The 121,896-nt window shown below is 38.4% G+C and overlaps 2 protein-coding genes across 2 annotated transcripts in view; both read right to left on the minus strand.

Annotated features, from left to right (window-relative positions):
- Positions 1-3,291, minus strand: part of igdcc3 (immunoglobulin superfamily, DCC subclass, member 3) — a 137,728-nt gene extending 134,437 nt beyond the window's left edge. Inside the window, exon 1 of the mRNA XM_022668149.2 lies at positions 2,901-3,291. Within this exon, the coding sequence (XP_022523870.2) occupies positions 2,901-3,051 (151 nt within the window). The 5' untranslated portion in view covers positions 3,052-3,291. The remainder of the gene's footprint in view (positions 1-2,900) is intronic.
- Positions 3,292-11,179: 7,888 nt separating this feature from the next.
- Positions 11,180-121,580, minus strand: igdcc4 (immunoglobulin superfamily, DCC subclass, member 4). Its single transcript, XM_015604711.3, has 20 exons — positions 121,021-121,580; positions 67,286-67,576; positions 56,678-56,837; positions 50,962-51,095; positions 45,649-45,780; positions 42,464-42,616; positions 41,064-41,474; positions 39,900-40,064; positions 39,501-39,638; positions 36,594-36,758; positions 33,808-34,023; positions 33,614-33,715; positions 32,776-32,959; positions 31,467-31,594; positions 30,750-30,920; positions 27,921-28,055; positions 26,275-26,377; positions 22,868-23,087; positions 21,340-21,468; positions 11,180-19,744 (listed from the first exon to the last, which is right to left on the minus strand). Exons 1-20 carry the CDS (start codon positions 121,094-121,096, stop codon positions 19,217-19,219), a joined length of 3,741 nt encoding a protein of 1,246 aa, XP_015460197.3. The 5' UTR covers positions 121,097-121,580; the 3' UTR covers positions 11,180-19,216.
- Positions 121,581-121,896: the final 316 nt, after the last annotated feature.

The following is a 121,896-nucleotide window of genomic DNA, read 5'->3' on the forward strand; positions in this document are numbered from 1 at the left end:
TGTTATGTATGTAACCATGACTGAGATAAATGTGACTTTTGGCAGATATTTCTAAGTAAATTAAAGTATATTACATTACCTCCGCTTTTTTTAAGAAGACACGCTCCCGAGAGAGGGTGCTTTTCATGGCGGGGGTGTTGAATTCAGCACAACACCGGCAAGCCCACTGAGCAGTGAGTAATGAAGTAAGCGTGCTCGGGCACGGATTGTTTAAACGCAGTGTGAGTGCAGGCCAGGAGGGGAATGGGGAGGGGACAGAACCGAGCTTCAGCACCATTCAACCAAACCATGTCTAGTGTAAGTAGGAGCCAGGGTTTCCCACAGGAGGTGTCTAAGTCAAGGCACCAAAAAAGTAAATACAGGAAGAAGATTTTATGTTCTGGACTAGTGTATATTTCTGCACAATTTAACATGAAGCAACAGCAGAGATATCACTTGTTCATATCTGTAGCTGTAGTGATTATCTGGGTAATGTACCTGGTTAAACTGCTTCCGCTGAGAGACTAAGCTCATACTTGATCTAAAAGCTTGTTCAGATCAAGGTTACTACATGTTCCCACCAGAAACAAACTGTAACAGGAATAAGATGATCTTAGTAGGGTTGTTTCAGACCTTACACCTGCCCAAACAAATGGCACCAAGAGTGAAAATAAACTTTACTAAAAACTGTACTAAAAACTGCTCATCATCTAAGGGTCTATATTCCCACACCCAGTAAAAAAACGTAACGTAATCTTAGACTAAACATATTTCCAGTACACACCACTACACACAATTATCATGCAGTTTAGTTCCATGTCTATAATTCTAGTCATCAAGATTCAGCTGACTTTGTGAAGTAATACATGCAGTGTTCATTTTAGTCCAACGCAACACAAACGAATGAATGAATGGTTCTGCATACAATCGTACCATCTCCAAGAAGCAAGAATTTGAACTTAATTCGCCTGGTTAAATAGTTGTTTTCTATAATAGAAAACTTGAATGTTTGAAATATGATCTAATCTACCATCTAGACCTATGATCTTTTTTTGTTTGGACAATATTTTGTACCAGAAATAACTGCGATAAAGGATATTATTGTCATTTTAAGAACACATTTTATATCACTCATATAAGAATAAAGAAAACATTCAAGAGATTTGGCCATTTAATCAGCTTTAGCAGATATTAGCATTGCTAAACAACCTACAGTGATGGAGTTAAACCTACACGGTTCATTTCAGTCCAACTCATCTAGCACAATAAATGGTACACCCTTAAAAATGGGGTTACTTTAAGGTTCTTTAGTAAAAATATGCTAATAAATGCTTGTACACACAAATCATGCCAACTCAAAGAAGCATCTGAACAATTAGTTGGTTCTTCGCCTGGATAAATAGTTTTGTTTTAGATTAGGTTTGTAAAAGACCTTATAAATGGTCCAATCTAGCACCAAAAAGGGTTCCACTACTGTTATATTGGGACAGAAACCCTTTACACTTTGCTTGAAGTGTAAACTGTAGTCCAGATTCAGGTCTGTGATTGTAAATTCAGTCCTGGTTAGTGTAACCTGCATTAGGAGGCAGTGATTATATAATATGGGTTCATCTGAAAATCCTTCCAAAAGCGTTCTTTAAAGAAAAGCCAATTACCTCGTCTGTGTATACAATCATGCCAACTCAAACAAGCACCATAACATTTTGGGTAGTTGGTTATTTTCCTAATTAAATATTAGTTTCTATAATGGAACACCTATTGTATCTACAGTGGTTTATAAAGAGCCTTCAAAATGGTCCAATCTTAGCAACAAAAAGGTATTGCTTTAAGTAAAAGATTTCAGTGTCAACTCAGTGTCGTAATTCGGTGAGGTGGTTGTGAGTTCAGGTCTGTAGGATCTAATTCATCCCTGGTGTAACCTGAGGGTGAATCTGAAAATGTGTTTTTTTAAGGGTTCTTTAGTAAAAGCCAATTATTGTTTCTGCATACAATCTTTGTGCTAACTCAAAATCAGTGGTTCAACCTTGAAAATGGTCCAATCGAGCATCAAAAAGGGTTTCACTACTATTGTTTTAAATGAAGGATTACAGTGTAAAGTCTTGACTCTTGATGTAACCTGTGGGCAAATCTAAAAACCTTTCTGGCTTCTTTAGTAAAAGCCCAATGAACTGTTCAGCGTACAATCATTGTGCCAGCACACAATTGTTGGTTCTTCACCTGGTTAAATAGCTGTTTTCTAAAGTGGGGAACCTATGGAAGATAGATGGTTTTATATGGAATCTTCGAAATGGTCCAATCTAGCACCAAATGTCAAAAAAGTAAAAAAACTGCAGTGTAAGCTATGATTCAGTGTTGTGTCTGTGAGCTCAGGTCTGTAGGAGTTAATTTAGCCTTGGTGTTACCTGCAGGCAAATCTGAAAACCTCAGGGTTCTTTAGTAAAAGCCCAATAAACTGTTCTGCATACATATCATTGTGCCAACACACAATTGTCGGTTCTTCACCTGGTTAAATAGTGGAAAACCTATTGTAGATATGATAGAATCTATTGTTTTAAGTGAAAGATTGTAGAGTAAACTCTGATTCAGTGTTGTGACTGTGAGCTCAGGTCTGCAGGTGTAAATAATCCAGCCCTGGTTAATATTGTAACCTGCATTAGGAGTCAGTGCTGATGTAATGTGGGTGAATCTGAAAACACTGGAGCTCTGCCAGGCTGGACTGAGCTGCTGCTGCTGCTTCTGGAGGTCAGCAGGTTTCTCTGTGCAGCAGAGTGTGTATCTCACCTCTTTCTCTCTCTCTACACACACACACACACATACTGCCTCTTACATATAGCTAACAGAAAGGCTATGATGTAGTGATGCCCCACACTCCAGCACAACCCCCCAGACCTCAGTAGGCTACTGTAGACGGGTGCACTTACCCAACAGAGCCAGCAGCCAAACTCCCAGCAGCCCCGCGGCCGAGCGGCGCCAACCCGCGGCCATCAGCCCGCTGTATCCCGCTGCACAGATCCCGAGACCCCGAGAACAAAAGCGCGCTGAGGAAGAAGAGCCGCGGAGGAGACAGCGCATCCGATACACACACACACTACAGCGCGCGAGCCCGGCTCCAGCAGCACGCGCGCGCCATCATCCACATCAACCAGGAATGTGACAGAGTCTCTCTTTTTATCCACTCACTCTCTCTCTCTCTTTCTTTCTCTCTATCTCTCTTTCCACTGTACTCCACCGCTCTCTCCGGTCCTCGCGCTGTATCCACACTCCGCACACGCACGCGCTGTATCCTCGCTCCTGCTCTAGGTGCTTACGAACTGCCGCTCCTACTCCACTACCCTCTCTACCCCTCCCTCACTCGCTCTCTCTCTCTCTCTCTCACTCCCCTCTCTCTCTCTCTCTCTCTCTCTCTCTCTCTCTCTCTCTACCTCTTTCTCTCCCCCTCTTTCTCCCCCTCAGTCACTTTCCCTCTCTCTCTCCTTCACTCGCTCTCTTTCCCTCCCTCCCTCTCTCTTTGTACCTCTCCCTCTCTCCTCTTTTTCTCTCTCACTCTGTGCACCTCTCTCTCAATTCAATTCAATTCAAATTGGCTTTATTAGCATGACTGTTTAAAAAAAAACAAATGTCAAAACCGAACCGATAGTGAAACAACGATGAATATGTTAACATAAACATCAATTAATTAAAAATAAATAAATGAATAAAATTCACAATAATGATAATAACAATGATAATAGTAAAAACAACAATAATAATAACAATAGTAATATAAATAATCAATTATAATATTAACAGTTGTTTAGTCTCTCTCTCTCTCTCTCTCTCTCTCTCTCTCTCTCTCTGTGCACGTCTCTCTCTCTCTTTCACTGAACATCTAAAATAATTAATATCAGCATTCTTGCATTTCAAGCGCAATTATCACCATATAATAAAAATAGGCAATTTTACAACAATTACAGTATTAACATTATCTGCAAAAAAACCCCAAGCAAATATTACAATTTGCTGATCACTGCTGCCTCTTCTGCTAATACTATAATAATAGTATTAATTATTACTAATGCTTCAAATACTATTTTCTGCTATCCTTGCAATGTAGAAGTATTATGTGGATTGGGGAGAAAAGCTCTGATTTAATGTCACCATGTTATTAAGACAGTTTTCTAACAGCCAACATCACACTAGCCCACATTCTACTCTCATTTAAGATATTATAGAACATATAGCAAGTTAATACAAAATTAGCTTTGAATATCATATGAATATTTATTTGCGAACCCAGGATTGTGAATCAAAATCGAATTAAAAAGGTGTCTCATGGACAGAGATGTAAAGCATTAAAATATTATTTTGTAATAATATTTTACTCTTGCTTCCACTTTTATTTCACTACATATTTTAAATTAGTTTAATACTTTTACTGCATCATTACTTGTTTCAATAATAAAAATGTTACGCATCATTTCAAATCTGCCTTTCACTCTGAGAACTGTCTACTGCTTTCTGTAATAACATTACACACTACTGTATGTTTACTTTTAGTACTTAAGTAGTACTCAAGTACTAAAAGTAGTAGTAGTGACAAAAAGTTATCCAAAAGCAGTGTGTAAGACTGGTGGAAGAGAACATGCCAAGATGCATGAAAACTGTGATTAAAACCAGGATTATTCCACCAAATATTGATTTCTGAACTCTTAAAACTTTATGAATATGAACTTGTTTTCTTTGCATTATTTGAGGTCTGAAAGCTCTGCATTTTTTTTTATTTCAGCCATTTCTCATTTTCTGCAAATAAAAGCTCTAAATGACAATATTTCTATTTGGAATTTGGGAGAAATGTTGACTGTAGTTTTTAGAATAAAACAACAATGTTCATTTTACTCAAATATATACCTATAACTAATTCACTAATTCAGAAACTGAAGTGGTCTCATTTTATTTTTCCAGAGCTGTATGATTGAAAGAATTAGCTAATTAGAGGATGTTCTGATCCTCTCTCATCTCTTAATCTGCTGCTGTCTGACTGAGAAAAGGACTATTTGTGTTTTTATCTCCTCAGGCTCCACATGACATGGAGAAAATACTGTGAAGATAAACCCTGAGATAGATAGATGAGCAGAGGATGAGCACAGATTTATAATAGCAGATTAATAGTAACAGGAACAGTGGTGTGATCAGCTGGGGGGGCAGTATAGGGAGCTATCGTTTCCCAGGCTGGTGAAACCGCGCCACCTAGTGGATGCAGGGGGAGAATAGCGACTCAGACACGGTGAAGTTCACAGTCAGCGCTTCACACACACACGCACGCACACACACACACGCGGTACTGCAGTCTGAGCTCTCCTCCCTCAGGACCGGGGAGGAGAGAGATTCACTGGGTCAGCAGCCATTTTAGGAAACGATGAACACACACACACACACACACTGTAACGGGTGCGCACGAGGACAATGGCGATGCTAAGCCAAGTGAGGGCGAGGCACAGGCAGGAACCACGTGCTGCCTCACATCACTCTCCTCATACATGTTTATATACAGACCTAAAAATTAAAATAAATAAAATAACCATGAAAGCATGGCTTGGTGTTCATGTGGTTAATTATTTTATGTCGATATTAATATTAACCCTTAATGGCATTGTGCTGTCCTGGATTTTTGTTTTTACACCTTTCCATGCCATACCATACTATTAGCTTATTTATTTATTTATTTATTTATTTACTTATTTACTTATTTATCTTTAATATTATGTAACACGGCACATCTACATCCAATACAGTGAGCTGTACAAGTAGGTCATAAATAAAATTATGTATATGTGAATAGGAATATATAAAGAAGTATATTTATCTGTTTATATTCTTACTATATTCTTTATTTTTGTTGTAAACTTTTCTTTTTCTTTTTTCTTTTTTTCCCATTTTCTCCCCAATTTACAAGGCCAATTACCCAACCCACTCATTAGGACTCCCCCTATCACTAGTGATGCCCCAACACACCAGGAGGGTAAAGACTAGCACATGCCTCCTCTGATACTCAGAGGGCTCTGGCAGCCGATGGCAAGCTACATGCCCAGGATTCGAACCGGCAATCCCCTGATCATAGTGGCAGCACTTAACCCACTGGACAACCCGGAGCCATTTTTTGTTGTAAATTTAACAGAGAAAAAAATGGTGTTGACCCTACTGTTTGCTTTCTGTGTCTTTTGACCATTATTTATTTAATAAATCTATTTACCTCCATTTATGTCCACTCTCTTATCCCTCTACACCTGTGACAATAGAGGGTTAATACACACATTTCATGAAATTAAATGAGAATGTGAATTGCGCCTATGAAAAATGTGCCACCAGTTATATAAAATCTGTAAATGTTACTCTTTTTAAGTGTTCATATAATTCTCACTGGGCTAGAGTTAATTCAACACAGTCAACAGTGTTAGAAATTTAATTGCATTTCAGTGTTGATCTACTAAAAACCAGTTTAAAATCAGTGTTGATTCTCAACTACCAACACGGCCACACTGCGCGCTTCTTTGTCAAAACTTTTAAAGCTGGATTATTTTAACTAGATAAACTGAATAAAAAAATATATCTTGTTTGATTGTTTCCATCCTTAAAAAGCACCACACAGTCACTTCATGTACGCAGTTTCCTAACCGAATGCAAGACGCTAAAACTAGCTCCTCAGATTTGATTTTCAATCTAAAATGGTGCAATTCTGCTCCACCTGTCATCAAGCAGTCTGCACAGTTTAAGGTGGAACTGAAAATTTCATTCCATCCTAAATAGTGTTGTGGTTTTGTAACTAGATGTTATATTCTAGTGGTGGCCATATTTCATAAAAACAAAATAATGTGAAGTGATATTATTAGAATATATAACTATATACAGTATATATATATATATTCTCAATCTATCTACTAGCAGTTAGTTAGGTTAACTAGCTAGTTAGTTAGTTAGCTAGGTTAGTTAACTAAGTAGGTAACCTAGCTAAAGCAAATAACACCTAAACTAGATAGCCAGCCAAATTTTACATTACATTTTATTTGTTAATAAATTAAGAACAATTACAAAAATAATGTGTTTTACCCTAAGAACGTTACTGCAAGTTAGTTAACATAAAAGCCAGCTTTATGTGTTATAATTTAATGTGCTTTAAAATGGGTCCTGACAAAAAATCTAAGCTAAATAGCTAGCTTGCTATTTAAGTAGCCAAAGTACATTTAAGGTGGAATGAGAAATAAAAAAACAGCTACATTTTACTTGTTATTAAATTAAAAAACAATTATAAAAGAGTGGTTTACCACAATACTGCTAGTTAGCTTAAAAAGCCAGCTTTGTGTGTTATAATTTAATATACTTTAAAAACTGAAAAAGAGTTATTTATTTACAACACTAACCATCAACACTCACTTTAGTCAGAGTTTAACACTGCCAGTGCAGAGAACATGCAACACATTCAACTATTAATGAAAAAAATATGATTTAGGGTTTAGTGCCTCTTTAAAACCACAGCACTGCACTGTATGTGATGTCACCTAAACTGAGCTATTGCCTATTTCATATTTAGACCCCTCTATTATATACACAGAAATCAGTCACAGTCAAAAAGAAGCAGCTTACTTCATCTGCACCAGCAATTCTCAGAAGTCTAACAGTAAATGTGAGCTATTGTTAACAGCACTGTATGAATGACCTCTGCCTTTCTGAACTGGACAGGTAAATTGTGCTGCTGTGACATGATGACAGTCTGCGTGGGTCTAATTTGAATCTGATTAATGTGCTGTTCTCTCTGAGGACTTAATGGCTTTGCTGCACTTTATAATATTCAGCAATTACTGCAGGGCAAGTGTGCAGTTCTTATAAATGTAGATGAACTGATTAATCGGTCGTGTCTTGCAGTCTTCGTATTAACAATAATGCTGTCCATTATAAACCTCTACTAAATCAGCTCTATATATATATATATATATATATATATATATATATATATATATATATATATATATATATATATATATATATATACGCTTTTAACTAATTGCATGGCATATAATTTGAGAGTGTGAGAACCACAGGCCTATTGCGATTACAGACAGATCTCTGTGCAAATCCACAGTATAAAGAAAGAAACAGTCTAAACCAGTTCTGAAGTTTCACCTTCAATTTTTTATTAAGGTGTTTATTTACATTCTTCACGTTCACGCAGTCGACTGAGGGGCGTGACTGTGTGATCGTGAGCTACTGCTGAGTTGATTTCACGAGAGACATATTGTAACACATGGAGGGAAAGAAAGAAAAACACGAAAAACAAAAAGAGATCCAAATTCTTGTACAAAGATCTTCTCAAACCTTAAAAGCCTTAAGTCCATCTAAACTGAACTTGACACCATATTCCCCACTACATTATTGCAATGAGTGATATTCACTTACTTCCCGTTCAGCAACGTTACTTCAGGTAACGTCAGGTTTGGGTGTTTTGTCTTGTGACAGAACCGGACTATACTGGCCAATTGGCCACACAGAGCACGCTGTAGGCTACAGTGGTGGAGAATCAGGGCTGGTAGATATTATTAGCAGGCGTTGTATTGTAATTGTATATAGCTTTCATTGTGTTTTTCGTTTATCCTTTAACGCACAGCACCACAGCATATCATAGTAAAAAAAAACTGTCAGCAAATTACAGACTGACGAAAGGTAGAATCACACTGTGTTATAGTTGTAATTGTATAATTGTACATATCTGAGGTGGTGTGCCTTAAACAAGGCACCAGGAGCACCAGTGTTGCAAGTTTTGCACAGATAACACACACACACATACACACTTACACAGGTCGGCCAGCTAACACACTGACCATGCAGGTAAAAAAGAAAAACAACAATAAAGCACAATCTGTGATGGCACCAGGCATTGATTGGCAGATCACCACAAGGGAGCACCAGCGGTTTTGGATCACTGTACTTTTCTTTTCGTCAATAAAACAAACAAATAGTTGAACAAACAAACAAGCAAATGATGAGTCTGTGCATTCATTACTTCTCATTTCTATTTCTTTTAGTCATATTTTACCAAGAACCACTGAGGTTTTCCCATTTTTACAGGATCAAAAGCCATATTTCACAGTTGTGTTTGAACAGAACAGTCTCTCTACAGTTTTAATGCAAATGCAGGGCATCTGATAAAATAAAAACATGTACATGAAATAATGAAAATATACCAGTAAAAGTTTTAGAACACTCTTAATATCTTTCATTTATTTTTCTCATTTAAGCTTTTCAGGCCCTGTGAATAACCTGAAATGGTAGCAAAATAAAGTAAATGTAAATGGTTTGCAGTAAAGCTTCGAAAATTGATGCAAAAAAAATATTTTATCATAATAAATAGAAAAAGACACAGAAAAACAGAAAACTCTGTAACTAATAAAAGTATAAGTCTTGGGCGGGGCACCTAGTGGTTCAGTGATCTAAATTGCTGCTGGTTCGAATTCTGTTTGTGTAGTTTGCCATCAGCTGCCAGAGCCCTGAGAAAGCACACTTGGCCTTGCTCTAGGTGGATAGATGGCACTCTTTCAACTCATCATTCTAAAGAGTGATGTGGATCAGCACAAGGCATCCGTGAGCTGATGTATCTGAACCGAGTCGCTGCACTTTCCTCCGAGTACACTGTGATGCTACTGGGCAATGTTTGGGCTACATCAGCAGCAGTTTGAAATGAGGCGGTAAATTGACTTCACATGTATCGGAGGAAGCATGTGCTAGTCTTCACTCTCCTGGTGTTGTGGCTTTACCTGTGATGGGGGATATACAGCTGAATAGTAGCTGGCTATCAGCTGAATGGGTGGGACTACTGGCCTAGCTAAATTGAGAGAAAAATAAATGTATATATAAAAAAAAAAGATATTACTACTAGACTACTAAAGACTAGGGGTGTTCTAGAAACATTTGACTGGTAGTGTGTCTTTACCTGTGTATGTGTCTTCAAACGTGTTCTTAAGCAAGGAGGCCCCATCTTAGTAGTATGTATCACCAATGAAGCAATAACGAGCTTTATGTTGTGTTGCAACTCAATTTAATGTCCCGTTTAGGAACTTGTGTGAAAGTCACATGTTAAAAAGTGGACTTTAATGGGCCTCTTCCACTAACAAACATGAAAACACACCTTAAAAGGTACAATATGTACTGTAAATTCTGTATGTACACTGGAAAAAAACTAAAAGAAACTCCAAAATTATATATATATACACTTTTTGTGGTAACAAGCAATTGAATTGGGTTAAATCAACTAAAATATTTTGGTTCAGTATTGATAACAAATTTTAACTAATGTCTCAATGTCTTAACTATTGACAATTCATAATTTGTTATTACTTATCTATGTACTTATCAATGTCTATTACTGTCATAATTACTGTTATTTGTGACTTGTGTGTTACCAAAATCTGTAAAATCTGATTCATTGCTGACTTTTTGTGGTAACAAGCGCTTCAACTGGGTTAATTCTAAAGCAGTTTTTTTAAACCCTTGTCCTGGAGGCCCACTGCCCAGCACACTTTACTGGTGTCCCTGCTTTAACACAACCACTTTAACTCAATAATGGGCTGTTACTCAGCTACTGATTAACTAAAACTGTTGTAAGCAATTTAAAACGGGCATTCTTTAGATGCAATTGTAACGACCAAAACAGACCTAAATACAGTGTGAAACTGGAACTCTCTCACAGTGCTGTTCAAACAGCAAGTGTCCATAACTTGTCACCAGACTCATACAAAATCTCTATCCTCAATATCCAAAAAAATCTCCACCTGGATTTAAGTAAGTAAATGATGTGGGGTTGATGCTGCAGTTGGTCTGCAGGTCTAGGTTCAGCAACAGTATGTGCTGAAAGAATGAGGTCAGTTGACTACCTGAATATACTGAATATAGACCAGGTTAATCCATCAATGGATTTTTTCTTCCCTGATGAACACGAGCATATTCCAAGATGATAATGCCAGGATTCATGGGGCTGGAATTGTGAAAGAGTGGTTCAGGGAGCATGAGATCATCATTTTCACACATGGATTGTTCACCAAAGAGTCCAGATCTTAACCTCATTGAGAATCTTTGGGATGTCCTGGAGAAGGATTTGGGCAGCGGTCAGACTCTACCATAATCAATGCTGCCAGATCTTGGTAAAAAAATGAATGCAACACTGGATTGAAATAAACATCACAGCGAACTCGGAGGAAAGTGCAGAGACTCGGTTCCTATACACCAGCTCATAGACGCCTTGTGTTGATCAATATCACCAGTTGTGCTCTCTCAGGGCTCCTGCAGCTGATGGCAAGCTACATGAACAGGATTTGAACTGGCGATCTCCTGACCATAGTGGCAGTGCTTAGCCTGCTTGACCACTCAGAGCTCTAGAGTCCTTACCTTTAAGAGAAGGTTTTATATTAATATTGTTTAAATAATGTTTTTTTTACTATAATCCCCATTTCTGCCTTAGAAACAACAGACCTGATTTTGAGTTTTTTGATAAATATTTTTTGACTTCCAGATGAAAGCAATTGTGTAAAAATATTTTTTTTCCCAAACTATTCATTCAAGATAATCCAAAACAAATCACTTGTTACCACCAAACATCTGTGTATCATATTGTACCTTGCAAAAAGGGGTTTCCAAGTTTATTGAAAACTATATTCAAGCTGCTAAAACTGTACAAATCCTTCATATAAACAGGAACTGAACATGTGCATTGTTGTGAGGACAATTACACTTAAATTAACAAGTAAGTAACACATGAGGTATTCTATTTACTGTATAAGCTTGTATAAAAAGAGAAGATACCGTACTGAAAGATTTTCCATCAACTGTGCATATCCATATACAGAAAGGCAACTACTGACCAAGACGAAATACAAACATTGTTTGCTTTTTTTCTAGAGATAATGACACAAAAAAGGCAAAAAAAAAAAAAAACATATCACACAGCAGTTTCATTAAATATCTGGATCTGCTGCAGAAGACGGAACAGAAAGAGACAGAAATCATGAGAATACAGGTTAAGATAATATAGCAAGATGGTTTCTCAGAAGATTTTAAAGCTCAGTTTGGAGGACTAACAACAAAAAAATTACATTTTTGGTATGCTGCTCAGACAAATGTCAGACATGGGTCACATTATAAAAAGAACAGCCCAAAATAAACATTGGATTTGGTGAGAAAATCTGATTTGGGCTACTTTACCCGATACTGCCCAAAATTTTGGGGTGGAAAAGGACATTTAAGGGTAATTTTTACACCAGCACTATTGGTCTGTTTGTCTGTTGTTTGCACCCTCAACATGGTTCATTTGAGCAGGTTTGAAACAACCATAAGGAAACCAGCGAAAAAAAGGAGGTCTCAATCCGGTACCAAACTAAATCTGGAGAAGTTCATCTGCGGTGAAAACGTGATCCAACCTTGATCCAAACCGACTATCAAATACATTTGAGCTAAATGGCTGTTCAGGTGCACTAAAAAAAAAAAAAAATTAAAATGTTTCACTGTTCAGTGATAAAGCAGCTTCACACTGGAAAAATATACATGCTGGTCTGGAACACAGAAGCTCCTTGCTGTATTTACTTGTATTTTCTTGCTTCCATGCCACACAACTCTGACCAATCAGAAGAGACAATGTACTCACATGGTTTGTTAGGGTGCGTTTGGTTGCGTTTAGATTTGTGCCTGTGTAAAACCAAACCAAACCAAACCAGACTGCCCCCAATTTACACGCTCAATTACACCAACCCACTCATAAGGACTCCCCCTATTTCTAGTGATGCCCCAACACCAAGATAGTGAAGACTAGCACATGCCTCCTCAGACACATGTGAAGTCAGCCACTGCCTCTTTTCGTAGCATTGCCGAGTAGCCAGCATGCCCACCCAGAGAGAGAGCAAAGCCAATTGTACACTCTCAGGGCTCTGGCAGCTGATGGCAAGGGTCATGAACAGGATTTGAACCGGTGATCTCCTGATCATAGTGGCAGCGCTTAGCCTGCTGGACAACTCAGAGTCCGGTTGTTTTAATCTGAACCCGCTAAGGGTACAAATGAACCAGAGTCAGTTTTAACCATACCAAATAGTGCTGGTGTTAAAACACTCTTAGCCTGGAAATAAGCTGACAGTTAAACTTGTGTATCCTAATTTAATGTGTATCCTTAATTTACTGAAAAATGTACTGTACTGTACTGTACTGTAAAAAAACAAACATTACAGATTACACATGTAGTGCATGTAATGCATTGTAGACCTAACTAAGCATCACATGTTAGGCCCACAATGAATGTACATTGAAATACATTGGTGTTAACAGAACAAGGTCAAGTCTTTGATTGGACACCACTGAAACACCTCCATGTGGTAATTAAGTGACTGTGAGGATATTGAGACACCGATAATGCAGACATTTAGTTTGCTTCATTTTGTATAAGTATATGAGAAACCTGAGAGGCCCCTGATGAACAGAGAGAAACTGGAATGCTTTAGAGATCATCCTGAAAAGCACCTCACCTAGCTGTAGCACCGAGCTAACCCTTCTGAGAAGGTGTGTTTTTAAGGACCAGGGGCAATGTGACAAGACAATCAGCTGCTTGAGTTTGAGCTTGTGTTAAAACCTGACTCTGCCCGGGTCTCTTATTTGATAGGACCTACACCTAGTCTAACTAACCCCAGAAATCTCAAAATCTGACAGATTTGGATGAGGGATAATGGCACTAACTGGCTCTAGCCAATGAGAGAGCTGAGCCCAGAGGATTAACCCATTTTAAAACCATATAAAGAAACAGTTAACACTCAAATGATTCTTTAAGTGAAACCATAAAGTAGGGGTTCTTAAACTTTCATACTTTCTAACCCTTCTTTAGGGTTAATGTTATTCAAGTTTTATATGATTATATTTGGACATATATTTGATTATATTTGAAATCTGCACTTTAGGGACTGTAGAAAATGAGCATGACTATAAGGCGCAACTAAAATTCTATAATTTTCTCTAAAATCATCGTATGCATAAAAAATTATGCGCTGCTAACCATGGCTGGCTAGCATTGCTAACCGGAGCCGAGTAGTGCTGCTAACTGGAGCTGGCTAGTGCTGCTAACTGGGGCTGGCTAGCGCTGTTTCCCTGGGGCTGGCTAGCACTGCTAACTGGGGCTGGCCAAGCACTGCTAAGCAGAGCTGGCTAAAGCTGCTAACCGTGGCTGGGTAGCGCTGCTAACCGGGGCTGGGTAGCACTATTAACCGGGACAGGCTAAGCACTGCGAACAGGGGCTAGCTAGCGCTGCTAACCGGGGCTGGCTAGCGCTATTAACCGGGGCTGGCTAGCGCTGCTAACCGGGGTAGTCTAAGCACTGCTAACCAGAGCTGAGTAGCGCTGCTAACCGGGGTAGGCTAAACACTGCTAACTGTGGCTGGCTAGCACTGCTAACCAAGGTAGGCTAGTGCTGCTAACCGGGGTAGGCTAAGCACTGCAAACCGGGGCTGACTAGCGCTGCTAACTGCGGCTAGCGCTCACCCTTGGAAAATATACTGGAGCTTACTGTAAATAAACAAAAGTGCTTAACTCACCCAAATAAACGTTTTTAAGGAAAGAAATCTGTGTAGATTAACATCCAGCACTTGTTTGACTTGCTTGTTTGAATTACAGTTTTGTTTACTTAGGCACTTTCCCATAGCTTTCCCATTAGAAGGGAAACATGATGTCTTAATCCGGTGCACCTTATAGTTAAAAAAATACAGTACTGAATAAATAAAACTTTTTACTAACTTTATCAAAAAAAAAAAAAAATGACCCAGTGATGTGCAAAAATGAAAAAATGTTGGTTTAACATCACAAGGTCGCATTTGAAGAAAATTTAACAGATGTATTTATTACACACTTTGTGTGGTATTTTTTTTACGGTCCCTAAATGTTTTGTGCTGTTCAGTGCTGCTGCAAGATGCATGAGTTCACCATCACTGAACATTAATCTTGGCCAAATATATTCATATTAAAGTGAAACTAGTTTAGTAAAAAAAAGCTTAGTTAAGTAAAGATGGTGGTTATAGTTTATAGTATAGTTGTTTATCATTATTTGAATTTTTGAACTGCACTTAAACAAGCTTTAAGAATTCCGGTCACATACAAAGTACAGCATCACTCTTAAGATCCTCCAGAGACCATATCAGGACCCTCTGGGTTAAAGTTAAGTTAAGAACCCCTACCATAGAAAAACCCCACTTGTTTCCATTACGATACATTTTTTACACTGGTAAGGAACCTTTACATCAATAACAGAAAACAAACCTGTCCAAACTGCTCTTATATCAGCATAAAATGGGCATAAAACTCATTCAGAGTCAGAAGTATGGCAAATGTGTCAGTATTTCTGCAAGAATAATTACTTTCTTTATCAAAATAAAGCTGTTTAAATAACTGTATAAAATGCATAAAAAGGAAAAAACACCAAAATCCTGTTTTTATTGGCAAAATGAATGCTGTTTATGTTGTGAAGAATTGAAGTGAAACATTGGCAGATGAGTCAGCTAAAGGAAGAAACTATGAAATATGGCTGAAGAAACTAAAGGCCATTTATTGTTTGAAAGTTTGACAGACGTATTTGCTTTCTTCTCAGATTCCCTGCACAGCTTCCCTGCTCAGAGTTCCCTGAGAAAAGACGAGTGAGAGAAGGATCTAGAAACACAATGAGCGAGTTTAGGATCTAGAAACGATCTAGAAAATAAAAGACGTACCTGCGGTTCGTTGAACGCTACGCTTACGGACACATCCACAGAAAGGCCTGAGTTAAGACTGTGACAGTTTTCCCACTGCAATCTAAACTCTGCTCAACAATGAGGATATTGCAAAAGGGATCAATCAGAATAGACCCTTCGTTTTTCCAGAGCAGAGTCGAGCGCACGGGCAGCGTATAGGTAGCGTACTCCATGGTAAGAGATACACTAAAACATATCAGGTCACTTCCTGTGCCCAATAACCTTCACAAGAATGTACAGAAGACAGAATAGGACTTCTGGTCTTCTGCTAGTACTAAAGACCATGACACAGACTCCTTTATAAACCCAGTTTGAAAAAGAAGTTGCCCTCTGAATGAGAAATGATTTATGACAATTAAATCATCAGAAAATAAAGAGCCTTTAAACAAATGAGGTAGTGCCTGGGAGAGAAACATCCTCCAACAGATCAAATCATACTTCAAAAAGTTTCAAAGTACATGTACAGTATGCCTTTCCTTCGTTTTCATTCACTTTTTTCCTTCCATTTTCTTTCCATTTCCATCCTTTCAATTTGTCACGTTTTTATTCTTATTTTATATAATAATGTATTATAAATACACAGAGGTTAGAAATGTGCCTGGAACGTAAAACTCCTGAGAGCTCCTGTCAGGGAATGTGTTTTATTTGTAGTGATGTGTGTTTGTGTGTGTGCGCGCGCATGCATCAGTCACAAAATAATAAAAGAACTACCGTATTTTTCACACTACAGAACACACTTAAAATCCTTTAATTTTCCCAAAAATTGTCAGTGCGCCTTATGTATGAATTTTACCAGTCAGGTTGTAAGGAGCAGTAAAGCCACTCCACTAAAGTACAGCATTATACAGGAATTTCAGTTTAGTTCTCCAGCAATATTAGCATTAGCCGCTAACTAAGCGTTAGCTCTTTAGCAGTTCAGAGGTGAGTATTATCGGCCTGTAACCTGCTGCTAACACCAGTAAGTACTGCTGGAGCAGCATTGCCATTACCCGCTAGCGGTTAGCCTCTAACCGCTAAACAACGGTAACACCCCTGTTCCTTACTAGAGTCGCATAAACAGTGCCTTATAATCCAGTGCGCCTTATTTATAAAAATAGACCAGAAAATAGATGTTTATTAATAGTGCAACTTATAGTGCGAAAAATACTGTATGCAGCAAATGATCTAACAGTGAATAACAGTAGAGGAAGAAACCGTTTCTAGAGTATCTAGAGTATCTATCTGTCCAGGAGCATGTTTGTGTGTGTGTCTGTATGTGAGTGTGTGTGTTGACCCTGAGACAGCAGGAGGCTGTAGAGTGTGGCAGGGTTTGAGGGCTCTCTCAGTGAAAGTCTACAGCTGCTTTTCAGGCACTGATCTCTGATCAGTTTGATAAATTAAAGGAATACTCCAGAATTTCAGTCTAATAGCTATATGTACTGTATATATCAGCCACATCTGTAGAGTACAACCAATGACAATGGGCAAGTAATTCATGTGTGCTGGATGCTTCTTAAAGGGCCCCATTTTTGCGTGACCATATGTTCGATCTTTACACGACCAACATGCTCACGTGGGGTTAACATGGGTGGTGTTACTGGGCCCCATCATTATAGACCAACTTGATCACTCATGGGTCCTATCTAGGCTCAATGTACAGTGTCTAACCCTGATTGGCTCATTCTTAAACCTTAAATCTCGCTCCCATCACTGATGTCTATATGTGGGGCCAACATAAAGCCCATGGACAAAGTATCCAGTTCCCAGTTGGCCTACTCATATAGGTCCCTGATAGGCACAGCTTCTCAATTGCAGTGCAGATTTATTGCAAATGTTTACTGGATTGCTTGAAAACTGCCCCTTTTTATTTTTTTTAACCTCTCCAAACTCTAAATTGTTAAAAACTGTATTTTATTTTGTTTTATTGACTGTGCATTTAAGACATAAATATGTACAGTGAAGGAAATAATTATTTGATCCCTTGCATATTTTGTAAATTTGCCCACTGACAAAAACATTAACAGTCTATAGTTTTAAGGGTATTTTAATTTTAACTGTGACAGTTATATTAATTTATTTGCATTTTGCATAGAGAAATACATATTTGATCCCTCTTGAAAACAATACTTAATACTTGGTGGCAAAACCCTTTTTGGCAAGAACAGCTGTTTTGAAACTGTTGCTTGGCAACTCTGAGCTTCAGCTACCTCTATAAATTTTCTTTGCACGTCTGGGGTCATTGTCATGCTGGAAGACACAGCCATGAACCATTTTTAATGTCCTGGCGGAGGGAAGCAGGTTGTCACTCAGGATTTTGAGGTACATGACCACATTAATTCTGCCATTTATGCAGTGAAGCAGTCCTTAACAGAAAAACATACCCAAAACAATGTTACCACCTCCGTGCTTGACAGGGACGGTGTTCTGATATTCTATCTCTCATTCTTAAAATTAACCTACCCTTAAAATTTCAGACTGTTCATGTCTTTGGATCATACAATTATTCCCTTCACTTATGTCTGTTCTTACAGGCAGTCCTGTATTGTGCCTCAATCAGGGCTGAAACACCCTTTAAAACTTCAGAATGAAGTAAGCTGTAAGTTGTCATACACACTGACAAGCCATGAGAAAAGTTATGTGACGTCATTTAAATTGCAGTATGTAACTTGTAACTTGATCGTAAATTGTTACCCCAGGAGGAAGCTATGCGAATGCCTTCACCTTCATAATAGTTGTGAGGTATTATCTTGTTCTTCTCACAACAACATAGTCATCTTATGCAGGGTACGCCAAATAAACTGCATTGACTGGATGCAGAAGAACGGTATAAATCAGTTTAAAGGAAGTGCCTAAATCAGAAGTCAGATAAATAATTTGCCCATTAGCCTCTATTTTTAAATTATAATAGAATTCTTACACTATTTTTTTATCATTTATTGTTAGTAATTGAGCGTGTTCTACAGATGTGGCAGATAAAAAAGAATAGACTGTAAAAATGGAGGAGTTTTCCTTCAACTCAACAGTGTATTCCGCTCTTACTCTTTACACACGGACTGATCCTGACCTCAGGATCCTCTGCTTTCACCTCAGAGTAAGAAAACTCCAACTTTACAATATTTATATATTTATATATATATATAGTGTATATGTATAAAATCATGTGTGCATGTAACTATGTATATCAAATCAATACATACAATACATGCACACCCCCTCCCTTCCCCAAAAAAGTGCCAGTGGTATGCAGGAAAATGCATATCCATGGTTGCTAGAGCTAAAAAAATATTCTGTATGTACACACATAAAAAACAATGGAACAAAGTTGTAATAGACCAGAGATAGACACTTGGCCCACAGAGAAGAACGAAGCATTCTCCATGATGGGGTGGGGGGCACTGCTGAGGCACCAGCCTTCACGCGGGTCCGCCCTAGTGTTCCATCTTCGTTAGTGGAATACTGGGAACGTGGTTTGTTTCCTTCGTTTGAGCTTAGGAGCACAGGTAGCCGTGTGCACCTGAGGTAGACTGGACAAGGCCAGGGGTGGCGAAGGCAGGAGGGGACGAGGGCAGTCCAGGCTGGGACAGAGCCTTCTTCTTGGGGCAGAGTCTGTGGTCTCCGTTCTCTAAGCTTTCCCGGCTGGGCCGCAAGCTCTCGGGAGAATGGAAACCATTGGTAAGGCTTGTGCCTTCGAGTTTGGCCCCTCCCACAGTCGTCTGGACCGGCCCACTGTTCTCCAGTGGTCCGTTGTGATTCGACAGTACCTCCTGGGTGTGGTTGGAAATGGGTGGGGATGAGGGCTGCGTCTCTGGAGCGGAGAGAGAAGGGGCGGGGTGTGTTGTGGGTGACTGAGGTGGACCCTCCTCTCCATTAGAGGGGGCTTGAGAGACAGGAGACCCGAAGGAGAGATCAGTGTCACTCTGAACTCCATCCACTGCTTCAGACAGCTCTGAGTGCACGATGACTTCTGCCTCCACCCGATAAGAGCCCAGCGAATGCAGTCGCTCCTCATGACCGTTCTGTAAATATATATAAATATATATACACACACATACATGATTAAAGTTGTACTTTTAAAAAGATTGGAATCAGGCAGGTGTGTCACAGGTGCATCTCAAAAATAAAAAAATAAAAAAATAGTATATCATTAAAAACAATTTTAAGCATTTATTTAGTTTATTGTTGATAATCACCCAAAAATCAGTGTCAGAAAATTAGAATATTATATAAGACCAAGAGGTACTTTTGGCAGTTCGGGCAGTGTGCCAAGTCCTGCTGAAAAATGAAATCTGCATTTCTGCGAAGCATTTAGTGCTATATCTTTACAATTAAGGCTGTATCTCTGAAAACATTTTGTCCTTTGAGTTTTAGAGCTGTAAAATTGACAGTAGGGGGAAGGCAGGTAGCTTTCTCTGCTGCAGTGCTGTTACCCAATCAGAGGTGATGTGTTTGCATGTGTGAATATTCATGAGCAAGAGCCAAAATTCTGTCTTGCTTTAGAGATCACTAATCCAGTGAAATAAAGCAGGGCTAAACAGAAACACCCCAGCAGTTTTTTTTTTTTTTTTTTTTTTTACAAAAAACGGTTTACATGGCATTCATTTATACTAGATCTAGACCACATCTAGACATTTTAAAATGAATTAAAAAAATGATGGAATGAGACTTTAAATCATGGATAACAGCAGTAGGGGCTCTTCTCTGCAGAAAACATTTTTGTGATCAGATCTGATTTATTCTTGTTTTTTATATTCATGAAATAATAAGAAATGTTTACAAAAGTCCACATGATATACACTACCATTACATAAACACTACATTCTGAGACCAAGTAAGACCCAATGTCCACTACAAGAGGCCTTTAATAAAAAAAATCAACAGATTGTTATTATTTTTCCACTGTAAGATTTTTTTCAACCCCCAACCACCATGTTTAAATTAACCGAAAATATATTTTTCATTGAGTGCCAGGAGCATATATGCATATATATCTGTATATATAGAACACACAACCTGCAAAGATGGGAATGTGTCATTCATCACGCTAATAATCAGGCTATGAGATTTCAGTGTCTTCGTCCTGAACCCTCTTGTAAGATAACATTGGCTCATCATGGCTTCATTCTCCGAAGATGTACATAAATGTCAATGGGAGAATAAATCAGAGCCAATAGAAGGTGTGATGAAAAGCTAAATCAGGGATTAATTTGATTTCTGTGCTTCCTGCCGGCCCCCGTGTGCACGGCTGTGTGAGTGTGGGGTAATTGGTAAGTGGGATATGAGCTGCGAGCTCTTCACTCCAACTGCATCACCTGCCACATACTAATTATCCACATGCTCTTTTCACTGGATGTTTAATGTTAATTACTTTCTCTCCATGTTTCTCACTCACAAGTGGCACATACTCATTCTCCCCCCAGGCCCCCTTCCTCCAAAATGTCTTACAAATATACACACACTCACACACACACACACACTTTTTTTATATACACATATAGAAACAGATGTGTGCACAGCTTGATCTCACCACAAAATTAAAAATACAAACCTGAAAAATGAAAAGCATAGTTAGAAGTTGCAAGTATAAAAAGTATACATGCAAACTTATTCTCACCTTGCTGTTCTCATTGGCTGAGACGTCCCGAGATCCGTTGATGAGAGAAGGAGAGTCCTCTGTGATCGTGTCTCTGTATCGCGTGATCCGGTTGGTCCAGTCCCGGCGGACTGAACCGTTCCATGTCACCTTGGGGCAGGAAATAGATAACAGTACACTACATGTACACTGCAGACTAGTTATTATTTAAAAAAAATATATATGGTATATTATAAATGGTAAACAATCCAGCTCTATGACAGGAGGTACTGAAAATCCCTGCTTCTGGGCTCCCTCTACAGTCAGAACATGGAATTTGCTCTTTGAGACTCATCAGATAGATAGATAGATAGATAGATAGATAGATAGATAGATAGATAGATAGATAGATAGATAGATAGATAGATAGATAGATAGATAGATAGATAGATAGATAGATAGATAGATAGATAGATAGATAGATAGATAGATAGATAGATAGATAGATAGATAGATAGATAGATAGATAGATAGATAGATAGATAGATAGATAGATAGATAGATAGATAGATAGATAGATAGATAGATAGATAGATAGATAGATAGATAGATAGATAGATAGATAGATAGATAGATAGATAGATAGATAGATAGATAGATAGATAGATAGATAGATAGATAGATAGATAGATAGATAGATAGATAGATAGATAGATAGATAGATAGATAGATAGATAGATAGATAGATAGATAGATAGATAGATAGATAGATAGATAGATAGATAGATAGATAGATAGATAGATAGATAGATAGATAGATAGATAGATAGATAGATAGATAGATAGATAGATAGATAGATAGATAGATAGATAGATAGATAGATAGATAGATAGATAGATAGATAGATAGATAGATAGATAGATAGATAGATAGATAGATAGATAGATAGATAGATAGATAGATAGATAGATAGATAGATAGATAGATAGATAGATAGATAGATAGATAGATAGATAGATAGATAGATAGATAGATAGATAGATAGATAGATAGATAGATAGATAGATAGATAGATAGATAGATAGATACTTTATTAATCCCCAATGGGGAAATTCATTTGTCCAACAGCACACAAATAACAACAACAAAAAAAACAAAAACACACAAAAAACATACACGACAGAGTCCACACCCAGGTACAAAAAAAAAAAAAAAAAAAAAGAAGAAGGACACGCTTTACACATGCATTTCTGGACAAGCTAAGCGATAAAAGCTGAAAACTGCCAGCTGAAAATAAAAGAAGTATGCGGACTGAGGTAAGTAATATTTTATAATATAATACAATATGATTTTAACCAAATATGACTCTAGATATTCAGCGTAATGCAGTTCTGAGCAAGCAATGTTCTGGTCAGGCTTCACCAGAGATACGTAGAGCACTTAGCAGCATACTGAAACTGAAGTGGACAGCAACTGATCTTTCAGGTAAGCTTTGTATACCAGGATAAAAATAAAAAATCAGGCCTATATATATATAAATTAGTAATTCTCTTTCTGAAGAGTTCTCACCTTGGGTTCTGCTGGATCATCAGCAGCACCTCCACTACCCATGAGGGTTTGATGCTCGTTGGGTTCGGTCAGGGGAAGAGCGGGGTCTCTGATTAAGGGGGGCATCAGGGTCTCCAGCTCATGGCAGTCAGTGCAGTCAGACACGGCAGTGGACACTGGGTGACCGCCCCTGCGATACTGGGAGCTCAGCGCACTCTGCTCCAAAACTCCAGATGCCTCCCTAACAGATTAAAGAGAGAGAGAGAGAAAGAGAGAGAGAGAGAGAGAGAAACAGACAGAGAGAGAAACAGAAAGAAACAGAGAGAAAAAGGGAGAGAATCAGACAGAGAAACAAAAAGATAGAGAAAGACAGAGGCGGAGAAACAGTCAGAGAGAAAAACAGAACAAAAAAAAACAGAAACAGAGGCGGACACAGAAAAAGAAACAAAAACAGTGAGACAAACGGAGACAGAAAGAGAAAGAAACAGAAAAACAGAGACAAACAGAAAGAAACAGAGAAACAGAAACGGAGAGAGAGAAAAAAAGAGAGAGAGAGAGGGACAGAGGGAGAGAGAGAGAGAGGGACAGAGAGAGAGAGAGAGAGAGAGAGAGAGAGACTCTTTAAATAATAATAACATATCTAAAACATTAATCTAAATAAAATAACACAATTAAACAGCAGCTGGTAACATAAACAAATATATTTTAATTTGAAATGAAAGAAGTTATAAACTTTCTGAATTCCCACATTTTTTTTTTTTGAGTCTGGAACCCAAAAAGTTTGTTCCCAGCTGAAACCAAAGCATAGTGATTTTGTACTATGCACAAACCGTGACAAGGTCTGTAGGTGTGTCTAGTTGTAAAGAAGCTAGGAGGACAGTTACTATTGATTAGGGGTGTGCCATATCATAGTGTATGAAATAATAACATTTAATTTTTATATGGTTGCAGTAGTGTATTCTTAAAATAATTGTATTAATTCAGTGTTTTGTCATATCACCAATAGTATAATTATGGCAAAAATGAAATGAAATATTGAGATATTGTTTTAGGGCCATATCGCCCTCCTCTACTATTGATACTTAGAGATTTTAGCCATAATTTAGCTCCTTCCATTCACCCATATCCATCTTCGGTTCCACTAATCCTGGTGCAAACACAATTTGAATCTCACTTTAAACTTCTCTGACTGCACCTCCTGACTGCCATCACACTAACATTAATAGGTTTAGTTTTCTATTTAACCATGTATTTCTTTACTTGTTAACCATATAGGATGCTATTAACCGGCAACTAAGAGGTTAACAAGTCTATCCATTTTAACAAGGCCACATCGGATGTGTTTAAACATCAACCCTGAGCCATCAAAGCCATTCTCACTGACATCAGTGCAAAGTTATGCTAAATTATTGAAATTTAAAAGGTCAGATTGGATGTGTTGGATATGTAAATGTGGTGTTCTTTTCATATTTAAATAAAAATAATAAGCCGGTGGTTTCGCACAATAACCTGAAATTCCCGGAAGATGCTGATTCGCATTTACTGGGCTTTCAGTGCCAAAGCTCAGCAGAGTGAGTCTGCCTTTTGTTAGGCCTTCATTTCTGTTCAGTAGGCATGCAGGAGTGCAAATAGAGGCAAAGGCAACCAGCCATGGACTGAAACACACCCCAACATCTGCCTGTCTCCCTGCTGCTCTGCACTGATAGAGACACACACACACAAACACACACACTGCATGACTAATACACACAGGCAGGCAAACACACACACACGCACACACTATGACTGATTGCCATTACTATGCTAGGACATCTGCCACTGAAAATAGCTCTACATTCTTGTCATTGCAGATTAGGGTAATATCTTTAAACAAAACTCTCCTGCCAAACCCCTTCTTATCTTATTATTATCATTTTATATAATGTTCATTATCATTGGAACTGTCACTACTGGTGCTCAGACCGGCTAGAAAGTCCAGATAGTCTGGGTAAGGCTGTCAGCACAAGTCAAGAACAGTTGAATGCTGCTGTGTAAGAGATGAGATTATGAATTATTTTTGTCTTTTAGATGCACATCACCTAAAAATGGTTAATATGTAAATACTGCAGAAGCAGAAACAGCAGCAGCACTATGAAAAAGCCTGGAAACATTAATAAGCTCTGTGTCGTGGAGTTATCCAGCACACAGTCAAACTAGGACATTTATATCTGCAACTATACAGTATAGAATTCATTTTGTTCGCATTCTAATATTTAACATTAGTTAGAGAACCTTTTATAAAGACCTGTCAACTCTTTTTCCAACTGAGAATTTTGTCAGAAAACTAAAAAAATATATATATTACTGTATTTTTCGCACTATAAGGCACACCGGATTATAAGGCGTACTGTCAATAAACCTCTATTTTCTGGTCTATTTTCAAAAATAATGTGCACTGGATTAAGTTAAAAAAACAAAACTGTAATTCTTAAAAACAAATATTTTCTTAAGTTTATATTTTATTAAGTCAAAAGAGTGCTGGATGATATTCTACACAGATTGTTATTCTCTCCCGACTGTTTATTTGGGTGAGCAATGCGCTTCTATTTATTTACAGTAAGCTTAGATTTCCATATTTCCATTAAGGCTGGGTGCAGCAGCAGCATTATCATTAGCAGCTAACCACTAGCACTAGCCGTGGTTAGCGGCTAATGCCACCCGAGAGCACTACACTGAGTGTTCCGGTAACCCAGGGAGCTATCAGCTAGCGGTTTGCCCCACATAGCTTGTTTTAACATAGTAAACACAGATGCCTCTTTTTCTTTTATTATTTATATTTGTATCTTTCTGTACTTCCTGTAACTTTGGGAGGGAGAGAAATGAAATATCCATTCTCCGTATGTTCTGTACATATGAAGTATGAATAATAGAAGTACTTGACTTGACAATTTTTCTGGTTGGAAGCTATGCTATGCTATGAAGTGGTATGGTATATATGACTCTTTTTAAGCTGTTGTGGTGCCTTGCTGTGAACCAGCCATTTAGAGAGAAGAGTAATCAAATTACTAATGTTCCATGAAAGAGACACAAACATTTTTTGACATCCTGTTTGTGCAAACAAGACCTGTGAGGTATAACATATCCAGCTCCATCTTTGTTTTTGTCAGGTGATAATAGAACTGAGCAGATTCTCTTTAGATTTGTTCTTTTTGTTGTAAATATTCACAGCTATACCACAGCCCCACTCATTAGGTGAGTGCATGAGAGCGTAGGTGTGAGATGCCCTGTCATTTTCTAATTATCCAGTCTGTGCACTTCTCCGACAAAAAGACAACATGCTGTGAAGAACTGATTCTGAGATGTGAGATGCTCTCCGTTTTTACAATCTGTTATGATGTTTAAGTCATGCAATGTAAGCCTGTTTTAAAAATGAATGAACCGTTGTTTACCGGCTTTTTCCGTTGCGAAAACTGACACACATGCAGAGCAAGATGCAGAGAAGCCCAAGACACACTCCAACGATGATCCCAGTGACTGCGGGAATGTCCAACTCTGTAAGAATGAAAGAGGAAAAAGCTCAAGCCATTTGAAGACAAGACACTTTTAAATTTGAACCTTAAAGCCATTAAAATAGTGATAATACAAAACATGCCAAACCTACAGTCTCAAATGCAGCTCTATAAAAAAATAAGAGACCACTTAAAAATGAAGAGTTTCTTTGATTTTAGTGAATTGAAAATGTCTAGAACATAAGAGGAAAATGGATGATCAGAAGCTAACAAACCAAGCTGAACTGCTTGAATTTCTGCACCAGGAGTGGCATAAAGTTATCCAAAAGCAGTGTGTAAGACTGGTGGAGGAGAACATGATGCCAAGATGCATGAAAACTGTGATTTAAAACCAGGATTATTCCACTAAATATTGATTTCTGAAGTCTGAAAGCTTTGCATAGTTTTTTGTTATTTCAGCCATTTCTCATTTTCTTCTATTAAATGCATTAAATTACATTATTTTTATTTCAAATATAGGATGGAATAAACTCACAAAAGTCTTGCTAAGGATGAGTTGCGGTTGCGTCATCTCAATCTTTCAGTGTTCAGTGTAAGGTGGTCAGGATTGAAGGTTTAAGTTTTTTCTCGTCCTGGTGTTCAGATAAAATCAACTGTTTTTAATATAATCATAAATCTTGAGATTCAGTTCACTCAAATAGTGACGTGAACAATGTGAACAACCAATAGGAGAGTTACGGGAAGCTGGTTTCATGCATCTTGGCATGTTCTCCTCCACCAGTCTTACACACTGCTTTTGAATAACTTTATTCCACTCCTGGTGCCAAAACTCAAGACGTTCAGCTTGGTTTGATGGCTTGTAATCATTAATCTTCTTCTTGATTATATTCCAGAGGTTTTTAATTTGGTAAAATCAAAGAAACTCCTTCTTCTTATTATTACTATTAAGTCTCTTTTTTTTCCAGAGCTGTATATCAGTGAAAATGTTGGTCTGATTATAGGATGTGGTTTGTGTGATTGTGTGTGTGTACAGAACTCCTTGCACCATTTTCCACAGTTAAGAGCATCATAGCTGTTGAGCATTAGTAATGGGAGCAGCAGGGGATTCTTAAATACAGTATTGCCTACTCTCACATATACAATATATATTCTCATATATACGCTCACTCGTTCACTCACTCTCTCTCTCTCTGTAACAGCTGTAAACTTAATAAGCACAAGAGCTGAGCTTCACTGCTGCTACTGATGTTAGGAGCCGTGCTGTTAGTGCACTGCAATAGCAGCTTTCTGCAGCAGCAGGAATAGTAGAGAAGGCTGCAATTTCCCAAGCTGCTGGAGCCGAACAGAATTTACCGCTTTGCTTATTAGCCCCGCAGGAACGGCGCCGGCAGCCCCAACACACCAGCCTAACATCCACTCAAAGACTCCATTCCAGCGATCTGAATGAAGTGTGTGCCCGTGTGTGTTTGTACCTACTGTACGTGTGTCGTGCCTTATTCCAGTTATTCAAGTGATTTAACCAAATCCCTGGATCATTTCGCACTGCTTAGAGAAGCAAACAGCACTGACGCATTCCACATGCTCACCGTATGGTTTTTGGGGCGTGTGCACATCCTTTACGGTGGAGAAAGGCCCTACGCCCACCTCGGTGCACGCCCCCATCTTAAAGTAGTAGCAAGTTCCACTCATCAAACCCAGAACCTCAGTGCTTGTGATGGATCCTGTGGACAGGGAGAGGCAAAAAGAGAGAGAAAGAAAGAAAACAAATAATTTACTCAATATACAGTATCTCAGATAAAAGCAGCTTAGCTTTTATTACTGTACACTTTATAATAACAATATGTTCACATCAACATACAGCTCTGGAAAAAAACTGAGAGACCACTTCAGTTTCTGAATCAGTTTCTCTAATTTTACTATTTATAGATATATGTTTCAGTAAAATAAACATTGTTGTTTCATTCTATAAACTAAAGCAGGGGTGTCAAACTCATTTTGGCCGAGGGCCACATTGGCATATTGGCTGTCCTCCGAGGGCCAGATGTAACTTATAAATGTAATAAAATGTAACCAAATGTAATATATGTAAATGAATGTAATTACTCCTTAATGTTAAATAACTCTCAATATATTATTTATTCAATCAAATATTACAGTTGCATGGAAAAAATGGCCAGATGTAACTTATAAATGTAATAAAATGTAACCAAATGTAATATATGTAAATGAATGTAATTACTCCTTAATGTTAAATAACTCTCAATATATTATTTATTCAATCAAATATTACAGTTGCATGGAAAAAATGTTTGCTTGTTGCTCTATTAACATAAATCCTTTTAATTTGTCATGTCATGAAATCCAAAAACTCCATCAATCAAGAACCAAACTATTCAAGTGAATAGAAATGACATCAAGTTATATTAACTTTGAAATTATTAACTGAAATAAGGCTTAATAAATATAAAATCAAAAATTGTGACTGTTAAGAACATAGCATTTCCTCAGATTTAGCAGTTCCTCATCCAACCACTAGTGGGAGCTGCAGCAGCAGCACCACAAGTCCGCAGTCTTTACTGAGTCAGAGCTACAGCCCAGCCACGGGCTACTGGGCTCAGCTCAGCCAGTCTGGAGCGTTTTTAAAATTTTTAAGTTCTTCTGTGTATGAAATAAAGATTTTTGTAACCGAATATTACAGCTCTCTACAGTTCATCTTTCAGCCCAATCAGCTAACAGCAGCCGTTTAGAGCATGAGTCACTGCTGGGATTACATTATAAACAGGTCAGTTATCGCGCTGCTAACCTCAGGATGTTTATAACTACGGAGTTTAGTGGACACACCACGGCTGCAAGGTTAGACTGTTGAAGGCTACTGAAGACTATTAAAGGCTATTGGAGGTTATTGAAAGGGTCATTGAGGGCAGAAATCAGTAAAGGCTGGTTAGATAAGTGATTCACGTCCTCGTACTTTGCTGCGGTGAAACTGCGACTAGCGCTGTCACAGTGATGTTTATTAACGTCATTAAAACAGATTTTGTCAGCTATTGTCTTATAAATATTTACACAGAACTTATATCTCTCCTAAAAAGCGTTTATTTTGGTCAGTAACACTCTTCGTAACACAAAAGGCATACCGGTCTTTCGCCTTGAAGCACAGCCGTCCGTCTGCATCAACTTCTCTTTTTCTGGACATTATGGGATAAACATTTATATGTCTCAATTCCACCCGCGAAGTTACACCTTCCCTCCGGCAGGGTTTCCACATCAATGACTACACTGCCGTGTAGTGGCAGTAAGCCGTAACTTCGCGGGTAATACAATCGACAAGCATTGTGGGAAATGTATTTTTTGGTCAAAGAACGCTTCTGACCTATTTATTATAGACACTAAGATCTTACAAGCTCTCGCGGGCCACATAAAAAGACGTGGCGGGCCACATTTGGCCCGCGGGCCTTGTGTTTGACACATGTGAACTAAAGAAAACATTCTTCCAAATTCCAAATAAAAATATTGTAATTTAGAGCATTAATGTGCAGAAAATGCATTTTTTTATTATTTCAGCCATTTCTCAGAGTTTTCAGACCTCAAAGTTTTAAGAGTTCAGAAATCAATATTTGGTGGAATAATCCTGGTTTTTAATCACAGTTTTCATGCATCTTGGCATGTTCTCCTCCATCAGTCTTACACACTGCTTTTACATAACTTTATGCCTCTCCTGGTGTAAAAATTCAAGCAGTTCAGCTTGCAATTCAAGCAGTTCCATCCATCCATCAATGTGGTTTTCAAATTGGTAAAATCAAAGAAACTCATCGTTTTTAAGTGATCTCTTATTTTTTTTTCCAGAGCTGTATCTAATTTTTGCCTTTTTTGGGACCAATATATGATTATTATCATGCTGACTGCTTTTTACACAAGTTAAGGCCCTATTTTTGCAATCTATAGTTGACCTGTCAACCGCGCAGCTTGATTTAGGATGTCAGCGTGTCTTTGCTATCGTAACGACGGGAAAAGTACTCACACCTTGCGCAGCTCGAAACAAGAAATACGGCATGTACTAATTCTCTTAATTAATCATGGGTGTGTTTTGGACGTGTCCCTTGCCATTCCCTTAAGAGATAGGTGTGCTTTGACTTTGGCACATTGCTATTTCTGGGGCGCAGTGACCTGCATCATTGCTAGGTAGAGCTTTGGTTACAGAGCATTACCGGCTGATAACGGCCCTCAAAGAACACCTCTCAGCCAATCACATTGCAGGGTCGGAACTAACTGTGGTATAATATGAGATAACATATCATAACAAAGAGATGCCAAGTGGTGGAAATTGTATCCTTTAACAAAACTGCAGTGGCATCCAATAATACTTGAATTAAAAGACCAAAAAAAGATCAAAAGTCAAAAGTATAGCCATCACTCACCATCATGACTGAGGTTGTTCCACAGGTAATCAGGCTGGCTGAGGTTTCCACTGTAGAGCATTCTGTAGCTCACAATTATACCGTTGGGCTCCAAGGGGGGGCGCCAGCTCACAAACACTGAGAATGGGTTTATGGCAGTCAGCTGCAGGTCTGTAGGTGGAGATGAGGGTCCTGCAGCACACATACATAAATACACAAACACACACACACAACCATGATATTAGGAAACAAAAAGAACAGGAGTCCCTATTCACCGACCCCCATCCCACTCCCTTTAGTTGGACTTCTCTGTTGCCTTGACGATAAATGGCACCGCTGAGGCCCCCCTGTACTTGACTGCTATGATTGACAGGCTGAGACTATCTTGGCCAATGAGAGGGTCCAATCCATCTGGACTTTTAATTAAAGCCAATTATCTCCCCACGACCCACTCCGCTAATCCCCTTACTGTTAACCTGATGCAGTCATTCCCAGATACAATAGAAACTCACTTACACACACACAGACACACACAGACACACACACACACACAGTTTTTTCCCCTAAATTTTACATTACATAACAAAGTAAACTCAATGTATATCACAGTATATTAGGTCATTTAGACATTTATGGCCTCAAAGTTCCAGTGTTTTGATCCTTTTACAGGAAAGTATACAAGTAAACACAGATCCAGTTAGATTCTAAAGAGGGTCTTTGTGATAGGTGGGCACTCACGGTCAGCTAGTGTGGACTCCTCCACTGTGCTGCTAAAGGGGCCGCCCATATTGATGCCATTGGACTGCACAGCCAGCTCATAGCGGGTAAAGGGCTTCAGTGCCCCCAACAGGATCTCCTGAGAAGTGCTGGATAAAAGAACATGTTAAAGAACACAAGAACATATGTGAGCATATCTGTCTACATACTCTAAAAACAAGGAGTGTGTGCATTAGTTTTTATGCTTAAATAATCTATACAGATATATACAATATATAGATGTATTACACACAGAGTGATCAATTTTAAAAGTTATTTATTTTTTATTGTTGATGATTATGGCTTACCACCAATGAAAACCAAACCCAAAAATCAATGTTTCAGAAAATTTTGAATATTATATAAGATAATTTGGTACTTTTGGCAGTGTAGGCAGTGTGCCAAGTCCTGCTGGAAAATGAAATCCGCATCCCCATAAAAGTTGTCAGCAGAGGGAAGCATTACATGCTGTAAGACTTTCTGGGAAAACAAAACTGCACTGACTTGTGGACCTAATAATAAAACACAGTGGATCAACACCAGCAGATGACATGTCTCTTCAAACCATCACTGACTGTAGAAACTTCACACTAGACCTCAAGCAGTTTGGACTGTGTGTCTCTCCACTCTTCCTCCACTCTGATCCCTTCATTTACAAATAAAATGTATAATTTACTGATGATCAGTGATGGTTAGGAGAGGATAGACATGATAGATGATCAGCTGTGTTTTATTATCAAGTCTAAAGTCAGTGCAGTTTTGTTTTCCCGCAAAATCTTACAGCACTTCATGCTTCCCTCTGCTGAGAGCTTTTATGGAGATGCAGATTTCATTTTCAAGAGTGAACTTGGCAAGAGTTAATTACTTGAATTTCTTGTCTCTTAATGTGTTTGAGAGCATCAGTTGTAAAGTTGTGAAGAGGTAGAGTTTGTATACAGTGAACAGACCAAGAACTACTCAACTAAGTAAAGAAAAGTGACTAATAAAAAGTATTGCGAAAGTGTAGTTATGATGTTATGATGAAACTGGCTGTCATCAGGACCACCCCAGGTAAGGAAAACCAAGAGATAGGATCAGTAAATCAGAGTTACCAGCCTCAGAAACTGCAAGTTAACAAAACCCCCGATAAGAAACACTTAAATGAGTGTTTTGGTACTTTTAAGTTACTACAGGATTTCTTATTTCGTTTCTTCACAGTCTGGATGACTTTGGTAATAATTTACAATGTAGGACAAAACGTGAAAATAAAAACAGTGAAAGACTGTACTGTATGTGTGTGTGTGTTTGTTACCTGGTATAATAAGAGACGAGGGAGGCGTTGCGGGTGCCAGCAGGGCTGCAGCGGATGGTGTAGGTGATGATGCGTACGTTGCTGAACGGTGGTTTCTCCCACCGCAGCCAGATGGAGGTGGAGCTGTTGGCCTGTGCTTTCACACTGCTTGGGGGCAAAGGAGGGAGGTAGTCCGGTAGTCGCACTGCAACATACACACATACAGTGTATCAACAACTGCTTATTCATTATATCACATTGAAGAGTTCATATATTACATATACAGTTCTGGAAAAAAATTAAGAGACCAGTTTAGTGTCTGAATCAGTTTCTCTGATTTTGCTATTTATAGGTACATGTTTGAGCAAAAGCAACATTGACTGGTTTATTCTATAAACTACAGACAACAGTTCTCCCAAATTCCAAAAAAAAAAATTGTCATTTAGAGCATTTATTTGCATAAAATGAGAAATTGCTGAAAAAAAAGATGCAGAGCTTTCAGACCTCAAATAATGCAAAGAAAACAAGTTCATATTCATAAAGTTTTAAGAGTTCAGAAATCAATATTTGGTGGATTTGGTGGTTTTTAATCACAGTTTTCATGCATCTTGGCATGTTCTCCTCCACCAGTCTTACACACTGCTTTTGGTTAACTTTATGCCACTCCTTGTGCAAAAATTCAAGCAGTTCAGCTTGGTTTGATGGCTGTAATCATCTATCTTCCTCTTGATTATACTCCAGGAGGATTCAATTTGGTCAAATCAAAGAAACTCATAATTTTAAGTGGTTTCTTTTTTTTAAGACATTTTTTAAAAAACACTCAATCCAACTCAATTCACTCATCAACTCTCATACACACCTGGATCAGTAAACTTCTCTGTCCGACCCTTCCATACAGCTGGATATCCTTCAGTCTGTTTATTACACGCCCACACCTTCACCTCATACAGACGATCTGGAGCTGAAATACACAAACATACACCAACCAGTGATTTCTGTGTATGTGTGTAAGTGTGTGATTTCATGGATCAAAGGGGTTAAGGCTTGTCTCACCTAGGCCTGTGATTTCGTAATGCTTCACTCGTTTACGGAGCCTGATCTGATGAGAATCAGCCACAGGAGTCTCCTCATTGGCCGGCTCCTCTGCTTCCACCTCCCTATAGGCCAGTTTGTAGCTGGTGATCTGGGTGGGATTGGGTGGCGGCTGCCATGTGACGTGGAGGGAGCGCATTTTTGCTCTGACTTTAAGCTCAGTAGGAGCGAACAGCACTAGAAAAGAGAAATAAAGAAAGATAACATTTAGTTTATTAGTTATATATACGGTAATATAATTAACAAGGAAATAACTCACTCTACTTACACAAACATATATACTATATAACCAAATGTTTGTGAACACCCCAAACATCTAATTAATGTTGTTGACAAAAAGAGTCCCCTCCCAATCTCTAAGCGAATGCTAAACAAACAGCAGACATGTGCAGACTCGCTGTGTAATGTCAGCGTTTGTAGAAAACTCCGGAAGGCCAAAACGGAGACAAAAATCTCCGCTTTTTAAAAATACCCGGCTTCGTGTGGACGTGGCCTATGACTCTACCAGTGTTATAACAGTGGTGATCCACGGGTCATTGGCGCCAGGGGGGCCTCAGTTCTCTTATGCAATTAAAATGAGCACCAGTGCCTCCATATTTTGACTGAATTTGATTTGACAAATAGAAATATAAAACTTTATATAATAAAAAGACTTTTTTCCACTTTGTAAGAAAACAACATGTACATGTCTCTTTTTTTTCATTTGCAGCTGTTAGAGATGTTCAAGGTGGTAAACAAGGCCTTCTGGAGCTGTGAAAAAACATAGGTGTATTAATCATCACACAGCTGTATCTATACCGTTCTGCTGGAACTAAAGCTCGTTAGGAGAAAAAGTTGAAAAGTTCTTTAATGTATTTTTTTGAAAAATGTCCTTATTTCGAATGACACGTGCAAAACATGCATCACTGGCAGATGGCAAGACTGATTAGATAATATGGAATATGGCTTCTGCACCTGACTGGATAGTAGGGTTTTACAATATATCTCTTTACAGTATCTGCAAATATAAAGATTAGCTCTCTAACCAATCATTTTACATTTTTCAAGATTCTTACACTTTTTAGAGAACGACAATAAGCTACAATAAGCTTATATATAAAAAAATGAAAGACTCATCCTGTGGACATGGAAAAGATGTTAATCTATTTCAGAAGGGTCAAATTATTGGAATTGCATCAAACAGAGAAAACATTTAAGTAGACTTCCAAAACTACTAAAACTAAAATTGCATTAAGAACTGTCCAACGCATTTTTAAAAAGTGTAAAGACAATTGGGGAACATCGTCTTCGAGGAAGGAATGTGGTAAAAAAAAAAAAAAAAATTGAATGAATCATGATTGACGATTCATGAAACATTTGGTGAAATCAAATGGTATAAAAACAGCAAATCATCTACAATTTGCTAGAGACTCTGCACTAATGGAAGGTGGTCATGTGGGGGCGATGGTATGATGTGGGGTTGATGCTGCAGTTGGTCTGCAGGTCTAGGTTCAGCAACAGTATGTGCTGAAAGAATGAGGTCAGTTGACTACCTGAATATACTGAATATAGACCAGGTTATTCCATCAATGGATTTTTTCTTCCCTGATGACACGGGCATATTCCAAGATGACAATACCAGGATTCATGGTGCTGGAATTGTGAAAGAGTGATTCAGGGAGTGTGAGATCATCATTTTCATACATGGATTGTTCACCACAGAGTCCAGACCTTAACCTCATTGAGAATCTTTGGGGCAGTGGTCCAAATCTCTCAAGATCTTAAGGAAAATGTATACATCTCTGGACAGCGATAAATGTGACGTGCCGCAATCAAAGCTAAAGGTGGTCCAACCAAATGTTTGGCCAGGCAGTGTATGATATTCTGTTTAGATTTACATTCTTTTGCCGTTTCAAGCAACTAGATAAGGCAATGCAACTAGGGCTGAACGATTAATTGCATTTGCGATAATCTCGCGATGTTTTAAAACGCGATTCTCTAACCGCACTGGCTGCGATTTGACTGGTCACGTGACTTGGGAGCGAGCCAAGCCGAGGACAAGCGGAGCATACCCGAGCAGAAGGCAGGGAGGTGGAGAAGTGAAGCCAACACAGCGCACTTTAGGGCGTTTTCACACCAGCACTATTTGGTCCGGTTAAATCGAACTCTGGTCCGTTTGTAACTTTAGTGCGGTTCGATTGAGCAGGTGTAAAAACAGTAATCACACTCGGGTGCGGATCAAAAGAACCAGTAATTTTGTTTACCTACCCTTGTCGCTTTAAAAAGTGGGTTTTGAATGCAGAAATGCATTTATTTAAGTGGATTTTTTGTTGTTGGAGAATTAGGGCTGCAACGATTATTTAAATTTGTCGACTACAAATTTCACTGTCGACTAATTGTTAATTTGTAACAGTACAAATGCAATACAGATTACACTCATCTAGTCTGTATCTCCAAAAGTGCCTAAACACAACATATTATTATTACATATTTAACATTAAATGTCAGTACTTTCTACTTTTAAACAACACCCAGACATTTAAATGCCTTTTAAATCTTATGATCAGCTGTTTCTAATGTTTTTTTAAAGATGAACATCAGGGCAGAAATAATCGTTGACTAATCGATTAATCAGAAAAAATTATCATCAGATTAGTCGACTCCCAAAATAATCATTAAAATCAGTAAAATTTGTGTCATATCAGTACCAATTGCCAGATTTCTGGTATCGTGACATTCCTAGCATGTTCTCTACGTGTGTTACTCACCCTGAGTGAGGTTGGGTGTGTGGTGAATGGCCCACTCTGACGGCTGGCTGAACCCCGCTCGTGTTCCTGCGGCCATCCGTAGCTGGTAAGTGTGGTTGGGCTTTAGGTCTTTCAGGGTTGCCTGCGTCTCGTTCCCTCCTACCTCCACTGAAAACATGTCCTCATCTGAAACACACAAACACACACAGCTTAGACAGCTTAGACAGAAGACAGGCACATGCCAATGCAAATGCAAATGATGTCAATGTGTAGCTCGCTGATACAACCACACGAACAATGACACAGAGGTCTTCACTTCCCCAAAGTGCCTTATCAGAAACGCCAAAACCCACCAAAGTGAATCTATTGTTTGGCCTTCGCTCCTGTTCGTCAGGCGTGCAGGAGTTCTAGTGGAGACGGCAGGCAGAAGCAGCCAGCCATGACATGAAACACACCCTTACATCTGCCTGTCCCTGTGCTGCTCTGAGCTGATAGAGACACATGGGCACAGACCACATGCAAACACACAAACATACACGCTCTCACTAATGCTCACTAATGCCCAGTGTGAATGTCATTCATGCAAACCTCTCCATCCACTGCTTGTGTGTAGCAAACACAATTAATACCAGTTTTGCCCACTCCATTCAACATACCTTTGTTTTCCATTGTTCCAAAAGGCTGCTATCTTTATACACTGCATGGGGTACCTAACGGTGAATTTACACTGCTCCGACGCGACAACGCACAGCGACGGATCCCATTCATTTTCAATGGGAAGCGCCGCCTCCGTCAGACGCAGTCGCGCGGTGCATCATGGGTCCGACGCGTCGAGAGCGGGGGATGCGATGCGATGAAAAGTTGAGCCGAGCTGAACTTTATGCAAATGAGTCCGTCCAACGCAATGCGTCTATCCAATCAGAGAGCAGGTGTTGGCCTGTAACGCGTCCTCAGCGCAGCGCATGAAAACATTTTAGTTCCGCTTTCAAGCGTCCAGAGAAGCCTGGAAGAGAAGTTTCAGGCTTCCCTGTTCTTTATAAAATCCCTGCTGATTCACAGGGACTCTGTCAGCGAGGAGAAAGGCTGCTGTGATTGTTGGAGTCTCTGGTGGGTTTTTAAAATATTAATATGTAATTTAATTGCTGTTGTCAGCTTATATACTGCTCACTAGACAGTGTAATGAAGCTCATTCAAACATTTATATCAATAAAGACACATTTATATTTATTAATTATTGGAAATAATAAAAGCTTATATAAAAAGCATTTCCCATTTATTAAAACGATTCAATTGGACGACGCAGGGAACGCCTTTGTCACGCCCACATGCGACCGGTTGGAGGGGGGTAGTGCGACCGTGTGCGTTGTCGCGTCGGAGCAGTGTAAATTCACCGTAAGACTGTGTGAGTGACTCGAGTGACCGCCAACACTCTACTCTGGGCTTTAGAAGTCACGAGCAATTACTTCTGTCTTTTCCCAGCATGCTGCAGCGCTGCTTTCCCACTAGCACACTGTGTGATTGGGTTTTTAGAAAGAAAGAGCTGATAGTCTCTTATTTGTGGCTGATTTCTTCTCAAGTAGCCCAATTAATCACAGCAAGTGATGTGGCAACTCAGAGAAACTGTGTTAAACAGAAAAAAATCTAAATGTTTCTACAAAGAAACCTCTAAAGTACATTTCGTCTTGATTGTGGCTCAGTAATTCTTGCTTACGATTTGTAAGGTCTTGTATATGGTTTGGTAGGTCTTGCTTATGGTTTTAGTCATTTATGCATATAGTTTATTAACATTCAATTAGTGTTAATGAGGTTCTGTTTAGTATGTGGCAAGTCTATTCTGCTTATGGTTTAGTCTTGTTAACCCCCGCAAGCACAACTGGAGCAGTATTAGCATTAACCGCTAACCATGCTAAGTGCTAGCTCTTTCGCATTTAGAGGTGAGTATATCAGACTGTAGCCTGCAGCTAACCCCGGCTAGCACTGCTGGAGCAGTATTAGCATTACCTGCTAACCTTGCTAAGTGCTAGCTCTTTTGCTGTTCATAGGTGAGTATATCAGACTGTAGCATGCTGCTAACCCCGGCTAGCACAGTAGGAGCAGCATTAACATTATCCGCTAACTGTGTTAAGCACTAGCTCTTTCACTGTTCACAGGTGAGTATATTGGACTTTAGCCTGCTGCTAACTCAGCTAGCACCGCTGGAGCAGCATTAGTAGTACCCGCTGACCGCAATGGATCAATGGACGAATGAATGGGCAGGCAACAAGAAAGAAAAAATAAAGAAAGAAAGCAAACAAATAATTTAACAATGGATAAATGAAAAGAAAGAAAGAAAGAAAGAAAGAAAGGCATATGGATGGATGGATGGATGGATGGATGAATGGATTGGTGGGCAACAAGAAACAACAAATAAAGTAAGAATGCAAACAAACTGAAATAATGGATAAGTGTAAAGAAAGAAAGAAAGATGGCGCTAACCGCGCTAAGCGCTAGCTCTTTAGCCGTTCAGAGGTGAGCATTATTGGTCCTGTAGCCTGCTGCTAACACCAACTAGCACTGCTGGAGCAGCATTAGCATTAGTCGTTAACCGTGCTAAGCACTAGCTCTTTTGCCATTCAGAGGGGAGTATTTTGGACTGTAGACTGCTGCTGAATTAGAAAGGAAACATGGCGACACCCCTGTTCCTTACTAGTGTTGCATAATGGGTCTTTTAACCCGGTGCGCCATATGTATAAAAATAAACCAGAAAATAAAGATTTATTGATAATGCACCTTATAATCCGGTGCACCTTATAGTGAGAAAAATACAATACACTTACAATGTATCCTGACAGTCTGTTAATGTATCACCAGTAAGACACTGAGGGTTCAAAATTGTTAGGATGGAAATAGCCTTAAAAAGGTCAGAAACGAACCGTTCGCTGGTCTTACCTTGCTTTAGTGTGCGATAGTCGATGCGATAGCGTGTGATGGCTCCGCGGCTCAGCTGCAAGGAGAGAGGCAGCCACATGACCCTGATCTCTGTAGGAGATGTGCTGAGCAGAGACAGCTGTGGTGAGGCACTGGGCACTGCACACAGCAGGAGAAACGACAACACCATGTAGAGTTAGACATCACCAAGCTATCAAAAAGCCATCAGATTAGCACAATGCTAAAGCTCCCTGCAGGCTACTGCACTAAAGAGCATGTTAAAGAGCAGGTTATAGTCAGGTTTGTATGCTCAGTTTCATTTTCTCTTTGGAAGGAGTAGATTTAAGTAGATAATCACTATAATTGAGCATTGAGCTGAGTGGGGTCCAATAAGAAGCAGCTCCAACAATCAGAACTCACCGTCCTCCAGCATCTCCACAGTGACAGACTGGGATGGGTGGCTGGCACCCATGGGTGAATAGGCCACCATGTAAAAGGTGTAGGCAGTGTGAGGCTGCAGCTCCTTCACATGGAACTCTGTTGTGTCGTTGTTCACTGCAAACTGATACTCCATATTATCAGAGCCTGCAAAGAGAACGAGGGAAAAAGAGTATGAAAATATACCAGAATATATTACTGCAATACATCACAGTTACAACTGTTATGTGATCAAAAGGTCAACATAATTAGATTTATTTTTGAAAAGAAAGACAGAAAGAAAGAGGAAATATTGACTGATAGATAGATGGATAAATGGATAGATGTATGGATGGATGGATGGATGGGCGGGCAACAAGACAGAACAAATAAAGAAAGAAAGCAAACAAACAATGAAATAATGGATAAATGGAAAGCAAGAAAAAAGAACAAAAAAGAAAGAAAGAAAGATAGAAAGAAAGAAAGAAAAAGAAAAAAGCTAAAAGAGACATATAGATGGATAGATGGATGGATGGATGGATGGATGGATGGATGGATGTGCGGGCAACAAGAAAGAACAAATAAAGAAAGAAACAAACAATAAAATAATGGATATATGGAAAGAAAATGAGAGAAAGAAAGAAAGAAAGAACAAATAAAAAAGAAAGAAAGGAAGAACAAAAGTAAGAAAGATAAAAAGGAAAGAAAGCCATATAGATGGATGGATGGATGGATGGGCTGGCAACAAGAAAGAACAAATAAAGAAAGAAAGCAAACAAACAATAAAATAATGAATAAATGGGAAGAAAGAAAGAAAAAAATGAAAAAAGAAAGATAAAAAAAAGAAATATGGATGGATGGGCTGGCAACAAGAAAGAAAGAAAGAAACAAACAAACAAACAAACAAAAAGACAGTGAATATAGATTTAAAGAATGACTAAAAAAGAGAAAAGCAAACGTAAAATGATGAAGAAAAGGGAAGAAAAACAGGATTTGTAAGCATTTCAAATAATTTATTTAAATACATACTGGCAACATAAACCATTCTTACAGTAAAAGCATATGAGCAATAATTACAATGCCTGTATTCTGTTTTTAACATTTAAAAATAAAAAATAAAAGTAATATTAAAGTATTTATCTGCTGTATTTTGGACTCTGAACACACCTGTGGCGCGCTGATAGTGGATGGAGAAGCCGATAACCTGGTCGCTGTTGCTCTCAGGAGGTTCCCAGGTGAGCAGTGCTGAGGTGCTGGAGTGGGGCGTGGCCTGCAGGCGCTGCGGGGGGCTGGGCAGCCCCTGTTTTACGATGACCAGCAGCTTGGCGGTTGCGCAGGCCGTGCCCAGGCTGTTAGAGGCGATGCACTGGTAGTACCCGGCGTCCTCCAGACCCAGCTGATTAATGAGCAGAACGCCGGGGCTCTGAGTCTTCACCCGAGCCGACCACTGCACTGGTTCTCCGTTCTTCAGCCAGCGCAGAACCGGAGCCGGGTCACCAGAACTATTACACACAAACCGAGCCGTATTCGCCCGAGACAGAGCCCTCGACTCCGGAGGCTGCAGGATCACAGGAGGAGCTGAGGAGACGCAGAGAAAGAGAACACAAATAAGAAGTAAGAAAACAGGGGCAGAAAAATGAAGGATGAAATAAAGAGTAACAAGATAAGAAAAAAGATGGATGAAAAAAGCAAAAAGGAACAGAAAGGAAAAAGGAAAGAAATACGGATGGATGAGCTTCAAGATAGAACACATATAGAAAGAGAGCAAACAAACAATAAAATAATGGATAAATGGAAAGAAAGAAAAAGAAAGAAAGAAAGAAAGAAAGAAAGAAAGATGGGTGGATGGTTGGTTGGATGATTGAAAATAAAAGAAAAAGACGGTAAATACGGAATGAAAAAGAAAAATCAAAATGCAAGAAAAAAAATGTAAGGAGGCAAGGGGATGATGGTTAGAAAGAAAGAAAGAAAGGAGTAAAAAGCAAAAAGAAAAAGACAGTAAATACAGAATTAAAGAATGGATAAAAAGAGAAAAACTAACAAAAAAGGAAAAAGAAAAAATAGGATGTTAAATGTATAGATGGATAAAGAAAGAAAAAAGAAAATGAAAGAGAAAAAAAATGTAAAGAGGCAATAATAGATAGATGGTTGGCAGGAAAGAAAGAAAGGAAGAAAGAAAGAAAGAAAGAAAGAAAAACAATAAATAAGTAAGGAACAATGGGATGATGGTTGGGTGAATAGACGGATGCGCAACATGAGAGAGAGGGAAAAAAAGAAAGACAAATTCAAAATTGTCAAAGAAACAGAACAAAAGAAAAGGATAAGTGGACGAATATGAATGAAAAGAAAGAAAGAAAGAAAGAAAGAAAGAAAGACAAAAAATGATACAAAAAAAGCAAAAAGGAAGGATGGGTAGATGGTTGGTTGGATGGATTAAAAAAGAAATAAAAAAGAAAAAAACAGTAAATACAGAATTAAAGAATGGGTAGGAGGATGGATGATTGAATGGGTAGAAAGAAAAAAAGGAAAGGATGGGAGGAGTGTACAGATGAGTCAGGCCGGCTCACCAAGTACGCGGATGTGGGCGGAGGCGGAGACGAACTCGCGGGTTTTGGGTTTGTTGGCGCGGCACACGTACACTCCTGCATGCTGAGACTGAGTGTCCGGAATCACCAGGTTGGTTGCTAAGACGACAACATCTGTGGAGATGGGTTTCCCGTCTGCAACCCCAGGAGCAGGTTATAGAAATATACAGAGAAGAGAAAAGGCAAAGTTATGATTGAAGATCACTAAAGATACTGACCTCAAATCAACTCATCTCAACTAGTGCTCCACTGTCACTCTAACCATGATAACATGATGCCATGATTCATACACCACATCTTCTGTATTCCGTGAGCAGAATAGTTGCTAGTTGCAAAGTAAAAGTCTGATTATTGCCTGACTCACCTAAACTCATAAGATTTTTAAGATTTCTGATTACCCAAAATTATGGAAACACACTGATTAGATTAGAAGCGCCCTCTAGCGGGCCCGCTGACTATGTAAATTAGAATGCTTAAAAGCGTCAAAAATTCTAAACACACCGACCAACTAACCGACTCATATTCGTTAGTACTACTTTAACTACCTGCATGCAAATTTACAACCATCTACATGAAACCAGTCGCCAGAAATCTCCAACTGAAAACAGCCTGTTTTTCACATTGTTTACATGGGGAACACGCCTCCCCAACAAAATAGCCTTATAAAATATTATTAGTATATAAAATAACATCATATTACATTATAGAAAATTCACTTACTATCACAGCATCCACAATACAGCACTGAACCGCAGATAAAATATCCATAAAGTCCTTTATTCGCCGGCTCACTCATCCTCACAAACATGCGTTTATTTTCAGCGCAGCTGAAACGTAATATTCTCAAGCTCCTAGCGACCACACAATGAAATGTTTTCAGGTAAAGTTGTACGTGAATACAAAGCTAAGGGTGTCTTCTTCTAGATTCCATGGTTTTTATTGGTCTACAAACCACTACTTTTCTTGAGTGATCGTCTTTTGAACCAATGGCGTGAGCGCTGGATCGCACTGGTGTTCAGAGCTGTCCAATCAAATCAGGTCATAGCCTTTCTCCAGCGTCACAAAAGTGATTGATACCTATTTCAACCAATAGTCCACCCTCAGACGAAAACACTGATACGTAGTTTGCCCTGATTGGTCTCCTAATGGCTGGGGGAGGGGCATGCCAAACCGTCACCACGTGTTGCGCTGTCACCAAAAAAAAAAAAAAAAAAACACTCCAAACGCCAAACTGCATAGCGCACTCAGCGCGCAAACATGTGATTTTATGTGTCATTTCATCAAAAAAAAATATTAATATTACTGTGAGATGGACTTACATTAATTTATCACAAACAAACAAAAAATATTAAACTCTTGTTGTATAGAGACCGATTTACCTTTGTATTGGTTTAGGGGCGCTCTGGAGAGGTTTTGTAATTTGTTTGTCAAGAGCCTAATAAACCAGGAAATGTAGAGAATGATTCACTATTCATCACCAACATCCATACACACATTATAAACTACAAATATAACAGGTGCTTTTTGTTTTTTTACATTTTCCTCTGCATTTAATGTTCTCAAATAGAACCTAAATAATTAAAATTCCCTCTTGGAAGTGAATTACTGTTTTGTCCCAAGTGTCTACTTCAGTTTAAGCCCTGAATGGTCACTGTGCTATATGTAAAACTTAAGATATCCAGTGTGATAGCATAGTAGTGCAAATCTCATGAAAATGAGCAAAAAAAATGGATCTGCAGTAAAGGGTTAAAAAACTGATGTTCTAGTTATCAGATTATAAAGAGCATGTAAAGACACTGGTTTGTACAGTAATGTCTGCAATAAGAAAAGGTAGTAAGAAGGAGAAAGTACAGTGTTTTCAGCTCACTCTTCTGTTAAGTAAAAGCACTCTCAACCACATAGTGAAAAGTTAACCAGGTTTTATGCGTGCTATTATCCAGCAGGGGGCAGAGACAGACTGCAGAGACATTATGGAAGTGGTGAGGCGCTGTACTGAATTTTACAGGGACAGACAGGCCAGTAGGATCTGCCATGTTAGCAAGCAGACAAAGGAAACATCCTAAATTCATCAACACACATTTATTCACTGTTCATCATACAAAATAAAGACTAAAACAAGCTAAGCTGACTGTCAGCAGGTCAGGTGTAATCACTAAACTGTAGCATCAACAGAAAAATGACAAGATCCATATGCACCATCTATAAACAGATCAGCCATAATGTAACGTAAATCTTAAAATTGCTGTTGGGAGAAGGCACCGTTCAAATATGAGAGAAGCATTTTGCAAAAGAAGAGTGCTCCAAAATTCCAGCTGAGCATTGTGAGAACTTGTCGATAGTTATAGGAAGTCACAGATTTCTTATGCAACCACATTGTTAAGTTGAGGGTGCTTATCATTTGTTTGGCCCATTTTTTGTTTTGCATGAAATTACTGTATTTTATGGACTATTTATAGCACCATATAATAAGGCACATTTAAAGCAACAGTAGTAAGGAACAAGGGTGTCATCTAATTCAGCAGATCTCTAGGGGGAAGCGCCTAAGTGAACAAAACTGTAATTTTTACAAAAAACATTTTCTTTTAAAGTCAAACGAGTGCTGGATGTTAATCTACACAGGTTTCTCTCCTGATTTTTGTTTTTAAATTGAGTGATTAAAGGGCTTCAGTTTATTTACAGTAAGCTTAGATTTCCAATATTTTCAACAGCGTGCTTACCTACAGCGCTAGCCATGTTTAGCAGCAGCCCTAGCTGCAGTTAGCAGTGCTTAGTGATAGTTAAAGCCCGACAGTGCTAGACTGAGGAATGCTGAGAGTTCAGGTAACCAAGGTCGCTATCAGCTAGCGGTTCATTCCATGTAGCTTGTTTTAATACAGTGAATACTCAGACTATATTCCAATATACTCACTTCTGAACTGCGAAAGAGCTAGCGCTGCGATTAGCGGCTAATGCTAATACTGCTAATTGTGCTCCAGCCTTGGTGCTGGAGAAACTTTACTGAAACTCCTGTATAACTCTGTACTTCAGCAGAGAGGCTTTACTACTGGTAAAATTCATGCATAAGTGACACACTGGTATGGCACATTTGCCCCTTTTCTCTGCTTTTTGTGTTGTTCCAATACACACAAATGAAATGTAATGCCATGGCTGTGTGTGTGTGTTCCTACCCTGTCTACTCCAGGACACAAATGGCTTAGGCTGGCCCTGAGCCATACACTCCAGCACCGCTGGTTGACCCAGCACCACTGTCAGGTCTCGCGGTGGAGCAGTAATTACCACCTCACTCTCTTCTGTCGTACCTGCACACACACACAAACAAACATCCATTATTTAAATTAATGAATTTCTACATATATTTAGTTATACAAGTGTGTGTATGTGTCAATATAATATGTTCCGTAATATGTGTAAATAAGAAACTTGCAGTGCAGTAAAAGTGAATGTTATTTGGCTAAATATTGACCACTTCACATTTCACATTGCTTCCTCTAACATTAGGATTTTTTAAAAGGTGTTCAATTCAGTTAAGTTCATTTTTACACTCCACTTGTAAAAATAAAGCAACATCAATTATCATGCTTGGTATGAATTTATTAGCTTCCTCGTTTTTTAAACTGCCTGTTTATAAAATACAAGCTGTACAGGACCAGCATAACAGGTAACATTTGCCAAAGTAATTGCAGACTGTCTGCCTTTCTTTGTGTAAAATTCACTCAGATATAATAAATTTTTATTATTTTCTACATTGTAGATTAATATTAAAGACATCAAAACTATGAAGGAACACATATGCTATTATGAAGTAAACAAACATGTTTTAAACAAGCAAACATGCTGTTTAAACTTCATACTTTAGATTCTTAAAAGTAGTACCTTTTTATTTGATGCCAACTTTGTACACTCTTGGCATTGTTCTCTCAGTCAGCCTTATGAAGCAGAACCTGGAATGGTTCTCCAACCTATGGTCTTAAATGAGTTCTAGAGGTGCTGAGCTCTTGTTAACTGCTTTTCCTTCACTTTGCATGTCAAACCACTCGTCCCTAACCACCACTGCTGTGATTAGAATAGCACTGCTGAGGTATATTAATGATAAGAATAGCTTTCTGTGGTAAAGCTAATTTTATTAGTACAATAGCACTACATATGGGCTTTTTAATTTATCCGCTGCTGATAAAAACATGGCAAAATCAATAAAAACCTGCATAAAAACATGTTATACATGTTATACATACAGCTCTGGAACCAATTAAGAAACCACTTCAGTTTCTGAACCAGTTTCTCTGATTTTGCTATTTATTGGTATATGTCTGAGAAAAAAACATTGCTGTTTTATTCTATAAACTATGGACAACATTTCTCCCAAATTCCGAAAACAAATAGTCATTTAGAGCATTTATTTGCAGAAAATGAGAAATGGCTGAAATAACATAAATATGCAGAGCTTTCAGACTTCAAATAATGCAAAGAAAACAAGTTCATATTCATAAAGTTTTAAGAGTTTTCATGCATCTTGGCATGTTTTCCTCCACCAGTCTTACCCACTGCTTTTGGATAATTTGGTGCAAAAATTCAAGCAGTTCAGTTTGGTTTGATGGCTTGTGATCAGCCATCTTCCTGTTGATTATAGTCCAGAGGTTTTTAATTTGGTAAAATAAAAGAAACTCATAATTTTTAGGTAGGTCTTTTATTTTTCCAGAGCAATATATACATATACATATAGCCAAATGTTTAATTTTGTTTGTATTCGGTTTTGGACAAAACTTTTCATTTCAGTGCATCCCTAATGTGAATAGCTTGATTCATCCGAACACTCTACTCCTCTACAATGCACTCCTCCATGGTCTGGTCAGGAGGCTCCCAGAGCTACTATATATCTTCTGACTATCACTAAAGGTCTCATTTGCATTCTGCGGCCTTCTGCAGTATCAGTACTGTAAAGGCCAATATTGCATCACAAATGACCAATATTACATATAGCACAGGCTTTATATTTAAATACAGAAACACATGTGTCTGTGTGTGTATGTGTGTATGTGAATATCGTTCCATGTGAGGGCAGCAGAGGGGGCCGTCCCAACAGACAGACACAAGACAGCACAGCTAGCCCCAGGGAAAGTGACTCCAGATGAAACCAGCACCCTGTCAACCCACAGCCATCTCAGACACTCTCAGAAGAGGCCAGAGCGTGGAGCAGGGACCGAGAGAGTGAGGAAGAGGTGGAACAGGGGAATACAGACAGAAGATGAGAATATAGCCGGGTCACCGCGCTGCCCTTCAGCTTGTATAAACTAATACATAAAACCCACTACTGTACGAGGAGCCCATATCCCTAATGGATAAAGTCCATAGAAACGGAAAGTGTAGAGTGTGCTGAGCTGCGACTCCAGCAGTCCAAACATTATGGTAATGAAGTGGAAGACGCATGTAGCCGGGGATCCAGTCAGCACATTATGAATTAATCATTTAGATTATATTCAGCCTCCAGAGCAGGGACAGGCAAATACAAGCCTTCAAAGTGGGTCAGCCCATGCTCTAAAACACAGGTTGCTACACAGGAGCGCAGGGGGCGTATGGTTGTATCTATTTATGCATGTATGTGTCTGGTTATGTGATTGACTGGTTGTGTCTGGAACGGTCTTCCTGTACTTATTTAATTATTAATCTTTCTGATGTATCAAAGCTTTGCCTGGCTATACTGACCACACTATTGTCTGCATCTAGCAATCAATGAATCCAGAAAACTAGAAATGGAATCAAAACTTGCGATCAACCAGCATTTTTTTTATTTAGCCGTTCATATTCTGAACAGAGGGCAGCACAGTGGGACAGTACATAGAAAGAGGAAGAAGGCATTTGTTAATTTCCCAGCTGGGGTGGTCAGGGTCTTGTGGAGTTTGCACGTTTTCACCATGCTAAAAAAATAAAACCGTAATTCTTAAAAAAATATATATATATTTTCTAACAAGCGCTGGATGTTAAACTACACAGATTTCTCTCCTGAAAACTGTTTATTTAGGTGATCAAAGCTCGTCTGTTGATTTACAGTATACTTAGATTTCCAGATTTCCACTAAGGCTGGGTGTAGCAGCATTAGCATTAGCATTAGCTAACTGCTTGCCATGGATAGTGGCTAATGCCACCCAACAGTGCTACACTGAGGAACCCTGAGTGTTACATTAAGCCAGGGTGATATTAGCTAGCAGCTCGTCCCATGTAGCTTGTTTTAACACGGTAAACACACAGACTACAGTCCGATATACTCACCTCTGAACGGCAAAAGTGCTAGCGCTTAGCAGCTAATGCTAATACTCCTGGAGAACTAAACTTAAACTCCTGTATAACGCTGTACTTTAACAGAGTGGCTTTACTGCTCTTTACAACCTGACTGGTAGAATTCATACATAAGGCTCACCGGATTATAAGGCGCACTGACGATTCTTGGGAAAATTAAATAATTTTCATATAATAATATATAATAATAATATATAATATATTTTCTTTTTTTTATTGTACTTTATGTTGTATATATTGGGTTTTTCTGTATTTTAAGTGGTCCTATCTGATTGGCAGTTGTGGTTCTGAAGTCCATGATGATGCTGGAGAAATTAACATTAACAATTAACAGCATAAAACGAATCTCTTTTCTTAATCTCAATTTCTTAATTTCTTTCAAATATGCTTGTTTGGAAAAGTAAAAAATATATATATAATGCGACAACCAAACCAAACTGCATCTGTATCATTTACAGTACCAGCCGGTACAAAAATGTATGTACTCATGTTTGGGAAAAAATGGTATTGATAAATCCCTAATATTGGTTGTCCTTGTTTATACTCATTATCAACATACTTATTGCAGTAAGACTTTCACCTCTAGAGGACACTATTTCTCTCTCTTTCTTTTCTTTATTCCTTTCTTCTTATTTTCTTTCTTTCTTTCTTCGACTCTCCTTATCTCCACCCCATCCTCCTCTCTCTCTCTCTCTCTCTCTCTCTCTCTCTCTCTCTCTCTCTCTCTCTCTCTCTTTATCTCTCTCTCCCTCTTTCTCTCCTTCTTTTCTCTCAGGTAATCAATGCACACTGCAACAAACGAAAGGCTCCTCTGCAGAGACCACTTACACACAGAGCACAAAGAAGCCCACCGCACTGCTGTAGAGTGCGTTTCTATTCAGACCCCTCTCAACATGAAAAGACAACCACAAGACGGCCGGCACAGTGATCCAGCCCATCTGCTGCAAACACACTGATCTCCACTCTGCAGCCTTGCTTTCCAGCGGCTGTGATCATCCTGCTTTCAGTGCTCTCTCTCTGATAGAGATTAGGCTGATGAGTGAAGCTCGTTAAAATCACTTTAACAAGAGAACACCCTTCAGTCTCTGCACTCTGCATGATAGAGGCAGAGACTGGAGATGAGCTCCTTAACAATGAGGCACTGGAGCAGCCACAAGTGTAGCGACAAGTGCTTGAAAAGAACAATATAGGTGAAAAGTTTGGGAGCAGCACTAACATTAAATACTGTATTCGTTTTTAAAAGATGTGGGGAAAGAAGTGGTTTTATACCCGGGTCCACTGTACTGCTATGGTTGGGCTCTTGACCAAGGACCTCAACCCCTATTACTACTACCCTAGAGGCACTGTAAAAGTTATCATTGAAAAGTGATTCAATTTCAGTAATTCAGTTTAAGATGTGAAAATGTACTACACACTCTGATCTATTTTAAGCGTTTATTTCTTTTACTGTTGATGATTATATGATTATATTTCTTTTGGCATTGTGGGTAGTATGGGCAGTGTGCCAGGTCATGCTGGAAAATGAAATCCGCATCTCCATAAAGAACACTGCACTTTAGAGTTAATATAACACAGTAAAGCAAAACACCAGCATATGACCTGTCTCTCCAGACCATCAATGATTGTGGAAACTTCCCACTAGACCTCAAGCAGATGGACTTTGTGTCTCTCTACTCTTCCTCCAGACTCTGGTCCCTTGATTTCTAAATGAAATGCAAAATTTACTGATAGTCAGTGATGGTTTGGAGACACATCATCTGCTGGTGTTGCTCCACTGTGTTAAATCAAGTCCAAGTGCAGTGTTTTTCGGTAACATTTCCAGCACTTCCTGCTTCCCTCTGTTGACAACTTTTATGGAGATGCAGATTTCATTTTCCAGCAGGACTTGGCACACTGCCAAAAGTACCAATTGGTTTTATATAATGTTCTAATTTTCTGAGACACTGATGTTTGGGTTTTTATTGCCTGTAAGCCATAATTAACAACAATAAAAGAAAAAAAATCTACAGCTGCATTACACACTTTTGACTCTCAACTGCCCTCTAGTGGGTTTATTGCTTAACATTCATGCCAACCTAAAGCATGCATAGAAGTATGTTGGCAACAACACAAGTTTCGCATGTGGGAGAATGAATAGTGAGCACAAATGCCTCCATATAATGTGTGTTTGTATATGTGTGTGTTGGTACCTGGTGTAACCGTGAGTGAAGCTTCTTGGCTGTAGCGTTTGCGAGCGGAGTTAGACGCCACACAGCGATACAAACCCTCATCATCTTTACTGACCCCCAAAACCTGCAGCACTCCATTTGGCAGAGTCACATACCTGTTGGAGAGAGAAATTATAGAGTAGTTTAAGAAATTCATTCCTCAATCAAAGGGCATAATCCTTAAACCTGTTGATGTGTTTATTGTGAAAACTCATATTGTGGTGATGATAAAAATACGTTTATCAAAATACACTGTAATGCATTTTAAGCAAATATGGGACACACCGTATAGGGCGCACCTAAAATCATTTTATTTGCCCAAAAAATCAACAGTGCCCAATCAGGTTTTACCAATCAGGTTTTAAGGAGCAGTAAAGCCACTCCGCTGAAGTACAGCATTATAATCGCAGCCCTCGCTCTTTTGCCGTTTAGAGGTGAGTATTTTGGCCTATGTAGGACGAACCGCTAACAGATAGTGCCCTGGTGCACCGGAACACTCATGGTTCCTCAGTGTAGAGCTGTTGGGCAGCATTTACTAGCGCTAATCGCTACTAACCATGGCTAGCGCTGCTGCTAACCATGGCTAGCACTGATGCTAACCTTATAGCCTTATAGTCTGTAAAATACGCTAATAATTTAAAAGGTGTAGTCTAAGCTCCATTAGGTTAGCTAAACTACTAAACGTCCTAGTGCAAAGCTAAAGAAGCTAAATTCAGTCAGCAAAGAGGAGTTGGCATGTTTACTTTATTCTGGGTAGCTTTTTTTTTCCAACTGTGGCTTTAAATAAAATCACCATGTAGGTTGAAAGGGTTTTAGGGGCTTAATGGGCAATTCAAAACAACACCTCGCCTTACTGTGTTTAATACCAAGTACACCAAGTACACAACTAAGCAAGCAGTGTGTCAAACAGAGGCCTTAAACCACAACAACGATTAAGTGTCTAAAGACCAGGAACAGTGCAAAACTACCTGTCAACAAAGTGAACGGAACGTGAAGGTCTAAATGTAGGTCAGCATCCACTGTTTCTCACAGTTGGGTAAAAGCTGACCGTTACCAGCCCTTGGCTTGTCAATATTTATCTTCCTTTTTCTATCATCTCCGCTCTCTTGTGGTATAACGCTGCCATGGATGAGAGCTTAGGTTGCAGCGCTGGTCCTCCAGCACCCCCCGCTCTCCATCCCCCCCTATCCACAAACCACCGCAAAACCTCAGAGACCTTGGGCTTCACCGCGCCGCTCTCAGACCTTTCAGGAATCGCATTATAGCCTATTAATCCAGGAGACAGATCGCTGTCTGTGGGAAACACAGTCTGAAAGGCCACACCGTCTGAGTGTGTGTGTGAGTGTGTGTGCTGCATGACTCATTGGTTCACTGGTGTATGATTTAGGCAGCAGGGGTTGACTCAGGACAGCACAGTACCAGAGCAAAAAGCCCAGCCAACTCAGGTGGCACTCCCAATACTAACTCCGCCCACAAATGCTTTAGTTCTTGGCAACTGCTACAAAGCTGGACAAGCTTAAAAATAAATTTTAATTTATGAGTGTGTGAGAGAAAGACAGATCCAATTTAGCTTTGCTTAATGTGTCATTCCGGTAATGCTAGCATGGTGACAAATGTAGAATTAAAAAAAAAAATTTTTTTAAACATATTATAAAACAACATAAGTACATATTTTAAAGTAAATTTATGTTTTACACTTTGCAAATACATAAAAATTAAAAGGTAGTACATATTATACATTTGAGTAAAATGAACATTGTTGTTTTATTCTATAAACTACGGACAACATTTCTCCCAAATTCCAAATAAAAATATTGTCATTTAGAGCATTTATTTGCAGAAAAAAAATACTAAATACTAAAAAAAAGTTGCAGAGCTTTCAGACCTCAGATAATGCTTTGTTCATATTCGTAAAGTTTTAAGAGTTCAGAAATTATTATTTGGTGGAATAACCCTGGTGCATGCATCTTGGCATGTTTTTTTATTTTGTATAGTTGATGTAAAAGTTTGCATAGCTGGCACTTAACATGGGCTATGGGTTTGTGCAATGCAACGTGTTCACGTGTGTGTGTAACAAGCGGGGGTGTCTGTGTGTTAGGCACCAAGATAGCATCTGATGAACCTCTGACTGTTGGCTCCTTTCAAAGTTTTTTTTTTTTTTTCAGTGAGTGGTGCACTTGTGTTTTCCATTGCCAAGATGGCAATATGAGAGGAATTTACCTGAACACACCTCCTCATTTCGTGCCCACCACACCCATTGGCGTATATATTTACATACTTTGTTGCTATTGAAAAGACGCAAGTGCAAGGCATAGAAATAGACTGTTGGCGAGGTATAAGATAGCAATGAGCATCTTGACGTGCCTTGTGTGAGTTGTAAGATAGGGCCCTTAGTCAGATATGAAGTCTAATTTGTTGTCAAGTTATCAGCTTTTTTATAGTGTCTGGGAATGACACTGCCATTGAAGTTTTTTTGTTCCTATGCAACATGTTATTGTGCTTCACTTATTCTAAAGCCAAAGCCAGCACACTTTTGTACATTTTCTTGCACAATAACTTGGTTTCTTTACATTTAGTCAGATGTAAAGAATTTGTTGTCATGTTTTCAGTTACTTTTTATTGATTAATATAGATTTTCCTCTATGGACCTTTATTCAGAAATGCTCAGGTATTCTTCGTTTATAAAACCAGCAAGTCCATCTTAAAGTCAAAACCACTTTTGTCACTTTACTTGAAAACTGACTTGTCATTCAATGGCTTACAATGAGCATTGAGTTGTATGTAATTTACACTTCTGAACAAGTCACATGGCCTTCTGACAGATGAATGCGAAATAACTGCTTTCTGTCTGGCTGAAGTGCGGAAAAACACATTCATTGGCCAATTGTCTTTGAAGGCAAACTGTGGACCTGTGAACATATGCATGCAAATAATACATTATATTAAGCAATTTCTTTGTCAGAATAAATTCTTACATAAAAACACTGTTTTAGCTCTTTTCGAACGGGATTCAGGATGTCAGCCAATGTTATGACCTATTCGCATGGGACATAAAAATCTCAGCATAAATGACTGAGATGGGAGTGGCTCCTCAATTTACACACTGCCATCAACTCCAAAACAACATGCATAATATGTAGCTATTAGACACCTTAAGGTCACTGCTAGGCTGAAAATAGGCCACCAAACCAAAATATCTTGCCAACAGTGTCCTGTATCTACTGGTAAAGTAGGGCTGAACAATATGTGCAAAATATATATTACAATATATTTCTTAATTTTGGTCGATATGATATTATAACAGTGATGTTTCTGTGACATTTACAATTAAACAAAATGCCTCCTCAAATGCATCTATACTTTAGAAAAGCGGGCAAAACTCATTTCCTGTGGTATATAACAAAATATGATCCAGAGAATTTAAGGGTATTAGAAACTTTTGCAAGGCACCACGTGTGTGTCTACATACTGTCAGTCTGCAAGTTATTTTTTATATCAATCATCAAAATTATATGAGGAATGAATCAATAGAAAAGCTTGAAATGATTTTTAATAATGATTCCATTGAAATTTAAGAAGGTTTTCTGCATACATTTAGGATATTTTATAGATATTATGTGTAAATCTTAGGATTAAGGTTTTTTTTATATACAGCATTATACTGTTATTGCAAGAAGTCTTGCAAAGCTTAAAAAAAAAAAGTTACATAGTGCAGAAACATAGTGCTCATAGTCCCTCTCCCTACTGCAAGTCCATTAATGTACCATTATCATGCTTTTAAAGCAATTATTTGAGGTAAATACCTACAATATTGTTGCGTTAAACACAGTCCACACATTTTCAAGCATTCCTAAAGCTTAAATGTTACTAACCCTGCTTTCTCCAGTCCATAGCCACAAGATTAGTCCAATACTTTCACTATACTATTACCAATACTAAAAACAGTAGTTCCTTGTAATTCAGCAGGTCTCGTCACTGAGTGGTAAGTAAACAAAACTATAATTCTTTAAAATATTTATCTTTTAAAGTCAAACGAGTGCTGGATGTTAATCTACACAGATTTCTCTGCCAAAACTGTTTATTTGGGTGAGTAAAGTGCTACTGTTTATTTACAGTAAGCTTAGATTTCCAGATTTCCACTAAAGCTGGGTGCAGCAATGTTATTATTAGCAGCTAACCACTAGCGCTAGCCGTGGTTAGAGGCTTACGCTGCCTCACACAGCTACACTGTGGAACCATGAGTGCTCCAGTAAGCCAGGAGATATTAGCTAGCGGTTTGTCCCAAGTAGTTTGTTTTAACAGGGTAAACTCGTAGGCTACACTCCGATATACTCGCACTTGAATGGCAAAAGAGCTAGCACATTAGCGGCTAATACTGCTGAACAACTAAACTGCAACTTCTTTATAAAGCTGTACTTCCGCAGAGAGACTTCACTACTCCTTACAACCTGACTGGTAAAATGAACACATAAGGCGAACTGGATTATAAGCAAAATTAAAGGATTTTAAGTGCGCCTTACATGTCTGCATACAGATAGCTGGACACTGCTAACTTGTAGGAAGCTGCTGGATTGATCTTGAGGGAGTCAATGGCAGTCACTGCCTGTAGTTTATAATGAGGCTTTAGTACATTCTATACAGGGAAAGTTTTACTGTTGGCATTAAGAAAGTGCCAATATGGAAAATGTAATCAATTTGTGTCTACCTACATTTATCTCAGCTATACCAAATAAAATGTGACAAGAATAAAATGTACGTTTATTTCTTCTTCTCAGCGAGGCTGTCACTGTATTAAGGCCAATTGAACTACCATTACGCTTTTCATATTGTTTCCAAAAGCGAGACATAGTCCATTAGACAAATCCCAAGCTACATATCATTTTCTCAGCTCTCCATTTACTGCTTAGCAACTGTTGCTCTCAGCTACTGTCTTGGGTCTTTGGGTCCTTTGTCTGCTTAAAGAGTGTTTAAATAAAAAAAAAAGTCCAGCTGTGGTCAAATGATGAACCCATGGGACCTGTTAAAATCAGATTCTGTAAAAAAAATGACTCCATTGTCCTCTCTCACCCAAGTCCAAATTAAAAATGGTTACTCTAATAAAGTGTCCTTGTATGAGTATGTATATGTGTGTGACTGTCTATATGTCCAAATATGGATGTCTTTTGTATTTTAGGTGCGCCTTATAGTGCGTAAAATACAGTATTTCAAGTAAAATCTCAATTGTATTGCAGTAAAAAAAATCTTTAACTAGCATTAATCTATGAGTTTGTTAATTAGTTTATTAGCCAGTCACTGTATTAACACTAGCATGACTATTTTTTTTTTTACTTTATTTTCAGTGTAAGTATTAAACAACCAGAAATATTTGGCTGAAACCAGCAAAAACAAACAACTTCCGGTGTTCCCCCGAAAAGTGAAAAGACTGATTAGTTTATACCAAATGATGGCTCGTTCATATTAAGTCATGTTTCACGAGACCCTCACACTCAGAGAGAGAAAGAAACTGCAGGTTTAAGTTCATTTTTACGTCCTACTCACACAAAAGAAACAACATGATAACAATATAAAAAAAGCATCAGGGGTGAGAGCAAACCTTTTAAAACACAATGGTGAGCATGGCACACTTGTCATTATTTTGTAGTGAAGAGTTTAATGACTGTAGAATGAGCAGATTGGTACAGAGGGAAGGGTCTCTCACCTCGGTGCATCGTCTGGATCTGTCTGTTCAGGTAATGGTGCCTGGTCTTTCTCCCATGTGATACTGGGGGTGGGCAGACCTTCTACATGGCACTCAAAACGGGCAGTGTTACTCTCAGGAACAACCTGAGGCTCAGGATCCTGAAGAAAACGAGAAAGACCTGAAAAATAAGGGAGGAGGGGAGAGAGATGTTATATTTAACTGCAAACATATAAATACACACCAACATTTTTATACATTTTACCATATTTTTTTTAAATGAAAAAAAAAATTACTAAGTTCTAATGTATTAAATATTTAACTCCACAGAAACACTGGGTAGTGTTTGGGAAATTGGAGAAAAAAAGCTGTTCTGGAGTTGATTATTATGCTAATCATTATGTAATTTGCATTTACTACAAGTTTACTTTATTGGCATTTAGCTGTCTAGTCAGCTTGGTTGTTGCCATGCCAAAAGTTTAAGACTTGGGACTTGAGTTGAGACTTGGCTGTTAAGACTTATGACTTGACTGGGGATTCACTTCTATTGACTTGGAAGTGTAAAGACTTGGGATTTGACTAAAGATTTGAATGGATTCACTCGGATTTACTTGTGATTTGCTGTGGAATTTGAGAGTCAAGACTTGGGATTGGTCTCGAGAATTGCTTGTGCTGATTTGGGACTTGGAAATTGAGTGTCAAGAATTGAGGTTTGACTCAAGATTAGCTGGGTGTAAAGACTTGGAATTTGACTTGGGATTTGACTTGGGATTTGACAGTCAAGACTTAGGATTTGTCTCAAGGATTGATTGTGCTTACTTGGGACTTGGGAATTGAGTGTCAAGAAATGATGTTTGACTCGAGACTAGCTTTTGCTGGGTGTAAAGACTTGGGATTTAATTTGGAATTTGTGTGTCAAGACTTGGCATCTGACTCTGGACTTGGGGTTTGAGTCGGGACTTGAGTGTCAAGAAGGGAACTTCACAAAGGACTTGCGAGTCAAAACTTGAGACCACACTAAGGACTTGGGTGTCAAAAATGACATTTCACTAGGGACTTGAGTGTCGAGACTTGGGACTTCATTAGGGACATGGGTGTCAAGATTTGGGATTTGACTCAGGACTTGAGTGTTTAGACATGGGACTTCACTAAGGACTTGAGTGTCAAGATTCGGGATTTGACTCAAGACTTGAGTGTCAAGACTTCACTAGGAACTTGAGTATTAAGATTTGGAAATCTGTCTCTGGACTTAAGATTTAAGATTTGACTCAATACTTGAGTGTCAAGACTGGGGATTTAAGTCAGGACTTCATTTTTAAGACTTGGGATTTAAGTCGGGACTTGAGTATAGAGGACTGAGGACTTGACTTGAAACGTATTTGTGGCTTGCAACATAACCCTCCATCTCTGTTAACTTGATCTATCAAAATAAGAAACACCTTTTTCAAGGCTTTCACTTCATACACTCCCTGGCTCCAGTCCTGCAGGCCTCCTGGGGGCAGTGATAGGCTAAAAGACTGACACATGACCTCTGCCCCCTGCTATGCTGTACTACAACACACACTTCAATCCAAACAAACCATTTCTAGGAACAATGATACACAGATTATTGGGTTTGCTTTGGACACGAATCAGGAAAACCCCCACTATGTGTCCTACTACACCTTGTCTATTAATGCCAATCACTATTTGCCTGGCATTGAAAAACAAACACAGACAAAAAAACTTATCTCCATTTTTGCAATTTTTAACTTTTCTTTTAGAATCTCCCTGAATTTCCCAGAAGCCAATACGTGCTCTGAATGTAGATGCTGTGGTTCTGAGGGGAAAGTACAACACTTTCCCAGTTGTACGGTCATGCCAAGTGAACGTTAAATGGAGAAAGGGGTATTTGCGTATAATTAGCAATGCAAAAAGATAATTAGCAAACAAAGCATGGTGTGATGACAATATTTGTTTTTTTTTGTTGATTAAATAATGTTTCAAATCAAATGATGATAAAAACTGAACCGTGGGCACACTGTACCGATGCATCCCTAGTGAAAACTTTACTCGCATGTGATTGGAGAACCAATTCATTAAAATAGAAATGCAGAGGTAAATGTATGAATAGAAAAGCATTGCTAACGTACATTCATGAGAAGAACTGCACTGCTGATGTAAATATATGGCTAAAATTGCTCTGCCCAGGTACATTTATTGTGCATTGTTGGTATGTTTGCTGGGATATAAAAAAATAAAAATAAAATACTTTTAGGCTATTTAATTAATTCATTGGTGAAAAATAGTAAAAATATTGAAAACCGGCAAAACACAGTATTCAGTATTTGGTATTTGACCTTCAGTAAAATGTTTCTTAGGCTGCAGAGCAAATTCAAACGATATCCTGAATGAACTATTAGATATACACAAAGGCCCATTCACCACAAAGAATTTCCATGTATAAAGAACTGCTTATATTTTTTAACCGGTATTAAATGTTTTTACTGCAGCCACAAAATGTGTCCTATATTTAAAAAAATTCCAATAAAAAGGTTCATTCATTTTTTCGCAGAATTTCCATGAACCCCTTCATATTGAAGACCTGAAAGGAGACAAAGAGGAAAAGAATCTTCACACACTCTTCACAAACGAAAAGAATGTCTTTCATTGCCGGCATATGCTGACCTTTTAGGCCAAAGAAAAGGACAGAGATGAATTCAATATATTAAATAATTTCACATATGTATTCTGGGTATGAAGTGATGTGGCTGCACAATTCAAGCATAATAATCTCAGTACAAGTAATTTGTTCTTACTGTAAGTCTTATTAAGCACATCCTAGAGTTTGTATTCAGTCGTACAATATGTGGCTAAATCATTGTGGACACTCTTCTATTCAACACATTCAGCTACTTGAATAATAAGTTGAACATACACAGCTAGACCCTAGACCCTGTGGAAAATACTGCCAATAGAATAGGTCCTCTCAGTAGCAGATAAACATGAATCTATTGGCACTATGCCTAAAGCCAGGTGTGAGCTTGCTAAAATAGTATAAAGATCTCCAGCATTCAGCTGTAGAACAGTGGAACTGTGTTCTCTGGAATGATGGTGCTCCATCCAGTACTTTTGAGAGTGCAATCAAATCCTCAAATCAATGCTAATGTGACTCAGACTTGAGCTCACCCTAAATTCCACAACCGCTACTGCAGTAAATAAATATAACATTTCTGTTTTTTAACTTTTTATGTGAGATTTTTCATTAATACATTTCTTATAAGCAAGTCATCAGCAATAAATGTGAAGTATTTTGCCATAAAAAAAATCCATCAGAATGTGGGTATTATCCTAGAGCAGCAGGACTTAAGACATAACCTGGACTTGCATCTCAGAGACTTATACCTTAACTCAAGCTTACACTCCAAAGACTTAAGACTTAACTTGGGCTCACCTCCGAACATTTGAGTCCAGACTCCAACTTGACCCCCACAGTAAATCCTGACCCTGTCTGGACTCTTGGTATTAAATAGACACAAGACTCAACCGGCCCTTTACCTAAACTCTAAAGACTTTGCAAAAAGGTCTAGAGACCTTAGACCTAGACTTTAGCTCACCTCCTCAGAGACTAACGACTCTGCTCAGACTCACATTACAGAGACATAAGACTCAACTGTCCATTCCCCAAAGACTCAACTTTCGGATCGCAGAGAATCAAGACTCAAGACCAAGAATCAAGACTTCAACTTGCCCACTCAGAGACTCACAACTGCCCTCAGACGCACACCCAAAAGACTTGGAGTCAAATATGAAGAAACAGATCTAGATTCACCCCTGGAGACTCAACCGTGACGCCCTAAAAACTTGCCAAGAATCCAAGACTAGACTTCACCTCATCTGTAGAGACTCACTATCTCTCCCCCCAGAGACTCAAGACTCGACTGTGACTTCCAAAAAGACTTGCAGCATGGGAGACACAAGACTCGACTGTGACTCTCTCAGACTCAAGACTCACTTCACAGAAAGATTAGACTTGATTAAGACCAACACCATAAAGGCTCCTTCCAGACTCCCACTCCAAAGACTGAAGACTCTAACACCAGCCCAAAGCATCAAGACATCTCATACTTGCCCAAAAAGACCTAAAACACGACTTGGACCATTAAGACAGACCCAAGACTAGACTCCAACTCTTCTGTAGAGACTCCCCTGCATGCACGTATCAGTATTAGAAGTTACCCTGACGTAAAATGTTTGTCATTTGACTCTCTCACCCCCTGGAGACTCAAGACTCGACTGCGATTCCCTAAAAGACTTGCAGCACGGGAGACACAAGACTCGACTGTGACTCTCTCGGACTCAAGACTCTGACTAAGACCAACACCATAAAGACTCCTCCCAGAAAGACTTCAACTCCATCCCAAAGAATCAAGACATAACTCATACCTGCTCCAAAAGACTTAAAACAAGATTTGGACCACTGAGACCGAAGACTTGACTCCAACTGCACCACCCCCTCTGAGACTTACAACTCCACCCAGACTCATATCACAGACACAAGACTCAACTTGGACTCACACACTCTTGACTTGCATCCTGAAAACTCAGGACTAGACTCCAACTCACTCCTCATCATGGAGACTTAAGACTCAACTATTTAACTAATTTGAACACTGATGGGGACTAAAGACTTAAATCAAAAGAATTTAAAATTAAAATGAAATTAAAATCTTTCTTAAGCTGTCATCACTATTATATTAGTTTATCAGCACAGTTGTATTAAAGTATCACATCACATCACATCACATCAGGGTTTTGTTCATATGTAAAAACAGAACTCCTCTGTTTATCCCCACTAAGCACTGTTTTAGGACCGTACTAATATTTGGTAGGGCCTATGTTTGCTTTCAAAACTGCTTCAGTTCTTCATAGCACTGATTGCACAATATGTTGTTTTGGATTTTCCATTTCTTCTGGATTTTGGATCATGTTGACGTGATTGCGTCATACAATAAAGGGGCTTTACAGTGATATTTGTGCTAAGCTGCATTTAAGAAATGGGTCCATATTTAGAAACCCCCCTGAGCAAAGTTTCTCAATGAGCACACAGTGGTCCGGGGGGATACACAGAGAAAGGGGAAAGAGATAACAGCTTGTTAAACATTAACAGTGAATATTTCAGAGTGTTTCACCACATGCTGCCTAAAGTAAACACACACACACACACACACACACACACACACACACACACACACACATCACATAGCCTTAGCAATGTGTGTGTTTGTGTTTGTGTGTGTATGTGTATTTGATTTTGCTGATACTGCTTTTCCTACCTTCGCTATGTGCCAAACTACAGGTTTGTTCGTAATGTGACATTTAGACATAGCGTGTGTGTGTGTGTGTGTGTCTTAGAGAGCTAGAGAAGGCTAGAGACAGCAAGCAGCAAACATCGAAATAATAATTCAATAAATCTCAAATTCACATAGTTTACTTATTTAGTTAATCACTGGAGCTACAACGCAAATGTAGTTAACATGGCAAAGGCAAATTACCTTTGTTCCTATTGGCTGTCCTGTGTTGTGTCTCAATTAAAAAAAGTCTAGTATGAACTGAAAAGTTGTTGTATATATGGATATATGTAAATGAGTTATTTTTGTGCCCCATAAAACTGTTGACAGCACAGAGGGTGATAATGATTGTGACCGATGGCACCTGGCTTAAATTTCTAGGCAAGCCTGGCAGAAATCATACACACCTCACTCACATATCCTGAAGGTCAATGAAAAAATCTTTTGCTTCCTTGGATGATTTAGTAAGATTACTGTATATGTCTTTTGTAGGGATGTATTGACATGGGGATTCTGATCTAAATGAACATTATAGAAATATGAAGCATATGAAATAAAAAATATATATACTTTAGTTTAGAAATACAGCATCATCTAAACTGTTCACTCTACTGGAGTTCAATAAAAACTAAATCAAATATAAGTCAATATCTGTTTGATTTGAAAGATTTTCAAAGCAAATATCTGTAAACATTCATGTTTCATTATGTTTCATTGAGCATTAGTGGTATGTTTAAATGTGTGTTTTTATTATTCTATAATAATAGCTCCAGTGCAAAACTAAAAAGCACTAAAAATGCATAACAACAAAATTATATCTGTGTCAAGCAATAATTAGTTATAATGGGGAGTCTAGTCTCTCTGCTATATATGTGTAAGATATATATGTGTATATCTGCACTGGAAATGCCAGCTGCAGATTTGTACGTGTAATACTGGAAATTGGCATCCGCCCAGACTTCCGACATCAGTGCATCCCTAAAAAACAGTTCCAGACTATTTTTTATTATCATTTATTTCTAATTTTTATCCCCTGAAGACTAGCATATGCCTCCTCTGATACATATGAAGCGAGACCTGCCTCTTTTTGAACTGCATCTGATATAGCATCCCTGGGCAGCCAACGAACTCAGAGGAAAGCTCAGCGACCCAGCTCAGATACTTCAGCTAACAGACACCTGTGCTGACCAGCATCACACTAGGATTAATGAGATAAGATAAGATAAGATAAGATAAGATAAGATAATCCTTTATTAATCCCACAATGGGGAAATTTACCATGTTACAGCAGTGCAGAGTAAAGGACAGAGAAACAGGTCAGGAAAAGGTAAATACAAATAATGATAAATCTATATATACAGAAAACCTATTGTAGGAAAATATATAAAGATAGTTAAAAAAATTATATATAGTAAAAGAAAAAATATATATACATCTAGTGCATAGAGATATGATTATGGTAGGGTGGACCAGTATTATTGCACAAGAGTAACAGTGAATAAATATCAAATACATAATAGATAAAAACAAAAGTGAGAAAAAAATATTGCACATTAAATAAATTGCACAAATCACAGTGATGATCACAGTACTCGTAGTGAGATGGATATTGCACACGGTAAGCATTACAGCTACACTGAGTAGTATGTAGGTTTGTATGAAGTCCTGAGATAGTAAAATAGTGTTTACTGGGAGCGCGGTGTGTTGTAAAGTCTGATGGCGTGTGGAAGGAAGGACCTGCGGTATCTCTCCTTCACACAGCGTGGGTGCAGCAGCCGGGTACTGAAGGAGCTGCTCAGTGCTGTCAGAGAGTGGTGCATGGGATGGGACAGGTTCTTCAGCATGTTGTTAAGCTTAGTCCTCATCCTCCTGTTTCCCACCACCTCCACTGGGTCCAGAGGACACCCCAGGACAGAGCTGGACTTCCTGATGATTCTGTCCAGTCTCTTCCTGTCAGCGGTGGAGATGCTGCTGCCCCAGCAGACCACTCCATAAAAGATGGCTGATGCCACCACGGCATCAAAGAAGGTCCTCAGTAGTGTTCACAGGGAAAGTCTACCAAATATACCCGTCATGCAGAATTCAGGAACCCCCAATTGCATAACGCTGCTAAAGCTGCTGTCAAATATTCTTTAACTGTACAAACTGTACAATACAAAAAAGAGGGTGAGCAAAGAGCACTCTGTTAACTATTCCAGGGTTTCTGGCTGCAGATGGAGTGCATAGGGTGGGTGCATTTTCAAATACTGTCATAAGGCTTAAGATATACAAACATGCTCTTTTAGACCTTGAAGAAATGAAGACTCAGCAGGTGAAACCATTGTAAATCTAGTTTTCATTTCTATGCAGTGGTTATCTGGACCCAGGTGGATGCTGTGGTATTTCATGTGTTTCCTCAGAAGTTAAAGGTCTCATTTAATCTTTTTTTTTTCATTCATTTTAAAATGACTAGTTGTGGTCTCTAGTATGATTGAATGATATGTGAGCTGTTTTTGTGAAAAACAAAAGTGGTACAACATTGCTTTAGTCTGGTGGAGGAGTGGGTGGGACGATAGGATTTCGGCTCTTGCTCATGAATATTTATACATGCAAACTTATCGCCTTTGATTGGCTAACATCACTGTGAGGCAGTGAGAAGAACAACAGTTAGAAATATTTAAAAATAAAGGCATTTTTACACTAATAACAGTCTTTTAAAAGTTATATGTTACTTTACAACATGTGCAGCCACTGACCTAGTCTTAGAGTCTCTGTAAAATGTGAAATCCACCGGAGATCCTATGTAAACCTATGTGAACACACAGAGGTGGGTAGTACAGGTCCAGAAAGTAAAAATCTACCCAGGGGTTTTGTTGGCTGAGCCGCAGCAGAGCTGCCCAGGCAGTTGGAACAAAACCCTGGGGTGGATTTTTACATTTACCTAGTATATTAAAAAAACAGAACTGTTTTAAATATACACCTACCTATCTAAATTGTGCTTCGCTGGTGGTGTTCCAAAGACAAATTCTAATCATTTGTTCCTTAGCTTTGAATTACTGGGCAAAGCATATAACACTGATGTGTTATTTGCACAAATAACACAGGAACTAACTTGCCATCCTGTTTCTAGCGCTGTTAAGCTTCTATATGATGAGACAGTGTCACTGCATGGCTTCAGCGCTGCCTGTGGGCGGTTGCGAGCCAAAGTGGGTGACGCCATAAATACTAATTCACGGGCTGATGTAGACACGGTGCTTTTCCTGATCGTATTTCACAGAGAACTAGAAAAGTGGATTTTAGCGGAAGGAGACCTTTAACAAGGGGTTTGCTTTGGTACCCCAATTAGGTTAGGAGATGTAATTGTTCAAAGGATATTTAAATGTGAAATGTGGTGATACCTAGTGATTAAACATGAGGGTTGGTTGCCCCAACCGCCAAGACACTTTTTTTAAAGGGTTGCTGTGATGTTGCTTAGTGGTTGCTATGGTGATTGCTAGGCAGTTGCTATCTGATCCCAGGTGGATTCTATATGGTGACTGCTCAAAGTTTGACTTGTGGACCTCTCATAATAGTGTGATAGAAGTTTTTTGTAGTATCACAAAGCAGCAACCAAGACTGGAATGTAACAATGTCTACTGCATGATAAAACAGCTTTCAGTCTTAGGATTCTGTAGGAAAATAAACCTTCACCTACTCACCCTTTCTGTCTTACCTTTTCTCTCTCTTTCTCTCTCTCTCTCTTTCACACACAATGTAATGCTCTTATCCGGAGCCCTACAGCCTCTTTGCTTGGCTGGAGCTGAGGCTTGGCCTCACCTGGCTGGGATAAGGACTCGATTGTGCTCCATTGTCCCACTGGAGAGGAAGGGGGAACCATATCAGACTTCATCCCCCTTTTTACCCTCTCTCTTTTTCTCTACCCTGTGCTTTTATTCTCTTACTCACCTGAGTTTAAGGTCACTCTTCAGAGAGAGGAGATGCTTTTCTTCTAGGCATTATCCTTTATCCTTTTCATGGTTCATCTCTTTCCCCCTCTTTCTCTCTCTCTCTCCCTCTCCCCAGTCCTATTTATTCACTTGGGCTAAATTGCCGTTATGACAGCATTGATGATACCTGTTAGCAGAAGGACTGATGGGGATTACAGTTTTGGGGAGAGTGTGCAGACAGTGCAAATGAGAGCAAGATAACCTAAAGGAGAAAGAGGCCATAAAAAGAAAAGTGCGCATGCCCAAAATCCTCAGCACAATTAAGAGTGTCCTTCAAAGGTTGGTGGATCTAATTGGTGGAATGTGAGAGATGGACGGGGCAGATGAGAGTGGGATGGAACAGCCCAGCAGGAGGCGTCTGGAGAGCGGCTCGCTCTGGTAGTTAATGAGGCATTCCAGTTCTTGAGAAGCTCAGATGTCAGACATGGTCAGAAACCAATCATCACCAGTAGGGGTGGGCGATAAATGTGATGTGCAATAACGCTGTTGAACATCCCGATAATGATGGGAACAGTGATAAATTAAGATCTAAATTACGCTAATGTCTTTAAGCTCCTTGAAAATTTTCATTATTTGACTTGACTGCACTTATTTTTTTACAGGATAAGTAACAGTTTGGTGTGTGTTAATATACTGTGTAACTCTACATCATTGTACCTTGCATTACCTCGCTCTACCTCCAGTGTCACATGATTACAGTATGCAGCGTAAAAAAAAAAAAAACTCCCACCGCAGCTGAACATTTGTACTGCAGATTGAGTTTGCTGTTATTTCCAGTTTTTCACAGTTCTTTTGTGTTTATTGTAAATAAACTCATACAGCCCTAAACACTAGTTGAGTGTGTAAGTGTAAAAAAAATGTAAGCATTTGGACACCCCCAGTCATAATAAAAACTCCAAGTGGCATAACATTGATGAAAATTTATTTTAAGCAAAAGTAACAATACTGGCTGCTGTCCCATGACAGATTTGGCATGACAGGGTAAGGTTTGGTGTTAATCTGTAGAGCTAAGTCCATAAGTCTTCACAAGTCTCCATTCTGCTAAGAATACACTTAGAAACAAGACTGAGTATACCGCCTACTCTCTAGTCATCCTTCCAGCATTGCATCGATCCATTCATTATATACTAACATACACATAAACATGTGTGCCAAGCTGCATTTATGAATAGTCACAGCTCTGTAGATATTACTGTTGTCCCTGATTTAACACCTGAATCGTCAACTAATTATCATCCACTGTAAGAGCTGAGTCATGTGCATCACAGCAGACAAAACCCCGCACTATAGAGGTATATGTAGGTCATTGTATTTAGCATGTGGCAAATACTCACTGGCCAACTGCAGAGTGACCGTACGGCTGGTAAGAGCCCCGAAGGAGCTTCCGCTGAGGCAGCTGTAGGCACCTTCTACGTCGCGGCTGGCGGGCAAGACCAACAGAGAGCCGTTGGGGAGAAGCTGGACGGCTTCACTCTTGCTCAGCACCACACCGTCCCGCAGCCAGGTGATGTTAAGTGGATATTCAGTGGCCCCCAAGTGGCAGTCCAGCAGCACAGGGTCAGGGGGCTCCAAAATCACGTGGACAGGACCGGCCCCGCAACTCAGCTCCACAGACACGGAATTCTCTGCAGAAAAAAAGGGGCAGTGGTGTTACATGCTGCAGGAAATTAAAAAAGTAAAAAAAAAAAAAAAAACTGTGCCAATCCCATATATCCACTTTCGGGATTTTATTTACAGTTTAGTATTAAAAGGTATAGCAATATACAAGTTCTTGTTCAAAGTCTACTTTGATATGATACAAAACTGGCTCTAAAATACCAGTGCTATCAGTTATTGTTCTAAGTTTAGAAGTTAAGATTTTGATGCATACCTAAATCTTATATACAGCTCTGGAACAAATATTAAGAGACCACTTCAGTTTCTGAATCAGTTGCTCTGATTTTGCTATTTATATGTATATGGTTGAGCAAAATGAAAATTTCTCCCAAATTCCAAATAAAAAGAATTGTCATTTAGATTTTTTTTTGCAGAAAATGAGAAATGGCTGAAATAACAAAAAAGATGCAGATCTTTCAGACCTCAACTACAACTACAACTGAGCACTCTTGCCGCTTTAGACTCTTTGGCTTGTTTTCTGTACTACAACTGAGCACTCTAGCCGATTTTATACTCTTTGGCCAACTTTCATTTTATTTCTAAAATACCTCGCGGGCCATTGTAACTCTGTTCCAAGGGGAAGGGTTACACTTAAAAAGAAGGGGTAGGGTACAGAAGAGAAATGGGATTGGTCATTGTTCTATGCGCGTTTGTTTAGCTTACCTCTCACTAAAGGTGGATTGAGCTGTCAATCATAATTAGGCACGTGGCTGACCAGCCAGCCACCAATCAAGCGCAAAGTTTGTCAGAAGAGGCGGAATCTGTCGTTCAAAGCCGCGCTGAGAGGCAGTTCGCTTATTTGTGACTCGCCGAGTTTGATTCGTTACTCAAAAGTAGTTTGGATCAGTGATTCGAATCATTTGGGGAAAGTAGTTCGAATCCGTTTTTTTAAATAATTAAAAAAGGCCGGTGTGGAGAGCGGGCAGGATCTGTGCAGACCAGGTTAGAACTCTGGAAATATAATCTGTATTATAATTACATTTTTAGCATGTTTTTATCAAGTGATAACGCTTAATGACTTGGACGTGATTGATATAAAACGTTTAAAGTGTAATATTTAACAATTAAACAACACAACGTTGATAAATTCCCAGCAAACTTCATCTTCCAGCGTGAATCTGCAATTCCACCTTAAAACTGCGACGCAGTTACATTCTAACTTCTGTAAATTCTGCTCCAATTAAGGAGGAAATATAAGCATTTCCACACTTGCTTATGAACAACGAGGAAGCCGGTTAGATAATTAGTTCTAGTAAAATTAAACTGTCATGATTCAAGCTTGGCTTATAAGTTAAATGCCCGGTAAGGCAACAAATATACTGCTAACCCCAAAATGGGTATGAGCCCAACTTGAATCCCACAGAACTTTTAGTAGAAGTATCACAGAAAATAATAAATACAGTTCAGAAATCAATATTTGGTTAAATAACTCTGTGTTTTAATCACAGTTTCATGCAGCATTTTATGTCAAGCATGTTCTCCTCCACCAGTCTTACACACTGCTAATTTTATGCCACTCCTGGTGCAAAAATTTAAGTAGGTCGACTTGGTTTGATGGCATGTGATAATCCAGCTTCCTTTTTATTATATTCCAGAGGTTTTCAATTTAGAACAATGAAAGAAACTCATAATTTTAAATGGTCTCTTATTTCTTTCCAAAGCTGTAACGTGTGTGTGTGTGTATATATATATATATATATATATATATATATATATATATATATATATATATATATATATATATATATATATATACACACCACACTATATAGTATAGTATAAATATAGTAACGTTACACTATAATTATTAACTTATACTGTAAATATTGCACGCTTTAAATACAGCAAGCTAGCTATACGTAGTATGGTGAAACAAAATATTGGTAACGCTTCATTACCTGGACCTCATGGTTATAAAACTTTTTTTAATTATACTATTAAGGAATTAAACAACACGGCGTGGTTAAATTCTAAGCAAACATAACTAACAGTCTCCCAGCGTGACGCTGCAATTCCACCTTAAAACCGCGCCGCACTTAACCTCGTTCAGCCTCATGTAAATTCTACACTAACAGTTCCACACTGTTTAGCTCACAACGACTTGCGAACAGGTGAGCTGTATTTTAAATTAAGGCACGGAAACGAGGCGGTATGACCGGTGAGCTGGGGTTAATGAACACAGACAGGTGTTGGTGTGATTTAGCTGCTGGCTGTGTGCTGGAGGAAGCAGGTTTGAAAGCGTTAAATTAGTGAAATTAAAGCGAAAAGCTGCGGTGTGATTCAAGCTTAGCTAAGAGGCTAAATGCCCGGGAAAGCGCGCTGTTTCTTTGTCCGGTAGGCAAATAATTTACTCATAATTTTGGTACAATTTGGGCCAAATTAAGTCGAGCCCAAAAGTATTTCCACAGAATAATTTATTTCTATGGAGATTCACTTTAAATAAAAAAAGCTTTAGATAATATAAAGGATATCTGTAGACCATTAAAACGTCTTAAAAGGCCTTACACGTTTTAAAAAGCTAAAAAATGTGCCCAATTTGAATTTCTTAATTTCATCTCCCAGTGGTCTTAAAATGCCAAAGACATTAAATACAACTGTTTTTACCTCAAGTTTTGTCAAGTACGCTCAGTTAGCTAATTGCTGATTTAATGGAAGACAGAAAATGCTGTTCTTTGAAGCTTATTTTCTAATTTGGGAAAAAGAATACTGTCTACACCACTAAATATATAAATAAAGTACGCTATAACTATTGTATTGTATAAATATAATACGCTGTAGATACATTATGGTACAATTATAGAAAGCTGAGTACATGCTGTGAATATATAACGCTATAAATTAGTGCTGGGCCGTATGACCAAAAATGGATATCAAGATTCTGACGGTTTCATGGTATAGCTTCTTATTCTTATTATTTATATTTTCCACAGTTGGACTTTAATATAGGTTTGTGACTTACTGTACTGCTAGGAGTACATATTCTTTAAAACATTAAGGCTGTAAATAAAGCTTTGATTACTATTAGGTTTACTATACACAATATATAAAGGAATCAGACTTAGTTAACAGAAAAACAGCTGAAGAACGTAAATAATACACATTAAAAAGAGATACGCCAACTACTTTAACATGGATTTCAAAGCTCCATAAACGCTGTAGATAGACAGAAAATACTCCAAAGATAAGTGTTCAAAAGAGATATCTCAAATGTTCTATTGCACAAGTTAGACACACATTTAATATCAATTTAAAATATATTATTATTGAGGCCATTAGAGGCATTAAAGTATTTAAGCAGCTGTTTATCAGTTTATCACAATTTCCTTTCACATTTCCCTTAGTTAACAAATACATTTAGTTCAATTTGCATTAATATTATCCTTCAAGCTACAGTAATCATATTTTTAAAAGACCCATAGTTAACTCATATTGCAAGGAGCAGCTACAATTATAGTATGCTATACATATAGAAGATATAATAAGAGTTGGTATCAGTATTGGTACTCTGTCGGCAGACACTAAAAAATCTGGCATTGGCATAAGAGGTGAACAAGCGACATTGGTGCATGCTTAAATATTTATTAAATTCTTATTTGATCACAATAACATAGTACCAGATTATATAGGGTGAATATTTTCTTTAAAAGATTAATGTACAACACTGCATCTTTAAAACATGCCAAAAACCTTCCATCAGTATTATCCTGTATTAAATATAGATTTTATTTTATTTCTCAGTTGCTGCTACTACTGTCAAGTGAAAGGAAAAAAAAGAGACACTTGAATAGGATTTAATATAAGCAAGTCATTATTCTATACAATATATTCTGTCAAACACCAAATTATTTTAGATGTAGATATAGCCAAACATTCTGTACACCTGTAATCCAGGCCACACGAGGTAGGTGTGAATGTGATCTTAACTAATACAAAAAGCACCTGCAGTCTGCATTAACAGAGAAAAGGGGGCATTGCTAAGTACTGAACCGCAGGTTGTCCAAACTTGGTTTCAGGCACTTTTCTAAAGCTGTATCTTGCTTAACATTGACTTTTGCTAGTCAAATCATTTTTAATAATACTACTCATGTCACTGTAAGTACTGAATACAATATTCTGTGGCCTTGAATACAATTAAATACAGTATCACTATCACAGCAGCTCTACAGTCCAGCAACACTGTTATGGCAGATTTTAATGTTTTCCAGAACAAAAATGTGCAGTTTAAATGAATTCTTTAAAAAGATGCTTATCCCAAAAGCATTTGTATTCCCTAAACACAAAAATGCTTACCGCACCTGTAAACCAACAACAAGCAAATGATGGGCTAATAAACATGCACAGGCATCTCCAACAACATGACATCCCCTGACAAATACAGCGCACTATGTTTACGCTCCCGTTCACGCTGCCAGACCCTCGACGCCAGAGGCAGATTTCTTCTAATGGTTCTGCCAATTCCTCTGCTCTCTCCACCAGACAAGACACAGTGGAATCCATGCAGTGAGAGTGCACGCTAATTCATTAAGAGGGATTTGCTACATAAAAGAGAGCGATCTGCAAAGGCAAATGACTGCCTTATACACACCAGATTACACACGGACATAATTTTTTTATTCATGAGCTTTGCAGGCAGACAGGCGCCGCAACCATGGCAGGTTTGCAAATGTGTGCAAGCATGCACACACACAAACACACACACACGCGCACACACACACGCAAGCACGAGCTGCTGTTCTGCTTGCACACATTGCAGCAAAGCTCACGATTAATTAGGCTAATGGGAAGTGGAATTATTTCCTAGATTAAAGTGGGAGGTGTGTGTGTGTGTGAGAGAGAGAGAGACAGAGAAGCAAAGATCCTTGTGGTGCCCACGACTGACGGAATAAGGAGACACAAAGAGATCTATTTGAAGAACAGACTGCATATGTCAAACCTATTACAATACATGAAGACGTTTCATATGTTTGCCGAGAAATGGCCCCCCTTACTAAAAATACCCACTTACTGCAGAGCAAAAACATATCACTCTGAGTTTAGAATACCGTATTTTTCGGACTATAAGGCGCACTTAAAAACTTTTAATTTTCACAAAAATTGACAGTGCGTCTTATAATACGGTGCGCCTTTTGTATGGATTTTACTCGTCAGGTTGTAAGGAGCAGTAAACACACACTCCGTGCAGCGTTATAGAGAGTTTCAGTGCTATACAGAGTCCAGAGCCGTGCAGCTCCGAGGCTGAGCAGCAATAGCATTAGCTAGATGCTAACCGCTAAGCTAGCTAGCTTATTCACTGAGATCAGTATTATCTAAATTTTACTCGTCAGGTTGTAAGGAGCAGTAAACACACACTCCGTGCAGCGTTATACAGAGTTTCAGTGCTATACAGAGTCCAGAGCCGTGCAGCTCCGAGGCTGGAGCAGCAAATAGCATTAGCTAGCTTATTCACTGTTCAGAGATCAGTATTATCTAAATTTTACCCGTCAGGTGTAAGGAGCAGTAAACACACTCCGTGCAGAGCCGTGCCGCTCCGAGGCTGGAGCAGCAATAGCTAGATGCTAACCGCTTAGCTAGCTAGCTTTTTCACTGTTCAGAGATCAGTATTTTCTAAATTTAGCACTTTTAATACTGCTGGAGCAGTATTATTAGAGTTAGATGCTAATCGCTAAGCGTTCACCGTTCAGAGGTGAGTTATCGGCCTGTAAGTATGTGCTGCTTTGCCTGGCTAGCATTAGCTAGATGCTAAGCGCTAACTCTCTCAGAGGTGAGTTTTATCAGCCTGTAATCTGCTTGTTTACCGTGTTAAAACAAGCTACGGGGGACGAATCACTAGCTAATATCTCACTGTCTTACCAGAACACGCAGGATTACTCAGTGTAACGCTGTCGTTTAAGTTTGGGTTAACTTTACTAGTTTAGGTGACTAGCTAGCGTGCTAGCGGATAGCTATGCTAACGCTGGTGCAGCAAGCCTTAGTGGACATCTGGAAATCTAAGCTTACTGTAAATAAACTGAAGCACGTTACTCACCCAAATAAACAGTTTTCAGGAGAGGAATCTGTGTAGATTAATATCCAGCACTCGTTTGACTTTGAAAGAGCTAGATTTATATATACTGAGACGCTCCACCGGCAAGCGACCACCCCCGGTGGGGGAAGGGAAACATGGCGCCACCCCTGTTCACTTTGATATAGGCACCCTTTCTAGTGTCACTTAACGCGCCTTATAATGCGATGCGCCCTATGTATGGAAAAATAGCAGAAAATAGGCGTTCTTTGATAGTGCGTCTTATAATACGGTGCGCCTTATAGTCCGAAAAATACGGTATATGTTTTTCTAGTTTTACTAATGTTTTCCTACCTTAAGTAAGAAGCTTCATGTCTAAGTGCACAAAGCGACCATACCTGCGTTCCAAAGTCTAGGCTGCAGTCCAGGTAGGAAAAAGTCTTTATCAGTAGCCTGATGCTCACACATTTACAACAGTCTAACCAGGCTTAATGTGTGGTCATGTCGTGTGCTTTTTTATTTCTTCACAGAAATATTTATAAATATTTTAAAACATTCAGCCCACACTTTGGAACGCAGCTCATAACTGGCATCTGAGTTGGTAGAATGGTCTTTAATTGTAATAATAACCAATATCACTGTCTAATCCAAATGTGTTCAGCTGTCTAGTTTCACTGTCAGCTTGGGAAGAAGTGGTGGCACATTCTTCTTAACTTCCAATAAGGTTTAACACCTTCCACACCCTGGCTTCCTGAAAAAAGGTATACGTTAACAAACTGTAGAAATATATAACTCACAAATATCTGGTTTGGGTGAATGTCAACAAAACATCAGTTATCGGCAGTGATGGGAATAACGGCTAATTACTCTGACTGTCACTATAACGCGTTTCCAACACCCCGTTACTGGATGTTACTTTAGCCGTTCAGTTTATTTTTTTATTTTGCGCATACAGACAAAGGTGCAAGTGTGTGTGTGCGCGTTGTCTGTGAGTCACAAGGGAGAGGAGGATGAGATGACCTCCTAAGCAATGATTGTTGGCTTTGCTGTCGTGCACTCTATTCATCAGGCTCATGAAACACGCTCTGAGAAGGTGGGGGCCGGGGGTTACAGAGGCGAGTAACAAAAGTAACGCAATAGTTACTTTTACTGGTAACTAGTTACTTTTATAGTGGAGTAACTCAGTTAGTACTCAGTTACTTTTTTGGTGAAGTAACTATAACTAATTACTAAGTAACGTGCCCAACACTGGTTATCGGACTACATTGTGCCATCTCTATAGTTTGGTGGAGGAGGGATAATGCTATATTCTATATTCTTTAATTCCAGTGATGAGAAAGCTTAATGCTTTAGTATATTAAAATATTTTTATACAATTGTATAGTGCTAGGCAATTAAGGCCCTTAAAAATAATTACACAAAAAATCATTTTTTCGATTATAATCGTTTAACAGATGACAAAGAAATAGTTCAAAACTGGATTATAATTCAGAACGTGGGTTTGTGACTGAAAATTGAGTAATAATGCACTAACGAGCCACAGAATAAATTTTTCAATAATTAATCACGGATCCTCACCAGAGAGCAATGACACTGCATTTTTTAGAAATTGCAGGATTTATTTCTAGCTAAATTATGCTTTATCCCACCAGGTGTTTGTGTCGAAAGTGCTGGACCTTTTTTCAGTGCAAGCTCAGTCCTCAGACTGAGCGGATTATCTAGAAAATATAAGCGGGTTGGCCTGTAGGAGGCGCCAGTAACCAAGGTAAGACAGATAAACACTTCAGAAATGAGTAGCGTTTTTTACATATTTTAGATTAAAAAGATAAAATGTCTATGTAAAATCACGATTACTTTATTTCTAAAATCACATGAAAACTGTAATTCGAATTAAACAAATTAATCGTGAAAATCTCAGCACTACAATTGTATGCTTACAACATTGTAGAAACAATTTTGGGCAGACATGATGGGGTTTAGAAGTTGGGTGTGGAGGAACTTGCCTGGGCTGCACAGAGCCCTGATCTCAACTTCATCGATTTCATTTGGGATGAACTTTAACTGAGATTCCCTCAAACATTTTTCTAAATCTTGTAGCTGAAAATTGAAGTTGTAAAAGCAGAAAAACAGAGACTGAATCTATGTTAATGCCAGTGCATTAGAATAGGATGTAACAAAAGCTCCTGTAGTTGTCGCAGTGCTTTTGTCCATATAGTGTATATTTGATGAGGCAGTGAACTGTATAGAGAGTGCAGTGAGAACATAAGCATATATATGTAAGAGGTAGACAGAGGGGGGAAAACACAAAAGCCTCTGGACATCCAGCAGCAGGAGGCTGCATGATCCTGCTCCATTTGTGGTTTATGGGTGAAAACAAGGCCACAGAGCCTGTGGCTTAGAAAAGGCCAGCATCACTCTGATTGAGGAAAGTCTATTAGTGTGTGTGTGCGTGTGTGTGTGTGGGTGAGAAAGACGAGCAAGAGAGAGCGAGGGAGAGAAAGCGAGAGTGAGCAAATAACACCAGTCTCTATGATCCTGCCCCTATGAAAGGTACAAAAGAAGGGGGGCTTAGGAGGGCTACATCAGAGGAACTGGCCTAGTTTCCATCAGCTAATAACAGCAGGCAGAGAGTGAGAGAGAAAGAGCGAGAGAGACTGTGTGTGTGTGTGTGTGTGTGTGTGTGTGTGTGTGTGTGTGTGTGTGTGTGTGTGTGTGTGTGTGTGTGTGTGTGTGTGTGCCGCCACAATACAGGCATACTCACCCCATCTGACCTCACCCGCTTCTCTCCATCTCCTCCCCTCTCTCTGACACACACACACACTTTCTCCTCTCCCTCATCTCCAGCGCTTTTCTCTTTGCTTGCCTTCCCATCTTTCCCATTAAAAGTCCAATTAAATCTCATTAAGTCCTTAAAGGCATTTGTAGTCATTTTTCTGTGCTTTGTCAGTGCATCTCCTTGGCTAGTCTTCCAGAACCTGCTGACATCCTCCAAAAGTCAGACAATCTCACACACACACACACACACACCAGTGATACTGAATTCTGAGCATGTCTGGTGTGAGCTGACATGCAGACAAAAGGCATGTGAGGGTGTCTCCCTGTGTGTGAAGCAACTAGTCCTACACAAAAGTCCTACTTTCATATTTCAGTTTACTTAGCTTATAATCAAATCTTTATTCACTATCAATCACACCCTTACTATATCTTTACTAACCAATCACACCACACAATTAGCTTCACTCCCACACCATGAACCACCAATGGCACCATTAGCTACACAATGGCACCACAAACTACCAATCACAGCATCAGCTTCACTACCACACCATTAGCTTCACTACCACACCATGAACCACCAATGGCACCATTAGCTTCACTACCACACCACAATCTTCCAATCACACCATTAGCTTCACTACACCACCACCACTATTCACTACTAACCAATCACAGCACACCCTTACCACCATCCACACCATCAACTTCACTAACCAATACCAATTATACTACACTTTTACCACCACTAACTGCCAATCACATCACCTTCACTTAACCACCAACACTACCAAGAATCACTCCACATCCTCACCACCATTTACCACCAAACACACAATCACCTTCACTAAACCACCAGTACTAAATACTACTTCACCAATTACTCCATCACCTGCACTATAGCCTCACTAAAACATTACATCACTTTTATCACAACTAACTGCAATCCAATCACAGCTTCGCCTTAATTACACCAATGATCGTGACCGGCAGCAACTGGCTAGACTTGTCAGTGTGAAAAGATTCTGAATTCAGAATTAAAAGATTATTATTTTTTTTATTCTGGATCATTGACTTCTGTTACAAATCTGATAAAATTCTTGATACCTCAGTTATGGGTGTACTATATAACATTATATGCAATAGAATTTATTTTTCATTTTGTTGTATTGTATTATTGAATTTTTTTTAATTCAGTGTTTTTTCATATTGCCAACAGTATCGTTATCGCAAAAATACCATGAAATTTTGTAATATAATTTTAAGGCCATATCACCCACTCCTAGGTCCCACAAGTATGTGCCTGATCAACCAAAGGATCTTTAACTTCCATAGGTGATGGCAAAAGTCATGGGACACAATAGTAGTTTCTGTTCAATGATCTGTGGCAAGTCCATGTACTGCCAAAAACTGTAATGTGATAAGATGTTAAACCAGCGGGTTTAAAACTCTTTGTGGATGGTAGCTGCCACTGCAGGTCCCCAAGCAAACAAGTTTTTCTGCGGGGTTTTTATTTTAATATTTTTATCAAACACCACTTTTAAAGATATGCCAAAATTATATAATGTTAAGTGGACATAACTGAAAATTATATATAGAACAGATGCAACTAATAATATTTAATTGTGGCTGCCCTAGTATCCCATTGTGGTCTCTAGTTTAAATTAAACTGACATGTATTACTCTCTTCAGTTACACAGAAAAAATATTGCATTACTAGGGACGATATATTGGTATTAAATAATCTCAATATTGATTTAATTTTAGCACAAATTTCTAAATCTGATGTAGGTGGAGGAAAAAAACAATGAATCCAAAAGTCTGAGCATGATTGCCTGCTTTTAAGATACACATCTTAAATACGTTCAGTAACACAACCTGTACTGCTTAGAAACCAGTAATCCTGTCGCACCATATTCTTATTTTTCATTAATAAAATGGTCATGCATCAAAAACGCTATGGGCTGCTGAAATTAAATCAACACAAACAGTATTAATGTTTAGTTTAGTTAAATAATAAAAAAATAAACATTTAATAAATTAAATTTAATGAAACCAAACAAATACGCCAATTAATGCGCTCCCAGCAAGAGTTGGATGATTTCAGTGTGATTGGAGATCACCATTATACTTCCTTGCACTATCTATTCAACAAAAAAAACCCTCAGCTAATCGCACCACGCTGTTGGTGGGATACTGAACACACCCTCAGTGTTTGTAAATGTGTGTTAACTGCCCCCAGGCTGGCCAACAGGGTGCCATATTTCCATTTCTTATTCTGTTTATTCATTTAAGCATTCCTTTGAGGTTAGAAACCCATTCATGAGCAGGAGCTGTGTGTAATATTGCTAATATTAATAGAGAATATGAAGAAGTGAGATTATCTATTCGCTCGGCCACAAACCAGATCAGAGACTAATGAAATGTTAGGACTGTCCTGAAGTATGATGAGGCTTTGTGCTGTGCTACTCGTTCGCAACAAAAAGGCTAATGTTTCTATTTTTCACTATTAATTTTTATTCGTTTATTTTTGACCTTATGAACAAAAATGGTTTCGATTGCTCAATAAAATGATTAGCTTTAACTTGGCCTTGGATATGTGGATTAATAATTATCATATTTTTCGCACTTTAGCCCTACCCGGAGGGGATTAATTTCAGGTTCAGGCCTGTGAAAATATTTTGCACTTCTACTCAGTGATAAAATTCTTGCATCTGGACTGCAACTGAAAAAACAGGAGGACCAGTGAGGGTTTTTTTTTTTTTTTTTTTTTTTGCTTTCTCGGTCACATGACATCGCATACAGTAGCTTCTTCATTTCCACTCACTGTTGTGTTTACATGGATAATTTTGTAATTATATTAATTCTTAAAAAGAAAATCAATGTTTAAATAATACTATAAAGATTGGTGGCAGACAGTGGTTCATTTAGGGTTGTGTTTAAACAACAACCACTAGATAGCAGGGTTGTAACTCTTCCACACTGTTCTGATTAAATAATAAATAAACTATAATTTTTCTCAGATTGAATGCATATGATTGTTTTCCTAAAATTTAATTAAAAAAGTAAAATATTCTAATAGTCCTTGCTTGCAGTATTACAATATATTGAGTCATAAACCCTGTATCTTAATGGGTATTGTCTCCCAAGGTTCTTCTTTGGTACCTATATACAGCTCTGAAAAAAATGAGACCACGTAAAAATTGAGTTTCTTTGATTTTACCAAATTGAAAACCTCTGGAATTTAATAAAGAGGAAGATGGTTGATCACATGCCATCAAACCAAGCTAAACTGTCTGAATTTTTATGCCAGGGGTAGCATAATAAAGTTATCCTAAAGGAGTGTGTAAAACTGGTGGAGAAGAACATGCCAAGATGCATGAAAATGTGATTAAAAGCCAGGGTTATTCCACCAAATATTGATTTCTGAACTATTAAACCTTCTCTTCCTGCTTTGTGGATATTATTATTATTATTTTTTACATTTTTAAAAATTTCCCTTTTATTTTGAAAATATATTGTTTACTCTTCAACACTGTGAAGATCAGTCTCTTCTCAGTATCTTCGACTCACCTAACTATTCCTGTAGATCAAGGGTGCCTGGTCACTGTATACAGTGTCAGGGCATGTTTGATCACTTCTGGTTAACTGGAATAGATTTGGCATCCTGGCCAACACACACAAACACGACAGTGTCCAGTACCACCACATACACACAGAGATCATCAGTGACCGACAGTGCCCCACTAACGCAGGTTATGCAATGCAGCGTCCAGTACGGTTATACATTACCAATGGTGTCACCTTACACCTTCTATACACAAGAACATGACAAGCACACAGCATGGCCCAGCCGGGTATGAGTGTGTGTGTTGTGTGTTGATGGTTAATGTGTAGCAGAGGACCGACCGCTTTATGTTAAAAGTGTGAAACCTTTTCATCTACTTCAGTAATGATTTTCACCATTTATACGATACAAAAGTCTTTAGAGGTGTTCTGAAAAATGGCAGTTGGAGGCTGTGGGCCTGTATTTCCTTTTTCTAATAAAAAAAAAAAACACACATTTTTTATTAACTTTTCTTACCACCACTGTAACCCAGTCACCGAGAGACTTTGGAATGGTCAGAAAGAGACCATGAACTAGACTCCCACTGACATTCAGTTAACACACACAGCTTTTCTACTCCAGATGTAATGGTATTTCGAACATCATGCAGAACATATGCTGTTTGTTCATTTGCTAATGCAGATTATTAAAAATGGTTTATGGGTCTTTGTAAAGAAGCATCAAATATTTGGCAACCAAAAATATTTGTCTGAAAATGTCAAAAAAGCACTTTTTTCACATTTGTGAAAAATTAAAACAATAACTCGACAGTGACAGTCATGTGACTTGAGCGGCACTGCTGCACTAAGTTTATCATCTAAATAGCATAACGGAGGTATACTTATGACTGAAAAAGCACTGCAGTTGTGCTTTATTGATCCATCTGCTGGGATATGAAAGGGGTTAAGTGTTATATAAATATTTTAAATTGTAGTCTCTTTGAAAAGCAAGACAAATACATTTACGCTATTTGATTTTCTCAGTGCTAAAAAAAAGTGACGTTTGTTTTTTTTGTTCACTATTGGTTTTGGACAACAATTCTTTATTCTTTGGTCATTTTAGTAAGGAATGGCTGTTAGTTTTTTAAAGTCTTCATTGTAATTACACTTATTGACCAAAAAAAACATCTAGGTTGCTGCAAAACTCTTCATGCAGTTATTTCTCAGGTAGATATTTTAATTGTGACAGGTGTGGTCTCGTTACACACTATGTCTAAAAGTGCTTCCCGCTCTGCTTTGTAAAAAGGTAGTGTACCACTTAGTGAGAGATCATAGACTTCTGAACCTGCCTCTAAAGCCCTATCCGGACAGGGTTAGTTTCTCAGGGGGTCCTGGGGTAATTTTCTCTTTTATGGGGGGTCCTCTGTGATTTTATTCTCGTCTGGAACGACCATGTACGTGTTTTTCTCAGATGTCCTCTGAGAAAATTACAGGGTTAGGGTTAGGTTAGGGTTAGGGTTCATTTTAGTCCCGTCCGGACGTGCATCTCTGAGTTCCATCACCTCGTGTTTAATAAAATAGCTACTTGTCCACTGCCACGCACTGTAATTACACTTGAGGCGTGCGTTTCCACAGAGATCCATGTAAACACAACAGCGATTGAAAATGGAGGAGCTACTGAATGCAATGTCACATGACTGAGAAAGCCAAAAAAAAAAAAAATAATAATAATAATAATTGTTTTTTTTTAATTGCAGTCCAGATGCAAACGTTTTATCACTGAGTAGAACTGTGAAATATTTTTTTACAGACATCCCTCAGAGAAACTAATCCCATCCGTTTTGCTCAGTTGAAAGACTTTGAGAGACGGCACACTACTAAACTGAGAGATTGCTCACCAGCTAGGGTGTCAGTAAGCCCTCAACCTTTTGCTTAGTTTGCAGTGATGTCATAATCGAAAAACTTGGACTGCTATGGTCTAGCAAGCTTCTGTTTGTGATCTGACAATAGATTGAAGGTTTGATGATGCCATATCACCCACCCTTATCACATCAGGGTACCACTTTTTTGCTGACATTCTGGATCATTGACTTCTGTTACAAATCTGATAAAATTCTTGTATTTAAAAAAAAAAAAAATCTCAGTTAGGGGTGTGTCATATCATATCGTGTGCAATAGTAAAATTGAATTTTCATTTTGTTGCAGTAGTGTATTCTTGAAATATATCTTTTTTTTTTTTGTATTTTGTTATATCGGCAAGAGTATCGTTATCGAAATTGTGATATTATTTTAGGGCCATATCGCCCACCCGTAATCCTGCCTTTGCTGTAGAGAAACAAACTATCCCTGCTGCTGGTGTTTTGATCTGGAGGGTAATTGCATACATAATTGTGTGACTAGAGTAGCACTGCTGAATTAATTGTATGATTAGAAAAGCACTGCAGAGGTAACAACTGCATTTTGCTTTGTTGCTTTATAAATGAAAATCCAGTCTTTAGACAAATGTTTAGGTTTTTTTCTTCCGTTTTGGGTGCAAGTTTTTCGGTGCACCTCTAGATACAATTCATTAATGCAACGCAGCATTTTGATACTATGTAGCTACATTACACAGACTATGCATATCCTTTTTGGTAACCTAAACTCCCTGGGTAGCTGCAGATTATACCTTTTTTTTTTTTTAACATTCTGATTTTATGAATATATACAGAGATTACTTATCAAAGATTTAATTAAGCAAATAACCAACTAGTACATTCCTTTGTACGGAGCCATAATTGCATGTAAGATAAGACAGCTAATCCTGTTTAAAAATGCAATTTTAGGCTATGGTCGATGCTCCAGCTGGCTCTGAGCCCTGAGATATAAGGCTGCAGTCAGATGATTTTATTTCAGTATCACTCTGTGAAAAGCACCTGAAGGCTCCGTCACTATCCATTAGAGATCCTTGTGAGCCACTGCGTAAGAAAATGCAGAGTAGGACTGCACTTGTTAATCTGGCCTTGGCAAAAGAGAGACCTACACACAAGACTGCAATATAAAACATGGATTGTCTATGTATCTCTCTCTCTCAAAGAGCACTTTAACAGGTACACTATAATACACTGTATACTACTCATCACCTCCTTTCACTCTCAAAACTGTCTCAGTTCTTTATGGTAGAGAAATCTGCACACATGAAAGCAGTATCAAACCGGTATGCCAACATCTGTCTTTCTCTCCCTATAATAACAAAGCATATTTAACAGATCACTAGAACACACATATACTACCCATCACCTCCCTTTACTCTAAAAAGCCTCAGGTTTCAAGGTATGTATTTCTAGATGTTACAATTATTCCTGATTTTCAGGTTTAAATTCACATGATTGCATCATGCACTTCTTGTAGTTTTTTTATTGTTTTGTTTTTTTTCTCAATAGATCCTTTTGGGTTCAACTATTTACCTCAATTGTACATTTGCAAGAATACAGCATATATATATAAAACACTGTAAATACTGCATTTCCTGCTGTTCCTGCTTTGAAACTGCGTGTTAAAAATAGACTCAAGACGTATTTGGACTAAAAATAGCCGCAAAGCGAAATGAGTGCGACGAGTTTACCACGTCTGGATTGCACTGGGCTTTCATCTTTTATTGGAGAAAGCACTTGGACTGATATTTTAGCTGATGTTCTAAATACTGCCACTTGCTTTACCAGAGAAGACTATAGAAAACAAACGCCACTGTTAGCGGCAGATAAGAATGGGTAAAATACAGGAGAATCCCTGGAAAAATGAAAGGGTTGATGGGTTTATTAAAAGACTGTGTCCACTGCAGGCTCAGCCTACTGTGTCTGCAGATCTAAGATCACATTGATCACAAGTGACCTGACTGCAGTGTTTTAAAAGAACTGGGAGCTGAATGGTCAGGGAGGTCATTCAGACTGGATTATAAGATATTAAAAACGCATATATCTACTGATACCCATACCGATATACACATTTATAACTTACTATAGTTTTACACCATAAGTTGCACTTAAAATCCTTGAATTTTCCCAAAAATTGACAGTGGGTCTTATAACTTGGTGCGCCTTATGAATGTAAGAATTTTACCAGTCAGGTTGTAAGGAGCAGTAAAGCCATTCCACTGAGGCACAGCTTTATACAGGAGTCTCAGTTTAGTTCTCCAACACCAAGGCTGCAGCAGTATTAGCATTAGCCGCTAACTCTCTGCTGCGCTAGCCCTTTCACATTTTAGAGGTGAGTATATTGGTCTGTAGCCTGCACGTTTACCATGTTAAAACAAGCTACGTAGGACGAACTGCTAGCTAATATCGCTCTGACTTACTGGAACACTCAGTGTTGCTCATTGTAGCGCTGTTGGGTGGCTGTTTGCCGCTAATGCTGCTGCACCAAGCCTTAGTGGAAATCTGGAAATCTAAGTTTACTGTAAATAAAGAGAAGCACTTTACTCACCCAAATAAACTGTTTTTAGGAGAGAAATCTGTGTAGATTGTGTAGCACTATTTACTTAAAAAAAATCTTTCAATGAAATACAGTTTTGTTTATTTAGCTTAGCTTTTCTTAACTAAGTTACCCTACCAACCAGTGGTGAGACCTGCTGAATCAGAAGGAAAACATGGCGACACCCCTGCCGCTTGCAGGCACTTTATAATCCAAAGTGCCTTTATGTATGAAAATAGACTTTTACGTTATAAAGCTTAAATCAGTTAACTTTAAAGTAGTGCAGGCAGAGTTGGCATATTATATTAGTGTGGCCAGCGTCGCTTGTTCCTTTTCTGGAATACAATATATATATTAGCAAGTACTGGTTTGAAATATTGGCCAAATCAGTTGAGAATTCCAATATATATATAAAAAAAGTGTTTTTATTTCAGTATAAATCAGCAGCTCATCTTATTTAAAAGGTGGGGCTGTATTATCAGTACAAATACAGGTGACAGTCAGCATTAAGAGACTGATTAGTTTGGATTAGGACATCCCTACTCATAACACATGGAGAACACAACTTAAAAGCACAACAAATTTTTTGAATCAACATTGTCAATTATGTAGACCAGGGGTCTCAAAGTACCGGCCCGCGGGCCACATCCGGCCTGCGACGCGGTTTCATACGGCCCCTCACGGGTTAACAAAATAAGCATACATCTGGCCCGCAATTCAATTTAATTATTTATGCTTTATTATGTTCGTTTTCATATTTTATCTTAACTTGTATTTTGGTGTGTGTGTGTGTGTTTTTTTTTTGTTTTTTTTGCTTACGCTGCGTTGCCTGCTTTAATAGTCTTCAGTAGCCTTCAACAGTCTAACCTTGCTGCCGTGGTGTCTCCACTAAACTCCGTAGTTATAAACATCCTGAGGTTAGCAGCGCGCTAACTGACCTGTTTATAATGTAATCCGAGCAGTGACTCCGTGACGCTGCTCTAAACTGCTGCTGTTAGCTGCTTGGGCTGAAAGATGAACTGTAGAGAGCTGTATTATCCGTTTAGTGGGGTTAAAACCTTTATTTCATACACGGAAGAGCTTAAAAACTGTAAAAACGCTCCAGACTGGCTGAGCTGAGCCTGTAGCCCGTGGCTGGGCTGTAGCTCTGACTCAGTAAAGACTGCGGGCTTGTGCTGCTGCTGCTGCAGCTCCGACTAGTGGTTGGATGAGGAAATGCTAAATCTGAGGAAATGCTAAATCTGTCATGTTCTTAACAGCTCACAATTTTTGATTTTATATTTATTAAGCCTTATTTCAGTATCAAACGTTTTGATCAAAGTTAATATCACTTGTATTTGATGTCATTTCTATTCACTTGACTAGTTTGGTTCTTGATTGATGGAGTTTTTGGATTTCATAACATGACAAATTAAAAGGATTTATGTTAATAGAGCAACAAGCAAACATTTTTTCCATGCAACTGCAATATTTGATTGAATAAATAATATATTGAGAGTTATTTAACATTAAGGATTAATTACATTAATTTTATATTACATCTGGTTACATTTTCTTATATTTATAAGTTACATCTGGCCCTCAGAGGACAGCCAATATGCCAATGTGGCCCTCGGCCAAAATGAGTTTGACACCCCTGTAGACTAAACACTGCAGCCCTGCAATATATACAGTGTATACTAGTCATTAAAATTTGCTACAGTGCTTTAAAATAATGTATATAGTATTGCAAATATAATATTACAATACTTTGATATTAATATTTTTGTACATTTCATTATACCTCCATTACTACATTACTAAACGTTGAGGTCTGTAAATTCTGTGTTCGGTTTCATATTACAGAATTTTAAATTACAAATACCAGGTTGATTAAAAGAAACTAATGCTAAACATTAAAAAAAAACCTTCAGCAGTATCCTACTACTTCTATTAAGATTTATCTTTCTTTAAAAATAACTATTTTGTTCCAGATACTGAAATTACCATAACAGGTAGGCCACCAAATGACTCGCAGCCATCTGCAGGTCAAAAATGACAAACAGCTGATTTAGATCTATTTGCTTTTTTATGTAAGAGCCTTTAGTAAGTATTTTAGCACTCTGACATGTTTCAAAAGACTGTAGTGCTATCATTTTAGCTCGGTGGCCACTGTCCAAGTCCCTTTGCTCAGCACAATACACAAAAATAATCAATGCTGTGTGACACTGTTTGGTCAATACTACAGTTTACAGAGTTCAGCTGCTTATTTAAAAGAGAGAAAAGAAAGAAATACGGTCAAGCATTTATCAGCTTTAACTACTGTTAAAGTCTGTCGAAAAGAAAGGTGGCATCAACTATAAAACCCAGCTACATTCAGTCCATGGAATTTTTACTACTAGGAATTCTTTGGTCTTCACACACTCACAAGCTTAGGAGCAATAAGACACACAGAAGACTGCACAATTGTGTTCTGTGCAGATTTGTCATTAATTTTGACAAGTGTTTAGATTTAACCAGATTGTTTTTGTTAAGAATATATCCTAACCAAATCAGTTGATATAATTCCAACCAACATCTTTGTGCATCTCTACTAAAAATAGTGATTTTATTGAAGTATTAATTAGCAGCTCCTCTTATTCAAAAGGTGGTGCTGAATTATCAGTACAAATACAGGTGATAGTCAGCATTAAGACACTCTGATCAGTTTGGATTAGTACATACCCACCCATAACACACTGAAAACACAACAAATAGCACAACACATTGTTAGAATCAACTTCAGTCCTGTAATATTTACTGTGTAAACTACAGGTGCTGGTCAACGAATTAGAATAATTTGAAATAGTGCAATCATGAAATTCTTTGAATGCATTTGTTGTGCAGAAAGCAAATCAGGTGTTCACCGCACCTGTCCTACTCGTTAGACTAATCACAGAACTCGTTACCTGGAAAAAAATTTGCTCAGCTGAGCTTTCCAAAAGGCCCATTTAGGCCATTTAACTGTGACACTGTTGTTTTATTGAATTAGAATAATGGAGAAACCGTTTCATTGAATTAGAATAATTTTTATTATAATTACAATCATCACTTTCTCAGTATTTTGTGGTTGCCCCCTTGGCTTGTATGACTGCCTGAAGTATCCGCGGCATCGATTTGACCAGCTTGTCGCAAGTTTCCGCACTCACAGCTTCCCAGGCAGTGGCGATGTTCTGCTTCAGTTGGTCCAGCGTAGTAGGCTTTCTGTCGCGAATTTTCCGCTTGACGATGGCCCAAAGGTTTTCAATGACATTGAGGTCAGGCGAGTTGGCCGGCCATGCCAAAACTTCAAGCTGTTTTTTAGTGAACCAATCTTTGGTCGACTTTGCCGCATGAGCCGGTGCAAGATCCTGTTGAAATATGAAGTCTTCTTCGCCGAACTGTTCCTCAGCAGTCGGAATCAGGAACGTTTCCAGAACATCTTGATATACGGCAGCATTGACAGTCTTCTTGAGGAAGCAGAGTTTCCCTACACCTCGAGGAAATGCATCCCCAGACCATAACGCTCTGGGGAAACTTGACGGATCTTTTCACGCACTCGTGGTTGTAGGTTTCACCACCACGACGCCAGACACAAGGACTTAGGTCACCGAAGGAGATGCAGACGCGTGATTCGTCACTGAAGACCACTTTCTGCCAGTCTTCAGCAGTCCACTCGCCGTGTTCTTTGGCCCACTTCAGCCGTTTCTCCATTTGTTTCTTGTTCAGCATCGGTTTTACTGCTGGAACGCGAGATTTGAAGCCGAGTTCGCGCAGACGACGGTAAGTGGTTGATCTGGAGACGTCAGCGCCGGTCTGCTTGTTCCACAAGTCGGTGAGCTCGGAAGTGGACTTGAACCGGTTGCTGACTGCGATCTTTCTCAGCTGCTTGTTGTCGCGAGAAGTTTTTCGGACGGCGGAACAGTTGGTGCGCTTGCTGCAGTTTTTCTTGAGAGCTTTGCAGACGGAAGACTGGCTGATGCCCAGCTGCTCAGCAATTTTAGTTTGGGTCAAGCCTTGTTGGCGAAGGGCTTGAATTTGAGCCACTATTCCGGTTGAGAGGTCGCGCTGCTTACCCATGATTGATTTTACAACTTAGAAATTCTACTCAACCCTGACTTTATACTGCACAGTGAACACTCTTCACAGAAAACAAAAATTCAAGCATTTATTCTAATTCAATGAAACGGTTTCTCCATTATTCTAATTCAATAAAACAACAGTGTCACAGTTAAATGGCCTAAATGGGCCTTTTGGAAAGCTCAGCTGAGCAAATTTTCCAGGTAACGAGTTCTGTGATTAGTCTAACGAGTAGGACAGGTGCGGTGAACACCTGATTTGCTTTCTGCACAAAAAATGCATTCAAAGAATTTCATGATTGCACTATTTCAAATTATTCTAATTCGTTGACCAGCACCTGTAGTCATTAAAAGTGTTTTTAAAAATTGATACAGTATTGCAAATATATCACAATACTTGTGTATATGTTGATATTTTACATCATTATACACCCCTATATAATTCTGTATTGTATTATATTGTATTGCTTTAGGACAAATAAGACACACAGTTTACTGACACTGGCTATTAGGGGTGTCACAATTCTCTAAATCCTCAATTCGATTTTATTTCCGATTTTAGGGTCACGATTCAATTCGATTCTCGATTTTCTTTTTTTTTACAGCAGAGAGGCCTATGCCAGTTTTAGATTAGTCTATGGTCAGTCATTGGTTTGATTCATCAAATTTACTATATCTTAATTCAAAAGCTGGGCTTGATATAAGTGATGCAAAGTGATACAAGTGATCTGTAATACACCACATTAGGCACTAATGGTCAATTTTAAATAATTTAATTAAGATATATATGTAATGCCATCTAGTGGCTTTTTTTTGGTAGCAGCAGTGTGCACTAATAAAACAGCAATGTGCAACATAACAAAATAAATAATAAAAAAATACAGGAACAGTCATGTACAAAATAACAGAACAATTAGAGCCTTAACAAACTGAACTCTATCCTACTATATCAGTTAAACATGAAAAATAGTCCAAACTGTAAAACAAATATGCATGAAAACTGTGATAAAAAAAAACAGGGTTATTCCACCAAATATTGAAACTTTATGAATATGAACTTGTTTTCTTTGCATTGTTTGAGGTCTGAAAGCTCTGAATCTTTTGTTATTTCAGCCATTGCTCAATTTCTGCAAATAAATGCTCTAAATTACAATATTTTCTATTTGGAATTTAGGAGAAATGTTGTCTGTAGTTTATAGAATAAAACAACAATGTTCATTTAACTCAAACATATACCTATAAATAGCAAAATCAGAGAAACTGATTCCGAAACTGAAGTGCTCTCTTCATTTTTTCCAGAGCTGTATGTTTGTAAGTTCCAGTTTCATTTAGGACTTATTTAAACTTGTTAAAAACAGAGCGCAATTTTAATGTGACTCGACAAACTAAGCTGCTAATATTATGTCCATAAGATCGCAAATTTTTTATTACAGTATTTTGAGTGATGCCCCTTTGCCATCAGCAGCCAGAGTCAGAGAGAGCACAATTTGTGTTTTAACACAAACATTGACAGCCTTGAATTAGATAGGTTTCTTCTTAACTTTAACCCAAATCACTTCAAATCCAAGCTAAACCTGCTCAGCCCTACACCAGCGTCCAGCTGCTTGAAGACAACACACACACACGCTTTAACAAACACTGCTGTTCAGGGACAGATGGGTTGAATGTCATTTGTGAAAGTCACAGCATCTGAAAATCTGATAGCAGCCCTGAGTGTATGTGTGTGTAGGTGTGCAGATGCATCAGAAACTCTTGAAGGCATTGAAGGCATGTCATACACTGCGAATAGAGATTCTTAAATAAATTATTAGCTTTAAAACACTTGAAGCTTGAAAACATACCACAGTTGTAATGGAAGGTAATGTGCTTTGGTGTTCGGTTCGGGGGGGAAAAAAAAGAATATATTTATGCTTGTACCAGATATATAGTATGCAGTTAACCTGAGGGGATGCTTTTTTGATTCAGGCATATTTTATTGGATCATCTATTGGCTGGTTGCATTAAGCCCTATCTATTTTCGATTCTTTTTTTTTTTTTTTTTTCTTTTTACGTTTCTAGAAAAGCACCCTCTTGCTTCCTTTAGGCTCTGTTCACTTATATTATTTACAGCAAACATCAGTGAGGAGTAGGGCTCTGAATCTTTGGGAATCGCACAATTCGATTCAGAATTGATTCTTGGGGTCACGATTGGATTTTTTTCAGATTCTTTCAAATCGGTTGGATTTCTTTTTCTTCATCCTCCATACTTTAGCGGTGCAACAACAAACACCGTAACCCGACACTACACACCCCTCTGTAGCCTAATAGGGAGAGGCAGTAAGAGCAAAAACTTTCCCTGTCCTGTTGCTGCTGTCTTGCGACACTCACCTTCTGTCCCGCAGAGCTCAGCTACTGTCTCGCGGAGCTCTTTAACTGTACCGCGGAGCTTTTTAACTGTACCGTGGAGTTTTTTAACTGTACTGCGGAGCTTTTTAACTGTCTCGTGGAGTTCATCTACTGTCTTGCGGAGCTCTTTAACAGTTAAAAGCTCTGCGCGACAGTAGCTGCCCCCCCAAAAAAAATATTTTTTGAGAATCGATTCTGAATTGTTCACTGTTAGAAACGCGATTCGAGCTCGAATTGATTTTTTCCTGCACCCTTAGTGAAAAGCTTTCTAAGATCATCATATAGAAAAACATTCCCACTATGTTGTTTTTGACCAGCACTGAACAGTGCATTCAAAACAGAGCGGAGAAGAATAATGCACACTTTATAGAAAAGCAAACCAATAGACATCAGTTCAGAAAAGGGTTGCGAGATAAATTTTACTTTTTATTGTTATTGTGAAATTATACGTTTTCACATACACACGTTCAAAGAGCTACAGTAACAACGGAAATAACAGCAAACTCAAACTTCATTACCTTAATGCAGGAACAGAATGAGCGCACACACCAAACTAATTTGTAAAAGTCTAAAAGTACTGATTTCAAATTCAAATATATGAGGGGAGAAAATGCCAATAAGGACAAATGCAGCGTTATACAGGAGTTTCAGTTTAGTTCTCCAGCACCAAGACTGGAGTAACGTCTATTTCCCCGTTCAGAGTTGAGTATTATCGGCCTGTAGTCTGTAGTCAAACTCCGGCTAGCACAGCTGGAGCAGCATTAGCATTACCCGCTAACAGTGCTAGCTCTTCCGTCATTCAGAGGTAAGTATAAAGGACTGTGGCCAACGCGTTTACAGTGTTTTTTTTTTTTTTTTTTTTTTTTCTAATTTTTCCCATTTTCTCCCCAATTTACATGGCCAATTACCCAACCCACTCATTAGGACTCCCCCTATCACTAGTGATGCCCTAACACACAAGGAGGGTGAAGACTAACACATGATTCCTCCGATACATGTGAAGTCAGCCACCGCTTCTTTTCGAGCTGCTACTGATGCAGCATTACCGAGCAGCCAGCGCGCTTGGAGGAAAGCACAGCGGCTCGGCTCCGATACATCAGCTCACAGACGCCCTGTGCTGCAGACATCACCGTAGGAGTGATGTGGGGAGAGAGCGCCATCTACCCACCCAGAGGGAGCAGGGCCAATTTTGCTCCCTCTGACGCCGGCAGCTTGATGGCAAAGCTGCATGAGCTGGGGTTCGAACCTGCGACCTCCTGCTCATAGTGGCAGCGCCTTAGACCGCTGGACCACTCGGCGCCATCGCGTTTACAGTGTTAAAACAAGCTACGTGGAATGAACCGATAGCTAATGTCACACTGGCTTACCGGAACACTAGCCACTAACAGCTAGCAGCAAATGCTAATGCCCCAGACTTAATGCTGGAGAAATTTGAGAATCTTTTTTATTACAGTTTGTTTTTACTTAAATTAGCTTTACTGATAGCTAAGTAAAGTTAATATTGGGAATTATAAAATGTCATTATTAGTACTCACTACTAACAACTGAATTGACTATTAGAAAAATAATAGTCAGGTTAGTCGACTACCAAAATAATTATTAGTTTCAGCCCTATTAAACACACTATAAAATAAAATAAAAGTTATAAATAAAAAAAAAAGTTAAACTAAATAGTCAACAAAATAATATAAATTTTGTTCAAAATGTCAGTTTATATGAACTGTTCACTAAAAACAAAGTGATTTTACAAAATAATTATATTGTAACACCTTTAACCTAAATTGTTTCTATATTATATTATATACAGAAACACTAGGATCAGAACATTATCTGCCAATACTTAATACTGTATGAAAATACTGGAATTTGATGAACAGAAGCTGAATATACTATATATAACCTATATCTGTATTTACCTCGCTCTCTCTTCCGCTGTTATTGTACAGTGTATACAGTTGGGGCAGGTATGGTGGCCCAGCGTTCAGAGAACTTTATCATGAATTCTGACCCGTTGGTCAGGGGTTCAATCGCAGCTGATAATTCTTGCACCTTTGTACAAAACAGTTAACCTTCACATAGCCTTGAGCTGCAGTGGCTCCTTACAACATACGGCTTATGTAACTAAATCTATACAACAGGACCCACTAAGCCTCTGAGCCTTTATTAAGCTACAACACTAATATAAAGGTTTTTTTTTATCATGATACAGGGGTTATGATTTAATAGATCACAAAATAGTGATACTGTAAGCAAGGAGATATCAAGATTGTTTAAATCAAATTTTATGAAAAGTTTCTTAATATAAAAACACCATAATTTTCGTGCTGTAAAGCACCCTTAAAATCCTTTCATTTTCCCAAAAAATTACAGTTTGCCTTTTAATCCAGTGCGCCTTATATAGGAATTCTACCAATCAGGTATTTAGTAGCAGTAGATCCACTCCGCTAAAGTGCAGCATTATACAGGAGTTTCAGTTTAGTTCTCCAACACTAAGCCTGGAGCAGTATTAGCATTAGCCGCTAACCGTGCTAAGTGCTAGCTCTAGCCGTTCAGAGGTGAGTATTATTGGCCTGTAGCCTGCTGCTAACCCTACCTAGCACTGCTGGAGCAGCATTAGCATTAGCTAAATATAGCCCATATAAAAGAGAGTATATCTGACTGTAGCCTGTTTGTTTACCGTGTTAAAACAAGTACAAGGGCGGGGTTTAAACATACTGCAAAATGAACCACTGTCAGACACCAATATATAAATGTAAAGTAGTAATTAAGAATTTGTACTATTTTTGAAAATTTATACAATATTGCACAACAAAATATTCCTAGTGGTATGTGAAACTAATTTTTTATACCATATTCCTGGATTGTTCATCAACAAAATGATCTGTTCCCTTATTTCCACATTATGAAAGACTTAATATATGTTCTAAATCCTTCACACTCTTTACTGAAGAGGAAAAATAACACCATTTAATTCTCAAACACTCCAAACTTACCAAAAGTACATTTTATTTTGATTGCAGATTTTCCCAAGTTGAACAAGTTATTTAATTTTATATATGTAATAAATTCAACATTCTGTGATCACAGAAGACATAATTTCCACATTTCTGCTTGTTTACTATATGGAGATGTGGGTTCAAGGAAGTAACAGTGTGAACACAGTGTACCAACCAAAGGAATCTCAGATATTCATGTTTTTATAATGAGTATTCTGACAAATTATGAGCATTTTAGAGAGGTTCTGTATTGAATGCACTAATTACCATAAAGAACTGCAATCACAAAATCCATCAGTGAAGAAAACCAATTACAGATGGAGTTTAACTATTCCATTAAATCACAGTACCTGCAGTAGGAGCACTGAAGAGGGGAAGTATTAAAAATGTTCTAAACTCTGTTAAATACAAGTAACTTGCACAGCTCTGCAAATGAAGCAAATAAACAAATGAAGATTTAAGCTTTGTTTTCAGAACCTACACTAAATTAAACACAGTTCAACCACTACTGATGTTTCCAACCAAAATACATTAAAAAGCATGGCTGCATACTCTGGACCCACAGCATCTTTCAACTCTAAATAAGCAAATAATACTGGCTGTTGCTTTAGGTAAAATGCTGTTTGTTGGAAATATTTTAGTCTGTAAAAGCTAAAAACCAAATAGTGTGTAAAACCAGCGCACTGAGGGTTGGAGGTCTGACTGGGTCGTAAAATGCAATCAGTTTAATGAAACAACGGCAAATGTTTCACGTAAAAGAGATCCAGAAGTGCATTTTAGATTTTAGCCAACAGACTCCACCAGGTAGCAGACTCTCACTCAAGTCATACGAGATTACTAAAGAGATTAGAGAGCAGCTGCTCACTTATTATACTTAATTATACTTGATGTCCAGCCACTATCTTCAGTGGAATATACTGGGTCTCACAGCCTGCTGAAGCATTTAGGGTCCAGGTATAATGTACAAAAAATAAATACTTCTAAAAATTAGTGTAGCCAAGTCAGGAGCTTAAAGTAATTAAGATTGATTTACATTGATCTTGGGGATATTTAACATTTGTATTTTATGAATTCAGTGTTGGGAAGTAACGGATTACATGTAACGGCGTTACGTAATCAGATTACAAATTATAAGTAACTGTAATCCGTTACAGTTACTGCTTCAATAAATGGTAATCAGATTACAGTTACTCTGCTAAAATTAAAGGATTACATTGCGGTACTTTCCTATTTCTGCTCTTCCAACACTGACAAAACGCAAATAACATTTTGCGGTGAAATCGCTCTGATATGAAAGGGAACTGTCTGCCCCTCCTCCCATCTCGCTGCACACACACACAGGGAGGAGGGGCAGACAGCGGCTCCGCACACACAACGAGACGAAATTAATTGACATTTTGGTCAACGAATAAAAACGAGACGAAAATGTTTGGCAGGGACGAAATCCAATCAGAACTGATTTAGTTCTGTGAAAGGTAGTGACCAGTTAGGAAGAGATCCAATCACTGCTACTTTAGCGAAGGTGGAGTGGGGTACTCATCCAATCAGTACCCGCCTCTCCTTCACTAGCGCCGCGCGCTCAGTTACAAACCCGGGAATTAAACTGTCGATACTTACGGAGCTCGACTGGAAGTTAACTCGACAGTGTTCAGCAGGGAGAGAGAGAGAGAGGGGCGATATATTTCTCCTTTGACTTCGCAAAAAACAAGATAACGTGTAAACCGTGTGGAGCGACTCCATCTCCGGTAAAAACACCACTAATCTTTCAGCTTCTGCAGACCAGAGTCACACAGATCTCCATGCAGAGATCCGCGTTTTAATGCTGATGTTATTTCATGAGCTGATGGGGTGTTTAACTCGGCAGTGCACTAAAACACAGAACTGATACAGAACTCACTCATTAAGATCAGATCATCTGTTTAGTCCCACAGTGGGAAAGATATAGCTAGTGTTAAAGCAGGAACAGGTCAGAAAGAAACTCAATAATATATCCAAAATAAAACAATAAAATAAGTGAATCTATGAACCCAAAAGTCTGTGTAAAGTTCCTTACAGCACTTTCTCATAAGTTTCTCACTTTAACTCATGAAGTCTCTCAGTACATCCTGAGAGCATCTCTACAGCACAGTGTGTGAATGTGTGTTTTTGATCTCATTTATAGACTGTAGCTCCAGTAGATGTGCTGGGTTAGTGCTGGAGATAAAACTAGATCATTTAAAAGCTGTTTTTGCATCTACAGCTCTGTTTAAACTATAATTTAACTATTCAGTTGTTTTATGACCTGATTTCTAGAGCAAAATTTTTAATGTAATATATATATAGTCACACACCTATAATAATAATAATATACATTAAATCATATATAAATATATTTCACATTCAAACATTAACAATATTACTCAATTGGTTATTAAACGTTTCATTTCGTATACGTGTAGAGTTAATAATTCAAGGGAACTGATGAAAAAAGCATTTACATTTACACCCTTTACATTTTAGTCGACTAAATTTACTGTAATTTTAGTAGACTATATTCTTATGACATTAAGTTGACTAAAACTAAGTCGACTAAATTACTGAATTGTGACTAAAACTAAATGCTATTTTCGTCACAAAACTATGGCTAAGACTAAATCAAAATTTGTTGTCAAAATGAACACTGGTGGCAAACCTGCAAGTAGATAGCTTACAGTTGTTGTTACATTGTTTGGTTTTAAATTGTTTTATCATCAATTTATAGAAGTTTCATAAAATTGTTTGATGAAATGGTTTCATAACTATTTTTATAGAGTGATTGAAAAGGCTGTTTTATTTGTTTATCTATTTGTTAACTGGAAAGAAAAATAAAAGAATAATATGCAATATGTGGTTGCTACATTCATTCAGGCTTAAAAAAACGACAATATTTAAAGTAATCCAAAGTAATCAGATTACGTTACTCACTTGAAGTAATGTAACTGATTACGTTACAAATTACATTTTGAGTGATGTAATCAGTAATCTGTAAGGGATTACATTTTAAAAGTAACCTTCCCAACACTGTATGAATTTACCATATTTTTCGCACTATAAGGCGCACTTAAATTTTCCCAAAAATCGTCATTGTGCCTTAGAATTCAGTCCGCCTTATGTATGATTTGTCCCAGTCAGGTTGTAAGGAGCAGTAAAGCCACTCCACTAAAGTACAGAGTTATACAGGAATTTCAGATTAGTTCTCCAGCACTGGGGCTAGAGTAGCATTATCATTAGCCACTAACCGCTATTTTCCCATTCAAAGGCAAGTATTATCGGCCTGTAGCCTGCTGCTTACCCCGGCTTGCACTGCTGGAGCAGCATTAGCATTACCTGCTAGTGGTTAGCCATTAATGCTAATGATCCAGCCTTAGATTTGGGAATTTAAGCTTATTGTTAATAAATAGAAGCGCTTTACTTACCCAAATAAACAGTTTTCAGAAGAGAAATGTGTGTACATTAACATCCAGCACTCGTTTAACTTTAAAAACTTTCTTTAATACAGTTTTGTTTACTTAGCTTAGCTTTACTTAACCACCACCAACACCACCACCACCATCCAGCGGCGATACCTGCTGAATCCGAATTCCTTATAGTGTCTCTTAAAATGTGCCTTATAATCTAGTGCACCTTATGTATGAAAATATATCAGAAAATAGACGTTCATTGATAGTGACGGTATTTATTTTATTTTTGTTGCACATAAACTCTTACTCTGTGGCCTATTTTAGTCTTATTATGTAACCATAAGCACAATAATAGTGATGATATAAAAAATAAATAAAAAAGGTAAAATAAAATAAAAAATTAAAAAAGAAAAGTATTAAAAACAGCTAAAGTGTAAGAAATGATGTCTGAAAAATGCCAAACAGACGAATGTTGATGAGTAAAGCTGTGGATTAAAGCTTGATGTACCGTCCTGAAGAAACGCAAGCAGTTTAGTGGCTGTGGCACAAATGAAACTCTTGGGCTTGGGCATGCTTAAAAATTATTGGGAGTAAATGGAAGGAGCGAGGGATGAAAAAAAAAAAAAATGACAGAGCAGAGTCAGTCAGGTCAGTACATTTGGTGGCTGTCAGGACAGAAACTCTACGGCTTGGGGGTGTGTGAAAAAGAATGGGAGTGAATGAGAGAAATTAGTGAGTGCAAGTTAAAGTAGATTTGAATTTGTTCTTAGTGGCCTGCCCTGAGATCTACCATGCATCTTAAAAGGTGTGTTGCCATGTGCACAATACCATAATAACGGTAACGTTAAATAAGTAATGAAACAATTTGAACAATGTTAATATATATCTGTATCGGCAGTTGTTTTATGGAATTGAATTGGAATTGATTGGCCACACACATCACTACGGTGAAGATGAGTAACAGACACTGACTGCAGCGTGCATGAGAGAATGTGTGTACGTGATGCTTCTTATAACAATAACATTGACTCTGTGCCAGTTTCATATGGGCAAACATACTTTTCCATTGTCTAAACATTGTAATGTTTTTTTTTTATCTGCGGTTTGTCTGGGGGAAGTCAGGGTATAATGTTATCAGATGGCTCTCGCGCTCACCGCTGTGGACCAGAGGCCTCGTAAAAACACTTTCGCTTCTTCTGGAGTAAAAGAAGCTTCTCCACTTTCCTCCCTCACTTTTATCAGTGTAAGAAGCTACAGCACACGACAACAGTCTTTTTTTATTAATGCCTTTAAAGTGTTTGTCTCCCTTTTCAGCTCCTTCTCCATTCATGCTGAAGGTCTTGGTGGGAAGCCACGGTTTGTGTTATGTACTTCTGCTCGTATGCATGGAGAATTAATGAAGAAAGTAAGGGAGGGAAGGATTGACTCTCCTTCCTTTGCAGCTGTGCTGTGTAGTGAGCCATTCCAGCTGGGCCTGCTGCTCTACAACACACCATGGGCCTCTGACACAAACAAAAAACATGCACGCACACACACACACGCGCACACACACACACACCTCATCTGTTCATGACCTCCATTAACTAATGGATCTGCAACAGTTGCCAGAGCAGGACCGAGAGTTAGAAAAAGAAAAAAAAAAGGAAAGAAAGAAGATACAGCATCCAAGCACAGTAACCAACCTTTCACATGTCACGGGTGCTATCTGTGTGATAAGAAGCTGCAGGGACAGGCCGCTTGCGGAAACTTCATACATCTGCCTCGTTATCTGTGCACCACACGTGCACACACACTTCTAAGCCAGTTTTAATATGATGTTATCTGATGTCCCACTGATGTGAAACTGCACCATGAGAAAGAGAGTTCTGTTGAGTCAAAGTAGAGGACTGCTCTTTCCCGTAGGAATTTTCCTCTGAGGCAAAGAATAGGTTAGAAATTGTGTTTTAGAAAAGCGAACAAAGGAATTAAGAAAGAAATGACGCACAAAATGACGTATGATGCATATAGAGCTGGTAGAAAACTGTGAACCTTTTACAAATTTCTGTTTCTGCACAGATTTATTTACCTGTCATAGAATGCATTTTTACATTTATTTATTTATCAGAAGTATTGTACATTACATATGCGTCTCATAAAAATTGAATATCGTTGAAAAATGACCATTTCAGTAATTCAGTTCAAAATGTGAAAGTTATATAGATGTATTACACAAAGAGTGATCTATTTTAAGTGTTTTTGATTCATATTTTATTGTTGATGAACTGTGTTCCTCTCCACTCTTCCTCCAGACTCTGCAGGAGTAAACACGTGTGGGCCCTGCATTGTTTAATATTGCTACATATATTGCTGAAAAAAAGAACATTTGCAATGTAAAATGTTTCCAATATCATGCAGCCCTAGCTGCTAATGCTGCTCCAGGCTACAGTCCGATATACTCACCTGAACGGCGAACGAGCTAGAGCGGTTAGCGGCTAATGCTAATACTGCTCCAGCCTCGGTTCATGAGCAACTAAACTGAAATTTCTGTATAACGCTGTACTTCACCAGAATGTCTTTACTCCTCTATACAACCTGACTGGTAAAATTCATACATAAAGCCCACCAGATTTTAAGGCGCACTGATGATTTTGGGGAAAATTAAAGGATTTTAAGTTCGCCTTATAGTGTGAAAAGTACGGTACATCAACAATAAACAGAATACAAAATAAAATAACACTGCTGTTCCCGTAAATGATCTAGTTACGCACCTTCTGAGTGCAAGACGGAGTCAAGTATCATGAGTGTGAGTCTGAGTAAAGCTACGATCGGGCCCAAAAAATGTTAATTAACACTGCAACATAGAAACATATAACTATTATTGAATAAAAATGTGTGAAAACAGCTACACACAGCTACACACAAGTGGAGGAGCTCACATGCTGCCAGAGCTGCGTGATTATAACATTCTAAGTGGTGCAACTTTTTAAAACAGTTTGCTTTGTTACTTACAAGGTTATAATAGTTTGAAATGTTTCATTATAGTTTAATTTATAGTTTAACCCAACCTGGGTTCGGGCAGAGAATCCAAGCTCTATTCCTCAGTAGGGGTGTGCCATATCGTATTGTACGTGATAATATCGCCAAAATTTATGAATATCGTGAACGATATTATACCCTAAAATATCATGCTATATCACCCACCCCTAATTATCACATCAGGGTACTACTTTTTTTGCCGTTTTAAGCAAAAGAAAAATTCACGCTGTTCTCATTTCCCATTTTATATTTATTAGAGACAGATTGTATCTGTCCAGTATCATTTATTTTACTTCAATCCTGGATATATGGAGATTTGAAATGCATTACTAGTATCATGACATTCTGGATCATTGACTTCTTTTACAAATCTGATAAAGTTATTTTTATTAATATCTCAGTTAGCCATATTATATTGCATGCAATAATAAAATTCGAAATAATTTTTCTAATTCAGTGTTTTTTCATATTGCCAAAAGTATCGCTATCGTGAAAATACCATGAAATATCGTGATATTATTTTAGAGCCATATCGCCCACCCCTATCCCTCAGTATAAGTCTGAGCTCAAGTCCAAAGACGGGTATCCTGGGTCTGAGTCCAAGTAAAGTTCCAAACCCCCAAGATGCAAGTCTCAACCCTGCTGAGTACGAGTCTAAGTTCAAGTTAAAGTCTCATTAGAGTCAAGCGTCTCAAAAAAGCGACTCAAGTTCCTTTCTCTGCTGCAAAGTGCACTGCAAAAATCCTCTAAAAATAGACAAAAGTACAGGCAAACACAATATTAAAGATATTACCACTTCCATTATTACACCTGTGATTTTATTAGCTTTTTCTAACTGCAAATGAAAACAACACAAGCAGCTCTGTTTGAGACTTTTCAACTTGAGGCTTGTTATTTGCAATTATGCTGTATCATAGCTTACCAGTGTTAAAAAGAACAGAGAAAGCGAACAGAAAGAAAGCAAAATCCTTTCCTCTATGGGGTCCCAGTTCTTAGGGTTTGAGGGCCAGTGAGCTGCTGGAACTGCCAGTCATAACATACAGTGTACGAATATATCTATTTATCAAAGCTTTGTGATATTTTGTTTTGCAATGTTGTAGCCCTATCCAGACAGGATTAGTTTTTCAGGGGGATGTCTGTGAAAAATATTTCGCACTTCTACTCGGTGATAAAACTCTTGCATACTGACATTGTGTTCAGTAGCTTCTCCATTTCCACTCGCTGTTTTTTTAATGTGGATCTCTGTGAAAACATGCACCCAAAGTGTAATTACGGTGCGTGGCAGTGGACATATAGCTATTTTATTAAACGTGAGGTGACGAAACTTAAAGATGTGCGTCCGGACAGGACTAAAATTACCAGAGGACCACGGAGTTCAGCAAGAAACACTAGATAATTTAGCTACAAATTGAATGTAGACAGTGGTTCATTTTGTGTTGTGTTTAAACCCTGACCACTGTTTTTTTTTTTTTTTTTTTTTTTTTTTTTTAAGGTTTTTTTTTGTAGTTTTTTTTTTTCACTGTTCTGATTGCATAAAAAGTATTGGATTTTATGCACTTTATGGATTATTTTTTAATTAATTAATTTATTTTATTTTAACTATGACTTTCCCACTACCCAGAAAAGAATCTCAAAACATATTTTTACTCACAGTATCGGAATATATTAATAAATTTGATTGCAACTTCTGTATTGTGGTGCGTATCAGGATCATGCCAATACACAGACAGCAGCTTTAACATATTTGTTGTGCGTGTGTTTTTTTTTTTTGTTTTTTTTGGTAAAATTTGTGTTCAGCATTCAAGCCTCCCTCTCAGACACACACACCATCAACCCCACTTACTCACATAACCATCCCTCCCCATCTCACTCACCCTGACCCTACGCACCTCCTCCTTCGTCATGTGACCCAGTGGACAGTGGTGTGGAATGGAAGGAATGTGATCGTATGACTGTTTACGCGATGAGGGAGAGACCCCACTACACACACACACACACAGTCCACATGTGCATACTAAAAACGTGCTGCTGATTTATGGAAATTTATGTTTATTACATTTTCACATAAAAAAAAAAACGCACACCCATGTTTGTGAAGACGCTACAACTTATTAGTATTCGATGAGCGCACCAGAAGGAAAAGCAGCAAATTGCCATCCCCAGGCTATTCCAAACACATTTGCTCACTAAACCTTAATTCTGATTACACACTCACACACACACATACACTGTGCATTTATTACTACTCCTCCGAGGACCTACATCTTCCAGTGTAACTATAAATCCTGTAACGCAACCATAAATCTTACCATGTAACTGTATCTCTTCCATTCTAATCCATAACCTGACCTTATAGACTGAAGTGTAGACTTCATGTGCATGAAGAGTAAAGGCTCGAGCAGAGAGAAGACAGCTGACTCAGATCTGCTGATGTTAAGCTTGGTGGATGAGCTATATATGCATATGTGGATAATCCAGAATTGTGATTATGGTCTGTGCACATTGTGCAGATATTAAGAATCATATGTGATTTCTAGAGTTTTACTCTATAGCTTCCATGTGCCCTGATGATAATTATATTATCCCATAATTACAAACTGCCCTAGCTTTGAAATTACATAGTAATTTATAATGATAACTACAAGCTGCACAGATGACAGTGTCACTGCTAACACACAGGGATTTGTTAACATTCATGTTTGTTAGGTTTTAAAAAGGCCACCACTCTACTTCTAGACAAGTTAATTTATATCACTTTCTACTGAAGACTTTTATCATGATACTGCGCCCCCACAGCACAACCAGCAGCAGCGGCAAATCTATGACGCCGTGCAGCAGGTCCACGAGCGCCAGGTTGACCAGCAGCGTGTTGATAGCTGTCTGAAGGGGTTAATTTGGGGTCAAACTTGGTTGCGCATTTAATTTTTCGTAAAAATAAATAACGCATTACTAATTCCAAATTAATCATAATCAGAGTTTACGCTTTAAAGTTAACAGCCCTAAATATAATACATTGACAAAAACCTATATTATCAATGACTGTCCTAAACCAAACATTAATCTTTTTCTAAAATTTGTCGACTACAAATTTAATTGTCGACTAATTGTTAATCTGTTACAGTGCTGCATTACACAAAGTGCTGGGGACAAAAGCACAGTGGGAGATAAATGAGGGTAAATGGCTCACTAACACAGATTACACTCAACTGTAATCTGTAGTTTGTGTCTCCAAAAGTGCTTAAACACAACAGATTACATATTTACTCACTAAATATCAGTACTTTCCATGTTTAAACAACATCTAGACAATTAAATGCCTTTTTAAAGCTCATGTTTAGCTGTTTCCATTGGTTTTAGAGATCGAGGACACGGAAGAAATAATCGTTGACTAATCGACTAATAGAAAAAATAATCGTCAGATTAGTCGACTACCAAAATAATCATAAGTTACAGCCCTAACTAAAAGTGAAGCATGTGGACTGAGATGGTAAAGAAAATATCATAGAACAGTAATGCAGTGATATGCTGTTTTCTTGATGGGACTCCTTGCTGCATCTTTAAAGGTCACATAACGTGTTAGCCCCCGTTATCAGCTGTATTTATATTATTGGCCAGTTACGCATATTGCACAGTTTCCTTTTTCTCTCTGCCAAGCTGTTATTTTAAGGTAAAATGATACATATAGTGCTTTTCCACCAAAAGAATTCCGTTCAGGCTTAAGGCCAATTTATACTTTTGGGTCAAACCTACGCCAAAGCTCTACGCACGCCTCTCTGGAAATGTAACTGTGCGATGCGGACAGCCACAGCTGTGATTGGTCTGCCGGCCCTCGTGTCCCCACCCACACATTCCTGCCTTCGCAGTTTAAACTGCAGAGGCGCTGATACGCGTACGTAGAAGTATAAACAAGCTCTGCTGCGTAGTGCACTCTCGCTGGAGACGCAAAGGCTACAGCGTAGGTTCAATTGGGCTTTATAAGAACCGTGGTGCTTTTCAGCAGACCAGCTCGTGTTTACACCAGTTGTAGTGGAAACATCAAAACATTACATCATATGTCATCAACAGAGGGGCGGTGAACAAAAGCGGTCACGGTTCAGGCTCAAAAACCTAGTATTCTTCAGTTTCTGCTTATGCACTTTCCTTTTTCCAGGACCTACTTTTGTTGGTGGAAACACGGCAAACAATTAAAAAATTTAAAGAACGGTGCTGGTTCCACATCGGTGGAAAAGTGCTAATAATGGTGCTTTAGTATTAAGCTGACTGGTTTATGATAGTCCGGAAAAGAACCCAGTTGGCTAATTGAACATAAAATCAAATCATATGTCTGATGTATTTCATTAAGCTTGCATTTTGATATGCTTAATATGCACTGAAAATTAAGTACACCATTCTAAAATTAATGTTATTCAGTTTTAAACGCCACATATATTATTATTTTGCACATCACATGTCCGTCAGCACAATGTGGCCAGTTTTCTCCCAGCAGGGAAGCAGAATAACCATTAAGTGGAGTTTGAGTCTGTGATTTCAGCAGCTTTCCAACAAGCAATCAGTGGCAGATTTGCTAAGCTTCAAATAGGCTATGTGCCAAAACAAACCATCTGGTTACACAAATAAGATAACCTCGAATGTTTCCCGTTTTCAGAATCAAAGTTTCAAATTCAAGATCATTTTCACATTTACAGCCACTAAAATCCATTCCAGCCTCAACTGTGACCCATCAAACGCTTTAGGAGCTACTGCACACAGCTGGCCGCGGCAAATATAGAGAAAAAGTGTCGTGACAGAAAACGTCCTTTAGCACTTGACCTACATCTCCCTCATATTGGACTTTCACTTTATCATTGACTAAAAACAGGCAATCACATGAGGCTGGTAAATGCCACATTACACAGACTTACTGCGTGAGCCAGGACTGTAACTGTGTAAGGTTAACCTTCTCAATCAGAACACACCTCACTTACTCCCACACAGCCCTGACTACTTTTGAAAAACACTGATATGTGCCAAATCATTTTATTCAAATTTTAAAAATGACTAATAATATGAGACATGTACTGTAACTTCCTTACAAAAGTAATTGCTAAAGTGGTCAAATCTTTGTTTTTTTCTGTTTGGGCTGCTCACACTTAGAGCTGGGCGTTATCAATAAAAACTCGTATCTCAATATGTTTCAGATAAATAGCGATATATGATGAAAATATTAACAAAGTATATTGTTAGAGTATCAGCATTCATTTGTAACACCATGGCATATTTAAACTATTATTTCAAATAGTTTGTTAGTATTAATGTTTCACTGGCTCAGTAAATTGCAGTGGATTCTGTTATTTGTGTAAAAAAAAAAGTAGTTATGCTGCTCCTTTAATTACATCTTGATTCAATATAGTTTGTACAAAATTGTGAGTACCATCTCCCCAGAAAGTAAACCATATTGATTCAAATTACCTATTCAGATTATTATTTTTTATTCTTTTGGAATTAAATCACACTGATGGTATCGTGTGCAGTGTGATATTATTATATTGTAGGTTTAAAATGCTTTTGAATATATCTATGTATCATATACTGACTATCCCTATTCATACTATCATTTTAATGTTATCTATATCTAACATTTGTCTAAACAGTTTACGCTCATGAACTGATGAGCAAAAGAGTAATGCTTCACGTGAAGTTTCAGTTTCATCTCTGGCAGAATCACAAAGCTCATTGTAAAAAGGGTATGTTTTTCAATCATACCCACTTCTTTGGTTCCCATCCTGTGTTCCCATCCTGTGGAGAGAGATCTGTATGTGCCTTCTAATTGGCAAGAGACTCCGAAATATCACCATAATTCATTCCAAAATGAAAATAAAAAGAAATCAATTCACTCTCCGTTTTCTTACAAAAGATTATCTTTGGCTTGGAGCTTTGATGTAATATTAAGGCATCTTTATGGGCATTAATTCACAGAAAAGCAAGCTTTATTATTCTCTGGCTACCACTTAGTTATCTAATTCCCACGCCTTAATTATCTCGTTTCTACGCATAAGGATCTTGCTCCCACGCCTTAGAATCTTGTTCCCACGCCTTAAGTTTTTACCACGTTACCTTAGGGGTTCTATAATATATTGATCAGATTTGGGCCATTTTTACTTGCTATAAAGTAAACGGGGCAACATTTTGTGACTTTAAAGCCTGTGTTTCATAGCCTAAACCACTTGTCAAACACAAGGCGAGAGCTTGTAAGATCTTAGTGTCTATAATAAATAGGTCAGAAGCGTGCTTTGACCAAAAACTACATTTCCCACAATGCTTGTCGATTGTGTTACCCGTGAAGTTACGGCTTACTGCCACTACAGGGCAGTGTAGTCACTGATGTGGAAACCCTGCCGGAGGAAAGGCGTAACTTTGCGGGTGGAATTGAGACATACAAATGTTTATCCCATAATGTCCAGATTTTGTAATTAAGCATCTAGTTTGATGCAAGGCGGTTGCTGTCAGTTTTTTTTTTTTTTTTTTTTTTTGCAAAATGCTAAATCGGTCATGTTCTTAGCAGCTCACAATTTTTGATTTTATATTTATTAAGCCTCTTTTCAGTATTAAACGTTTTGATCAAAGTCAAAGTTCTATTCACTTGAATAGTTTGGTTCTTGATTTAATGGAGTTTTTGGATTTCATAACATGACAAATTAAAAGGATTTATGTTAATAGAGCAACAAGCAAACATTTTTTCCATGCAACTGCAATATTTGATTGAATAAATAATATATTGAGAGTTATTTAACATTAAGGAGTAATTACATTCATTTTATATTACATTTGGTTACATTTTATTACATTTATAAGTTACATCTGGCCCTTAGAGGACAGCCAATATGCCAATGTGGCCCTCGGCCAAAATGAGTTTGACACCCCTGGCCTAAACTAACCCTCTAATTTACAAATGGTAAAACTTTGTTAAAAGCTACAGTGTGTGCTGTGCGATGTGTGCGCAGATCTGAAGCACTGAAATACAATAACTACAGCATTATACTGGACACGAAGCAACACTGGGTTTGTTAAAGAAAGACCTAATAACTGCATTACATGGTCCTGTTATTACTATTCAACCCCAAGCTACAATCACAACACCACGCACACGCAAGCACAACTGAAAGCATGGTAAAGTGCGTGTGAAATTTAGATGCACCCCCCCCCCCCCCCCCTTCTGTAAATACAGACTACATTTCGGATGTTGGATGCAGACAAAAGGAACATTTCCCCAAAGCACAGACAGCTGTAATTGAATTAGCTAAATTACAACATTTACAGAGCAATAATCCATAAAGCTGGGCTCTCCATACCGAGAAACAAGCTGCTAAAAGCACAGAGCTAAAAAGGCTTCGGAGAAATGAAGGACAGACATTTTTTTCCCTTCTGCACTCATTTGTTTAGTTAATAACTTCAAAATAAAGGCATTTATTACTCAAAGTAGTGTATTTTTATAACTATATTCAGTGTCTCATGTTATTAATTTACTGTCTGTTTTCAGCTGAAAGAAACAAGCTGTACAGGACTAGGATAGTAGCACATTTTAGGTTTTCTATTACTGAACAGTGGCAGCAGTAGATGATACCATTCTGTTACCATTCTGTTATGGAAATTGGCTAAAAAGGAGAAATAATTTCTCTGACAGAAATGCAAATTAATTTAATTTACAGAATGGCATTTGGTGATGCTACAATATATATTATATAGAATAATTTCTGAACAACTTTTTTAGAAAGAGAGACTGGTTGTTTTTGATATGGTTGAATCTGGCCCCCACTGTTCCAACATGTTAAAAATTTAACCAGAGACCAGAAGAATAAGAAGACCGTGTCCCACAGTGTTTTTACTTTTGTCTCTCTACTTTTAATCCAATGTCAGTGTTAGGATTTGTGTTCACGTTAAGAGTTGTTGAATTAGGAAACAGTCCATGCCTGTTTTAAAGTCAAGTTCATCACAAAATTTTGAAATTTGAAAGATTTCAGAAAATTATTCACATTTATAGCCTTGCCCATTTGCCTTGGCCTCTCCATTTATTCAACAGTCCTATACAGGAGGACAGAGAGAAGGACTTGGAAAAGTTCTTGTTTAGTTTGGGTTCAGAAATTCAGATTTTATTTCTGTGTGCTATATTCTATATCAAATCAGTACTCCTGGGCAAAAGCTTTTTTCTTGTGAACCTTCCAAATTGCCTCTGGTATAGGGGTCAAAAATGACTATTACCACTCAAACAGGTCTGAAAACTGGGTCAGTGTAGATATTCTGGACATAAAGCCAAACATCAGGGCTGGAGGTTGCAGAACTGGGGCAATGAGTGACTATAATATACAGACTTGATTCAAGCAAAGACGTGACAAAGGGGCCAAACATGGCAGAAATAAAATAGGTTAAAGTCCAGGATGTGATGCAGTTTACAGAAATCTTTGGTTCAAATGGGCCCAAACGAGTTAAACCGTCTATTATTTAACCCTACGACAATTAGTCAATATAATCAGCAATGTCTAATTGAACAATTTGTCGACTCAAAATTGATCATTTGTAAATGCATTTCACTTAACAAAATGCTGTTAAAAAACACAAGGGAAAAGGGATAATGAACTCACTTACAGATTACGTTCAACTTCACCTGTCTCTCCAAACACAACATATTACATATTTACTCACTAAATATCAGTACTTTCTGCATTTATACAAATTCATAGCATTTATAGGGAATTTAAATCCCATATTCAGAAAAAAATTATCATCATCAGATTAATCGACTACCAAAACAATCATTAGTTGCAGACCTACATAATAGTTTCAAAGTTGTTACTGAATCATTTGTAGAAGTTCCTGTACAGTTCTTAAAAAGAATAATCCAATAACTAATAAAACTATTAGGGTTTATAGGGTTAAGAAACAAGGGTCTGTGTAATAGACTTGGAGAAAACAGCAGAATGTTGGACAACAAAGTAGAAAAATGTTGCATGAGAGAGAGAGAAAACATGAGTCTGGAGATTTTCCACCAGACAAGCTGCCTCGACAGCCTGAGCTCCAGAGAACCCTGGAGCTTTCAGGGCATATAGCATACGGCCATCCTTGACTAAAGACCTTCTTAAGCCCAATTTATACTTTAGCGTCTAACCTACGCCGTAGTGTACCCGTATCCAGCGAGAATGAGCTGCGCAGCTACTGCAGGGAGGTGCGCGTCAAGCTACTGTTGAGGCTACAGCGTAGTGTGCTTCGATGCAGAAGTATAAATTAGCCTTTGGTTTACCAAAACTATATACTTTTTTCTTTTTTTTCTCCCCAATTTAGCACAGCCAATTACCCAACCCACTTTTTGAGCTGCTGCTGATGCAGCATTGCCGAGCAGCTTCACAGCGTGCTTGGAGGAAAACGCAGTGGCTCGGTTCTGATACATCAGCTTACAGACTCCCTGTGCTGCGGACATCACCCTAGGAGTGATGTGGGGAGAGAGCGCCATCTACCCACCCGGAGGGAGCAGGGCCAATTGTGCTCCCCCTGAGCGCCAGCAGCTTGATGGCAAAGCTGCAAAAGGATATACTTTTGACTTAGAATCAAGTTTTTCACACTTAAGAGCTTAATAATAAACTAGAAAAGAAAACACAGAATGGTTGCACAGCTGATACAACAACAAACAGATGAGTGCAGTTCAGTATAGCTGTGAATTATAGCTCAGGTACCTCTCAATCTCTCGACTTTTGGTGGTTGTTGAGATATATATATAAAACTCTATTGCTTGGGAATGTGTGAAAATGAGTTGGAGTGAATGAAAGGAATAAGAGATGAGGGATGAAAAAATCATAAACATGAGAGTGAGGCAGAGTGACTGTGGATAATAGCTCAGTTACCTGCCCTGAGAGAGTACAAGACGTTTGGTAGTTGTTGGTATATATAACTCTGGCGTGGACGTGTATAAAAATGTATGGCTGTGAATGATGAAACAAGGGATGAAAGAAGGATTAAAAAAACATACAGATGAGTGAGCAGTATTTCACAGCTATATAGACCACCAGTAACCTGTCCTGAAGGATTACAAGATGTGTGGTGGTTTTTGGTATATATAAACTCTATAGCTTGGGCATGTGTGAAAATCAGTGTGAGTGAATTGGAGGAAATTAAGAATTTAAAAAAATGGCTGAATGCAGCCAACAAAGACTGCATTTCTAGGCCGTTACAACATTACATGCTGTTCTGTTTTAAAGTATCCTTTGTATGCAGCCAAGACATGAGTCTTGAGTTTTTAAGAATTTAAAGGAAGCAACCCACAATATACATTATATGGCCAAAAATATTGGTACATCAGCTCAATCAGTGCTTCTTCCAAAATTTTGGAGCATTGCTGTGAGGCTGATTGCTTACCACAACAAGACAGTTGGTAAGGTCAGGTTTCTAAATGATCATCTCTGTACCTCTGTATCTTGAACTCTTTCATTTCCAAGTATAGGATGGAGTACCATCACAACAGTTAGCTATGATGGATTAGGTAGAGTCTGCTCTTGGGCATACACTTCAAGAGAGCCTTTTAGTCTTTCCTCCAATTCCTCGTAACAAGCACTCAAACTAGTGAAGTACCAAATATTTGGCAACCAAAAATGGCAACAAAAAATACAAAAACAGGCAGGGATCTAGGGACAGAGCTGACAGGAATCTGAGAGCGTCAAACTGCAGGTTTATGTTCATTTTTACACCTAACTTGCATAAATCCAAAACAATACAAGGTCTTACCTCTTAAAAAACTATTCATTTTCCAGCTAAAATCTTTACAAGTTGTACAGGGCCAGGATAGTTACAGTAGTTGGGCTAACTTAGCCGTAGCATTTGTTTGTTTCCATTTTAAGTCACATATGATCTAAATGCTGAGGTACATCTATGACTACAATAGCACTGCTAAAGTCAATTACATAAGATTACACTACTGAGGTAAATGTACTATGTATAATACTTTTTGGTTTTGTCTGCTGAGATATTAAAAAGGTTAAATGTTCAATAAATATTTATAGATGTTTGTTTTTTTTACTTTCCCTTAAAAATACAAGATAAAGGAAATCCCCATCATCATTGTCATTTACCAGCCTGAGTACCCACTACATAACCACAGCCAAACACACACACACACAATCCCAGCATTCCTATTTCTCTCTGAAACCTTGGCACATGGCCTCAGGAATGCCCACCCCACCCCAGTGAGGGGCTCCCAGTTTATCAACTCTGCTACTGTGGGAGCAAACCTCATGTGGCCAGAGCTACAGGCAGAGATTGTGTGGGTGGTGGGTGAGGGGTGCTGTAATAACTGTCCCTCGAAATAAATGTTAGCCATTGGATGAACCAGCACAAACAACATGGGGCCCAAGTGCTCCTCCCTCCCATTACTTTTTCATTCCGGGAGGAAAAAAAAAATCCCTGACAGTACCATCCTTCTTCACTCACTGCCCACCACTCACTCCCGAACGTGCTCACACAGCACTGAAGACCCTTTCCCACATGCACTTTAATCTGCACGTTTAACGGTGATTAAACATGAAGGGGTAGAGTGTGAATACAGGTCCAATTCAAAACCCCAGGAAACCAGACCAGATAATTTACCTGCACAAGACCTACATTCCAAAAAAGAGGCTGTGTAGAGGTTCTTTGATTTCATGACAACAGCAGAACACAGTGGAAACCTTTTTGTGCTATATAGAACTATTATAGAAGGTTCTAGACAAAATCAAATGCCTCTGAAAAAGAACAAAGAAAAAGAACTCGGTCAAATAACTTTTTAAGGCCTTTTTTTTTTTTTTACAGTTCTGTAATATAAATCCTGCTTAATTACCTAAAACAGTCATATATGACCATGCTCTTTATAATCTAGAGGTTGCTGAAGATGGTCAGTAATCAAATCAAGGCATTTACATAAAACTGATTTGTGTATAAAGGTAATGTCCGATTTGCAATAAAAAGGAGCTTTTGGCTGTTCATGCTGAGAACATCATATTCCTGTTTACCAAGAGTTTTGTGGAAGGAATCCCAGTAAAATATTGGTCAAGGGTTGTCAGTGTGACTGACACAAAGCACAAATATTAACAGTAAAACTATTCAGGTAAACTTTTGTGCTTTTGGGTGTAAATAGTGCTCACATCCTATAGGTGGACATATGCAAGTTGGTTAGTTGATTTGCATGATATCAGAGAAACAATTATTGCAAAACCAGCTATTTTTTGTAGCCAAGGGTGTTTTCACACCTGTAATTTGTTTAGTCTGGTCTAAATCTGGTAATGAGTTTGTCAACTGGTTTATTTTGACACAGGGAACCAAAATGCTCCACAGCAACCTGTGTGAAAATGCTCTTTCTGGTCAGAACAGTCTGGAGTGGGAGCAAGAAAGTAAATACAGGAAGAAGATTCTGAGTTCGGGGCTAGTACAGATTTTTTTAAGTTTAACGTGGAACAATGCCGTAGTAATTGTGTAATATATCAGGTTAGAGTATTTTAGCTCGATCTTATTGAGTACCCCTGATAGTTGGGTCAGATTCAGGTCAGATATTTTATTTATTTATTTTTAGACCAAGACTGATTCCTCTCAGGGGTCTTGACTTCTGTATTCACCACTGCCCAAACAAAAATCGTACCAAGGGTGAAAACGAATGGAAATCCATAAAAAGAGCAGTTGTGAAAATTCCTAATTTCCCTAAAATGTATGTGCAGACTGTGGATTGAACGGTTTGTTTTAAAACTTTGAAACATTATTTACATATTCTTTTACCTAAATTGTTTTGAGATGAGGGATTAACAGGGAAGACAGATAGAACTGATCTAACCTCTTTGGTTAAACTTAAGTATAAGGAAATCTTCAGTTTTTTTTTTATCTAAGCCTCTTGCCATCTATAGTATATCATCATAAATAAAGGGCAATGCCATTAATATAGATTGTTTTTAGCGTATTTTCCACCATATATTTCTTTGCTATGGTATCTTGCAGCCAATAATTCTACTTATATTTAACATTAAAAGTAGAGATGTAAAAGTACATCTGTTTTGAGGCGTGTTGTCATGCTAATAATGGAAGGGAATTCTTCTTATTCCCAAATGTAAATGGTCTATGAAATCAAAGTGTTGCTGCATTAAAAACAAGTTACAAAATTAAGCTGACAAAAAGCTGGGATGTGAGTTGTTTATTAATGAGGTATTATCTATTCTAGTGAGAAACATCACCATAAGTGCAGCTGGGAATATGTACTTGTAGATAGCTAGCACTTTCTAGAATCTTAATAAGATGCATACACGGTGCAAGACTTTACTCTTAAAAAGATGTACAACAGGGTTTTCAGAGAGAGAAAAATGTTCTTTAAAGTTTTATTTTCATTTATAAACCTTTTTTAGACATCTGTCCTGATATTGTGCTATTCATGTTACAGCAACATTAATATGTAAAAAATAAAGAAGGGTCAATTTAAGGGTTCTTTAGCTAAGCCATTATTTTTATCAAAATATAATAAAGAGCCATGACAACTCAAAAAAACATTGCAACGGATTCCAAAACCTATGGATTTGCAGTATGTAAATACATGATAGTGTTATCTCAGGGAATGTGCACACCTGTATAAGTTGTGAGGTATTATCTTATGGGTGAAGCTGAACACACAGCATGAATTAGCAGAGTTCAACCGAACCCTGATTGATAGTCTGTGGATGAGACATTCCATGTCCAGCTTAGACCATAAAGAACTCAGCTCAGAACATACATTCAAAACCAGCTCAGACCGTACAAAACCAGCAACCAGCAGAAGCTATCTAGAATTGAGCTGTTTTTCTGCATGGGAATGATTGTTTGTAGCTGTCTTTTTTCAGATTTCAATACAACTAATTTAATTTATTTAACAGACAGAACAAAATATGGCAATCTAATCTATTATGGGGAAAAATGCACCAAAGCTCCATGTTAAACTGAGTCTAGTAACAAATTATGAAAGTCAATATACAAAAGAAATATGTAAAATAATCACAATTAACATGCAGACATTAGAATCTTTGCAAAACCTTAGAAATAACGCCACCTCCACACAGACAGCCGTTACCACCACTAACAGGCTTTTTGGAAGAGCTGCATAAAGAAAGTTTCTGCCAACAGCAATAACCAAAACAAAACCCAGCATCATCACAGTGATGGGTAGTTACCGCTGCCTTTGGGATCTCTTGCTCACATCCAGCACTTCAGTGGGTCTCAGTATGATCAATGAAATAATCAAGGACAATGAATTCAAGGAAACTAGCAAGAAACAAGGTGCCTTGATGTCAACAGTTAAAAACGCACACACTCTAAAAATAACTCTGTCAAAATAATTCTGTCTAAATAGCTTTGGTCCCCATAGCTTCCATGTCTGTCCAGACTCCATTTTGTAGTGCACCCAGGAGAGCTTCACTAAGACGACATTATGGTGAAATTACTGCCAGTTCTGAATTGAAGTGGAAATGCTTTTTGTAGGTAAGCACCTGGAACGAATTTTGTGCTGTTGTTCATCTGGGAAATGTTTGCTGAAAACAGAACAACACTGTCCAGTGCTGTATGAGATGCTTTTTTTTTCGCTTTTTGGACTTCGGTAAAACTGTTTATTTATTTACACAGGAAGCTAACACATTGCACTATTCCCTTTTGACCAGCAACCAGCAAGACGGAATCCTATTCAAACACAGTCATTAATAATGGGACAGTCTTTTCACTTAAAGAGGAAATGGTTTAAATTGCTTTTAAATTATCTTATATCAACTCAATATTAGCTTCCAATAATCATGTTTTCAAGCAGCATTGCCCAAAGGGCAGACTGACAACCAAAGCTGGCCAATAAAGATGTTTGATTTGGCCCACCAGTTACCTTTATTGTACACTCTAATCCAAGCAGAATGTGAATGGATCTTAAAATGATACCTCAGGGGACAGCTTGGGTACGCCCACACCTGCATAATTTGTGAGGTGTTATCTTGTAAGTGAGGTTAATGCTCATACCTCACGTGAGTTCAAGTCAAGCCTTATAGTGGGTGCCAAATTAACATTCCTTGATACATAGTGTCATATGTCATAGAAGTAATTACCGAACACAGCAAACAGTGCAGTGGGTGGTAATGATCATGACTAGCAGTGTCTAGCAATCCGCAAAGCATTGACAAATTTCTTGTTTTTCCAAAATTGCAACTTTTAAAAACATCACAATGTTCCTTCATTAATACAAACCTTTTTTAATCCAAGTGTCACAGTGGGTCTAAAAAGAGAGCCTACGTTGAATCATTGGAAACAAGGCCAGAATGTTCCCTTGAAAAGGTGCCATTTCAACAGGTACAGCAAAAATTAACCCAAAAGTGCCAATGGTGACTAGGGCTGTGACGATAATTTTATTACCGCAATACCGCGGTTATGGGACGTCACCGCGGTGATGAGCTCATTACCGTCATTACCGCATTTTTTTATGGCTGTCAAATCTGATTGACTGCTTTTGAGCGGTAGTAAAATGCTCCATATAAGCACAACTGTGGTGAATTCAGTATTAATATGTCAAGTGTAAGTCCTACACTATAGGGCTGTGCAATATATCAAATATATTTTGATCGCGATAGATATTGGTGTCAAACGATCTCAAAATTCATAATATGGAATATAAAATTTTTTGTCATTTATCTGTGCTGCCGCTGCACTGGCGCGGCAGCGAATGGGTTAAGCAAAACGCGGTGCGTGGTACTCATTGAGGTCAGAACAGCTCTGGAGTCTCCTGCTCACTTCGTCTCCATTGAGGCTGCTGAAGAGAGTGAAGATTAGCAGCACTAATATTGGCTCGGAAATGGAAGCTACAGGGCAGGCTCAGTAAGTTGAGAAAAAAGGAAGAAAAAGACTCAGAACAGAAGAGAATCATCTGCAAGATTTGCCGGAAAGTGGTGTCTGCACCTCTCGCCAACACATCAAACTAATTCACCCACCTCAAGGTAAACCATAGAGCCATGTAAGGTGTTCCGTGGTCACATTTTGAGAAAGTAAAATATATTAATTCATTGTCTGGCTGCTGGCTGTTCTGCGTGAGCACCGCGGAGAACGCGCGGCATTGCGCCTCAGTCTTGGTAAAAATAGTAAGGTTGGTTGAAGTGTAGTTCAAACAGCAAAGCAATGATATAAAACTATAACCACCATCTTTACTGAAATGTTGTTATCTGACCAAGTCTGAGGTAAAATGCGCTGCGCCTTGTCTCTTTCACAGCACGCGGAACTGAGTTCAGAACCGCTACAAATATAACCATATAAAACTCAGTTCAGATAAATAAACTTCAGATGAGTAAGGACACGTAAAGTGAAACAAAAATTGTCAAACATAAAGGACAGGTTTCTATTATTTTAAAATGGAACTAATGTCTTTTTTTTGGTCGGTTGTCTCTTGCGAGCCGATTTCTTAACGTCACGACATTTTAATCAACATATTATATGACGCGGGTCCCGTCAGGATATCTTGCGGCACAGACAGAACTGAATTGTTATTGGCGGGAACAGGAGTTTAATCAATCCAGAGGATGTGGGAGCACATTAATAAATAGTTAAGAAAATTGTAATAATCACGCAGTGATTCTCATGCACGCAACAAAAAAACCCTAAGCACAAAAAAGGAGCGGAGAATGGACCGACACGGGCACACACACACCGATTTTTTTTTTTGTAATGTGGTAAGAAACGGGACCGCACTATTCAGCGCGGTTTTAATAATTTTTTTATTTTATTTTAAGCACTAAATGTAATTTATTAAATTTATTTAGGACCGCGGGGCAGGTGCGGCAAAACTGTGTATGTGGCGGGCTGATGCGGGATTAAAAGAAGGATTTTTTTGCGGAACGGTAACGGGACAAAAAAGAAATGATGTCTGAATTAATTTCCTCCAATCGAATATAATTTAACATGGTTTAAGAATATAAAATAATTTATAAACAAACGAAATATTTAATATTGAGCTAATAGCCCAAGTGCAAAAATACAAAATCTGTAATACTCTGCACTGCACAATTCAAACGAAATAGCCGTAACGCAGCTGCGCTCCTGCCCTGCGATGCAGCCGAAGCCTGGTGTGAGGCAGCAGAAATTCTGGGGTGAAAACTACATAACTACACAACATAAGGAGACATAATGCACTCCAAATATTCAGGAGGGAAGTGAAATAAATGATACTGTACAGATATAATCTGTATCTAGTAGATATTTAATGAGAAATAAGAAGAGTGTGAATAAAAAAAAAAACAGACGCCTAACACAGACTTCTTGAGCCCGAGGCCCGAGGAAAGGGGTGAGAAATATATTTTTTTCGGGGCCGGGGGTCAGTGAAAAATTTTGCTGTGGATTAATTCGTCTTTTTTTTAAACGAATATTAGAATATTCGCTACCAATTACTGCCGAATATCCTGAGCTCAAAACCGCTATTCGGGCCAGCCCTAAAATAGATCTATGGATGGAGAAGGGGGAGGCGGACAAGCTCCTCCTTCAAAAAGTCTGCTCGGAAAAAGACAGGTTAGCTGTACAATGACGAATTATACAGGCAGCATATGTTCACTTGTTATGCTGTATTTATGGTTTATGTAGAGGTTGTATGTAGGCTGTATGGTTTGAAGAATAAAGATTTGTTACCAATAAATTTGTGGGTTTTTTTTTTTTTGGGGGGGGGGGGTGGTTTGGGGTCTCGCGGTTAACCGCAATATCGCGGTGATGCGTTAGTTTTTTACCGCGGTTATAAAAAATCAATACCGCCCCAGCCCTAATGGTGACATGGTTTCTCTTCAAAGTAATGACAGAGCAGGCTACTTCCTACTTGCACTTAATCCTAAAGGTCTACGTTACCTCTCGGCCGATGAACGTCACCTAACTTTACCAAACATTCACACAAAGCAATCCAGACTGTTCTCATACCTAGTTCCCCAATGGTGGAAACAAACTTCCTTCCAATACCAGATCACAAGCGTCCCTCGCTATCTTTAATAAACTCCTGAAGACAGAGCTCTTTAAAGAGCACTTACTCTCCTAACACCTCTAACAAACTAACTACTTTCAACCTCATTTCTTGCTCTTACTTTTTCCTCCTCTATCCCACTATTAAAATGGCAAAACCCTGTCAAAAATGTTTTTTGCTCTATTACTAAATGTATTACTATATATAGTATTACTATATATAATATATGTACTATAGTGTAAATCACTATTTGTAAGTCGCTTTGGATTAAAGCGCATGTAATGTGACATATGTAACAGACCCTTTAAAGGATGTGTAAAGTTCCTTAAAGCACTTTCCCAAAGGGACATATACTTAACATCCTGAGAGCATCACTTGACTGTGTGTGAATGTAAGTTTTGAATGTGTGTTTGTTCATTTGACCTTATTCAGAATGAAGAACAGGTGGATTAGTGCTGGAGATAAAATTAGGTACTTTTAAAAGTGTATTTTTTAAAGGTCTCTAAAACCATTTAATCATTCACATGCTTTAAATTGAAATGTTTTACGTTCCATAGAAATGGTTCTGATCTGATTTCTAGAACCAACGTTAAAATAATAAAATTATGAAACTGTTGTTGTGTTCATTGGGTTACATCATCCAAACAGAGACAGACAAACATGAGAGAGGCATGAACTCTATGTTGGCAGCAGGGGTTTGTAGTTGACAGATAAAAGGTGAGAAGCATGAAGAAGAGCTTGGCATCAGTTGCGGTGCCCGCCTGTATTCGGTTGAAGCCACGCCCCCAATGCGCTATGATTGGATAGTAGTAGTTTTACGCTCGCAAGCGGTATTCGGTCTGAGCCACCCCCCTTGTGTGCTAGGATTGGATAGTGTGGTTCACGCTCGCAAACGGTACACTGACCAGGGGCGGGACGAGCCTTAAAATGGATGTAGAATAAAAATAACGCTCCAGAGGTGAATTTATTCAGCCTTTTTGTTCTGTTTTTAATCAGAATCCAATTAAAGCAATGGCTTTAAACCGAGACGAGCAGCGATACACTACTTTTACTCCTACTTTTACACACTACATACTAGGGGTGGGCAATATTATATCGTATACAATATATTGTGACACAGAAATATCATGATATTAAAAATCCATATCGTGATAATAGGGCTGTTCTGTCTTAAAAGTAGTCTATAATTTACTGTGAAGCTTTAGGTGTATTTATTGCATACTTGTTTTACTATGCAGTTTATATGCATGCACTAAATATTCTGCAATATTATTTGCTGCATTATATTATTTTATGCTATATTATTTATTTTGCCACATTATGTTTATTCTGTTATACTCTTATACTATATTCCTGAAATGAATGGATTATTTTAGTTTTCCTACATCGGCAAGTATATCGTTATCGCAAAAATACCCTGAAATATCGTGATATTATTTTAGAGCCATATCGCCCACCCCTACTACATACCCACCTACACAACAAGGGTTAGGTGTCTTAAGGGGGTTCCAGGGGGGTTGTTGTGTTGTGTAACGTGCCATACAGTGATTGCAACACAACTTTTGCACTTTTAGCTAACCTATCTTAACTATTTGAGCTTTTTTTTTTTTTTACTGTGCCCTTTAAACTTTTTTTTGCTAAAGCAAACACAAATAAGGGGGGCGAGCATGCTACTGTATCTATCTATCAAAGAGAGAGAGATACAGAGTGCTACTGTATCCACTTCTCACAACATAAAAGGAAAAAAAAAAAGGCTGAGACACGTGCACAAGCTCTACAGCCTACTTATAGATAGATAGCCCACTACATGTCCTATTGCAGGTCTAGGTTGATTATGGCTAGAGACCCTCTTACACAAACCCACCCCTCCCCATCCCAGCCCTCACCTTCATCCAACCACAGACACATCAGACCAGACCCAACAAATTCTAGCCAAGCTAGTTAAAATACATTGTCAAGTATACGGGCTACAGGTGTAGGTGATACAAAACCCCTTATTTACATTCTTAAAATTTGAGGGGTTCACTTTTTACTCTCTACTCCACTTAATAATTCCAGATCAGTAAGAGGAATCAACCCAAATTCTGCATGTTTGAAAATAGACGTACAAACTAGCAAACATGACGAAACTAAAGCTTTGGAGGACATGAACTGTTTGATTTGAAATTAAGTTCAGGAAAGAGCCAATTTTATGATTTTTTTTTTTTATTATATTTTGACATGAGCAGATTAACTTTTTTTAATATATTTTCTCTTACAGTTACAATTATGCTTTTCAGTAATGTTCCTTATCGAACATGAAAGCTTTTTATGAAATGCTTGAATAGAAATCCTCAAGATTTAGAGGTGTAATGTCAGGCAATCAATTGACAAAAACCCTGGCCTGTTGAGGGGTCCCAGGATAAACGTCCCATTTAAATCAAGCATGCTGCAACTTCAAAGTCCAGCGCGAGATGATCGTGTGAAATAAAGACTGAGAATTAAAGTTTGAGCAGAGATCAGACTGTCCAGTTAAAGAGAGAAAGAAAGAGAGTCGGGAAAGATCAGACCACGTTTCTGAGAGCAGCAGAGGCAGCAGCGCTGGAAAGAAGAAAAGCCCGTTAGAATAAGCAAAGCAAGGTGCAGAATGACTGACTGGCTTATATAGAGCCTCGCTCTGCTCAGACACAGCGCAGCGGGTTAAACACACAGTTACAGAGCCCAGCACTCAAACTCTCTCTATATCTTTCTAATTATTTGTCTGTATATGTATCTAACACTCTGTATCCTTTATTAATATCCTGTATCTGTACCTTGCGGGGATAGTCCACAGCAGCCCAGCGAGAGGAGGAGGAGACAGAAGAGCCAGCAGCTATTCTTCAGCGCCATGTGGAGCCCCTTTTTCCCGTTTTCCTCTCTCGCCGTGGAGCCCAGAGGAGAGCAGCGCCCCTCCGCTCGCAGCTTCCCCCCGAGCAGAGCAGCTCAGCGCGGCGGCGCTAGTCTGGGGAGAGCCGGCCAGTCTCCCGGCGAACCATCGCCATGTTGTGCGCCAACGTTCCGTCCAACCGTCCGTTCGTGTGTGTGTGTGCGCGCGTGTGTGTGCGCTCGCTCCACATATACACACATGCACACTCCTCACACACACGTTCACCCCTTCACCCTCTCTCTCTCGCACTCCCCTCCGCTCACACACACATACACACACCGGTAAGTCCCGCTTTAGGTGTCCACTAGAGTCGCCTGAACCGCTGCCAGTGAGTGCCCCCCTCTGTGAGTGCCAATTCTCTTTCTATCTCTGTCCCTCTTTCTCACTCTTTCTCTCTCTGTCTCTCTTTCTTTCTACCTCTGTCCGTCTGCCTCTCTCTCCTTTTTTATGTCTATCTCTGTTAGGTCTCTATTTCTATCTCCCTCTTTATGTTTCTCTTTCTGTCTTTGTCTCTCTGTTCATCTCCCTCTTTTTATAGTATTTTCTCTCCCTCTATATATTCTTTCGGTCTCTGTGTGTGTCTATCTCTCTACCTCTTTTTGTCTCTATTCCTCTGTGAATGTCTTTATTTTCTGTCTCTTTTTTCCTTCTATCTATCTGTCTCTATCTCTTTCTATCTATCAATCTCTGTTTTTCTCTCTCTCTTTGTATCTCTATCTCTCTATCTTTGTCTTTCTATGTCTCTCTCTCTCTGTCCATCCAG

The sequence above is a fragment of the Astyanax mexicanus genome, chromosome 23 (genome assembly GCF_023375975.1).
Source record: "Astyanax mexicanus isolate ESR-SI-001 chromosome 23, AstMex3_surface, whole genome shotgun sequence".
NCBI classification, from domain to species: domain Eukaryota; kingdom Metazoa; phylum Chordata; class Actinopteri; order Characiformes; family Acestrorhamphidae; genus Astyanax; species Astyanax mexicanus.

What these genes read in the sequence shown, in the direction of transcription:
- igdcc4 (XM_015604711.3), bottom strand. Translation starts at nt 121,096, where the DNA reads ATGGCGCTGAAGAATAGCTGCTGGCTCTTCTGTCTCCTCCTCCTCTCG. An exon ending in CTCGTCTCTTATTATACCAG is followed by an intron (nt 31,595 to 32,775) that starts GTAACAAACACA and finishes TCTTTTATCCAG; the next exon opens with CACTTCTCAGGAGATCCTGT. An exon ending in ATGATCCAGCAGAACCCAAG is followed by an intron (nt 21,469 to 22,867) that starts GTGAGAACTCTT and finishes TCCTGCCCCAAG; the next exon opens with GTGACATGGAACGGTTCAGT.